Source organism: Conger conger, chromosome 2 (assembly GCF_963514075.1).
Source record: "Conger conger chromosome 2, fConCon1.1, whole genome shotgun sequence".
Lineage (NCBI taxonomy): Eukaryota > Metazoa > Chordata > Actinopteri > Anguilliformes > Congridae > Conger > Conger conger.
Window position 1 is genome coordinate 52,246,248 of NC_083761.1, and position 144,179 is coordinate 52,390,426.

General features: G+C 44.4%; 2 protein-coding genes across 10 annotated transcripts in view; one reads left to right on the forward strand and one right to left on the reverse strand.

Annotated features, from left to right (window-relative positions):
• Positions 1-4,981: 4,981 nt before the first annotated feature.
• On the forward strand, positions 4,982-109,641 carry si:ch73-103b11.2 (myosin phosphatase Rho-interacting protein). 9 transcript variants are annotated; one of them, XM_061225666.1, is made up of 27 exons: positions 4,982-6,091; positions 11,000-11,077; positions 17,051-17,116; positions 62,253-62,404; positions 70,303-70,387; positions 74,659-74,712; positions 77,777-77,993; positions 82,765-82,906; positions 85,213-85,369; positions 85,714-85,830; positions 87,854-87,910; positions 88,131-88,199; positions 88,280-88,369; positions 90,111-90,220; positions 90,357-90,395; positions 91,421-92,123; positions 92,816-92,932; positions 95,637-99,500; positions 101,102-101,249; positions 101,405-101,510; positions 101,599-101,758; positions 102,380-102,487; positions 103,000-103,086; positions 103,317-103,482; positions 104,004-104,089; positions 104,699-104,765; positions 107,221-109,641. In XM_061225666.1, the coding sequence occupies exons 1-26, from the start codon at positions 5,972-5,974 to the stop codon at positions 104,729-104,731; spliced, it is 7,131 nt and encodes a 2,376-aa protein (XP_061081650.1). In that variant the 5' UTR covers positions 4,982-5,971; the 3' UTR covers positions 104,732-104,765; positions 107,221-109,641. The 9 variants fall into 9 exon arrangements, with proteins under 9 accessions (XP_061081650.1, XP_061081629.1, XP_061081689.1 ...); XM_061225645.1 differs by lacking the exon at positions 104,699-104,765; XM_061225705.1 differs by lacking the exon at positions 95,637-99,500.
• Positions 109,642-143,450: 33,809 nt separating this feature from the next.
• kcnj12a (potassium inwardly rectifying channel subfamily J member 12a) overlaps positions 143,451-144,179 on the reverse strand; it is a 1,458-nt gene continuing 729 nt past the window's right edge. The window contains exon 1 of the mRNA XM_061232519.1: positions 143,451-144,179. This exon is cut by the window's right edge and continues 729 nt beyond it. Coding sequence (XP_061088503.1) covers positions 143,613-144,179 — 567 coding nt within the window. The 3' untranslated portion in view covers positions 143,451-143,612.

Genomic DNA, 144,179 nt, shown 5'->3' on the forward strand with positions numbered 1-144,179 from the left:
GCATTGCGCCTGGTGGCGATATTGTGCAGGACAATACAACCAAGTATTATGTTGCATGCTCCCTGTGGTTCAACTTGAAAGTAGTATTGTGTTGCAATTCGCAGTGTTGAATGTGTGCCTGCTTAGGTGTGATTGCTCCAAGAAAAGGGGTTATCAGCCATAGTAGTTCCTTGGCCTAGGCAATCTGGTCATCCTTTGGACATGAAACATATTGATTGACCAGCCTGGCCAATGCGATTGACACAGCTTTCACCACATCACTCACAGGTGATTTTTCCACTCCTATATTGTAACCAACAACTTGGTAGGAAGTGCTAGATGCATAGAAGCACAGAGCAATGAGGACCTGTTCTTCCACAGACAAACCATGACTCCTTCGGATTCTGTGTTGAAGAGGCCTGACAAGGTCTGTACTTAATATCATCATTCCCAAAGTGAAACTGAACATACAGTGGTCCTCAGTGGTGTATTGCTCCAGTGGTTTTGTATTACATTACATTACATTAATGGCAGAATTACATTATTGCTAACATAAGACGCTCTTATCCAGAGCGACGTACAGTTGATTAGACTAAGCAGAAGTCAATCCTCCCCTGGAGCAATACAGGGTTAAGGGCCTTGCTCCAACCTTGCAGGTCCCAGTCATGTACCTTAACCTCTATGCTACAGCCCTTGTATGCTCAACATACACCCTTCCAAAATGGTGGTGATGGTGGACAATACCTGCTATGTCAGTTCCTCTCTGTAAGTCTGGCTGAATATGATGGCTGTGTAATTGGTCTTTTCAAACACACACCCATTAAACATCAATTAGCTGATGTGCTTGGCTTGTGTTCAATTAAATCAATCATGCCCAAGGCCTATAAACTCTACATTTACTACACCAAAGAGGTGGAAACTTGGACTCCAAAGGACCTAATTTCACAGTTGCAGAAACCCACACACTGCTGGAAGGTGCCATTATGCCTCAATAGTAGGATGTTTTAATTCTACTAAGGGTGGAGAAGCGACAAACAAACAAAAAAAGACATTTGGGTTGAAATGACCCAGAATGTGAATGCCATGGGGTCTGGCCATAAGAGGACCACGGAGCAAGTTAAATTTAGATGGAAGATAAGGCCAGGACAACAAAGGACCATGCTTAAGCAAAAAACAGCAAAACAGGCAACAAGCCTGAGAAACCAAAAGAACAGAAGTACACATTTGTCTGGCAGAGGACGAAATCACTATTAACCAACAACAACAAACTAAAGCTAGACTTGCGATCCACCTCCTAAAAGCAAGCCTTCAAAAAGCTGGTCTCTCCGCAAATGAAGAAGAACTCTGATTGTTCTTTATTTTGTTAACTATTGGATATTTAGCCTTTTTTTAAATGTAAAACACACATTCAAAATATCCACAATGTATTTGTGAATAATGTATATTTGTTTGTTTTTATTTATTTGTTGTGGGTCAGATGAGGGGTCTGACTGTTGAAAATTGAAGGGGATGTTTAAATTGTTTTGTTGTGCTGTTTTCTGTCTCTTCAAATAACAACACTTAAAGTGACCCCATGCTGGCTATTCTACCTATTGTTCTTTACATAGCTAGTATCCTACATTGTGACGCCTAGTCCCATTTAGAGCATCTGGATTGAGTAATCTTGAAAAGTCTTGAAAACCAATGTTGCTTTGAAAAACCAGCTCAAAAGTCAAATGGATTACCTGATCCTGGATAGCAAAACATGGGATTTCCAAATCCGCATCATTCTGATCCAGATTAAACTTTTGAACGACTGGGTCTTGGAGGAGTGCTGTTCAGGGCATTTCATTTTCTCTCCAATCTTGCAGCCATTTTGTCTTCCACAAGAAAAAACAAGGGGTCATCATGATTTGTTTGAACCAAAAGTGAATTAACTTACTTGCCACCAAATAATTTTAAAGTAACATGTTATTCAGTTCCTCATAAAAAGCAAGTTCGCCATCTAGCCAACTCTAGTTAAATACCACAATTACATATGCACCACTACGCACGTGTCAGAAGAGGGCGTCATATGATTTCAAACTGGAGAACTATTGCAAACAGAACTGTATGTTTCTTTACAAGTTCTCTGACGTGTTTGTTCCAGTACAGTACAACATATTGAGGTGGACCATTACTTCTGCGAGGGTATTAAATTGTATTGGTGACTTCAAGTTGAATATGTTCTATCTAAGCATGCTTTTTTAAATAAAATAATTAATGTTTCCTGTTTTGTCACAATATGTATAAATAATGCAAGCCTCTCAGCATCCTTGGCAGAGTAGCATTTGTAACCATATGGGCTAATTGACCGAATTTGGTTTTGTTCCACGCATCTGCAGTGCAGCCAAATATTTGGACAGTGGCACATTTTTTGTTCTTTAAAGTGCACAATTCTATCTTTAATTTGAGGGTTTTTACATCCATATTGAGTGAAAAATGTAGGAGTTACAGCCCCTTTTATATGTAGTCCCTCCAATTTTAGGAGACCACAAGTAACTGGACAAATTAATACAAACTGAAATTGAAATAAAGTAATTATATTCAATATGTCCTTGCAGATCAATGACTGCCTGAAGTCTATGACCCATAGAAATCATCAGATGCTGAGTATCTTTCCTGGTAACGCTCTTCTTCAACTCCAGCGAGGGATATTTGCCTTCAGTCTGGCCTTCAGCAAGTGAAATGCATGCTTAATTGGATTGAAATGAGGTGATTGACTTGGCCAGTCAAGATTCCTTTTGGCCTTTTTGGTTGCTTTGGCTATATGTTTTGGATCATTGTCCTGCTGCATGATGACGTGTGGTCCAATCAGTTTTGATGTATTTGCTTGGATCTGAGCAGACAACATGTTTCTGTACTTCGGCATTCATCCTGCTACTGCCATCACCAGAGACATCAATGAACACAAGTAAGCCAGCACCTGTGGCATCCATACATGCCCAAACTATAACACCCCAACCACTATGTTTCTCAGATGAGGGGGGCGGGGCATGCTTTGGTTTTTGGGCAGTTCCTTTTAGCTTCCACACTTTGCTCAATCCATCACTCTGATACATGTTCATTTTCATCACATCTGTTTATAATATTTAGTTCTAGAACTCAACAGGTTTTTTAAAAAATATTTAAATGGCTGGCATTTAGAAACCACTTTATCCAAAGCGCTGTAAAATTGATGCTTCTCATTTACCCATTCATACAAACACTCACATTCCACATGCAAGGCACCAACCAGCTTGTCAGGAGCATTTGGGGGCTTGGTGTTTTGCTCAGGGACACTTCGGTGGGATCGAACCGGCAACTCTCCAACTGCCAGATGACTGCTCTTACCGCCTGAGCCAATGCCACCCCATGTAGGTTTTTGCTAATTGTAACCTGGCCATTCTATTCTTGAGGCTTACCAGGGGTTTGCAATGTGTTATGAACCCTCTGAGTTATGCTGACATATGCTTTGACACATGCCTACACCCTGGAGAGTGCGCTTCATCTTTTGAACAGTTAGAAAGGGACTTTTTGCCATTGTGGAGCTCACCAGTGCATTCTTGCTTTTTAACAATTTCAAGTTGCGGTTAACACACCTAATTGTTTGGCTATGTCTCTCATTGATAAATTCTGATTTTCCAACCTAATGATCGCCTGCTTTACTGACATTGACACTTCTGTGGTCCTTATGTTGAGAGACACCAACAACAGACTCCAAATGCAGATTGCACTCTTATAATCAACTCTGGATCTTTTGCTAGCCCTTTTATGCATGAACAAATGTTGTAACTTAACACACCTGTGCAAGAAATATTTGAGCAGCCAATTACTGGGTGTCTTCTCTGGTGATGCTCTGCCAGGCCTGTATTGCAGCTAGTACCTTTGGCAGCCATACATGCCCAGACCATTACACCCTCACCACGTTTCACAGAGGAGGTTGCATGCTTTCGATCTTGGGCAGTACCTTCTCCCCTCCATACTTTGCTCTTGCCATCACTCTGATACATCTATCCACAAGACCTTTTTCCAGAACTGGTTGCTCTTAAGTACTTCTTGGCAAACTGTAACCTGGCCATCCTGTTTTTGCAGCTGATCAGCAGTTTGCAGTAAGCCTCTGTATTCATGACAGTTGTTTGGGGATTTTTCTTTATTATGATTTGAATTCTTCTGTCATCAGTTGTAGAGGTCTTGCTTGGCCCGCCAGTCCCTTTGTGATTAGTACGCTCACCAGTGCTCTTCCTTCTTAATTATGTAAACAGTTGATTTTGGATTGGCCGATGTCGCCAACCATTTTATTCTTGTTCCTCAGTCTCATAATGGCTTCTTTGACTTTCATTAGCACAACTTTGTTCCTCATGTTGGCAAACAGAAATAATCATTTCCAGAGGTGATCAAAAGAGTAGAGGAAAGACGAGGTGGCAAATCAAGATGTAATGGATCTTTGACCCAAACATTATAGAGGGCACTGAATGTGCCTATTGTAGCTAGCGTTGAGAGGGACTGCAACAGTCTTGCAGCGTGCGCCACCCTACTGCTCGATTGTTACTTGTATTTTGCAGTCGTGATCAGACACAATCAACAACACAACTTAGCCGTATAACTATAATACATCAAACTTGTCAGCTATCAGACTGTCCAGAGTGGACCAAAGTATTGCACGTGCTGTCGTTGTCGACCGCAAGTAATTATCATTAGCTAACCTACTAGCTGACGAGACGGGAAATCACGCTGACCCCTATCAGTCAAGCGCTCAAAAAATCAATCTCGATTCTTTGGTGCTGTCAGTCAACCAGCAATATATCTGGTTCAAAAAAATGCTAATGCATTTTTGTTTTTCTATTGGGTAAATTTTAGAATGTTGCTTAGTTACTGTGCGTATCATTTATTGCTATTGGTGTATGTAATTGACAATCATCTAATTATTCTTTCCCAAGCTCCCTCCTCCTTTTCTGATTTACGTTGGAGTTTCGAACTACCAACAGTAGACTACTGGCTCGCCAGTCGAGTTCAGTGCGGTGCAAACTAACATGCGCTGTGAGTGAGCCCTACGTTTGTAAGAAGTAGCTAGCTAGCTAGCTTGATAGTAGCTAACGAGCTAGCCAAGGAAAGCCGCAGCATAATAAACCAACGACTTGATGGTGGCAGACTTGAACTAAGTTAATAACTGTATAGGACTTCGCTCGCTTCGCTTTCTCTGTGTTGTATTTGGAAGTTGACTCATACAAGACCCCACCTGAGACAGCGTGCACCCAAAATCTGTGAAGAGTTTAATTTTCGGTCTCGAAGAATTGGATGTGTTACGTTAGCAGCCTGGAACGCCAGATCGAACGAAGCTTCTGGGACTGGTGCTCTTATGAACTGGACTAGTGTCACCTGCGTACCCTGTAGTAGTACGCTGCTCCAGACTGTAGCTAGCTTGCGAGTTAGCAAGCTAGCTAACAACGGAAAATAGGAATGCCATTCTGCAATATAGACAACAACGTTGATGGCTTCGTCATTACATTAGCTTGGTAGCGAACATGAAAGAAATAGCCAGGAGAGTGAACTCAAAAGTTATCCATGCAACATTAACTAGCCTCTGCATATAGCCATACTTGCTAGCTGACTAACGTATCATAAAGATTTCTATTGCTTCGCTTGCTAGCCGACCATGGTTGCTACCACGAAAGAAATAATGAGCGTGGGTTTAGCTGGTTAATTGGCTAGACAGAGCTTTCCCATTTTTTGATGTTGTATAACGGTACTAATTTATCTGGCTAGTACAGCGATATATCGGGTGGTTTGTCTCTTTTCGACAAGTTGTGTTCTGGCATTTGGAATGGTTTACTATCTCTTCAGAACACCTGGGAACTATGGACAGTGCATTTTAACGCTAACGTTAGCTGCTGCAACCCCAAGCCTGTACTGTTGAAGAATCTGCGCAGTTTTTTACATCAGCGATTTTAAGGGAATCAACCAAGTCATTAACGGGTTCGCTAATTTCACAACGATGTCATCCAAAGATAATCCTTGTCGGAAGTTTCAAGCCAACATTTTTAACAAAAGCAAATGCCAGAATTGTTTCAAGCCGAGGGAGTCGCATTTGTTGAACGACGAGGATTTAAACAAGGTAAACTTAGCATATTTAGCTGTGTTCTCTATGTCTGAAATGTTGCCAAGTTTGCTTATGTTTTTATTTTTGGGAGTATTAAATTGTTTTCCCCCGACGAAGATAGTCATGATGACACAGTTGCTCCATGGACTAACTACATATAACCTTATCCAAATACCCTCCTAACTGACAAATGGTTATTTGAAGATTTGGTGTCTGGATACCTTAGTCTAGCTAGAATAATTTCAATATTTATCCCTAGCTAACATTAGGCGAGTAAACTCTGGGTTGCTCTGAAAATATCTCTCTTAACTTGCATCGTAACGTTAGGTGTTAGCATAGCGCAGTAGCAACATTTTATCAGGGATAGCATGATTCAGCACAGATTTTTAATCGAAATGGTTAGCTAAATTACGTTTAATTTATTCTTTATATTCTTGCATTTGAACTACGCCTTTTAAATTATTTACAACGAACAGGCGTGGACGTACAAAAGAGCGAAAATGCGTAGCTATTTCTACCAGCACGGAGCTAGCTGTCTGTTTTTAAATGGGATTTTCACGAATGTTTTTGTACAGTTGTCCATATTAGGAACCCCATACCCTGTTGCTTATCAGCAGTTATCCTCTGACGATTTCTTGAAATGGCACTTAATCGCACGTAGGCCTAATCTAAAATATTTACATTAGCTAGAGTTTTTAATTTAGCTGACTACAAGAACCACGCAGATCGAGTATTGTGTGGGGTTTATGCATTAGCGAAAGTAGACGAAAACTGATCCCCAGGGACGCAGCAAAGCTCTCAGACATTTCTTTTTTGGGTAGGGGGGGGCTGAACTTAATCCAAAAGTTCAAGTAAACAGAGGGGTACTTTTAACTATAAGCTAAAAAAAGAATCAACGTACTTTTTATTTTCTTATTTACTTATTCATTATTTATAAACGTAATTTGTGTTCCCGAATCAATGTGATTATTGATGTGTACTAAATTAACCTGCATTGCTGAAATATAAAGAAGCAGGGCTTAGTTGAATTTCTTGAACGGGACAGACCTTGAGCATAAAATTACAGTCTGTCCGTCGGAGGAGTTTACATTTTTCATTATCAATGTGATGTAGCCTAATTTGCAAGCATCAGGCAGCTGATTTAGCCGTGTGTGCTTTAACCGGGCGCACATGATTTTGACGGGTCTGAAAGATGCGCAACAGCACTTTTCTCACACCTTTCTTTGGGGGTAGATAAATACGACGTAACATCAGTGTTGCCGTTTATTAAACTTTTCGCAGTCCTCATTTCACCCTTGCTCCTCAATCGGTATGCACCATTAATTCGGTTGCAACAGTGCCATTGTGATGAATTGTAAAAATACAATTAGCTTAGTGATACCACGGACCGGGGTATAATTTTGATCTTTGGGATTGCGTCACTTGAATGAATTGTCGTGGCTGGTGCGAGGGGGTCGCAGCAAAAGCCAGGAGCTGCAAAACGACTTCTATAAATGTAACTTTTGATCTCCACTGTCCCTTGGTAGGTCCAGCCTGGTCTTAAACCTGAACTCCCACCAATTGTGTTTGCTTTTTATCAATTTGAGATATTTTCCCCATTCCTTCCCGGCCTACTTCATTTAATCTTAAAAGAGATTAGCTATAAAATCTTTTTTGGAGGGTAAGGTGTCTCCTGCAAGTCGTGGGCAGGAAGGCTGCTCCACAGGCAGAGTTGCAGCTTGTCTGTTGCGTCAGCGTGTTTCTCTGTGACAGGTGATTCCCCTCGGGGGGGGTAGGAGGGCAGCCTGAGAGCGCTATGCTGCATGTCTCATTTCTGCCCCAGCAAACAGATCCAGTGTCAAAAAGCAGAAATTCTGACTTCATCTCTCTAGAGCAGTGCTGTTGAGGACTGAGAGGAGTACTTATTCCAAACTAAACTGGGGTGGAAATGGCGTGGCATGTGATATGCGGGGTTGAATTGCTGACTAGGTTGAGAGACACACTGTTTTTCCCCTCCTGTAACACATGGATTTATTTTTATTAATTTAACATTAACAAAGGTGATCCATGTATCATTAATGGGATTAAAAAAAGATCCAATTGTATGACCTATTTCCTGTGCCTAATTGAGAACAATACTCTTGAGTGTTCAGTCTGTGCTGATGTCAGGTAGAGTTAAGGTTTCGCATGGCCTGAATGGTGAAGCTGACTGTAGGCTTGGTTTAATCAGTGAGCATGTCTGTGGGTTCAGTGAGCCATATGCTGAAGATCTTTAATTAATGGGGCCCTAAAAGGCCTTGATCTTCAACATCCACTGACAGACAAGCATGTCAACATGGGTAGAGTCTGTGGGTAATAACAATGTGGACTGCTGTATTTACAGTCCCCACCAAAAGCATTGGAACAGTGAGGTCAATTCTTTTGTTTTTCCTATACACTGAAGATAGTTCAGTTTGAGGTAAAAAGATGTACATGCTGACTGATCTGAATTTCAGCTTTTATTTCCTGTTTTATTTATTTATTTAATCTAGTTTTGTTAAACAACTTTTGTATCAGACAGCCCAATTTTTAGGTTAGCAGATGTGCCAAGATGTGTCCTGTTCAGTTGATTGGTTAAGCAATAAATAGTTCTGAATGTCTACGCTTGGTTTTAGCTTTGGGTTTTGCCTGTGAAGACAGCATTTGTGTTAGGAAAGATAAACCAACAGGAAGACCAGAGAGCTGTCTTTGGGAGAAAAGCAAGCCGTTTTGAAGCTTAGAAAAGAGGGGAAATCAATCAGAGCCATTGCACAAGCATTAGGGACATCTTGTACAACAACTTGGAATGTCTTGAAAAACAAAGAAACCGCTAGCGTACTGAGCAACAGACATCGAACAGATCTACTAAGGAAAACAACAACAGTTGATGACAGAAATATTGTGAGAGCTGAGAAGGAAAAGTCCCAAAACATCAGTCGATGACATCACAAACCATCTCCACAGGGCAGGGGTGAAGCTATTTCAATCAACCGTTTGAGTTCAGAGATGGGCCACAATGGTCTGGAACAAAGTTTTCTTGACTGATGAGACCAAGATTAACCTCTACCAAAGGATGGAAAGGCCAAAGTGTGGAGAAAGAAAGGGACCTGCTCATGATTGAGAACATACAAGCTCATCTGTGAAGCACCCGAATGTATTCCGTGTATAGCAAAAACAAAGGAATTGGCCTTGATGTTCCAATACTTCTGGAGGAGACTATAAAATTTTGTTGGGTTTAAAATACATATATTTTTAATTCTACCCATTCCCTTTTCCCAAATGTAAATTTTCCCTGTCCATTTCCATTACAAATGTGGTTCTTAAGGAGAGTAGGGGATTAAACGCATGCGCAAATGACCACATTTAACCATTGAAGGGAAAGGCCTGACCTAGATCTGTCTTCCCCACCCCACTCTGTCCCCTCTGAGCTTACTGCACTCAAGATGACCTATCTGTGAATATGCGTACAGAGAGATGGGCTTCCTCGAAGGCTGTTTCACTTATTTTGAGGAGCAGAAGCTGTAGAACAAATTCTGGCCTGTTTTGGTCCTGGCTGTTCCTAACTGATCATCAGGAATATCACTGTTGTCATTTCAGGCTCAAACTCATATTCTGAAATGAGTTCAGCACTTTCTCGATCTGTAGACCTTATAGACAAATGTCTGGTCTAAAATGAATGGCAGCTAAACGAGTGGATAAGGAGGTATTGAGACAGATCATTGTTTTGAATTGTCATTTGAAAAACCGAATTTAACAAGACCAAAGGGCCTTTGTCCACAAAAGTAACCTTAGCTTGTAGGCCAATATGTAACTGGATAACTGAACAGGGAAAAATCTTGATGCTTGAAAGTGAGCAAAAAGTCAGTGTTTCCTTGGTCATTGTTCCACTTGGTCTCTCTCCCCTCTTACCTTTGCAATTGGTCAACACCATGTTGGTTGAGGGCTGTTCCAGTTTTTACAGGGTTACCTCAGATAACTGTCCTTAAGGCGCCCTGTATGAAATACATTGCAACCAACCCTTGACCAGAATCTTGTGATGAAAATCTGCGTCTTCTTGCATAGCCTAACCAGTATGTTGTTACAAAGTTTATGTAGTGTCGTATTAAATAAGTGTTCTTCAACTTGGCAACTAAAATAAATCTTTCTGCCAATGAGAAATGTTACCTTTTATGACAGTCTTAAACATAATGAAAGGAAAGCCTCTGAACACCCCCCAGTCCACCATACACCCTCATCCCAAATGAGGCTGCAAGCGGTGATGTGATGTTTTAGGGCATAATGGAGAGCGAGTGATTTACCTTAAAACTGGACAGGTTTATCAGTCATCAGATGTCTTGTTGCAAAAATGGAAAAGAAAATAACATTTCATTTTAAAAGTTAACTTGGCTACAGCAGCATTTTGGCAATATTTTTAGAAGTTGGCAGTCTAGCAACATAACTTTAATTCTTAAAATAAAATAAAAAAACATGTAGAAATGAAGTGAATATTTTCAATCGAGTGGACTGCTTCGTCATATGGCTGATAGATTTGGCGAAGTGAAACATCCCCTTGTGGTTTGATGTGCGATAAATTCTTATTCCTAAAAGTGATGTAAGATTATTTTATATGAATAAAATTGATATATTTCATTTACAAACCTGAAAAGGAGCATGGCTTTGTTCATTCATAAAGCTTACCTGCAATGTATGAACCTTATTTTGGCTGATTATTCCTGTGGCTTGTTAATCGTCTTTTGAAAATGTGCTTTATGCGAATTTACAGTCCTGGAATATAATAAAATGCTAATTAGGCTATGAGACACAAGATCACCTGCTGAGTGGGGAGGGGGTATTTAATGATAAATGTGTTTGTTGAAAGTATTGGATGGATGAATCCTTTGCAGTTCTGTTTCATACATGTACTGATATTGCTCTGTTCCCTTTCAGGCTAAACCTATATATGGAGGTTGGTTGCTGCTGGCGCCGGAGGGGACAAACTTTGACAATCCTTTGCACAGATCTCGGGTAAGAGAGCACCTCCCTTGCAAAGTTACAAGGCCATTCTCTGTTGCTATACTGTGTGGATGTTGAAACGGATTCATAAAGCAGAATCCATTTTTGTTTCTGGAAAAGTCTTTGAACAGAAACCTCCCCCCAAAAAAATAATTGAATAATTTCAGTGCTGGGAACTTTTCAGCCAGAAACTTTCCCTGGGATTTAGGTTATCATGGAACTGCTCCTGTTGCCTTTTAACCAGGTCAATGTAGTTCTAGCGATCTAATGCAGAAGTACAGAATACTGTGGCGGCTTTTGTACTCGACAGCTTTAGATTCAGCAGCGGAACAGCTCGAGCAGAATACCTGCAAGATGCTTTTAGGGGCCTGCCTGTCCCTTTTCAGGATCTGGCTCGTGGGCCAATGCAGTCTGTGGAGAATGAGCTCTGGCCCCTACCCAAAGAAAAATAGATGGCATTCCTCACATCTGCAAATGCTGCTGCCTTCACTCTGAATACCACCAAATTAACTTCAGATCCTTCACTGCAGCTGGAGATTGACTTGTCATTTACGCTATAAAGGAGAGGTCACTCTTTCTTTTTTTCTTTGTTTCTTAATCCGCTTCATGGCATTTGAACTGTATTGGTTTGTTTTGAAATGGTGCTGTAATCCATCCTTTTGGGCTGCCGTTCTGGAATGAAACTGCAGATTAACATGTCAGTATTTCATAAAACTTCTTGGCTTGTTTATCCCTCTTGGAGCATTCATTAGGCGAGAGCTGCAATTAAACTTTGGTTGATTTGGTTCTTGAACAGCAGTGGTTTTAATCATTCGGTTTGGGAACTGTGCTGCCACCGAATGCCATTAGTGCCTTTGGCTTGCTGCAAAATATTTTGTTCTGAATACAGATGGGGCTGCAATGGTCTCTGCCACAATATATCCACTCTCAGAGCTCATTAGTTGCTGGAATTTATTTTCATCACTGAACTGGCTGGATAGGCTGTTGTCAAAGTGTATTTCTTTTACTCTAAAGTTGCCTCTTGGGTAGTTTGCAGGAGGTTCTTGAAGGGAACGTGTTTTCTGAAAGCACTTTGGGCCTGTTCATAATTCTTCCCCAGGCATAATTGGCATAATATTAAGCCCATCTCTCTGCAGTTCATCCTTGAGGAATATCACTGGCCTCCTACTGTACAGTTTGTACATTTGCCTCCTACACACAAAGCACATTGTTGGTGTATCCTGGAAGTGGATAACAAATAGTCTCCCCACGATCAGGCTTGCTATGCAATGCCTTAATGTCTTCCATATGGAAGGGATGTGGCAGGGAGAGCTACCCATCGACTTGCGTCAGTGTGCTGAATTTCATGAGTGCTGTGTACTGTTGGGGAGATCATGGCCTTTGCTTTATAGCCTTTTGGGTTTGAACGTGGCATAATTGCTTTACTGAAGCATTCCTCATGATGAAAGATTCAACTTTTTTGAATGTTTAATTAATGGCCTCCTTAGATAAGTATATAATGTTTTTGTGAGCCACTGTATTGAAGGGAACTCTATTGGTTACTCATTTTGAGGACCATTAGACCGATAGTCTTTAAGAGCGCAAAGCATTTCCTTATCTGTTTCCCCTTGTCCGGCTGGGTCCAAAAACCCATAACCAGCCTATATCCCTTAATTTTGACTTTATAATACCGATACCAGCGATACTGATACCCCGGTAAATCATTGATAACCCAGAATTTCATAAAATGAAACTGAAAAATAAAATGAAAATCTCGCAAACTTGCCATTATAAACATCATGACATCCTTTTTATTTCTAATTTGAAGTAGCTAGCTTGCAACCTTTGGTTCCATTTACTCAATTAAAAATGGTGATGAACTAGCTATGAATGAATGAATGAAACATATTAGCCTAGAGGGGATTTGTCTTGCAAAAACATAAGAAAGATGCTGCATGCGATACAAATCCATCACTGAACACAACCTACTGTGTTCACAACAGGGATTCCAGTGCAGCCCCTCAGTTTTTATTAATCTCAGGCGTCACCCCGCTGATTTTGCTTCTACAGTACGTCATATCACGGGGTCTATGTTTATTTATCTATTTTTCAGTGGATGGCAATCTTTTCGCTGCAGTAGAAAGCAATGTCAGGCACCTTTTCAGAAAGTATTGAATTTTGCAAAAGGCTGGGAGTACTGTCTTAAAATTTTGCTACTAATGTTTTTAGTACTAGCCTATGTCGTGCGACTGTAATTAAAAGAAGTAAGGTGGTGTCATTGATCGCTGAATTGAGGAAGAAGGGAAAGCAGATCCATGTGGAACTCCAATGTAAATATACAGTTTATTTCTAAATATATGTATTATACAATTACAGCTTTAAATATTTTTTCCCCAAACAACCCTTCTGTCTTATCTTTCAGAGGGCACCTTAGGCATCAAGGCCTATATTTTATTTACCTGTGGCAGAATTGGACTCGGGCAAGGTTTAGTTAGGACTCCTATCGACAGCCACCTCCCCCACAACACCCCTCAGTGCCGTAGAATATTCCGGCGTTCTGTGTCCTCGCATGCCTCGTCACCTCTCCGACCCCAGGAGCAGCGTTCTCAGTTAGCGGTAGCAGTCAGGCTGAAGGCCATGCTCCTCCATTCCACCACGGCGTTCACGATGTGCTGACGTGCTGCAGAGGACTCGCACATCAGCGAGGCAGCAGTGCACATTCAGTGCAGCTTATCCGTTATTTATGTTAGGGCACTTAGCGCAAAGTCAAGCAACATCAGAGCACCGTGGGAAAGTCCATTGTAAACCGACCAAAAAAAAGAACTTCAGGCTTCTTCCCCAGAGTGGAATTTTACTGTAATGAGGGTGGGATACAAGGAGATGCAGGGCTGCCTCTTTCTGTCAGTTTTATTACATGACTCTAACCGGCCCCGAATCAGTCTGACTTCAGAATTCTGGAGTTTAAAGGCAACTGTCTTTGTTTATTTCGCTTCCAACCCTTGAGGGACATAAACAGCCTTGCTGCACTGGCAATAATGGTCCCAGCTGAGCAATGTTTATGGACACATACTTTTTCCCCTAGTCGCTGCCAGATTCCCTGATCTGGTAATGCCCTGTAACAGCAGACAAATGTGGCAGTTGCCGGTCTTACGTAGTCTTCTGTTTTGCCTTGAGTCGCCACATTTTCGCCAAAGTTATGAGTCACATGGAATTGTATTGAACCCGGCCCTTTGCTCACTGGTTATTTATTTTTCATATATTCAATCAGGCACACTGATCGCAGGCCTTTGCAATCTTTGGCAGTCCTCCGCAGTGCCACCACCTATTAGGGCTGGGCTACATATCGCAGTAGTAGTTATTGAATGCAATTACGATCATTGCCCCCGTGTGGGGTACTGGCTTTCTATTTGTCGTCTGTTTCTCTTGACTTATACGTAATGCTGTACTATTAAATGTCCAAGAGGCCGTGTGAAAGGCTCCCAGGGAAAAAAATGGCACCACTCTTATCTATTGGGCGTTTGAGACCACCAATCAGCAGCAAGGCCTTTGACAAAAACATGCCACGTGAGCACATGGTAGTTGTACGACCTTGCTGCCAATTGGCTGTCTTATCAACACCCCTGCCCCCTGGAAGCGTTCTGTAATTATCAATGCGGCATATCGCCCAGCCCCTACCACCCATGACCTCATATGGTGTCCTCTGAGGTGAACCAACTTCCGACCAGGTTGTATTACTGATGCAGGGCTGTTTGCATAGGCACACGGGCCATTGTGGCACATGGGTTTACAGTGCACTGCATCTCACTCGGTCTGTTTGCTTATTCGCCCATGTTGCTTTGCTGCCTTTGTGCGCAATCTCACTTTGGGGTTTTCACACGTCCTTGAGCTTGTGTTGCGTACGGTTTGTTTTGCCTTTGGGATCATTCGCTGAAAAAAGCATTGACGGAGATACCGAAGCAAGGTGTTCGAAAGGAGCTTAAGTGGGCGGCTCGTTCCCCTCGGCCCAGGCTGTGTTTATGTTGTGTGGCTTCTGTGCGATTCTGAGGCGGGGAGTCACGTGTACCCGTACGGCATTGTTCCGCTCTCTGGCAGGGCGGAGGGGTCCCGCACTCTGGTTCCCACAAACGCAGTGCAGCCTGGGAGCCTGAGAGTCGGGGGAGAGCAGAAAAGCGGCCGACGCTCTGCACTCTGGGCCGTGGGCCCGCTGAGTCACAGGGAATCAGCTGCACAGATCCTTGCAGCCAGAGAACGTAGAACAGGAAGGACTGTAAAGTAGGGAAATTTCCCCTCTGTCCAACCAAAAGCTGAAGAAAATGGGATTTGGCAGCATGTGTGTTTACAGTACAAGCTGCACTCTTTATGTACCGTGCTTCTCTGGACTTATTTTGTTAATTCCACATTCAAACGGGGGAAAGGAAGTCTCATGTTTGATTAAAGGATGAAAAAGCTGCATGTGGGAAGTGAGGTTTCTGTGGGGGGTTTGGGTCTAATCAGGAAGAGGACCTCTGAACATCTTGGATGTGGAGCTTCTTTTTTTTCAGGCCTAAAGTTTAATCCTGACCCCAATGTGAGTCTGGGGATTTCTTGTGCAAACCTGCCCAAAACCATCACCAAGATGGATGTGCTCTCTCTGGGAATAGACCTTTGACTTTTTAATTTTTTGAAACAGCCTCATTTGAAAATGTCCATCTGATTAAACTGGCTAGCTTGCAGATATCATTTACGCAGTGCTGTGCTGGCTTATGTCAACTGGACAAAAAACAGATTTTCTAAGTTGATAAAAAAAATTTTGACCAACAACTTATGCTTTGTGCAATAATACAATAATAGGCTTCTTTTCAAACTGAGAATTATAATGCAGGCCATGTGGATATGGACAAAGTAACTAAAAAAACTAAAAAAACATTGTAAACTACCTGCTTCTTTCTAAGACACAGCAAATAGGGATGCCCCAAGATCCAAAAAACAGTCCTAGCCTCCTCAGAAAGGGAGACCTTGGGGACAGCGAGATGGCAGCCCCAAAGTTCATTGGTCCCTTGTTTTTGTAAACAGCGGCCCCCACTCCACTAAATACATGTGTGAATTTTTTAAGAATACTGTTTAAAAGTTTAAAAGTCGTATCTGCTTGGAGCCCATTCACTTTGGAATCTTTGAAGCTCAATATCTCAAAACTCTAATGAATCTAGATAGAACCTTCGATTTCTCAGCTCATGTTTTTATTATTTTTATACACATTCTGGTGGCTTGAGGCTGAAGGCTTGTTAGTGATGTCTGGTAAAACCCAAACCTCAAGGTCCCACCAGACCAAATGAGCTGCGATATTGAGTATCAAAACTAGTTTGCAGCATTTCTTTTGTCAGCCCAACCCTACATTAAGAATTGTATAATTTTATAATTGTATAATTGTATCCTCTCTTGCTAATTTAGCTTGCCGTCTTTTGGCAACAGACTTCACTTTTTAACAGAGCATGGTATTATGTTGTATTGTCTTATACCTCTCCATGCACACTGAAGGCATATTTTCTAGTATTTGTTGTTAGAGACTATATAATGTAATTTGCAGGATGCAGGTGTGTAGCAGGAGAGGGTCAGTTTGCCATGAGCAAATCCATATCCCTTTAATGAGATTATGGAGGAATCCTGGATTAAACAGTTGGAGGCATTGGTGCTGTTAATCTCCATGCATTCTGATGGAAGGTGCTTTTACAGCTCTTGGTATTTATGAGCTTGTGTGTTTTCTCTCAAAGGTCAGACCCCCACTGATCAGTTTGATGCACCAGCCAGCCTCATTAGACCTTTAGTGGGGGGGTCACATGGGGAGCATTTTAGGCTATTTAGAGCCAACCTGGGAAGCCAGGTGATGGGCAGTTAATCAGTCTGTCAGGAAAGACCTGGGGTGTGGTAGGAATGGGAAGCAGACCCAGCAGGGTTTCAATGGCCAACATGTGTGCTTTACCAATTTACGCATGACTGAATACTGACTGAACCCTTTTCTCTCCCCCACAGAAGTGGCAAAGGAGGTTCTTCATCCTCTACGAGCATGGATTATTACGCTATGCCCTGGACGAGATGGTGAGTGAATGTGCCATCCTCAATGGCTGGTCTAGAGAGCCAGAGCATATTTGTCACATTGGATGAGTAACGCAAATGTTTCCAAATATAAAATGTGGTGTCACAAGCAGCCAAACAATTGATGGCATGCAAAGTATTTTTAAGTGCAAGTTTCCGTGACAGTTCCGACGAGTTCTTCATAATCGCGTCTGAATTTTTCTTATTTTTTCCTTACAAGAAATGGCTTCTTGTTTAGGTAGCTTTCTACAGTTATCTTCTGTACGGAGTATCGTGGTCATTTGTTTGTGCGACTCTCGTCCATGGGGTTTCATTTCGCATGCTGGCGCAGTTTATCCTCTACTCATCTTGGACATGCGACAGGGGGAACGAGGATGTGCTTTACGTGCTTTTAATTCTTTCCTTCCAGTTTTCACCCTCCTATGTACACATTGCTTCCTCATGCAACAGGGCTGTAGAAGTGGTCCTCCCTGTTGTCACTGCACTGTTGACTGAGAGCTGCCCTCGAGCGTTTGCCCTACGCTGATAAGCATCTTGTTTTCTGAAACCTTACGTGGTGAAAGGAGTGAGATGTGGTCTCGTGGTTCAGACAGGGGGTGGATCGGGTTTGTGTTTACCCATCAGGCTCCGGGAAAAGGGCAAAGGCACACGCCGACTACAGGGTACCTGGAAACTGCAGGCCTGGGGAAGAAACTGGAAAAACCTCTCTCAGCTGCTTCAGTGCACTTGTTTGCCATTCTACTGCTGGTGAAGTTGGCCCGCATGTCATTTCCTCATGCAGTTTAAGCTCATAGTTTTTGGCACCTTATCTTTTCCAGTGTGTCTTTCTGTTGACTGCCAGCATTTGCCACATTTTCAGAAGCAAGCGTGGGCACTTCTGTATTGATTACCAGCCTACGCACATATTATGTAATGACTTGGACGGTGATGTTGGAATGGGAAAAAAATCCCGCTTTTTGTATTACTCACAGTGTTGAATAAGAGACGAAGATGCGTTGGATGTTTCAGTGCTTTTGACCTCTCACCGTAAAGTGATATTCTCTCTGGTGCTTGTTGGCCGAGAGCGCCGTAGAGTACTGTTGCATAAGAGGCCGTTGGAAGGGGGGGTGCGGTGTGGAGGCAGGACGATGGCGTAGGAAAGTGCATGTGGGTGGGAACACAGTACAGCCTTTGGGCCTCAGTGTGGGCTCCTGCTCAACAGTTCCAAATCTAACTGCAAATTCCTTTGCAGGTTTGTGGTCTCCAGTACGCGTGTAATGTACCATACTTTACACAGTTTGTCTCCGGTACTGAGGGCTGCTCCTGTCCATTTGCCTTTTTGTCTTTTCAGGTATCTCTGCCTTGACACATGGTAAATTCAGCTCTCTTTGCCCTGCTTGATGTTCGTTCCTGTTTAGTGGGTAGAGGTCTTGAAAAAAGATTGCTATTTGCATTGCATCATTTTTTTATACGTGAATGATACTTCTGCTGATCTATACAGAGTGGCGGAGCACAAATCTAGCATGGGTTTTGTCATATTTTGTTTGTCCTTGTTGGTAAACAAAGTAGGAAACCACTGAAATTTTGAAACACGGAACATTGCAGTCTGAAGCTAACATTTATGTGAATGATGTAAGATTATGCTTTCAAATGCTAATTTATGCCATTTATTTCCATTTAAGAGATGTTTATAAATGAGTCCTTGGCTCATCGGTTGTGAGAATTCCCGTAACTTGGCTGATGTGGCCGCGTTGATATTGGTCCCCCCTCCAGGCCCAGTCCAGCCCTCCCTGGTGGGCCAGCTGGCAGCCAGCGCCGTACCAGCAGATCTCTCATGTTGCTGTTTGATGCGGCAGGCTATGCCTCCTGCTGCCTTCACATGCCTGCACTGAGGCCCGTCCAGGGCAGGTGCAGCCCTGCACATCTTTCTCCAACCCAAAGATTCCTCTGAAAGTCCTTCACCATGCAGTATTTACAGAAGACAGCATGCATCTATTCTTAGTGAAAAAGGGCGCACAAGCAATTTAATCTCTCTAAGGCTGCTCAAGTACTGTATGCCTTGTCTTGAACATAAAAAACGCAAGTTGATCACATTCGCTAAGCATACACTATCCATTTGAAAAGGAATAAAAAATCTATCCCTGTGCCACATTATTGATATCAAAATAACGGCAAGCTAAACTTTCACCAATATATTTCAGAAAAACTAAACAAGCCAGATTCCAAAGGAGTGCTGCCCAAGTTATTGTCCATTACTTGTCCCTGTGTTTCTTAATTCATCTCATCTTTCGCTTAGTTACTTGAAGGAGCACTGTCACGCTTGTTTCAGTTAATCTTATTTGGACTAAATGCTTAAATTATGTGTTTGTATCACCGTTAGTGTAGCCGTTTCCTAAATATGGGGCAAAACTTTTTAAAACAAAGCTTGAATCTCAAGCCTGTGTTTCCCAGAAACTAAAACTCCGCCCTTGAACGCAGAGACTGGTTTATGGATGGTCACCCATCCAGGCGAACACATGACACTTCCACGAAAATACGGTAACGTTAGCATAAAAATGTCACGGAACCTACCTTGGCTAGCCTGAGCGGTATGACGGACAGCTCTGACTTCGCCGAGTTAGAGGACAGGCTTTTCGATTTTGATGAAGAAATCCAACCTTACGGTTTTTAATCGGTATTTGCAGAGGAAGAATTGCATGAGTGAGAGAGAGAGACAGACAGCGGAGGACAAGGCAGCCGAAGCTAACCGAGAGGATTAATCAGAAGAAGTATACACAATCAACGTTTTAATACAGCTTGTTATACCTATTTACTTAGTCTAAATTAATCCTTCTATTGCTACAGTTGGTAAGTTGGTAAGTACTGCTGGATGTAGGAAGTGCTTGAAGCTGCATCCTGCAGTAATTACCAACTTGTTCTGCAGCAATAAGAGGATTTATTGGAAGAAGTATCCACAACCAAGGGGTCCAGGAGGGCAACTAAGCCATGAGTAAGTAAATATCTAGCTAACAAGCTGTATCAAAACGTTGCTTGTCAAGCCGGCATGGTGCAGACTATATCCCCGTAATGGTTGAGTTTACTGCACTTAGCCTGATACAGAGGCTAGGTGGGCACGTCCCGAGTGGTCACCTAGAAGGAAATGCCAATGGATTCGAGTGGCTGGTAGATTGCCAGGGCTTGAGGTCCTGGGAGTGTGTTTGATGGAATTGGATGGAATTATCAGGAAAGCAGCAATGGTTTGGTTGCACCTTCCACTGTTTACTTGTGATGGCCTGTTATACTTAAGTGTGGCTTGGGCCTGATGAGGTTGACTAGCTCTACTATATCCAATCAAGCACAAGGCATCTACCGGTTGTTAAACTCCTCCGACAAGTTGACTTGAACAATCAAGACTTGGACTGTGGATATTGACGAGTTCCATAGGCTATAGTTGAGAACTGGTGGGTGACCTGAAGATGTCCAACTCTTGGACCCCCTACGGGGGGGGGGGGGGAAGTAAAGTGGCTGTCCAAAGACTTATGCAGGAGACCAGCGCAATGATGCTTAGGCGCCTAGTCCCGTTTGACGGCAGGAGGAATTTCTGGTGTGGGCTAGACTTCAGGTACAAGGGGTGGGGATACAAATTTCAGGTCAAACAGGGTGAGTGTTGGGTGGATTGGCAAACGGTGAGGGTTTAGTCAATGCCACTACATTGCTTTCCTACTGCTGTGGGCGAATGTGTACCCCATTCGCGAGTACCAATTTAGGGGTAGGACCAAGGCATGTGCCTCCTGGAATCCTGTTCACTAATCTTGAGTCATTATCCCTCGGTGTAGGGTTTACTATTGGCCAGCACAACAAGATATATATGACCCACCTGATCGATGAGGTAGAGCTTCGGATGGAATGTTCATTGGGAACCGTGATGCATGTAGAAGCCTGACCTGGTGTTCACGAACGACGGCACTGCTCTGGTAGTCAATGAAATTGTTCATTTTGAGTATGCCAATGACACCCTCTCAAGGGTCCAGGCATAAAAAAGCCAACTCTTACAGGCCTTATTTACCACACTTGTTGATGCTACAAAGGTGTATTTCTTTGGATTCCCACTTGGAGCCAGAGGCAAATGGCCCACCTGCAACAACCGTACCTTCGGCCTATCAACTGTTAGGGGCAAATCATATGCCACGGTGCTGGAAAGGAGGCTTCAGCTGATAGTTCAACCACAGATTCAGTAGGAGCAATGCTGGTTTCATCTAGGCCGCAGACCAGCTTTTCAGCTTGTAGATATTTGAGGGGGCATGGGAATTTGCTTGTCCAGTCTGTGTGTTTTGTGGATCTGGAGAAGGCTTATATCTGTGTCCCTCAAGGTATCCTGTGGAAGGTTCCGCAGCAGTATAGGGTGCCGGGGTCATCACAGTGAGCCATTAGGTCCCTGTATGCTCGGAGAGAGAGCTGTGTTCGCATTCTCGGCACTAAGTTAAGCTTGTTTACTGTGGGTGTGGTGTGCCTCATTTCCCCTTCTGTTCCTGATATTCACGGACAGGATGTCAAGACAGAACCGAGGTATGGAGTGTGTCCGATTTGTGGACATCTCTGTTGTTTGCAGATGTCCTTTTGGTTTCATCGTACTGTGACCTTCAACACTTCAGTTAGCAACTGAATGTGATGTGGTTGGAATGAGGATCAGCACCTCCAAGTCTGTGGCCATGGCCATGGTTCCATGATAGTTTGAGGAGGATGAGGATCTGATAAGGATGCCCCCTAGGCCCCTCCCTTTGGAGGTGTTCCAGGCACATCCCCCTGGGAGGAATCCCAAGAGCAGATCCAGGTCACGTTGGAGGGATCATATCTCACAGCTGGCCTGGGGCCCATGGGATCCCCCGGGATGAGTTGGAGGAAATTGCTGGGGTGACGGGTATCTGGGCTGCTCTATTTGCCCTGTTGCCACCGCAACCCTAGCCTGGATCTAGCGGTTATAAAATGGATGATGTAACTTGCAGGAAGATTTTAAATGAGGAGAAGAAACCAAACGATAAACACAAATTAACTTTCTGTGTGTTTACATGAGGTTCGAGGGTGCCGACGTCACTGTAAGGAGTGAAGGTCTTGCCATTGTAGTTAGTTGATGTCGTATTTAGATTTTATTTAATTTTGCACATCAACACTTGGCTCCACTTCTTGCTGCTTTTCCATCTTGCAGCATAGCCTTACGTAATCCTCTTAACTCTGGCTCGTTTGCTGTAATCTCCTGTGTGACAGTATTTAGCAGTCCACTGGTGAAGGTGGTAATGGTAAAACCTGACCCTGTGGTGACTTCAGGTTCACAAATGCTACCCTTTTGTTGGCATTTGCAAAGCAGTAAGAAATGCCACCTATATCCTCTCGGCTTGTGGGAGGAGCAGGCACATTCATCTGATCCCACAGTCCATCGAATGTGCAGCCAGCTGGCTCCCAATGGAAGAAAACGTGCTAATCCTGTCAGTGTGCTATCTGGTCCTAATTGGGGGGGGGGGGGCCGGTAGGGTGTAGGGATGGGACTAGGAGGTTACTGACGTTCAGGTCGATAGTCTGTGTGCCGTGTTGGAAGATGCAGAGCCCATTCCACTCATTATCGCCATTAACCTGGTTGGGAATGCAATTTTTCCATAAAATACATGAAGTATTTTATGCGTGGGCTGATTTAGGTACTGTGTAGTCACAGTTTGTAAACCCAGTGTGCAGGTTCAAGCCCAATCACTTGTCATTTCTGTTTTCCTATTGGTTAAACTGACATCAAAATGAGGCTTCAGTAGTGATGAACATTGAACATAGCACCAGGTTGCCCTAATACAGGATTAAAATATTTCTAATTTGGTATTTTGTGTATAATGCAACATACAGATCCTTACTCAGTTAATGAGTGGGCACTTGTGCACATAAAACTGCAGAACCACAGTTAGTTTGTAAGGATCAATTCCACTGGTTATTGTGTTGCCAGTCTTTCAGTAGGGAGAGGGGAAAGGCATGGAATCAGGGTAAAAATGAAGCTTTCCCACTGGACCTGCTGTATACATAGTCCTGTTGAGCAGCTGCTCTTTAATATGCTCGGTCTATTGGCAACGTCTTCGAAAGGAACCTGATAAAGTATCTGACATGTTTCTCTCAGTGAGTTTTTGGTTGTCATCATCATTGTTAGTCACTAGGTCTTTGAGTGGGCTCACAATAGAGCTGACCTGAACCAATGTCTAATGCCTGCCTATTAAGATTATATAAAAGCACTGGAGTTTGCAGTCAAAGGAGAAATTCAGAGCGGTTTCTGAACACATTTGTGTGTTCTTTTTGCCATCTCGCCCTAGAGTCCTGTGTCTGAAGATGACCAGCATGACCTCATTGTCCTGCTGAGTGAACATGTCATTCCTGAGGGAAGGAAAAACGGTAGTTAGAGCCATGTGGTGAGGTCAGGAGAGAGAGTCTTTCATCCTTCAACTTGACTAGGCCTGGGGTTTTAGTAAAGGTACATGGATTAAGTGAGTAAGCAGAGACTGGCATGAAGCATGGTAAAAAGGAACTGGAGGAGGCGTGATAAACATCCTGCTGATTCACCCAGAGATGGACGCCAGCATGAAACTGCTCAAGCAGGTGTCATTATTTGGCATGAATAAATGAATTATTCGCCAGCCCCTCAAGTTTCTGTCCCTGAGCTTGGAAAAAAAGGGCCTGTTCGATTAAAACATTTTTTATTTCAGGCTGGTAATAAGCTGTCTGGAATGCTTGGTGGCACTGCTTTCATAACATAGCCTTATATTGTTGCATTAAAATGCAACATATTTTCAGTGCTGGTGAGTTCAAATTGTTCTTTGACTCTGGGCAATGGTTTGTTTTCCCCGACCGTCAGGTCCGTCATGGCCGCTGTCCTTTGTGAACCCACACGTGAGTCACTGTGTGGCAGTCATCAATCTCTAACAGAGGGGCAGTTAAGCGAACAGTGAGGATGCTGACTTCCTCTAGTGCAGCCCATTCGACCACCAGGGAGAGAGCCAATGCTGTCACCACGGATCACTGTATCGGAGACCCATCCACACTGATCCACCACTAACCCCTGGGCTCTATTGTCCTGCGTCGTTCTCACACACAGTTTAATGGTGAATTTATGCTGATCGCAACCTGCAAAAGAGCATTTCTGAACCCACAGGCTCAGCTGTGGTCCACTGGCAGAGGGAAAAGTCTAACCGTAATTTATCATGAATATGTCACATATATGTAGCTACAACATGAGTCCTGCTTCCTCTCCCTCTTTTTCTTTCTCTCTCTTACACACACACACACACACACACACACACACACACTCATAAACACACACACACACACACACACACACACATTAAAAGGAACTTGCACACTCTTGTAAACGCAAACACCCACTCTACTTGTTAATTGGTAAACTCCTACACTGTTATCTGCGGCATGCTGCTGGAATCTTTCCTAATATACCGTTTGTGTTGTACACCAGGAGTGGCTCCGCTTTCTGTTAGACTGCTGAAATGCCCACAGCGCAGAAGCATCAATCTAAGCTACACTCCGACCCAGCTGTTAACTGTCCTGTACTTGGAGCTGTTAGGTTTTAGGAATGGACAGGCTGTCAAGAGGGAGACATCCAAGTGCTGCTTTAGCCATTACATGAAAATGTACTTGTAAAAGTCCAGTAATGTACTTGCCTATTTTATATATAAAAATTGCTCTTTGACTTGAAATGTTCGTTTCAGATCTCAGAAAAACCCCTTCTCATATGATGCAGGCAGTTCCCTGACCTGTAGTTGTAGCTAGGCATATTCATTTACTTGCTGACAAGCCTATCTTAGAATATCATGCCTCTACCTTTGAAATGGTCAGGAATAATGGACTGCTGGTTTTTAATCCACTCAATCCTGTCGGGCCATTAATGGGCTAATTAAGTGCATATCTTTACATTTTTAATAACCGGAAAGAGGGCAAATCGCATTCAGGTGAATTGATATATCTTCTTATTGTACTTGCCAGCTTTCAGTGCCAGAATTCAGTCAAGAGCAGTTATGTAAGCGATACTCCCACCTACGCTCCTTATTCTTGCAACACTGCAGAAATGATGTGCAGTTTCTTTTCATTGCAGCAATGTTATGGATTACGTAAAATAAAATTATTGGATAGTTTGAAAGCTGCTACATGAACAAAATGTGCCCTGCAACAGTCGTATTGACCCCAGAACATATTTAGAGTTTTACAAACTAATCGAAAAAGAGGAGAATATAAGCTCTCTAACGATACGGAAGTCATCTCTATACTCCAGATATCAGTGTCCCATTTGAGTGCCATCAAACCATGTTTTTGAGAAAGTTTTGTTGCGAGAGTTATGTGAGATACTGGGCTTACAAAACTCTGGGTCATATTATGTATAAACCCTTTAAAACTAGATGATGTGTTTGTTTGTGACTGGTGACAAGCTGGCTAGTGTCCAAACAATGCACTACTCCGGTGTTGCTTCCACTTTGATTTTGTACATTTAAAAGCTTTAAAACTATATTTTTACTCTTGAATTTACCATTAAGACATGCAGATTATTAAAGCCAATATATTGTTCTACAAAATGAATTTACAAGCCTAAAACAGCCCAAAATAGGATTTTTACTGTAAACCGAGGAGCTGTTGGCAGTGTCCTACAAATACTGGACTTTAGTGATATCCTAAATGCATGGTAACTGCTGCTTCTGCGTTCATTTCTTGATACTGCCAGTGATACTGCCTGACAATCACCTACACACCTTCTAAGGATTCTTTGGCAGCCCTCATCCTCCACTGGTCAGCTGAGGCAGTTGGTGAAGGTGGGATCCTCAAAAAGTGGGTATGTCTGGTTAGAGTTGAGTCAGGTGCTTCTGTTCTCTGCGGTCATCTCAGGCACAGTCACTGTTCAAAGAATAGGGTACAGAGGGACAGCCAACCCGCTTCCAAATGCCTGTGAACAGTTTGGCTACTGTCCTCCTGAACTTCCTGGTTCTTGGTCCAATTAGAAGAATAATTTCGCTAATTGGATAACATTTTCACGATCCATCTTTCCAATAGTCACTCCATTCAATGGGTTTGAGCTATTACTGGGTGGGCCATTATTACAGAGGTAAAAATGACTAATTTTAGTCATTCCAGTAGAGTGAACTGAATTGGAGTTGTTGAGTTAATTGGGGGTGAAAATGGCCTACAGCCCTTTGGGTCTGTCCACCCATGACGCACTTCCAGCAGTCAGACTGGTGAGGCCTTGTCCGATCCTTCCTGTCAGGTCAGGTGGACCGTCAAACCGCTGTGGTTGCAGAAGTGTGTGAGGCGGTGTGGTAAGACTGTTCAGTTGGACGGGGGCGTTTCCTCCCCTCTCAGGCCGGCTCGGTGCCGGGATGGTGTGGACTGCGGCAGAGTCTGGAGGTTTGGGGTCCCTGGCTGCGATTCTGTCATTATCTCGGCTCATCTCCTGAAGTGGCGTAGCGCTGGAGCCAGCGGCACTCGGGGCGGTGTGCCTGATTAGAGAGGAGGGAGAGATCGCTGCAGTCCGCCAGGCCTGTTCTGCGACAGCGCTACAAATCTATGTATCAGACCAAGTCTTCCATCTGTGTAATTACAGACCGGAGCTGAGGAGTGGGAAGGGGGAGAGAGCAAAGTGAGGGTGCATTGACATTTCAGTGGACGCGCATGTCTTACTTTGCACAAAGAGGTTGGCAAAAAAAATGGCAATGAGGATTTTAAATGGCAATAGCAGTCCATTTGTGGTGGGTTTAAATTCAGTGGGAACATCTGTGATGAGGATCTAGCAGTGTAACTGTGCAGAAACTATGCATGTATCCACACTCCCGTAATCGCAGTGTGTACACTCAGCGCTCCCCGCCATCTCCACAGACTGTTGAAAATGCCTCAGAGAGCTGTGAGGGTTTAATTGCACTCCCTGCATCATCCTGTTATGGAACAGGGTCTGCAAACAGGAAGTGGTCTCACTGCTGTGGGCTGAAGACACAGCAGAGTGGAGCTCTGTTTCCGAATGTGGGCCAAAGAGTCATGGGATGATGCTGTTTCCCACCCTGCGGGGGATGTCATTACACACTCTGCTTGGTGTGCCACAGACAGGCATTGGGTTCTTTCCAATATCTTATTTTATCCATCCACGTCTCCTCGCCTGACCTGGAAATCAATTGAGGTCCACCATCCTTAAGGACATTCCGATTTGTTAAATTTTCCTTGAAGGAGCAAGGAGGCTCCCGGAGGAGAAGTGTAGGCTTTTTGGAAGTCTTTTTTCGAAATGTGATGTACAACTGAAACGTCGCTTCAAGCTGATTTGAAACTGAGCAAGGATGTTCCATTTGCCTAATGCGTGTTGCCTCAGTTCCTCCATATTCATATCTCTTACTCATGTCCTCCCTTGGGTAGAGCTGAGGAGCAAGGAAAAGACGTGAGGAAGAGATGCAAAGAGGGAAAATAAGTGATTGGAATTATCCCGTTCTGTCACAGCATGATACTCACCTCCGCTGTGACTTGAGGCATTGCCCACTTCATGAAGACCTTATCAGAATGTGCCAACTCTATTGCCATGGTCCTTTGGAAGCCTTTACTTGGACATAAAAAGACGGACAAGTTTATCACAGTGAAATGTTCACGTAATGTACACAGTTTTAGTTACTGCCCAATCTCACTGTTGTGCACTGGGCGTCAATGGTGTACTGCTCGGAGTACTATGATTAGGTTACAGAAAATAAAATAAAACCTATTGTGTTTTCTTTGCCTTAGTGTGGGGTAAATCGTGGAACAATTGGCTTCAAATAAAACTAAACCTTGTTGACATGATCTTACCCCCTAAACATGGATCTATCCACATCAGAAGTCAATCACTGAAGATTGGTCAGAGATGAGAAGGTACCCATGTTTCCCCTATTTTATGGGTGCTGGTTTTTGCCCTGGGCGTAAGTGAAAGCAGATGGGAACTGGGGTTGCCTGCAGGAAGTGGTGCTGTTCAAGGGAATGTGTTTGTTGGTCGTGGAGATTAGACGCTGTTGTGGGGTGGCTGTAAATCCCTCCGGGTAAGCTCTGTGGGAGGCATGGGTGTGTGCTAGTGTGAAAGAGAGCCTCAGCTATAGCTGGCAAAGAAAGAACACTTCACGCTTACGATCTCTTATCCAAATTAACGAGACTCTCTTGGTAAAGGGTGTACTATCATGTTTCAGTGCAGTTAACTAATGCACAGGGCAGGATAGTTTTCTTGGTGTCAGGTTGTTTTGATGGCAGTGTAGTGGTGTGTTGACATGCCTAAAAATGAGTTTCAGAGCTTAGTTGTGAGCTCATGTTCGTTTATACAACATTACCGGTCTCCTTTCTCTGTCCTCGCCTACGTAGTTGTTTGGTCCCTTGTCAATTGCGGAAAGCTGTGGTCCAAACCCGCTCAGAAAAAAGCAAAGATCACAGACGTCAGTCTGTTCGCAGGTCGTCAGTGGAAGTGGAACCTGATGTAGGTCAGTTGTAACAAGCGTGTGCTTGTGGTCGAGATGCGTGCAACCAACAGCACAGCCTGCACCCAGACTCTTATACAGGAGGCCGCCGTCCAACCCTGAGACGCCTCGCCAAATGGGCGGCGTTGCTTCCAGGCAACAGCTGAGGCTCCAATATGGGTTTTTTTTTCTCTGCCTGGTTACCATGACCACCTTTTGTTTGCTTACCTGCCCTCGAGTTATGTTTAACCACAGGGTTTGATCCCTCAGATAGGATTCAAACGAGACCGTCAGTCCTCCCTCTTCTGGTTACTGCAGATTTACTGAATTCTCTGCAACCGATTGGGCCAGTTCAGCCCTTCAGCCTTCCTTGAACCCAGAGCTTGATTTCGGTTTCACTTTTATTTAACTTCCTGTTATTTATAGCATGTAGCTAGTGTCTTGTCAGTGATGTTGGCAACTCATCTGTGGAAAACAGTCTCTCCACACCATCATGTTTCTCTTCTTGGTAGTTTGTTTGGCGAGCTATTTCCTTTGTGGTTGTGGCCTGTGCATCTGACATCCTTTTGAAATAAGAAAGTGAAAGCTTGTTCAATACATATTTGGTAACATTTAAATCAAACAAAGATTGCAAACAAGGTCTTATGGAACATTTTTCAGATACTCATAATACTATGCTGTATCAATGTATTCCCCCTCCTTTATTGGTGATAATATAAAATCCTCATATCATCTATCCCTACAGTGAACATTGGGTATTATGTGCAGTTGGAAATAAGCTCAACTAAACACATCTTCACTGTTTACACCTTTTTTGTTCACTCCCAAGTTATCAGTTATCACCGACTACTGTCAAGTGTTTACTGTACACTGTTGACTCGTAACACCCAAAATGGTGGCTCATGTTTCTGTTATATGTATGCGGGAGGAACTGGCCCCAAAACAGTTCCATGGTCCTAAAGAGTTGGTTGCCCCTCACTCCACCCTGCCTGCCAGCTGTTGAAGTCTCAATTCGTGGTGCGTTCCTGTTCTGTGCATGTGTGGCGTTTTGAATCGCACATATGGAATGTGACATGCAAATGAACAAAACGAAGAAACCGAAGTAGTTAAAGTCTCCTCTGCTCCCGAAGGAGAATGCTGAATTTACACATTTACACAATTTGCATTTTGAAATGTATTTGAATGGTAAATTTGATATTCTGGAATGCGATTTTGGTATTAACTCAATTTCAATTGGATAGTAATTTTGTAATGTTTTTTGCCTCCCCTATGAAGTGTGGCCTAGTGCGAGATGTGTATCTGAAGTGCGTTCTGTCTCTTGGCACATGAGAAAAAAGGAATCCTCTCCTCTCAGGAATCCGATCCAGCGATGTGCAGTATCTGACTGGGGCAGATCTCACGCCAAGCTCACTGCAGAGGAATTAAAAGGGCCCTTCTGCCAGCAAGAGCAGTCATGGAAGATGGATGGCTTTCATCACGAAACGAGTCGAAGCTAGCAACGTTCCAGGCCCGCTCTTTTGTTTATTACATCGACTGGATTCTCTCCCATACTGTACTGCAGCAGTCTGTGGTACACATAGGAACTGCTGACATTTCTGACCGCCTTTCTCTGCACCCGGTTCACTCGGGTTCTTCATATTTCCTACTCCCCTATCAGAGCATGTTGTACCTTGTGATACTGTTCTCTTGACTGGGTGACTGGTGTCAGAAAGGGCTGGCGCATGCTTCCAGAGGGAGAGAAGTGAAACCGAGAGAGAGGAACGGAGTGAGGGAGGCAGTGAGGGAGGAGGGAAGGAGGCCATCTCCAAACAGGAAGCTTGGGTACATCATTAATAGGCCCAAGGAAGGTTAGCGAATGAACGCAACAAGATTCTAAGTTTCTCCCTGCCTCCAAACCATCAATTATCTGAGCTGCTGAGAAGAGAACTGTTATTATTTGGCACAGAGGGACGACACATTTTGTCTTTTCAGCCAAGTGGCCTGTAATTGCTTGTTGCTATTTTTAGTTGCTGTGGCGTTTGAACCTTATCGGAAAGGTCTCTGGAGTCGCAGCAAAGTGAGTCCTTGTCTCCCATGACCCCTCCACTTACTTTAGCCTTGAGGGGAAAGCTGAAAACTCAGTTGGAGCCACAGACCTCGAAAAAGAACTGATATGAAATCCAGTTCCATCTCAATAGGCAACAACTTTCACGAGCGAGAGAAGATCAAGGAATCTGAACCCGCTGGTCTCCTGACTGGGGCTTTGTTACAGAAAAACGTCTTGCCAGGCCGCAGCTATGCATTGTATGAGTCCTGTGAAATATTTTGAGATGCAACGCACATCACAATCTCCCACATCTCTCATCCTACAACTTTTGCCACATTATTTGGGGTTGCGTTCTTGTGTGCGTGCCCGTGCAGGCATCTCCTCTTTTGGGAAGAGACACGTAAGCACACGCGCATGCAGATAAGTAATCCATTAGTATAAAGATGTGGTTTGTGAGGTCACTTTTTACACTTGAATGCAAAGCCCAACTCCGTCCTGTGGATGACCTGAGTGTGACCACGTTAGAAATTGAACTCATAGTCTCCCCTCACCCAACCCATCATGTCATGACTGAAAGGCTTAAAATCACTGTGCAGGTGAAGGGATCATTCATTCATATGAATATGCATGTGTGTTTTGGTCATCAGCTTTCAGAGGAGTAAAATAACATGAAGGCGATGTGAATTTAGCTATGCATTTGTGTTCATGTCTAAAAGATGTGTCCGAAATGCGCTTTTGTGTTTGTTCCAAGAACAGGACAAGGAAACAAACGAGTCAGCAGTCCGTCAGTAAGGGGGTTTCGGCTCTCGCTCCTTTTGCAAAATTAAAACCAAGTTCCTATTACAGTTACTTCCTGCCATCCAAAAACTTTCAGAAAGGGGTTAAGATGTCTTTGTAGTCACGTACACGAACCGAAGGTTGGCTTTGCCTTGGCCCTTTTCTCAGGGATAATTGGATTGCTCCTGATTGTACATTTTAAGAACACTCGAAACGAAACAAAGATGCACAAACCTCTTATCTGCGTGTGCTGTGCACTGAGTGGTTTTATGGTTACACGGATATAAAAAGAATAAGCGTCACCACTCAGGAACAGCTGTAGAGCTGGTTCCTCAGCACCAAGCCATTGCTTGTAGTAAGTCCTTAAGAACACAGTGCTTAAAGGTAAACGTAAAGAAAGGAAAGGCTGTTTGTGAGCGTTTTAAGGTGTACCACCCTGTACCCCTCGGCCATCTTTCCCCAATGGATATGTTATAGGGAGAGTGGAGGTTACTCAGTGGAATAAAACTTAATCCTGAGACCAGACCTCTATATTAGTCCATTTTCTGTCTGCTTTAAATGTCCCTGGCAGTTTCTTCTTTAGGATTGAACTATTTTTGTCTCAAGAAACAAAAAGGAGTAAGGTCATTCAAACCTGGTAGAAAGTTGTCCAGGCAAAGATGTCGTCTCCTACTGATTTGGTGTTCCAGGTGCCACTGGTTTTCATCTCTGTGGTTTGACACTAGCAGGAATAAGAGTATGCGCTGTCGGTTGTAGCCCATTATTTTCTGGACCCGTGGTCTCGCATTACGGCAGTAACGTAACCATCTGCAGCACCGTTCCAGTATTTACGACTATGCGTTTTCTGTGTTGTGTGATCTTACGTAGCCACGTAGCTGCTGGTGAAGCAGCGGCCAGGTTCTGAGTTTGGTGACTTTTCAGTCAACTTACTGTGGTGCGAGAACAAAGGTGGACAAGTAGGTGAAACCTTGTCTGAACCTGAACAACGCTTCAATCAATACCACTGGCTCCAACTACGTTGTGACTCCTACCCAACAGAAGTGTAACCAAGGGCCTAAGAGCAGCCTTTTTACAGGTCTCCTGTAACATCTCTGGGCCTCTTCTCCCATTCCATCACGGCACACCGTCTGAATGGCACGGTCATAAAGAACGAACCCCAAAGAAGGTATTGGGTTGTTGGTGCACAATGGACCTCACAATGGCAGTTCAGTTTGTTTTCTTTCGTCCTGAGTATAGTGCATGCCTGTATTTTACGTGTGCAGAGAGATGCTGGCACTTGCCAAAAGGCCTCCTAACTAAACTGGGCTATTTTTACCCCTCCCACAGAGTGGCTTTTGTTCTCCTCACTATGCAGACAGGGAATACAGCAGTCTTGTGCTGATTTGTCTTTGAGCAGTCTGCTACAGGGCAGGCTGGCAACCAGCTCCCCTGCAATTAAATAGGCTTCCAGGCAGACACATGGAGACTGGAGTGAGGTATGGGAGAGTGTTCCGGATCGAGGGGGTTTGGGGAAGGGGGGGGGGGGGGTGGAGCGGGAGGTGGAGGAGGATGATCACTACCTTCCAAATGATAAGTACGTTTTCAAGAATGTGGAAAGCTGCAGCCAGCCGTGTGATGGCGCCTTGTTTACAAACCAGCTGCAGTGTTTGGAGTCTGAAGAGTGGTTTGTGAGACTGGGTTTAACCCTCACCCTTCCTTCCCAGCCTCTCTCCCGACCGGTCTTGGGAATGCTGACCGCAGTGGATTACCGTACATCTCAGCTCCAGTCACACAACGAAGTAATCTCTCTTACACCAACAGACCGGGCTGGTGTTGGCGTCCCGGCCCCCTAATCTTTACAGTCCCCCCTGCTCTGACATGTCCGGCTGAGCCATGTGCGCTCCATCAGGTCTCGGGTAGGCCGAGTGCCGTCGTCTGCTCACGTAACTGCGGCCGGCTGTGTGAGCAGTGCACTTCTACACTCTCCGTTGGTCCCCACGGTCCCCCCCCGTCCCCACCCCCACGGTCCTCCACACCCCCACAGTCCCCCCCATCCCCACGGTCCCCACCATCCCCACGGTCCCCCCCATCCCCACCGCCACGGTCCCCCCCATCCCCACCGCCACGGTCCCCCCCATCCCCACGGCCGCCCCCATCCCCATCCCCACGTTCCCCCCCATCCCCACGGCCCATCCCCATCCCCACGGCCCATCCCCATCCCCACGGCCCATCCCCATCCCCACGGTCCCCCCCATCCCCACGGTCCCCCCCATCCCCACGGCCCATCCCCATCCCCACGGCCCATCCCCATCCCCACGGCCCATCCCCATCCCCACGGTCCCCCCCATCCCCACGGTCCCCCCCATCCCCACGGTCCCCCCCATCCCCAGGCCCCCCCCCCCCCAATCCCTATGCTCCCCCCCCCATCCCCACGGTCCCCACAGTCCCTACCATCCCCAACCCCACGGTCCCCCCCCATCCCCATCCCCACGGTCCCCCCCCATCCCCACGGTCCTCCACACCCCCACGGTCCTCCACACCCTCACGGTCCCCCCCCATCCCCACGCTCCCCCCCCATCCCCACCCCCACGGTCCCCACAGTCCCTACCATCCCCACCCCCACGGTCCTCCACTCCCCAACGGTCCTCCACACCTCCACGCTCCGGGCTCAAAACTCCCTCTTGCGGAGTTGGCTCCTTCAGCAAGGCAGCGGAGGTTCGGGAGGGGTGCTGAGCCATGTTATGGTGTGGGGCAAGGGGGGTAGCTGCTGCCCTCGGCTCCTCCAAAGCAACCTTGCGTGCAGCGTTCAGCTGGGCTGCTATCAAGGGACGCCATTTCAGGGCAAATGATGCCAAGCTCTGGAGACCGAACTGCTGCCCTTTACCGTGGGAGTGGAGGAATACGCGCATTCAAAGTGCTTTTGAAAAGTCCGGGGGGCAGAGATCCGTTCAGGGAAATGGATTTCAAAACCATCTGGTTCCAGATACATTTGTTCCTTTGTGTATTAAGGAACAGAATTATTCCCAGTGTATATCAGTGTATATATCTACATTTAATTGAAAGCATTTGCACCTACTTGAAATGAAAAAAATAAACAAGAGAAGAGTTGCGCTCGCAGACATAACTGTTGTTTACCAATCTGACCTGCTAATTCATCTGCCTTTGCCTGTTTGAGATGCTGTTCAGTGTGAATCCTTGGTGGTGTGTGGATTTCCATTGATCTGCCATGACTGTTTACACAGCTCTCAAATATCACTGTGTCTGGGGATCGGTCTCCACTCCGGCAATTTATCTTACTCTGAGACACGCGCACACACGCACACTCACACTACTCGCTATACTGTAAATATATGTATGTGCATGCGTGTGCAAACACAAAAACCGATACACATGTGCTCACACAGACGCACACGCTCCCCATATGTGTTTTGACACTGTGCCACTCCAAAAAGCCCTGTAGCACTCTCTCCCCTGTTCCCATCCCAAGCAGCAGCTCGATCTGCAGCTAAAGTCAACATTTCCCCGGATGTGCAGCAGCTGATTGGGATCTTATCTGCCTGTGTGCTTCACAGTTTAGACACTTTTATCACTTTTTGTGAAAGCTGTAGTTGATAAACAACCCAACCCTGGCCCCATCCCCACCCTGCTCTCTGTCAGCCACAATTAACTGCAATTATGAGCCTGCAAGACATTGCCCCGGTGTGCCTTTCTCCCACTGATCTTTGCCTCCGCTTTGAATATTACTGGCCTTGAGAGAAGGTATTATTAGTAACTGGTGCACTGATCCAAAAATACCTATGCTGCAAATGTAGTGAAGTTATAAAGCTGTTTGAAACTGCCCTTTTCTTGATTTGAATGGAGTTGCAAAATTGGTAAAAGGCGTTTTGTTTATTGTTTTTTGTTTGTTTTTTTTCCCCAAACATCCTAATGAACTGCAAGTCTAAATGTAGAAATGTCAGATTTCAATGATGGAGTGACAGTACTGGAGTACCATGAAACCACACACTTTACAGCGCTGTGGGTTTAGCAGCGGGCCAAACCACAGCCTTATCTTCCAGGCTTTCTCCACCACCATGGCGACTGGCCTTTGATGTTGTTGCCCCGGGGCCCCTCAGTGTTGTGGCATTCATGTTGTTTATTTCCCCCTCTCTTTCTCTACCTCGTCCCCCCCCCCCCCCCTCTCTCTCTCTCTCTCTCCATGGGAATAGAAGTGCAGTCGCAGGCCTGCCTCGATTTGTGCTGGCCTCTGCGGAACCCTCAGAGCGGGGGGCTGTGTGCGCTAGTCTATCTCTCTTTTTTTCCCTCCCTTTCTCACTCTCTGCATGCCCAAATTTAGACATGGATTTTTTTCCACTGTTCTTTCTCTCTCTTCCCACGTGCTGGATGCCTGCCTAATTGAGATTTTATTTATGCCTCCCGAAAACTGCATGCGAAGGAGGAAGGGGATCTTGACTGGCGTAGGGGGGAGGTCAGAGTGATCGAGTCAGTCCCCGTGCCCCTCCAGCCCCCCGCCCACCTCCTCCACCCCCCAAGGGCCTGAACCCAAAACGGAAAGGTCTCAGGGAGGGCATAATAATCCTGGGATCTGGGGACAGTGCCGTCCCATCATTTCCCCTGAGTGCAGCAGCAGCAACAAAGAGGAAAACAAGGATGTGTCACTCAGTATAATGGAAACATTACACAGAATTTTTCCATATTTGATTACTTTGATATCTGTTGTTATTTGAAGATGTGTGGAATAACGCCCACAACAGCAGTCACATTTTTCATTGGAAAGAGAAGTGCATTGTTTTCAAACCGTTGACAGACAGGAGTGTGGCGTCAGGCAGGCTTGTGGGAGAGAGGGAGGGGGTGAGGAGCACCTCACTTCACCTGTTGAAGGTCTTTCCAGTTTAGCGATACTGTAAAGAGCTCTTGTTTTGAGCGGGATGCAACAGGTTTGTAGATGTTTAATAGTGACCTAGGGTGGTCCCGCATTTCACATTTCTAAGTTAAGTTGTGTTAGAGGGAGTTTCTATGGAAACAGTGATACACTGCAGCTACTATGCATTTTCGGCCAATCGATCAGTGAAATATGGTGCATTGTCTGCTAAAAAGTTGTATGGGATGATTTTGGTCCATAACTTGAAAGCGGCTAAAAAGAAACAAATCTGTAACTACACCGATCTGAATCTGTGCCAGGTAATACCAAGACAGCCAAGTAAAGTCTTTATTTATCACGGAGAGGAACGGAATATGAAGCAATATGTCACCACTGTCTCACCATGGAATTGTCAGTTGGAATTAAACAAGCGCATCAATTTGGCCTAAACCTTCCTTGGAAAGATTTTTGATAACCTGGGCTATGTGCATGCAGTGAATGGACTGTTGGTGGAATGTCAAAATTGCTAATATGCTGACATGCTTCATTCATTACTATTCAAACATACTTTAAAACTGCAGTATTGTGCAACAATGGTATGCCAGTGTTTAAATGTAGACACTGCCCAACCCTAGTACCCTGAGGACACTTTAACAGAAACTCTGAGCCAGTCCTTTAGGTTGGCTCTACAAGACCATATGTAGTGGCTCATTAAACAGCCTTGGTAATAGGCTTATGTGTCCCATAGTCGGCACTTTCTTGCTGATAGAGGGGTTGGCAATGTCTTGTGTGGCAGGCGGTCATATTGTTTCGCCATTTGAGGGACCCTTTTTGGCTCTTCTTGACTACTTATAATTTTTTTCATTTTCTGTTAAATTATTTTATCTTAAGCTTTCAGTGTTCATAGGACAGTGCATACTATTTACTGTTGCTATGACAACACTTTCACAATTTTGTTGAACTTCCCTTGTATAGAGAGCATTGTGAACTCCTGAGAGCATTATTAAATGGTTTTTATATTTTGTTCTAACCAAATTTGTGGGCTGACGACTGGAACAGAAAGTGTATTATACCGTTTATTGAGAAAGAAGCTAAATGAAAAATAATTTGATCCTAATCTCTGGTTGGCAGTGTTATATCCGAGCCATCCGGGTAGAAAGAGTGAGAGACTTCCGTAGTCTGCCTTGGCCACCTTTCTTTTAAGGCTAAATTCAATGATTTTCAAATTCTGTTAGAACGTCTGGATTTAGGAAGGAATTTCCCTCAGGTTTTCTGAATTAGGGAAATTTAAAAGTTCTCCGACGCCTGGTGCATTTGCTGCTGCGTGGTGAGAAATGCTCAACCGGTTCTATTATTCCACAGGCCCCTTTTCCTCTCTTTCTGTTTTTTCCACCCTCTCTTTTTGCTTTCAGGGTTTTCCAGCCATTCATGGGCATGTGAATGGATGGCTTTGGGATCCAGGGCTAAATGAGTTTACACTCACACTGTCTTAATTTTTACTGTGTCCCATTAACATGTCTCCCTCAGCTTTCCCAATGAATCAAAGGTGTACATTTGCCCAGCCTCATTTTAACGGTTCTCTCACAGACTGCCTCGTAAACCCAAGCACAAACAGGCTGTCTGCGGCTCCAAACCAGAGTGGGGGCAAACTCGTGACAAAAGGCGTCATTGAAAACGCACTCCGGTCGAATCGTTGCAAACACTTTCCGGTAAAACTCTTGTAAAAGAAGAGTGGACTTGTGCTTCCATTTTGATTCAGGCAGTGTGTTAATTGGTAAAAGATACTGTATCTGTGCCCTGTGAGCGACTCTTTGTTTCCCCTCTCGCTCAGGGCAGCTTTTTGTCATCGGGGGCCTCCCTGGGAGGCACTCGGTGCCACAGTCAGAATAATGTTAGTGCTGTTGCATATCCTCACTGCAGTGTTTAGACCGGCTCATCCTTTTTCCTGCTCAATGCCTCGTTCTCTTCCCACGCCGAGGTTGGATCGGTTCTTCATGTGGGCGTCTAAGAGCTGCTGCTCTCGCACTGGCAGGCTGTTGAGCAGGCTTGCACTGAAGCGCACCAAATTTTGCCATCTTCTGCCGCGCAGTTCAGTTCAGTTCAGTTCAGTTCAGTTTTGCGTAGCGCCACTGAGAGCGCATACACGTAGAGTGGCTAAGACGCTAAAGTAGTTAGCGAGGAAAAAAACGGCCCAGTGGGATGAAAGCAAGCTGCCACGCGGTTAATGTGGGGGTTTCCTAAGCGGGTCGCGTTGCGACGTTGGCGATGGTTAAAGGTGAGGGCCGTGTCTGGAGCTGAGAGCAGCTGCCTCACGACGTCTCTCCGTGCTCAGCAGGTGCTGCCTTCCCCCCCAGCCCCTGCCTCAGAAACCCCCCCCGGCTGCCTTACTCTCTGCCTCATAGGACCTGTGCAGCTCCAGGCTTTTAACTCATGCTCTGCGCAGACATAAAACAACGAGTCAGCCCAGTGAACCGTCGCCATAGCCACGGTCATGCCTCACGCTGATGTTGCACCTTCTTTTCGTTTAAGGGTGTGAAAGCACTTTAGAGGGCATAATTCACCACACCCACCAACGCGGCGGCCATTTTGCACCGCAAATCCTGCTGAATTGCACTAGAAATCAGAAGTGTTGCGATATAATACTGCAGGACGGTAACTGTACAGCAATTTCTGTGGAGAACCGCGAGGAAAGTAAAGTTCACCACGGATGTCCTCGTATGAATCGGTGAAGTCATGCTGCGGGTCCTTTCATTGACACGGAGCTGATTGTTGGTTCTTTCCCGATAAACTCACTGTAATCTCATTCACCCACGGGGGCAACCTTAGGGTCTGGCCCAGTGTAAACAGTGCCATCTGTTAGCGCCTGGCCCCAGTCCAGCACACTCCTTAATCAGATTACCAGTCGCTTTTCTCTGCCTCTTTGTTTTTTCACCTTTAATTATTCCTTCATCACAGCATTTTATGAAGTCTGACATTGGAACAAACGGCAGTAGTAATAGTGAAAACCTTTCCCAGCTAGAATTATATCTGTGGGTGTACATTTGTGTGTACGTGTGTGTGCGTGTGCATGTGCGAGGCAGAGAGTATGCATTAAAAATTCCACAGAGGCCCTTCCTCACAGTGTATTGCCCCTGTCAGACTAAGAGGCGGGAGGATGTTGTGTGTGATTAAGCTGGACCCGTAATGGTGTCGGGACGTGCAGGATCTCCGCTCAGTTTTTCCCAAGCAGCTGGGGACAGCGTGCAGGCTTGGGCACCCCTCCTCCTCCTCCTCCTCCTCCTCTTCGTCCGCAGTGCTGTGTCGGAGGTCACCAGCGGAGTCCCGGCAGCCTTGCTACTGCTGTGGGATATCCACCCCCCACAGGAACATTCTGTTCTGCCATCTCATCAGCTCCGTCAGGGGTCCCTGAAACACAAAGGGCCTGTTTGGTCCTGCGTCCATTCAGGGCAATGGGGAGCGTCTCTCTGACTCTGAGCCCTATGAGGAATGGGCATGTCTGCCCATACATTGGCTTGTATCTGCTTACCTCAGTCAGGTGCTACTCTGTTAGCCAACAGCAGGCCTTTTTTTTTTTTTTTTTTGCTGATTCGCAACAGCACCTTCCCGTCTTTACTCTGACCACTGAGACTGAAAACAGACATCCATCAACACCAGGGACAACTGCAAGTCTTTGTGTGACGAAGGAAGTTATTTCAGGGACAGAATGTTTCTCTCCAGAACAGCTGTGGTTTGAAGAGAGATTTAAAGAACTTATGAGAACTCCTCTAGAGTTCTCCCGATTTCACGCTTTTCACTGAATTGTAATTTAAACCACAGGCCTTATTTTATTGAACAAAAAGTATTTGTTCTTTATGATTATGTCCTGGGATGTGTGTTGAATGTAGTTTTGTGAGGCATAGGCTTCCGCGTGAAAGTAGATCTGTTCCTTCCATTTGTTTTTTTTCTTTTAATTTATTCCTGTACTGTGTGCTATGAACTCATGCTTTTCTTATACGATAGTGTCTGCCTTGGAGACCGTAAAGTTGGCATGTGTAACGTCCTCTCTATCATGTAAATTGATGACCTGTAGATAATTGTATATATATATATATATATATATATATATATATATATATATATATAAAAATAATAACATAAAATGCTAAGTATGTCGCTGATTATGTTGGCCCTGCAATTGTGGCCTCCACAAATCTTCATTATAGCTTTTCAGTCATCAGGATGGGTAAGTTTATTTTTTCTGCATTGGCCCGACTGGATGAAATGGCTCGTGCGGACATGGTCTCACCCCAGACTAGAGTGTCCCTCATTGTGGACCTGGGCAGTAGTAGTTGTCTGTACCTCAGAACGTGCAGACCGAGCCTGTCATTAATCTGCAGGGAGGCGGTTCTGAAATGCACAGCCAGAGCATCGATTACCGCTGCGCTCGTTTGTATCGATCGCTCGCCGCTCCGCAGAGCACGCTCCTCCAAATGCACGCTCCTCCACACGCTCCTCCACACGCACGCTCCTCCACACGCACCCTCCTCCACACGCTCCTCCACATGCTCGCTCCTCCACACGCTCGCTCCTCCACACGCTCGCTCCTCCACACGCACGCTCCTCCACACGCACGCTCCTCCACACGCTCGCTCCTCCACACGCTCCTCCACACGCTCGCTCCTCCACACGCACGCTCCTCCACACGCACGCTCCTCCACACGCACTCTCCTCCACACGCACGCTCCTCCACACGCACGCTCCTCCACACGCTCGCTCCTCCACGCGCTCGCTCCTCCACGCGCTCGCTCCTCCACGCGCACGCTCCTCCGCACGCTCCTCCGCGCGCTCCTCCACACGCTCCTCCACACGCACGCTTAAAACCAGCCACCGCCTCCTCAGAACACGCCGGTGTTTTGCCATTCGATTACCGCGAATGTTTACTGCGAGGATTTCCGAAGAAAAAGACTTCAGTCGGAGCCAAGTGCATACACTGGAGCGTACAGAGTCAGTGGCGGACGCCTGAACGACAGTGTTGTCAGTGCTGCCTCGTTCCTTTAAGCAGATTCTACTCTATTTAGCGTGTTTAAGTTTGCACATAAACTTGAAAGCAGTCAAAACATAAACATAAAAAAAATAAAAACACTAATAGTTTATTTAGTGTTTATTTATTTATTTTTGCCTGTTTTATCCTGTGGGTGGTTTAGGCTGCATGAAAAACCATTTGGGCAGCCTGCCTGAGAGATTTCAGTGTAGGAAAAACCCCGATAGACCTGAAAAACCCTGATAGACCTGCAAACTCTTCTTGACCAGATCAAGCATGCTTGAGCTCACTCTGCCATTAGGTCTGAATTCTCCTGCTGACGTAGGAGCCTATCGCTAACCAGGCCGTGGACACAGAGCATGCTCTGCGAGACCTGTAGTGAGTTGAAGAGCCTCAAGTGTCCTCTTCTATTTCGGAGAGAGAGCTGAGCCGTGCTGTAATTGTCAGGCAGTCGTGTCCTCCCACTGAGGCGTCTGTGGGAAGTGTGTTCCTCACATACTGGGGGTTTCCCAGTGGAGCCACCTTTTCTTCTGTTTGGGTGATGATGCACCCCGATGCCCCCCTTGCCCCTCCGGAACTTTCCATTTGCAAGATCGCTCTCTAAGGCCGAGCAGCTGACGACGGCAGCTCCCTTTGTACTCAACTTCACCTGCGCCCCCTCATGTCTCCTCCTCTCAATCTCCCTCTCCTCTCTCTCCCGCCCCAGTACTGCTGCCTGTCCCCAGCCTCCTCTTTGAATAGTATATACATAATCAGAATCCAGGCAGGGCTTATTAAAGACCGGAGATAATAAAAAAACATTTAGTTCTGCTGTTTGATATGGAAAACTTTGCCTGAATGAGCTTGAAACCTCTGAAAAGGCCTTTGTAATATACAAAGAGGGTCCAGTATTGCCTCACACTGCCTTATTGGGCTGAAATATGGCATTTATGAATAATGTATGCTCTTCATTTTGCAATGAGGGCCTACCATAGAGGGGATTGTTTTCATGTGTGTGACCCTCTGTTTAATGTCTACCACTGTTGGTCCTATATGGTCACATTTATGATAATTGTAATGTTTGAAGACATGGTTGTTGCATGCTGTGACCTGAAGCCATGTTTCTGCCATGCCATAATTGTTTTGTATTCTAATACTTTTCTGTGCTCGATTGATCTTGACTGGTGCAGTTGAGGCAACCAAGAGGACCAGAATTTGTGGTTTGCACTTTTTTAGATTATTTTATGCCAATTGACCAGACAAGTTGAGTAATACAAAGACAATATTTGAATGAAGTCTCGTTTTGTATATATCCGTGTGAATTTTAAATATCAAGAGAATGTAGTGGAAGCAAGAGAACTGTTGCATGTTAAAACTTTACCTCTATGACCTTATGACCAAGTCCCAGCGGCACCGGCACCACCATGCCTTTGATGCAGAAGACCACCACGGTGGTCACCTCCGCTGCACTCAAGACTGTACTGTGGATTTACTGCATCCCTACGCAGGGGTGAAGTTATATTTTCAACACCGCCTGTCCACACGTTCAGTCCTGGCTACTTTTCGATTTCTCCCAAGACTATTTTGGCAGCGGATTATATACTGTGGGTCCTTGTAAACATCAGGGGTGATTTCCCGGCTCTGGTGTACACCCTGCTGAACGGCGGACGTTTGGAGCTGCGGAGGGCTGGAGCTCCGTCATGATGGATTGCGCTCATGTGACCCGTCAGTCTGCGGACCCCCTCGCCTGTTGTCTCTGGAGCGCTGTCCTGGGGTCAGGTGTGTTTACACACGGAGTATTCCATAAACCTCACAGCGGTGCCTGTTTTCAGCCACCTACACTGAGATAAGCAGGCCTTCCTGTAACCACTGGAACAAGAGCAGCTACTCTGCCCTGGCTGTGTCATTAATAAAATATAAGCAGTCTATCTTTTTCTCTCTCGCTCTTTGTTTCTCATGGTATCACTCCTTTTCTTTCTGTCCCTTTGTCTCCCTCTCTCCCTCTTTCTTCCCCCCCCCCCCTCGCTCCGGCTGCTGTGTCCGCTCCCTTTTCCCTGGCAGAATTCTACACCTCTTGAGTTTATTCATCATATCCATAAAATCAGTACGACAGCTGAGGAACCGGCTCCAAATGCCCTCTCTTTTGCTTTCCCTGCACAATTTGAGTGCTTGGAATTACTACCGTAACATTGACTAAATGGCAGTTTATCTTGGGGAAAATGAGTAAGAGAACTCGATGCAAGGTGGTTTTTGGCGATTTACACAAGATCGATCAGTCGTGTTTACTCTGCGGCGCTCCGGTTTCGCTGGGAAACCAGAGCCTTTTCTGACGGCCTGTTTTCTTAGTTGCCGAAGCATTTTATTGACTGCACAGGGCCTAATGCAAGGCAGGTTTCTGTTACGTAAATGGCAGCAGCACTGGAACAGCTCATACTTGTGATTTCTGTTTTTTTATTTCCTCCCCCGAGCATTCGCTCACGACTTGAAATCTTTTGTTTTTCGCCGGGCGTGATGAGACGCACGGATGCCTTTACCCAGGTGACCGTTTCAGAGGCGCAGTAATTACAGCTTTCTTGGCGAGAGCTGGTCCCGGTCTCCCTCGGCGTGGGCCTGCCGGGCGAGGCTCCCCTCTGCGCTCCACATTCCCCTGCGGCCTGAAGGGTTGCCCGAAGATTGGGTTTTAGGCCCTCCACGTCATTCCGTGCGTCATTGGTGTGTCACTGCAGCGTCATTGGTGTGTCACTGCAGCGTCATTGGTGTGTCACTGCAGCGTCATTGGTGTGTCATTGCAGCGTCATTGGTGTGTCACTGCAGCGTCATTGGTGTGTCACTGCAGCGTCATTGGTGTGTCATTGCAGCGTCATTGGTGTGTCATTGCAGCGTCATTGGTGTGTCATTGCAGCGTCATTGGTGTGTCACTGCAGCGTCATTGGTGTGTCATTGCAGCGTCATTGGTGTGTCACTGCAGCGTCATTGGTGTGTCACTGCAGCGTCATTGGTGCGTGCCTGTCTGGCTGACTCCGCCGGTCTGATTCCAAGCCTCTTTTAAGGCCTGCTCGTGGGTCAGAAGGCCCCATATTGCACAGAACTTCCCCGTACAAGCGACATGCTGAGCACATCTGTAACCTTTGACCCGAGTGCTTACACATGAGCCAAGTGCATACGCTACAGTGTACATGCTAGCAGGTTATTCATCGCTTGGGGCTGTTTTACATCTGAGTCTTAAGGGCTGCCCACCTGTTTGACTTTTAGTTCCTCAGGTCCTCTGACTGCTTCCTGTTCCCGTTTAGCATTGACCTCCCTGTGAATAAGCAAACTGAAGGGAATTCTCTTGCAAAAGGGCTATTGCCCTATGACTGATCCCCCTGCTTGTTTTCATTATATTGTTGTAACTGTCTTAGGGAAGCGTTGTGGCATCTTGTGGTCTTGTGTCTTTAGGCGTCTGGTTTGTAAACACAATAGAACTGCGGTGACAATGGCATGGGCCTTACAGAGGGTGTCTCCACAGATGCGTGTATTTGCACATGTGCATCTGTGTATGTGTGTGTGTCTGTGCCTGTATGGCAGTCTGTATGTGCTTGTTTGCATGTGTGTGCAGGGTGTGGGTGAACCGGCATGCCATTCCCATTGCAAAGCTGTCGGATTTTCTACAATTTCCACGACAAGAGGGCCACTCTGGCTGTGTTTGTCTATCGTTTATCACTGCCAATATAGAATGTTGAAACATGAACAGAATTGATTTTTAATTTGGTGCAGATCAGGTTTTATTGAGCATTTAATTAGCCTACATGTGATTGTGACTGAGAGTGAAGCTTTTCTATTGCAAACAGATGGGTCTTTAACAAGGAATCATTAAATTAAGGGAGAACAGTCGATTATTATTGTTTCTACTAGTCGCCAGAATTCCCCTCCTCATGGAAGCAGTGCGAATGTTGGCATTTTATTAGTGAATAGTTCTGACTTTATTAGCTAGCTAGTTATGTGCACACTTTTGATGGTACAGAAAAGACAGACGGTTAAGATCACGCCATGGCGAACAGGCAGCTGCCCGCGTCGACATAGAATGCCGTGTCATATGTTCCGTGTCTGGCTGTTTCTCTCCTGCAAGGGGTACTTATGGATTCACTTGGAGACCATCTCACTCCCTTTGTTCTATTACCATGAGCCAGACACCTCCTTGTAGCGCTCCACCCTGCTAGCCAGGTGAGTGTTGAGCTTGGTGTATCATTACCTGGCTGCTGAGCAGCTATGCTGTCTGTGTGAACTAGTGCTTGACTGACATGTCAGCACTAGCATGAAACATGATTTTGCAGCCAACTAGCTTCTTGTTTCTGACACAGAAATTCATTCATGTGAAAACATCATTAAGAAATATTTGGATATAATGGTGCATATAGTGAGTGCTAGCGTACTGCCATTGCTGCTCCATTGCCTGGGAGTTATTTACAGTCATGTCATTTGGTTCTTCAGGGAAACGTATGCTGTACAGAAGTGCAGTGCTAGGTGTCTTCGTTTGCTGAGATGAGTTTTTACATTACATTACATTATTGGCATTTGGCAGACGCTCTTATCCAGAGCGACGTACAACAAAGTGCATACCCATAACCAGGGATAAGTTCGCTGAAAGACCCTAGAGGTAAGTACAATTTCAACTGCTACCTGTACAACAAAGATAAGGACAAGGGCCATTTTTTTTTTTTTTTTTTTTTTTTTTTTTTTTTTTTTTGAACAAACAAACAAACAGAGCAAAAGTCACCAAAGTTAACTATCCAAACACTGCTTACCTAGCCAACTAAAATACTGATACACAAGTCACAGAGACAACAATTAAGGTTCACAGGGAGGTAGGGAGGGATGGGGAGAGGTGCTGTTTGAAGAGGTGTGTCTTCAGCTTGCGCTTGAAGGTGGGGAGGGATTCTATAGTTCTGACCTCAACGGGGAGTTCGTTCCACCACCGTGGAGCCAGAACAGACAGTAGTCGTGAGCGTGAGGTGGAGGTTCTGAGAGGGGGAGGTGCCAAGCGGCCTGTGGAGGCTGAACGAAGAGGTCTGGCAGGGGTGTAGGGTCTGATGATTTTTTGCAGATAAGCTGGGGAAGACCCTTTAACTGCTTGGAAGGCTAGCACCAATGTTTTGAATTTGATGCGAGCCATGACAGGCAGCCAGTGGAGGGAAGTAAGCAGGGGGGTGACGTGTGAGTATTTGGGAAGGTTGAAGACCAGACGAGCTGCTGCATTCTGGATGAGTTGGAGGGGTCTGATGGCAGACGCTGGGAGGCCAGCCAAGAGGGAATTGCAGTAGTCCAGGCGGGACAGAACCATCGCTTGGACCAGGAGCTGGGTCGAGTAGGGGGTGAGAAAGGGGCGGATTCTCCGTATGTTGTATAGGAAGAACCTGCAAGACCGGGTCACCGCCGCAATGTCTGCTGTCCATCACCACGCCGAGGTTCCTTGCACTGGGTGACGGCGTGAGTGTGGTGTCCCCGAGGGAAATGGAGAGATCCAGATGGGGAGAGGTATTAGCAGGGATGAATATCATTTCAGTTTTACCTGGGTTGAGCTTTAGATGGTGGTTGTCCATCCAGCTCTGGATGTCCCTCAGGCAAGCAGAGATACGGGCTGAAACCTGCGTATCAGACGGCGGGAATGAGACGAAGAGTTGGGTATCATCTGTGTAGCAGTGGTAGGATAGCCCATGTGCAGTGATCACAGGGCCAAGGGAGCGAGTGTAAAGAGAAAAAAGAAGCGGGCCAAGGACTGAGCCCTGGGGAACTCCTGTGGCGAGGGGCCGAGGTGTCGATACCGAACCAGCCCAGGCAACCTTGAAGGAGCGACCAGAGAGGTAGGACTCAATCCAGTCCAGGGCTGTGCCACAGATGCCCGTTGCTGACAGGGCAGACAGGAGGATGGAGTGATCCACAGTGTCGAAGGCAGCAGAGAGATCTAGAAGAATGAGGACAGAGGAGAGGGAGGCTGCTCGTGCGGCATGGAGTGACTCACTGACGGAGAGGAGTGCAGTCTCTGTCGAGTGGCCCGATCTGAAGCCAGACTGATGGGGGTCTAGCAGGTTGTTGTTAGAAAAGAAGGAAGAAAGTTGAGTAGAAGCGGCTCGTTCTACAGTTTTAGAAAGGAAAGGAAGAAGAGATACCGGGCGGTAGTTCTGGATGATGGAGGGATCCAGGGTAGGCTTTTTTAGCAGCGGAGTGATGTGGGCCCTCTTGGAGGATGCCGGAAAACAGCCGGAAGACAGGGAGGAGTTGACAAGGGAGGTGACAAATGGGAGAATGTCAGGTGTGATAGTTTGGAGAAGAGAAGAGGGGATAGGGTCAAAGGCACAGGTTGTAGGGCGGTGGCAGAGCAGGAGTTGAGAAACATCAGAGTCTGTAAGGGGGGAGAAAGTGGAAAAGGAAGGGATGGGCCTAGAGGGGGGGAAGGGCACAGTTGTAAAGGATCTGCGGATGACTGTGACCTTCTCATCGAAGAAATCAGCAAAGTCATCAGCAGCGAAGGAGGACTGAGGAGGAGGAGACGGTGCGTTGAGGAGAGAGGAGAAAATGGAAAAAAGTTTCCGGGGGTTAGAAGCGGAGTTCTGAATTTGATAAATTTTCCTCTAACTATAAATACACAATTTTTGCGGTTCAAAAACAACACTTTTTAAACTACCATCACAACTTCCTGACAGTAAAGGAATGCTTGCGTGCACCTCATCATATCTTCATGTATTACAAACAATTGTACAACATAATTAACTAAAGCACTATCTTTTAATCAACATGTGCAGCTGTGTCCACTTAGCAAGGGATAAGCAGCCTGTATGTTCTTTGTTGTGCAGAACTGCTGATTGTACAGTATGTCACATGCTCAAAACACAGGGACAGTGGCGAAAGAAGCTCGCAGGGGGGTGTTGAATGCTGCATCAGAAATGGACATACCTCTTACTGACCCATTCGACATACACGCCCATTCCACATACACACCTCAGTGTGTCCATTGCACCCATCCCACATACACACCCATTCCACATACACAGTGGACATCATAACCTCCTCTAGAACCTCTAGAAATGGCACGCCGCAGTTCACACGCAGAGTGAGCGGAACAGGTCTGAGTGCCGTGTCCACTCCCCTGCCTCCAACATCATCCAGGCAGCTGAGGCAGTTCCTCACACAGCACCGGGATCATGTTTAGTCCTTTAGGCTTCTGTCTTTGTGAAGTGGATAATTACAGTTCCTGTCGTGGAGTTGTGTTTGGAATCGTGTGGTGCGATGTGGGTGGCGAGCATGGCCGTTGCCTGGCTGAAACTCCCTGAGGTGTGTGTGTGAGTGAGAGACAGGGACAGGGAGAGTTTGTGAGTGGGGCAGGTCTGAGTCTCCCTGACTCTGTGTAGAAGGCCAGTGATCCCCACCTAGAGCTGGGCCAGATGGCCTCAAATCAATATCATGATAATTTGATACATTTTCCTCTAACTATAAATACACAATTTTTGCGGTTCAAAAACAACACTTTTTAAACTACCATCACAACTTCCTGACAGTAAAGGAATGCTTGCGTGCACCTCATCATATCTTCATGTATTACAAACAATTGTACAACATAATTAACTAAAGCACTATCTTTTAATCAACATTTTAAAATACATAATATTTTAATTTACATTTAAGAGAAATATAGAACTTTTGAATAAAGTGCTCACTGAGTGTTCATACTGCTAAGCATTTCTCCCTTTTAACTTTGTAAATATAACTGGAAATTCCTTCACCACAAATTTGTATACGTTTTCCTCATATATAGTTCACTAGCTAGCTAACTGACTTCAGTCACTGTTGTTAGTCAGATGCATGTTCTGTTACGATCAGAAGAGTCATGCCGTTATAAGTGTCGCTCTTAAGTTAAGCTTATTAGAAGACGAGCTCACAACTTAAGTTCTGAGTTGCAAAGGAAGGACCCATTTTTTTGCCCCGACTAAGGATCCATTTTTTCTGAATGTGCTTTTCATGAATGTGCACAAACATTTTCTTCAATACGTGGATTGAATTGAACATGGTTTACCGTCTAGCTTGTAGTTGAGCAGTGATTGGTTAGTTAGCTGAGAGTGATGTATCTGGAAATGCACAGGAAAAAGAATACATTGAAGAATTGTATGCTGCATTGGCTTGGTTTTTGACGCTGGTGATTGTCGGTTTTTGGGGTGTGGCGGTTGGGAGTGTGCGTCTTCTGGGCACCTGAGGCAATGACTCTAGCCGGTCCTGTATGGGCGTGGCACGCTCTCCTCAGCCGATTGGTGCAGCCACGTAGCAACCTCCTCAACACCTGTCTCTGCGTGCCTAATGCTGAACTGACAAACTCAGGAACTGTGGTATATTAATTCTGATATGTCAGTGATGCCTTTGATCCTGCCTTCAGGCTTGTCCAATGGGTTTTTCTGTTGAAAACCTAGTAAAGGCATACAGATGCACGTCTGTTAGACAGGCTGTGAAAGTGTCTCTGAGATCCTGCAGTGATTGGTTCTGCTTGATGGTTGAGTTGAATTTATGGACTCTGTAAATGGGGCAGAAGAGAAAAGACGCTGTCAGCGAAAGTAGTCAATTTAGCTACTTTTTCAGTGTTCAGTGGTTGCGTGTCCTATCGGTCGGAATGACATGATTTTTCACAGAAGAGCCAGGACAGGAAAGGTGGTCGTTCAGTAGTTGTTGGCTTAATGTCTCAGATGCTTTGGGATTTCCACAAGTCTGAAGGCGAGGATGTTTTCAATGAGGTAATGGCGGGCCTGCTGATAGTGACTAGATTATGTCCCTGTCCCTGGACACATGGCCTGGACACTTATCTCACTCAAGCAGGGCTGACATGCTGCTGTCCTCTGCAGTGCTTTGCCACACACAATCATCACTGGTGTTCACCCAGCAGCTAAAAAAACTGAATCGCCCTCTTTCTCCTTCTTTCTCCTTCCCTCCACCAACTTCTTCCTGACTTTTAGCAGTTGTAACGTCATGAAAACAAACCTAAACCTTTAAAGACCGAAGCGCTTTGATGTAATGAAAACAGCTCTAAACCGTTAAAGACCAAAACGCTTTGGCCTAATGACGTAATGAAAACAACTATAAACCTTTAATGACCAAAATCCCTGGGCTTCCTAATCTCTCGCTGCGAAAAGGAGAAGGTGAAACATGAAGGGAGATTTGGCTACAGAAGGCTGCCGGCCTCGACTGCGTGGCCCCCTTCAGAAGACTGAAATAATAGACTATCTGAACCACTGTTTGCTTTGGCCCAACCGGGGTGTCTGTGCGTCAGAACACTTCATACAGAGGACTTGCTGTGCTTTCAGTCGAAATGGTTGCTCTTGAGAAGATAGGGGTGGGCACGCCAGCCCCTCCCGTTGACGAAGGCTTGAAGAGGTTTCGAATGCGAAGTGATTCATTCTGAAAATGTATTGGACAAGTTATTTTAAGTGTGATTTATACCCTCTCAGCAGGTACGCTGGAAAATGTACTTTGTGTCAGATTATACCCTTGGCTTCGTCATTGTTTCACCTCTATATCACATTCCAGATGTATGAAATATGTGAATGCTCTGTCGAGTATAAAACTTTCCCAGGCACAAATTACTTGTCCGCCAATGACCAGACATGGTCGAGAGTTCAGTGTTTTATCCTCTGAACAAACAGGAACATAAGTGCATTGTCAGTGGGAGGCTTCAGCTGTGGTAGCTAAATTACAGGGCTTTGAGGATGCAGCATTCAGTGCGTAATAATTATTATTATCTATTTGGCTGACGCTTTTCCCCCTCTGTGACTCAGTGCCATTGACGTATGTTTGACAGGCTGTGCTTTGACTCAAATTCTACTGGTATCTCTTGATAGCCACTGGTGTGCAGTATCTAAGACTGGAAGCAAACAACCTGTAGTAACAAGTCACATCGTGCAAGCAGTCCTTCAAACAGAAGAGCAAACTTCCGGACCTGCAATTCTGGAATAAATCTCACAATCTGCACTTTAACTTTGCTATTCTTCTGATGAAGTGGCCCAAGTCAATATATTTGTATTATACCCTTCCATAAGTGTTTCTGCTACTGTGGCGTTTTCAAAATGGTACATTTTCGTTTTTCCACAGGCATGGTTGGAACTTGATTTATTTTGGGCTCAACAGTGAATGTCCTCTAGCGTGTGTGCTTGTGTACATTGCGGGACACCTGCAGCACAGATTGAAATCCGAAGAGGCGTCACCGCCTGGAATCTTACCCGCAGGGCGGAACGTGATGAATGTCACCCTGGACCCACATCGCTGTCACCTGAAGGCGGCGTGACATAAAAGGCTGGGCCCTGTGCGATAATCTATAAATAATCCTCCCAGTCCCCAAACACTACCGATAGAGACACCGATTAGCTGAGGGAGTGCTGTGGTTCTGCTCGGGGTGAAACACTGCCCCCTGTGGCCAGGCTTTGTATGTCCTTCATGAGAAGGAAATGATGAGGATGGTGTGCTTCCCCCGCCCTCCCCGTGCCTCCAGCTGGCAGGGCTGGTAAATATAGCAGCAGCGCTCATGCTGAAGCCGGACCTAAGCTGCCAGTTGGGTTTCTCCCCCGGAGAGCACCGCCCGTCCTGTGCGTGCGCTTGTGTGTGGGGAGCAGCGGGGGCGAGGAGGAGGCGCACCGCGGTTAATGATGCTGATATAAGGAGCCTGGAATAACTGCACGGCGCGCTCGCCCGGTGAAATTCATCCGCGCTTCTGCAATGCCTCGTAACGGGGATGCTGTCATCCTGCTGTGAGCGGCACAAAGCGTGGGCTCTGCCACGGCTCATAACGTATGCGGGAAAGAATGAGATGACATGATCCCCCTGGCATCTGGCCGCAGCTGAGAGATTGTCCCGGCTCACGTGGGTGTTTTGCTGTGTTTGTGTGTTTGTGTTTGTGTGTGTGTTTGTGTGTGGGTGTGTGTGTGTGTGTGTGCGCGTGTCTGTTTGCGTGTGCGCATTCATTCGTGTGTGCATTTGCTTGTGCATGTGTGTGTCTTTGCACGTGTGTGTGTACATTGTGCGATTCTAAGGAGGGTGCAATCTTCTCTGGCGGTGTGGAGGGGAGCCCTTCATTCCTGCTGGCCTCTCACTCCTGTCAGCAGGGCCAGGCTGAGCAGCAGCTGTTTTCCTTTGAAATAAGCGAATGCCTGGACTTGTATCCCAGCAGGCTCCCGCACACAGGCTATGCTTAATGAAGACACCCACTCCCCTAATGGAAATCAGCAGGTATTGAAGCCAAAACCCCCTGTAGAATACCCCACACTCTCTCAGAAGGGCGTGCTCTACTGCAGTGCCTGAACTCAGGGTTCCTTCCGAGAGCAGTTTAGCTTTGGGGAAACCCTTCGCTAATCCACACATCTTCCTCTGAAGGAAAGCCTGCAGGAGGGGCAGTGGCAGCCGGGGCGGGGGGGGGAGGGGGCGGTGGGCGAGGTCCCCTGCAGTGTGCGGAATATTCCGGGAGTGTGGCAAGGGCCTTGGTGCCAGCACAGCTGTCAAGGCACGTGAAAAATGGCCATAATAAATTAGCTGTTTGTCCTCTGGGTATGAAGAATGAGCCCACTGGCGTGTGAGAGCCAGGCCCTGATTTACAGCAGTCTCCTTTCTAGTGCAGACAGATAGTCCTCCAAATAATTACAGCGGAGGAGGAAAGACAGTAGATTGTTGTCTCAGCGTCTAAAAACCAAAGGGGTCTTTTGCCTCTGTAGTGAGATTAATTAATGCCTTTCTATTAGTGTATCCTGCTCCATCAAAAGATCTCATGGGCCATGTACGACATGGGGGGGGGGGGGGGGGGGGGTGCTTTTCCGTCTTTTTCTTATTTTTCCCCCAACTAGATGAGAAACCCTTGATTTGTGGAATTATCCGTGATTGCACCGTACATCAGTGAAGGTAAAAGCCGTGGGCTGTTATTTCATGAATAAGGTTTTGTTTATGCTCTCTCTGAAGTGTCATTTCAAAGACCCCCAAGTTTAATCCCATTGTTCTGCACACCTCTCGCTAAATAGCACCAGACTGTGGAATGTTGTCTTGGCCTGGAGAATAGAGGGCTTTGTTTTTCTCCTGGTGCTCCTGCGCAGAAGGTGCCTGCTAACCGCCCGCCTTCTTTCTTCTGCAAAAGCTGGCTCAGGGAGTCTTGCTCGTCCTCGCAAACTTGGGCGAGACTGCAATGGCGTGACTCCGTAGCCACGTTTTATCGGGAGGGGAGGTCTTGCTCTTTCTACGTGGTGCTAAATTCCCTGGCCTCCGAACCCAGGCCCCAAACTCATTCTGCAACCGGCGAGGAACGTGCAGATTTTAAAAGCTTTAATCGTGCCAGCTTAGCAGCTAGTCTGTCTGAAGTTAATAGGCTGCAGTCACCATGATGTTGTGCTCCAGATATGAAACAGATAATGGGTCGTAATGAGTGGTAGACTGTGGAATTCGCCAGACTTCAGAGCCTTTGGCCCGTATGTTCTCACAGAAACATGAAAAGAAAATATGTTCCCATTGCGTAACTTCTGCCATGTCTGTCAGATATTGTGGGGAGAGGCGTAGGTGTAGGGCCAAAGGTTAAAGGCGTACTGTTTGTTTTCTAATAAAAGTGCAGAAATTGCTGTGCATTACTGCACCACTCATGTACATTTTGTGCATCAACATACTTTGTCTCTGGCCACTTTGCAAGTTGAAGCAATTTGTTATTGGTATTGCTGCTTCTATTTTCCTCTGCTTGGTAGAGAAAAGAACAGATTGTCGTGTGAATTTGGCTGCAGTCTGGCGCAGATGGAGTTCCCTTTAGGTGGTGAGGGGGAAGGGGTGGATGGGAAAAGGAAGCACGCCGGTGCATTGCTCTCCCCCAGCGTTGTGTGGGAAGCGCACCTCTCTGCGTGCCCTTTTTCGGGGGTTATCGCCGCTGGCAGGAGAAGCGGGCTCTCTACTCTGCCAGCAGACGTCTCTGTCATCGCAAGGCCCACATCTGCATCCGCTGGAGCCGGGCGACCCCGCCGCTCTCCCTCAATGCCAGGGAGTGCAGGCCAACACCTCGCCGCTCCAAGCCTCAGTCTACTGCCAAGCGTGGGCTCCAGTCAAACGGCAGCTTTCCAATCTATTGTGTGGGCTGTTAGAATTTCATACCAGTGTGAGGTCCGAGTGCAGTCGGTATCTGTATTAATAGAAAATGTGATTTGTTCTATCAGTAATAGTTAAATTAGAAGTGTTTGAGAATGATGAAAACTAAAATTATCCGGGGGCTACAGATCATTCATCTGAATATCAGATGTCTGCTCGGCATTAGCTGAAGAAGGTGAGTAAGATGAGCCTGCACTCCAAATTGTCTCTGAGTGAGGGCTGTGATGTCAATATTAGCCTTGGTTCTGAGCCGTGAATATTATTGCAGCACATCCACCTATCATCTTTCAGTTCCTGGTGACTTCACGTGTGGTTCACTTGACCCTTCCATGTTATTTCCTCTTGACTGAGGTAACCATGTGGCATTCCCTCTGAGAGAGCAACAGGAACAATAGTTACTGTATCTGTACTGTACTGTACTGTACTGTACCTGGGCTCCAAACACAAAGCTCTTGCCTTTTTCTTTGACTCCATCTTCTGTTGTGTATATATGGACAGATGGAAACTAGATTCAAGACCAGGCTTGATGCGGTGCTAGATACTATTTTTAGGCAACTTAGGCAAGTCGGTACACTTAAGGTTAGGAATAGGCAAGCACTGCTGGGCTGAATGGCCTGTTCTTGCTGTCACATTATGTTATGTTAGATGCCAGAATGGGGTAATCTGGTTGTTCCTGTGGGCCATATTGGTCCAGAGGAACAGTGAGGAACTTGTTGGATCTCAGGGCCTATTAATGGTTCACAGGGCTGGGCTGGGGCTGAGGATTGAGGCGCGTTTGCCCACTGTGAGGCTGTTGTCACTGCACCTGTTGTTTGGCACCCAAATTGTGACGCCTGCTGGCTTTTCACACCACCAGGTGTTTGGCAGTCATCCATGCAGAACAAGCCCAAACGTTGTCACCAAAGTCAAGTGTTTGTCTCCATTTGTTGACGACACTACAGTGCTTTTCAGTCACATTTTTAAAACTTTATTCAGAATGTCATGCTGGTTGAAAGCACACTGCAGAACGTTTGTCTTTGAGTTGTGTCCATGCAACTGATTTCAGAAGCCCTGTTTGGCATGCCATTCTCCAGGATGTTTTTTAATCTTTGTGAGAAAGATGTGCAGTACAGCCTCGTCTGCGGCAGTGAGGTTTTTTTAAAGTTACTGTGGTTCCCCTGTGAAACGAAGAAGCCTGAACAAAGCTAAATGAACTCAGCCTCCAAACAAACAAACAACCACCAAATAAGGCCCTGACCAAAAACCACCATCTTTCCAGCTCCTTTCCACCATCTTGTAGCTCCATGAAATCTCCCACCCAAGTAAACATATGATGAGAGCGTATACTTGAGTCTGTCTTTATTTTCACATTGTAATCCTTCATTGTGGCTGTGAAGTAAGGCAAGCCTTTTCATGCTTTATGACGATTCGGCAGTCTCCTGGGAGGTGCTGTGGTTCCTACTCCTCTCGTTTTTCATTGTTCATTCCTGTCTGAGAGCCTGGGCCGCCACAAGGCATCCCACAGCATTACACTGTGCCCCGATACCCAGGCAGGCTGGGCCCGAGAAGGGCGAAGGGCCCGGGAAGGGCCAAACTCCCGTCGTCCCGGGTGCGCTCGGCTCCGTGGCCTCCAGCCGGTCTGCGGTGACGCGTTGCGTGTCGGCCAGTCCCGGCAGCGGGCCGGCGTCCATCTCCTCTCCCAGTTGGTCATCGCAGAGGAGGCCGGACCACGGGAGAACATCGCTTGACAGCGTAATCTCCCGTCACCGCCCCCCCCCCCTGCGCCAAACCCAGCCGCCCCACCGGTTCCGCCCGCACGCCCCCTGCATTCTTTTCTACAGTAATGGAACACTCGCATGAGATTCCTCGAATTCCATGCCCTGTGTAAATTCTCAACTGATTGCACGTAACCGTGCTCATGTGACCTTTCTTCTGCTTCCTGATATTGGGAAATAGGCTGGTGATGCAACAGTGGGGTTTTACGCACGGACAGTAAGTGGGGTGTGGTAACACTGCCATGGCCGAGTGTATATTTCCCCTTTTTAATTTTCAATGTTGGAAATTTCTAGGAATGATCAATTCTATACAAAAGTACTTCCCAAATGGTTATGAATTTTTGGATAGGTGAATCGGTAACGGGTCCAGTAGTAGTCCAGTAAACTGCTGGTATGGAATCCTGTTGCAGCTGCTGCCCTGATATCCGTCGCTAGCCAGTTGCTAGGCCTGTTACTCCCACTCCTTTCATATCAGAAGCTCCTAATTGAGTTCATTAAGGTTCATGTTTTCATTTGCGGAAACACTTTCAGCCTTACGTGTTGAAAGCGAGGCATTACTGGTTCACTTTCAACACTGAAAATATGCAGATGCAGACCTGCCAAAATGTAATCTGCTCTCAAAATGTCAAAAATGATTTTGGCTTTGCTGTCGTGAGCGAGCAACACCGGTGGTTTGATATCTGATTCTGATTTGCCTAATTGCTCGCAATCTCTGAGTACTCTGCAGATTAACATGGGAAAATGCAGCCCCGCAGCTGTGGTGAAAACAAAGTGTGAAGTGCTGAGAGTGTAAAGTGCAAATGGGATTCGGTGGGGGGGAGGTTACCCTATGCCAGCCACCATCACGTCAGCCATTTGCTCTGGGACAGTAAACGGCACAGTTCAGTTGCGTGAATGCGGACGTACGATATACGAGTCCTACAATGCCTTGTTTCTTGGATGTCTGCCCACAGAGGGCTGCTATTGGGTTACCAGGGTATTTTTTAAACCACGACAGAGATGAGTAGAGAGGAACTTGTCTCTCTGTGTTGCGCATTGTATTCAGAAGTTCTGTGCACAGAGTTCAAAAGCAGGTTTGTTGATTTTTTTCTTCTTCTTGGTTTCCTTATTGAAAGGGGGTGACAATCCCACATTGTGTGGACGCTGGTGCAGCCCCACAAAGGCCTCATTGTTCGACGGAGTGGCCAGGGGAGAAGGACTAGGCATGCTTTTTGAGGCCAGAGCTTTCTTCTCCTCCCATTTTCAAATGAGCCAGGCAGCAATGGGAGCTGACAGGTTTGGGTCTCCTGTCAACACGTGTTAGCCCAGTCCCGTGCTGACTGCCGGCCTACCCCCAGCCCCCAAACCCCACACTTGACTAATTAACCTCACCTTTGTTGCCTTTTCCTGCCTCTCCATGGCCTCCTCCCTCTTTGTTTGTTTTTTTATTTAAAAAATGTAGCTTCGGGGACAATCCGTTTGTGTACCAGAGCGATTGAAAAGCCAATCATTATTTAATAATTTGTATTGATTGGGTATTTATTGATTTATTTTTTGCTTTCATTGGAATTGATCAGTAGTGCCTGTGCCAGAATGTTAGTTTCTCCCCGCTGTAGGTCTTCCACAGTGAATATACACACTGTGCTGTGGCTGTCACTGTTGTCATTTTAAAGTGGATCCTGTCAGACTTCTAAGCCTAGTAAAGTCAGCGAAGATTTATGGTCGTCCAAAAAAAAAAAAAAACTGCAGCCTTGAGGCTATTCATTGACACAGAAGGGGTATGATCTTTTAAAATCTTGCCTGTAGCTCATATTTATAAATTTGAAGCATTTTAACTTTTTTTTTTTTTCTTCAAAATCTTTCCAGCTGGCACTGCTTCGGAAAAGCAGCTGCACGTGCCAAGAAAACGTCATGCTTCGAGTGTGGTGTAAAGCCAGTGTGGTCTCCGAATGTGCCCTCTGGGCTTTGCCGCGCTGCCCCTGATGGTTCCGTCTCTCCGACTCGCCCTGCCCTGCCACTGACCTTAAACCTGGCACCGCTGCGTTTGGGCGAGGTCACTCCTCACCCAGGCGTCCGTTTCAAATCCCACCATGCACAGCTGTTTCTGAGACTCCCGTCTCCTCCCGTCAGGGTTGTGTCACGTAGCTGCTGATGGCCCTTCGCTTCTCATTTTCATTCCTGGGCTGGGCTGCTCGCAACCCCGGCTGTTACTTGACGCCCGATGTACAAATATCTCCTTAGAGTGCGACAATGCAAATCTTCCCAGCCCTCCGGTCCTCACACAGCATGGCCAGACCGGTGTAAAAGAAGGAGTGGCGGCCCCTCTGCTCTTTTGAGCCCCCGTGAGAAGTGTGGTGCAGCCCTGACTGACAGTGCCCGAGGCAGGGATAAGCAGTGGCTGCCTCTGCCGATCACAGCGGTGAGAACGGGCCCCAGCCCGGAGCGAGGGGCATGTCTCAGGGCCTCTAGCAGAGCGGTGCGCATTCACGGTGTCAGTATGAGCCCCACCCAGGGGCCGGGGGGGGGGGAAGCCCTGACTGTGGAGGCAGATTCAGAGGGACCATGGGCGATATGAGAGGCCAACGGGGGCCTCATGTCTGCGTTTTGTTTTCTTTCTGAAGACGGACAAAAGGCTCCTGTTTCCCCATTTCCCCATTTCCAGAACTGGTCAGAAGCTCGGCATTTCACTGGAGTAGAATAGCAAGGTCCCGCCTCCCGCATCCAGAACATGACCCGTTCAGTGACGGCCTGGAGGACACGTTTCATTTACTGCATCTTTTCACTTCTTCTTTAAGAAAAACCTTTCTCGGTCAGTGCCCGGGACTGCCGTTGCAATGGCAGGGCATGTTTTGTGACTTTGTGAAAACCACAGGAGACTGTGACAGCTCGTCTTGTGAGGTGCATGGCCTGTGTTCCTCACGCTGCTGCAGGCCCTGTTTTGATTGGTCATGCTTTCCCTCACTTTGTCAGTATGGCACTGTCCCAGCTCTGCAGTGCGATTCCTCCGTAGCTCTGCTTCCAGGCGCTGCTCGGGTGGTGTGAAAGCCGGCCTTTCAGTGCGCTTCTGATTCCAAACATACAAGCAACATGACTTGCTGTCCAGCCATTGTGTGGTCATAAAATGAGCAGGTGATTCTATTACTATAAGCCCAGGTTTTACCATCAGTGTTTGTGTGAGTGGCTGTATGTTTAGGGGAATTTTTTCCGAGTTTGTCTGTCTGCCTGGGTCTGTGTGTGGATGTGTGTGTGTGTGTGTGGATGTGTGTGTGTGTGGATGTGTGTGTGTGTGTGTGTGTGTGGATGTGTGTGGATGTGTGTGTGTGTGTGTGTGTGTGTGTGTGTGTGTGTGTGCGTGTGTGCGTGTGTGCGTGTGTGCGTGTGTGCGTGTGTGCGTGTGTGCGTGTGTGCGTGTGTGCGTGTGTGCGTGCGTGCGTGCGCGCGAGTGTGCGAGTTTGTGTTGGTGCGAGTGTGAGCAGGGGGCACACAGATGGTGCACACTCTGCCGTGAGTCTGCCCGCATGGCCGTGACACCCTGACCTCTTGGAGCACACGGACAGCAGGTGCCAGGCAGGACTCAGGCCGGGCTCTCAGCACAAGCTGACAGCGCTGACGTCAGCACCCTCTCAGACACATGCAGCCGTCACAGCCAGCTGTCCGCCGGCCCTCGCTCAGGTCAAGTGCCCCCTCTGCCGCACGCTTCGTCTCCGGGGAGCTCGGGCACAGCTCACTGTGACGCTCGTCCCCGTCATGCACTTACTCCGTCTCTCGCACGCACGCACGCACGCACGCACGCTTCACGGTCGTATTGTCAGCATTAGCCACGCCCTGACTCGAAGACAAATGGCTGCTGAACTTTCACACTTACTGAAGCCTCAGGACAGACTTTCAATTGTGTGTGTGTGTGTGTGTGTGTGTGTGTGTGTGTGTGTCCTGCAACAGATACGGTCTTGCGCTGACAGAGCAGAAGAGATTTGCTGGCTGTTGGGGTTTCTGTAAAACCAGCGTTTTCACACATTACAGCCAGTTCATCTTGGTGTAAATGGTTTTGTGACATCTGTGCAATTTGTTCTTGTGGAAAGGGTGCCGATCCTGTAGTCAGACTTTGTGCTACCTTGGCTCTTGTTTCATATACAGCTCATAGCTCATAATATCAGCACTACAGCCCTCTGGGATTGAGAAAAACATGACTCGCTATGAATAACATGTTTATTTCCAAAAGAATGTTTTATACAGAACAATACAATTATTGATAATGAAATCGTGTCCTCGTTGTGTTAAGTGGACTGGTTTGCTGGTCTATAATTAGAGATCCAGGCCTGTTTGATACAAACTGTTCCGCACCATGCATCCACTGTTTGTGTGCTGGAGTGCTTCAGAGGCTTTCCCATTCAGACTCCAGCACTGTCAGACCTGGGTTGGCCTGTCGCTCAGACCGAAGGTGGGGTCCTTCGGAGAGCAGGGAGGACCCAGGGCCCAGCTCAGGAGCTCATCAGCTCAGGGCCTGAGAGCAGAGGGCTTCACACTCTTTGCATTTGTTTCCTCTCAGGGAAGCACTGAAGAAGAGTCCGACAGGTGTAGGTGTTTGAGGCGTGGGTCACGTGTATGCGGTCTCGTAGTAAGAATCTGAAAATTCAACTCTGGTACCTTCTAACCGCAGACTGCAATATTGAGGTAATTTATTCATTCATTGCTTTGGACAATCAGGAAGCAAATGAGTTTCCTTTTCTCTGCAGTTTTACTCTGCCTTATTCCACTGGCCCAATTCTAATGGGACTGGTTAGTGCTTGACCTGAGAGTGTCTGTGTATTTGCCTTGGAGCAGGTTAGTTGGCTGCTGTGGGTGCGTGTGCATGCGTGTGCATGCGTGTGCATGCGTGTGCGTGCGTGTGCGTGCGTGTGCGTGCGTGTGCGTGCGTGTGCGTGCGTGTGCGTGCGCGTGCGTGTGCGTGCGTGTGCGTGCGTGTGCGTGCGTGTGCGTGCGTGTGGTGCGTGTGGTGCGTGTGCATGCGTGTGCGTGTATGTGCTCGAGAGTGTTAGAGTGTCAGCCCCCGCAGCTCGATGTCAGCCAGACACGGGCAGCCTATGATACAGGAAGTCTTGCTCTCAATATTTTATGTTTGCATGTAACATTCATGTCACATTGGACAAATGCAACAGGCAGCTCTGTTTATCATTCATGGCTTTGGCTTTTCATTGATTTATTTATTGAGTTCAGGTAAGGGTATGACCAGATTCAGTTTCAGATTCAAGCACACGATGACACACAGAATCATGGACAGACTGTTTTTGTTTTTTATTTGCCCTTCATTGTCCGCTGTGCGTATTGTCTCATGGGGTGTAGATAGCTGATTCTGCTGTGTAGTATGGGATGAAAAAGTGCCCTTTGCCAAGTGCAACATCGTAAAGGCACAATGGCGTGTTTATTTGCGGATGGCGCTGGAATTGTTTTGTGGGAGCTGACAGCCTCTGTCATTTGCAGTGGAGACGGCCTTTTCACACTGTGGCAGCCTGCCACTGAAAATCATTGTTAATGCTACAGTGAGCCACAGAAGGGAGGCTGTGAGGAGCTTCTGTTCAGTCCAAGCCAAGGAAACGCTTCCCTCTCCTCCTCTCCCCAGAACAGGCCGGACAGGCGCTGAGCTCTGCCTGCGTGCCTCCTTTTAGCCCGTTGTGCTGCTTAGCGGTCACGCCTTCGACGTACACGGAGGTTGGCAGCACGTTGCCTTCCTATACCCTTATTCCAATCTGGTCACGACAGACCCTTCTCCTTCAAACAGCCTGGTGGGTGGAACCAAATCCCAGAGCCATACTGACGGCCCGTGTTCAGAGATTATGCTTTTCACAGTCAACAAACCCTGGTATATTCGAAAAGCTAACCAATTTAAACACTACTTTTATTTTGATTTGAGTCATTGTTTCTGCCTGGTAACAGCCGTAAGCCAATGGTAGCTCTCTCAAGACCTCCATAGGCTGCTGTTCTGTGCAGGAAGTTTTTGGTTGTGGGTCGAATTGCTCAGTGCTTAAAGTGTGGTTGGCTTCCTGTTTGTTCATTATCTGGCTGTGGGCGTTGTGAATATTGCAGTCTGTCCGAGCATCTCTCTGGTTGTTTGCTGCTGTTATGAGGATCTCTCTATGACTGAGATTCTCTCTCGCTGCGTGTGTGCGTGCGTGCGTATTATATGAAGAGTTCAGTCTAACCGAGCCTTGTCTTCTCCCCTCACAGCCCAGCACCCTGCCCCAGGGCACCATCAACATGAACCAGTGTTCCGATGTGATTGATGGAGAGGCCCGCACGGGCCAGAAGAACTCCCTCTGCATCCTGACGCCCGACAAGGAGCACTTCATCCGCGCCGAGAACAAAGAGATCATCAACGGGTAAGAGAGAGGGCACCACAACACACCTCCGCCAGACAAAACAACCGGAGCAAAACATCGACATTGTTTACATCACACGGCAGGTCAGAGGAGCAGTGCCCCCAGGTCGATGAAAGTTGAACTGCAGGTGGCCCCGGAGCTGAGGCTGGGTGGCTGGGGCATCCCCTCTCCATGGACAGGGGGGTGCAGAGCAGGGCCGGTGCCCACACATCTGTTTCTGAGCAGGCAGGCGGAGGGAGATCCACTGCCTTGTGTCTGCCTCAGCCAGAAACCTGGGGTTTATGGGAGCCCTCTTTATGCATTGCGTCAGGTGGCCGGTTCCACCCTCGTTCACTTTAACATGCTGTGCGATGAAGTCAGATGCCGTTATCTGCCTTTAAAAGATAATCGAAGGAAAGCAGGCGCTGTGCGCATTTGTTTTATCGTTACTGAAGATCTGCGGCAGTCTTGCTGTTGCTGTCAAAATAAGTCTGTTTGTGTGTTTTTATGTATTGTATATGTCACATAGCTCTTATTTCCAAAACATGCAATTCTTATGGAGACCAAAAAAATGGCCTTGGCCAGGATTCAGCAATAACCTCGACTTGACACTTGATTAAATACAAAAAATAAAAGAAGTGCAACCTTGTCTATACTGATGCAGTCTGGGCTGTTCCCCAAAGTTATTTTTGTGAAGAATAAAACTAAGCACTTGACTCATTTGGCATTGAGTCAAAGTTAATGAAAATCTTGATTAAATCCAGACCTACATTTTTTAAAGTCTATCCGCACTGCCTCTAATGGTTATCTGACACATGTAGTTTGAACCATCATTATTAGTTGTTGGGTTTTGAGGCATCAATAGTAAGCAAGAAATATGTGTGGAATAAAATCTAAATAGCAGAAAATGCACATTAAACAATAGACTGACACGACCTACCCACACACACCCAGACTTATATTATTGAAAATCTTTGGAGAGATTACAAACAGCAGTTACAAAGTGCTAACAGACAGGGCTCCCAAACCTTTGCACTGGGCCTTTTTCCTTTATTTAAATTAGTTAGTTTCAAAATAATAAATAGTCATCTTTATATAAATAAAGGCTTTTTGACCAGGGGTGCCCAAATCTTTTGCATACGAATGTGTATGCTGAGTGTATATAGAGAGCACATGTACAGCTGTGTATTCCATCTGATGACTGAATATCCGATGTGCTATAGGAAGTACGGTATAGCAGGTCCGTCTCGCTATGAGCTAAATAACCTTGAAAGGTATTTTGTTTCCTTTGATTGAAAAAGCAGTGCTGACCTTTGCCTTACTCCCAGTGAATGAAACGGGACAAAAACCCTTGATGGCGGCAAGCTCATCAGGACCACTGTATGTGAAATGAGGAACAATAAAGTGCAGGGCCCTGTCACTATCAGGAAATCTGACAAGTGTGTGCGTCTCCCTGCCTGCGGCCCCCTCTGCCCACACCTCCGGCTGCTTACTCACGCGCTGACGCATCTTTGTGGTTCTTCTAGAAGATACCACAAGGCTGATGAGTCCTCATCCTCCTTTTACCATGCCAGCTGCCGTAGGGAAGAAGGGAATGGTCCTTATGATCACCGGTCTGCTTAAAGTGCATTGGAGAAGTGCAAACCGTCCTGCTGAATAAGAGCAGCTAATGTAGCCCTGTCGAGTGCCTGCCTTCCTGTGAAATATGCGTTCTGTTGGTCCTCTGTGGCTCTTTTTCACACCCATCTTAGAAAAGGCCAGCCATCTGCCAAGTTGGCATGTGATCAGAATGAATGATTTGCAGTCTGAATGCTTCACAAACTGAAAAATACGAAAGTATGCTCTTTAATACACTGCCAGTGGGCTGATTTCACAGTCTGCACTGCTAGTAAGTACCCATATGTAAAAATCATAAGCATATGATATAGTTATACCATTTAGTTATTACCACAAGTCCTGCAGGTATGTTAGAAGTCTATTATGTGATATTATATTGCACGTGTTTAAATGCTCAGTGGTATGGAATGACTTCAGCTCACGCATTTTCTTCTATTTTATTTATTTATTTATTTTTTGCACTGTATTGGCGTGCCTGACTGAAACCCCAGCTGTTCGGCCAGGTGCCTCTGATGGGAACAGTTCCCAGGTAAAGTGGGTTTGTTTGTGCCTGTGAGCAGTAGGCCGGTCATGTGACAGGGGGGCTCTCCGCTGAGCTCTGTACAAGCCTGCCACCCACAGTTCCCTCAGGGCATAGCAGACACGACCCTCCAATCCCTGTCCAATCACATTACGTTCTTGCCTCCAAGCCCCACCTCCCCACATACGCCTGGACTCAGCAGCCTGGCAGCTATCCAAGTGGACGACGCACCATCCCCTTGTAGGTCAATGCCATCTAACATTGGCTGGAGAGTGATAAATATTTACCTTCAGTAGATCACTCAATTTTATCATACATTTGGGCGAAGCCACAATTAGCTCTAGCCTCCACAAGAGTATTATGAGCACATATGGTTACATTGGTAAAGACTTCCCTCTCCCAACCTGCTACCACGTGCTTTGGTTGTGTCCCTCACCTGGAGGGCAAACTGAGCATGTCAGCCTTCTGCCGTGCTTCATCTTTTCGGCTGGCGGGAGGTCAGGGGCAACAGCGTGTTGGGAGGAAAATGTGCTTCTCATAAAATGTCCTCTTGACTCTTTGTCCTATGCCCCTCCCTTTGGCTTTCCTGCATCAGAAGGTAACCTCTGCAATCTTACAGTCATTTGACTGGTTTGGGCAGTTACTGTAGGTCATGATTAAGCCTTTCTCACTGTAGCAGTAGCTTGCCATCAGTATGAGTTTTTGTGCCATACCAACATTTGTTGTGATATGTATGCATTGAAATATATTTTCAATGCATGCAGAAATATATAGTTGTTCACCATGGTTGACTGTTAAGTCTGGTGTCTTGCTTGTGCTAGGGTAAAAGGGTAAATATTGAGCTGTAAGTTCTCCTAATAATTGTTTTGGATAACACTCAAGATTGAAAATGTGTAGATAGGGCACTCAATAAAAATGAAGGAAGAGTTTAAAAACCGGCTAGCAGGTTGCGAATGATGCATGTTTGAAGCAAACTGTCTTGAAGGTGAAGCCTCTTTATGACATAGCTGGCAATAGACTGAATGTGAAGAACCAGTGCTCTTATTAACAGTATTGTTTCCATGCAACAGTATTGCAGAATTAAAATTTGAATGGCAGTCATACCTTAGTTTGTAGTATTATGCCATATTTCATGAGCCCAATTTTATGGCGTTTAGTACCAGTTGAGGAAAGTGGTGAATATGGTTTTCCATGTTATGGTGGCGCAATGGAATTGCACCACCGAAACCACCATCCTACTGGATGGAAATTAGCTGAATATTGCATTCATATCACATTTTGATGTGACAGAGGAATGGGGGATTAAGAGATATTACCCTGAGCATAATCATGCCTTTAATCAGTCAGTTTAACCAGCAGCCGAAGCTCTTCTCATTACTATTCAAGATATCTGTCCTGTCAAACTGTGCATGATTTGTGTTTTACAATCATTACGGGAACCTGATAGTAATTTTGTTCCCTGAATATGCCCCGAGAGCATCATTTAGTAGTCTTCAACATAAATGAGTCTTAAAGAATAATTAAAAACTTCAAATTGAGTCGTATTAGCCTGCCCTGTTGAAGCCTTGTATATATTGTGGCTGAAACCTTCCAAGGTGCTAACAGCCCCTCTGGTTTGAGTTTGAGTCCCAAACTGAACACTAATCTCAGGGAGAAAAAAGTTGTGAAAAGTCATACCTCCAAATAAAATCCACTCCTGTGAGAAGCATTGCCTGCCTGTGAAAGAGTAACTGTACTATGACTGTGAGGGTGACTGTACTATGATTGTGAGAGAGTAACTGTACTATGACTGTGAGTGACTGTACTATGACTGAGTGACTGTACTATGACTGTGAGTAACTGTACTATGACAGAGAGTAACTGTACTATGACTGAGTGACTGTACTATGACGGTGAGAGTAACTGTACTATGACAGAGTAACTGTACTATGACAGAGAGTAACTACTATGACAGGGAGTAACTGTACTATGATTGTGAGAGTAACTGTACTATGACTGTGAGAGTAACTACTATGACTGAGAGAGTAACTGTACTATGACTGAGTGACTGTACTATGACTGTGAGGGTGACTACTATGATTGTGAGAGAGTAACTGTACTATGACTATGAGAGTAACTGTACTATGACTATGAGAGTAACTGTACTATGACTATGAGAGTAACTATACTATGACTGAGTAACTGTACTATGGCTGAGAGAGTAACTACTATGACTGTGAGAGTGACTGTACTATGATTGTGAGAGAGTAACTGTACTATGACTGAGAGAGTAACTGTACTATGACTGTGAGTGACTGTACTATGACTGAGAGAATAACTGTACTATAACTGTGAGAGTGACTGTACTATGACTGTGAGAGAGTATTTACCGTGGCTGTGAAAGAGGAACTTCGCTCGCACTGATGCTATGCACTCAGGCTGGTTGCCTTTGCGCCAACCTCTTCCTCTGCAGTGCCTAGAATCCTGCACTAGAGTCCAGACAGGTTGACTGCCCTGTAGCTGGAATGGGAGGTGGGGCAGCTGGTGTTGGCAGGCTGCTGGGTGAAGGCTTTCCTGTGGTGCTGTATTTATCATGTTGTTTCAGGGTGAGCAGGGTGTCTATAGAAGACAGTGATGACACGGTGGCAAGGTCACAGGACATTCCTTTAGCTCAGCGGCACATGCAGCTTCTCCAGTGTCTGAACTCAGAGCTGTTTATGCAGACAGGCTGACCGTCCGGTCCTGGCCTGCGCCAGGTCCTCAGAGGGGGGAATACGATGCCGCACTCCGCATTGCTGGCCGCTTCCGTTTCGTCCCCGATCCTCATGCTGTCTGGTGGCCGTTTCCCCCGCATCTGTCCCACGACGCTTTGGGCAGTGAGCAGAATCCTGCTGGCACGACAAGACATGCCTGCTCCTCCTACTTGCCTGTCCACGCTCCAACCCCACATGCACATATGGGTTCTGTTCAGTTAAAGTGGCTGTTAATGATTATTGAGGATTATTATTCCCTGAGTCATTAAAGTTTACGGAGGGAATGTGTTTGGGCAAAAAACAAGCTGAAGTGACTCAACCTTTATGTGGTTTATGACTGTGGAAGAACATGGACATTTATAAGAACAACGCCACCCTCACCTCAGGACTCCCCAGTACATAATGTAACACACAGAACATTGTTTTAGTTAGGTGCATTAGACTGCAGCTGTGGTATTGATTTAGGGCGAGGACTGCATGCTTTAGTGGGAATCGTCAAAGCTGTGGCTACGCGTGCTGAAATGAGTCATTCTCAGTCATGCCCACATCTCTGCAAACATGGAGGCTTTCTTATTGTCACACAGCAGTAATCACTCAGAGTGAAATAAGCAGAGTAAACTAATGAGTGTGTAATCCAGTAGGCTCAGTACAGTGGTGCTGCACCAAAACATGATCAGCCATATTACCCCGTCATCCATTTACAGAGCCCCCTGTTTCTGCCAGTCCTCAAACAGACCCTGAAGTGAGTGCCATGTTACTGTTATCAAAATACCTTCCTGAGTGAAGAAATTAATTGCGTAAAAAATCAAAAGGTAGAAGGTTCCTCTCAACAAAGCAAACATTGACTCCGTTGTCCATTCTCCCATTCAGCGGCAGTAATTCAGGAACACTGTCGGTGTTGAATATCTCCGGGCTGTGCGGTGTAGTTGACGACGCTCAGACAATGGGTTTATTCTGATGGGCCTGTTCATATTGTCTGCTGGTGTCATGGAGATGGGGCTGTAATTTGTCCCAGGCGACTGAGCCACTAAACTCTGATTTATTGCTGCACTTGTAGCTCATTCATGTTTGTCCACTGTTGGTGTTATTTCACAGAGCCGTACTGTGAGAGCAATGAACCCGCCTTTGATGATCCAGCCCTGCTTTTACTTTCTAGGATCCCTTCTACCTGCCATCTCATTTAGGCATTGCATGAACTCTCAATTTAAAATTCTTTTGGGAACGGTTTCTTTAAACATTAATATTTTTGGTTAGCCATTAATGGCTGACTGTTAAGGGTGACTGTGATGTCATGTCTGAGATTAGTAAATAGACTGACCTTATTAAAGAATCATTAGTAGAAGCAGTTGGGGCTAACTGATCTGTCAAACTTCTTCTGCCAACATACACTGCATTATTTTGTAGAACTTAGGTTATTCTTTTAGCTTTTACCTGGAATATTTATTGGGAACATTGATCTATGATAAAGAAACACAGGCCTACATAACCTTTACACTAACTGCCTTAAAAGTGTAATCTTTAAAAGTAACACATTTTACTTTCGCTACTGTACATTGATACATGAGAATTTTTGACATTGTTATTCTAAAGGCTAAAGCTTGGTGAGCACCCGTCTGTTTGAACAGTATCTGAGACTGTGGAAATACCAGTACAGCAGGGCGTTTAAGATGTGCAAGACACTAATTGCCACCTAATGTAAGAGACACCAGATGTCCCACCTTGTTTAAACTGCTATCTAGTTATCAGTCGTCAACTGATTTATCTCCTTGTGCCTGAGGTTTAATCACTGAACAATTTAATCGACTGACAGAAACACTTCATCAGTAACCTTTACATCCAAGCCCATCACATGCTACACTCCTTTCCTTAATAATCCCTGAAGTGAACGCAGTCCAGCCTCCCCTGGACACACAGAGGGGCTCCAGACAGCGGGAGCTGGTGCTCATCTCGCTGTCTCCTGCACAGTGTTATAATCCCGTAATGCGGCCGAGGCAGGCCTGGCCTAATCCAGTCATACTGTAATGAAATCCCCGTCAGACCAGCCGGGAGCCCAATGCCGTTAGCGGGCGAGCAGGAAATGGCCGTTCCTACCAGGTAGGCCAGCGGTGGAGTCCGCCATCCTTACCGGTGAAAATCTTTAAACATTTTATTTTAACCCAACATTGTACGTTTTAATACCCAATGGTGCTTTTTTAGTGAAGGGCTGTTCTGACTCGTGAAAATATGACCAAAAAATTAAAAGTCCTTCATCCTTTTTAATTTCACTGAGAATGTAATGGATTTCAACACAACAGTGTCGGTTTACTGCTCTAAAAGGTTGTCTTTTAGGTCAGGGCTTCTCTGTGCAGCAAATGTATGCAGTTACTTTTTGCAACAAGCCTTGCAAACTAGATGAGAAAATGTTATTACATTGGCTACATTTGAATCAGAACGGTGGATATTGTGTGGATATCCTCTAGTTTCCGGGTGGTGCAAGGCCTCTTGCAGAGTGGAATTTGCGTTTTAGTATCAGACAATCCCTGGGGAGAAGAAATGCCAGGATTCTGATTTGTAGTGCAATATATCACTTTCATATTTGCAGAGGAGCAATTATCTGTCAGTGTGGCCATAATCTATGAGGATTGTCATTTGCATTTAAAAGTAACAAAAGCAATAACAGCAGATACAATATTGTCTTCGGCTTAGTACTCAGTCATTTCCTTTTTTCACGGTAAGAGCTGTGATTGAGTTTAGCTGTAAGCCGTGACTTACTGCGCTTGTCCTTGAACTGTAATGAGTAAACATGGTAATTTCATGGTACGCCTGGTTTGTTTACAATGCTTTGTAAGGATACAGGAATAATGACTGGATATCTCGAATGTGGTTTCCGTGAGCTGAACTTATTCCTCTCCCGTCTCTTACATCCATACTGTGAGTGCTGCAGCTGATCGTAGGTCCAGAACGTCACGCTGATCTCAGCTACTCGTCAGCATGCTGCGGTCTTATTCAGACGTGGACCTCACCACCGGCGTGTCTACAGCCATCTCTGACCCCGTTGCTCTGTTGTGCAGGTGGCAGGAGACGCTGGTGGTGTACCCCAGAACCAACAAGCAGAACCAGAAGAAGAAGAGGAAGGTGGAACCGCCGACTCCTCAGGTACAGCCGAGGGGCTACGACCCTCAGTATTATTTTAGCGCTCACTTCCTAGTGTCGAGAGGTTGCTCTCTCACACCAGTGCAGTTGGCTCCAGTGTAGGTATTTCTGCCCCCCCGTTTCAGTGTCAGTCAATGGTGCGGTCTGTGTCTGTTAAGGGGGGCCCGGGGTGTGCGTGTACGTCTGTTTGGTGTGAACACACCGCAGCCTGGACTCCTGGTTTCCGATGGATGACTAAGAGAGGACGAGTATTTCCACAATGCTGTCTTTGTACTAACCGAATGTTCTGTTCTCATCCGTGTCGTGGGCGGATCTTTTAACTCTTTGGGAATGTTGTGAATCGGTGTAATGCGTTTTCATTCTTTATGAACAATTTAATGACCGAGATAAGCGCTGCAGGGGAATGGGTTTGTGATATGTGTCCCAGTCACCGGATATGTACAGGGCATTCCTCAGTGACTGACGTGCTGATAGAGAGGGAGCCTCGCACTCTGGCGTTTACCAGCCCCAGAGCTCGTTCTCTCACGCCAAAGTCATTTCCTTTCAGCAGCCATTAAGAAAGGGGCATGTCAATGAGCAGTGTCTCAACAGCCATTAAGAAAGGGGCATGTCAATGAGCAGTGTCTCAGCAGCCATTAAGAAAGGGGCATGTGACTGAGCAGTGTCTCAGCAGCCATTAAGAAAGGGGCATGTGAATAAGCAGCGGGGGTGTGTGTTTGTCCTCCACGGTGGCCCCTGTTTATCCAGCCTTCCGTCGTCAGGGAGACAAAGGGTGGGCAGATGAACCTGGCGGCTGCCCAGAACTGCTCCTGCATTGAGTCTTATCTCAGCGCTGACCGTGGCCAGGCAGGAAACTGCTCCCACACGCATCCAGTGCTACTAACCGGCTTCAGGCCTCCGACCATGTCTGTCGTTGTCTCTTCCTTTTTGCTTCTCCTTTCTTCCCGTTTCATTCTGCAGGTGTCTCTTTAATGTTTGTCGGGAAGGGAATGTCAAACGCTTGGTTTGAAAGGCCCTTCGACTGATAGATTTAACATCCAAATGTCTTCTCCATGTTTCACGTGCATAGAATCCTTTTTGTGTTATTTGATGACAGAAAAGCGAAATGAAAATGTGGAGGAGGTGACCCTCTAAACTACACAGGAACAGGGAGAAACGAGAAAAAAGGGGGAGGAAAAAACATGAAAATACCATGTGGCCCTTTTCCCAGGCAACGTTATTCAGATAGGTAAAGCTGTCTCCATAGATCAATGTCAGCTCTGAGTAGTACTGCCTTAATGCAGAGAGTATAAACTCACCATCAGGGACTGTTCTTTTCTACAGTTTCTGCATTATCTCTCCATTGACAGATACATGTACTGCTGCTCACTCTTTGCTGGGACAGTTTTTCGGGTCTTTGAGGCAGGGAAGACCTGCTTCTGCTCAAGTTCTCACGCACCATCTTGTATGGCTGGTGGGACTGAAAAAGGGATTATCACCTTATTTTTTTATCGTGTTGCACATTGTAACGTTTCTTGGCTATAGCAGTGAAAACCGGTCGGTGCTCCCGCCTCCTCTTGCCTGCTAGATTCTGCTCAGCTCGACTGACTTCAGTGCACGGCGGACAAAATGAATGCAGGCACCCCCGAAAGGGCCCGAATGCCTTTGCCACCGAATTTGAAGGTTGAAAGGGAGAAACTTTTTCCTTTTTTTTTTTTGAGCCATTTTCCTTTGTTGCCAATTCAAACACAAGTGCAGTTTCCCAGCCCTGTACAGCCCTGTTGCCCAGTGAAGACAGGCCCTTGGCAGGCGTCGTGCCCACCTGACCTCCCCAGCTCCACTAAGCTCTGGCTGCTGGCACAGCGATTCTGCTGTTCCCCCTCATCGGGTTGTCATGCAAGTTATTAAAAAGGAGGAAATAAGAGGGGAGAGGAATACAGGCGGAGAATGTAAATACGCAGTGACGTTGTTTTGTCTCCCATCTCTGCTCCCATTGTTAACTCCGCTACCGACCACCCACTCTGCTCCGTGGTTCGCCTTTTTTTTGGTTTTCCTTTTTCTTTTTTTTTTCCCACTTTTATTTTTATGGATGCCATGCCAGAATTTGCCAGTGCTCAAAGTCGTTCTTAAACCCCACTAAATCAGCTCATTTCCCAGCTCTTTCGCCCCCCCCCCCCCCCCCCCCCCAAAATCCATGCAGACAACCTCGCCGTTCGCCTGTGGATGAAAACAAACCGCCGACCCTCTAATTTAGCGGCCCCTCTCACACCACGGCGCGGCGCGGGCCCAGGCTCGGTAAATGAGGCCTCCCGCCGACACAGGTGGCAGTAACGAGTTGTGTCTGTCTGTAATCGCTTCCTGCAGGCCTCGTGTGGCAGCCTCTCCACGGCGCAGTAATGGGGCTGTCTGCAGCGTGGGGGCGGGAGCCTGCATCCACTCACTACCTGCCTCTGCTCGTGGTGACAGACGCTAATTACCGTTATTGTCCGTATCCTGCACAAAAATGTGCAAAAACCAAAGGAAGGTCTACATAGGAATTCTTTAGGCTTTAAATCTTATTCCTACCTGTGGTTGGTGTTTTTTTTATTTTTTATTTAAGTAAACTCGTTTTGTTTCTATATTAAGACTTCTCATCGTAATTGCTTTGCTGTACAGCATAGGCATATTGGGTTTCTTTTAAACAAGGGCTTTCAACTGTGTGCCTGCTGTATGTATATGTATGGCTGTGTGTGTTTGTGTCTACAGTATGTGTCTTTTGAAAGCCTATGTGTGTGTGGAGGAGACATGTACTTTAAATATTTATTCCATGTATATATCTATGGCGGAGCCTCTGGTATCAAGGAAGGTCTCGAGAAATTTCCATTCTCAGATACGGAAGAAAGATGTAAACTGTGGTGTTTGTGGGCAAGGTGTTAATATTTTCACTGGAGTTACTGAGTGTGTGAGTGTTGCTGGGCCACCTGGTGCTGTTTTTGGGGATGTCTGCCAGCCATCCGTCCCCAGACGAGCCGCAGTGGGGCCCCAAAGCCGGAGGCCCGTGCCTTCTGCCCTGCTCTGGAGCAACGAGCTCCCCCTCAAATCCTTACTTCCTGACTGCTCAGCAACAAACCTCTGGCCCACATGTCTTGGCTCGTCACTTTTAATATGTCCGCAGGCCTCTGAAATATTGCTGTTGCACTGTAAAGAAACGGGAAACTCGCACAGAAACGCCATGCATTTCAGTCAGAAAATAGACCCTGTTCTGACGTTAGCGTAGTTGACGTTCTACTGTGATTACTTTCTCCTGCGGTTATGCAGATGTTTCGATAACTTCAACTCGTCATTCGTTCAGTGGAAAGGGTCAAACAGAATAGGATTCAATTGTTTTCCACATGAAGGAATGATGGAATGAAGCCCTTTCTAATTGAAGTCTCCCCCATGTCTTATTAGAAATTAGCCTGACGTCACTCGACACTGCACATAGTGACGTGCAGAAGAGCATGAGCTGTGGAAGTCGCAAAGCGTCTACTTGGCTTTGAGGAATGGCTCTGAAGTAAGCCAGGTGTCATCTGGTGTCAGCAGCAGCCAAGGCCTCGGTGTGGTAATAAAGCGCTCTGTCATCACTCACTGCCAGATTGCCTCGAGATACAATAGGCGCAGGTGCCACTCTGACTGACGTTAGCATTAGCCGTGGCAATAGCACATATATGAGTGGTAGGGAGTAGTAAAAGAGGCTACACACTAAGGCGTCACTTGTCGTCCTTGTTCAGTGTACACGCTTGCTGTTTATTGTCTAGTTCTAATTTTTCCCAAATTCTGACATTCATTTCTCACAATTCCGCTCCATGTTCTTTGCCATACAGTTTAATGATGGGTTCAATCGTTTTTTAATGTGTGTGTCAGTTGTCGGGAGTGTGTTAAATCGAGCATTTGAGCCGGGGGAACCGGCTGGATTAAGTGAAGGCTTAAACTCTTAACATTCACAGACCCATACACTGACTTCTCTCAGGAGCCGGATCCTTCTTTCCCATTTATCCCAGATGGTCCGAATTCCGTGGCCCTTATGGGACGGAAGGCAGCTAATCTGTCTTCATATCTTCATACCCCCTGTCTGTCAGTATTACTTTTTTTTCTATTGGCTGCTGCCCCCCCACCCCCCAAGGAAAAACCATTATGCCCTAGAAACATTACCGGGTGTACTGCATTGTCTACTCTGTCATTGTGTAAGTCAAGGGCGAAGCAAACCGGACATCACAAAGGGTACGGCTCAAGGTCGCTCCTGTCAACACTCAAACGCTGCTCTCTGTTATTGACAGGAGAGCATCCATGGTATCCCTCAGCAGGCTTTGAGAAACCTGAACGGACACCTTGTGAGTTCTACGCAGCCACGCTTAAGCTTAAAAAGGCACTTATACAATGACCCTTAATCAAAGTGGGATTATTTTCATTAATTTATGCTCTTCAGCAATGTGTGGGTGTTGGCAGCAGTAAGCTAATGTTGCCTAAGTATGCAGTTTTGCTTGTTGAAATTACTGGAGAAATCACTACTTCCCTGGCATGTCTATTACATGGTATGGGAACTGACAGAGTGATTTGTGTGGTGTTTTGAGGTCCTCAGTCCTCCAGAGGTGCCAGCTATTATTTCCCCCCATAGCAGCTAGGTTTGGGCTATGTGATGAATGTAAACACCACTAACTGCGTCCCAGCTAACCAGCATCCTGTTTGATAAAGATCATTGTAAAATAAAACTGAAACAAAAACTAGCCATGGAAAAACATTTCGTTTGAAAAAAATAAATGGGTCTTTATCCATGAAACTGAAAACCAAGATGCTGGTATAGCAAAAAGCCCCTCTTCTGATCTTCAAAATCTTCAGAAAATCATGCAAGCAAGAAACCACAGCAAGGTGCGCTATAAGCTAGCTATAGCTAAGATTGTGTATGGCTGTTGTATTAGTTCAAGCCCTGTATCACAGCAAAGAAAAATGTCACTCATACCACATTCAGTGGTATATTTTAACAGGCACTAAATATGATGAGTAGATATTTTTTTTTATCCAAAATGTTCAGAGACTCCCCAGCATTCCTTGGTCAAGATCCTTGATCTCACGCATTTGGATTTCGTAAACATTTGCTCTATCCTGTGCTCTTTCACACTTAGGGATGCGCCTTTTCACCTCTGCAGTGTTGCGTCCTCTGCTTTTGTTCGTCGCCCATCTCCCTTGTTCCTGTCTTCTTTTTCTCTGATTGCATCTGGCTTTGGTGCACAGGAGCTGAAAATGGCTGCACAATCAATATTCCCTGTTGATGTTTTGGCTCTGATTAATTGCTTGCACTGTCCATGAGCCGGGTTGTGTGACAGCCGTGCGTGTGCCAGGAACTGGAAAGAACAGACACCCTCTGAATCCACAATGGTGAGGCTGAATACGTTTGCCACTGCGCTGTCTTTTAATTAGGCAGAACAGAGGAAGCTGTGATTTAATAAGCCCTCTCCCTCTGTTCCCCTGTCTGTTCTCTCTGGTCCTCATCAGCGCAGGTGTCGTCCCGTAAAAGGGCCCTTTGTGAGAACCAGCTTCAGGTGCCTCTCCCGCTTCCCCACCTGTGACACCAGGCAGGGAGACAGCCAGCCCATTCATGGGTCAGGCCCACCCCTCCATGAGCCGCAATGGACGCTCTATCTCTCTTTTGTGGGACAGCCTGTAGCCTAGTTTCCTAAGGAAGGTTGGTGGTTCTAGCCCCAGTGTAGCCGCAATACGATCTGTGCAGCTGTTGGGCCCTTGAGCACGGCGCTTAACTCCATGTTGCTCCTGGGGGGGGGGGGGGATTGGCTCCTGCTTTGTCTAAGCAAGTGCAAGTCGCTTTGGATAAAAGAGTCAGCTAATTAACTGTAACGTAATGTCTGGCTGACCAAACGGCACAGAGTGGGAGCGGGAGATGAGTTGTGTTGAGTTGAGAGACCCAGGGCTGTCACTAGCGGAGTGGCAGGTGGTGACGATTCTAGGGGCCCACAGCTTGGGGGGTGGGCACAGCTGGAGAGGCCCACAGTTACATGGAAAAGGGGGGCCCAGAGCGATATTCTTTCAGCGGGCCCAGAATTCCTAGCTATGCCTCTGGGGAAGACCCAAGGCACTACGGGAGACGGCAGGTTTCAATTGCAGGCCGGGCGATTTGTCACCCCCACCTACTCTCCCTCGCTTTGATCTCTCTGTCTTTTCTCCATCACCTCCGTCACCCAGCCCTTTACCTTTAAGCAGAAGATGAGGTGTGTACAGCTCATGCAGGATTAATGGTGGTTCTCTTCAGGGCCTTCGTGGAGTGTTGGTCCAGGACGGGCTCTGCGCCGTGTGTGGTCCGGGTAGAGAGATTGAGATGTCAGGGGATGAGGTGCTGTGAAAGTCATGCCCATGTAGACTCGCAGGGCTTTAACCACTGCAACCTGGTCCAAGTGCATAAAGTCATTGGCATTGGTTAGGTTAGAGGAATTTATTGCTCTCGTTTCCGCAAGTGCCTTACGCCCAACAAAAAAAAAAAGAAGAGTGGTTTGGATCAACTGCCCTCATTGAGCGAAGCCATTAACTAATTACCTTAAGGGTTTGAGGGTCTTTTAACCTGACTGAGAAAGTTTCAGTAAAGATTTTCCACTTCTTGACCTGAATTGGGTTGGGTGGCCGCGTAGCATTCGCAGATCGAGAGCGAGGTTCATTCCTGCCAAGTCGTGGGTTTGGTTCCCAGGCAAGGCACTGCTGTTGTACCCTTGAGCAAAGGTACTTAAACAAAACTGCTTCTGCGAATTTACAGCCCCCAAAATTCTCAGAGAGTTAAACAAATCGGAAAATGGGTCACTGCCAAAAGCCTGCGTTGTAAACACTTCTGTTGGGCGACAGTGTAGCATAATAGCTAGAGAATTGGGCATCTAATGCTTCTGTATGGGTTGGGTTAGGCTTCTTGCTGGGGTCGTGCCCTTATACCCTTGAGCTAGGTGCTTAACTGAATAGATAAATTACCCTTAGTTTTACACCAGGTGCTGTTCTGTTGCATATTGCTTCATTTAGTGTTCCTAGTAACTGTCCACTCTCAACAAGCGTACACTCCAGCATGGGCTGCACTGCTGTTTGTCTGCCTTGGAGGTGATTTATGTGTTAGAGGAATACATCCCAGAGAGAAATGTGTCTAATGCCTGTGTCAGGTGGCTCATTAGTGGAATTGGCTTGAGTGGTCAGTCAATCTCAGAAAGCCTGCAGCTCTCACAGAGGATCATGGGACTTGCGGTCCAGTGTGGGGTGCTGTTGGTTGGGAGGCTGGCGCCTGCGTGGCTTGACCGAGGCTTTTGGCTTCCGGCGGGGCCAGTCCCATCGGGCAGGCGTCCACGCTGCGCCTCCCTGCGTCTCACCGCTGCACGGCTTCCCTCCTCTCCCATCCTCCCCTCCGTCCCTCAGGAGCCCGGGCCTGCCAAGGTGACGGTGACCAGCAGCAGCAGCGGCGGCAGCATCCCCTGCCTCCCCAGCAGCATCGCCGCTGCCGAGAGGGTCCCGGCCAGCCGCGCGTCCCTGTGGCAGGAGGACCGCCGGGGCCGGAGCTCCATCCCCTGCAGCCGCAGCGCCTCCTGCCTCAGCCAGCTGGGCCAGAGCTACCCGCCCCCCAGCACCACCGAGGGTAAGCACAGGTCTCTACACCCAGAGCTACCCGCCCCCCAGCTCCTCCACTGAGGGCAAGCACAGGTCCCTATACCCAGAGCTACCCGCCCCCCAGCTCCTCCACTGAGGGTAAGCACAGGTCCCTACACTGAGCGCGGCTGGGCCAATTCAGTCTGCGTCTTGTACCAGTCTAGCATATGGGGTCATTTACCTATAATGACTAAATCTGATGCCAACTGTATTTGCCCCGCTCAGGGGACGGTGGTACAGGGAAGCGAGGAGCTGGTGCTAAAGTGTAGTGTTCATTTTGTGCTCATTTGGAGAGGAAATTCCCTTGACGGCTCAGATTTTCCTGTACAATAAAAAATTAGATATAGATTTGATAGATTGTTCGATAAATGATGTGGTTTTAAAAGCATAAAAGAGTAGGATCTCCGATACTTTTTTTTGGTGGTAATGAGAGCTATGATTGACAGATCGTGCCCCCACTTTCCACACATTGTTGTTTGTTACCACAGCTACCTCCATGATACACACTCATCTTGGGAGACTGAATTTTCACAAGCTAGCTAACTTAGTATAGCTATTGATAGCTAAGGTAAGGACGCTGACTTATCCAATTATAATTTTTGCTGGCTAGCTAGCCAAGCTAAGATAGAAGCACAACTATAATGTCCTTATGAAAGCAAACTAGCAAGCTAACTTTATCGATTATGTCACCTTACGAAACTAGCTAGTTAAATTAATGTAACCAGAAATAGTCTAATAGTCCTTAAAAGGCGGTCTAATTTTAAGTGAGCCTAACCTTAGTCAAGTGTTTGCTTTGTCTTGCCTATCGGCCAGTGGCGCAACCTGCGTGGATCGGGGAGTGACGCATTCGGTTAAAAATAGGACGATACATTTGAAACGGCTATTTCTCCAAAACTCAAGAACGGACATATTTCATACGTTTCTTCAATGCCCTCTAATGCAAATAGCATATAAAAGCCTAGAAAATGTGACCAACCACCATGTTAATCCTTTAAGCTGCATGTCTTTGGACTGTGAGAGGAAACTGTAGTACGTGGAGGAAACCCACTCGGACCCGGGAGAACATGCACACTCCACGCAGAATGGTCCTCGGTGGAGATTTGAACTCCCAGCAGTGGTACCGAAATGCATCCCCTGGAATATTCATGGAAAATTTAAGGATTTTTTTTTTATGTGGAATTACTTTCCAATTGTAGCATTCAATAATTACTTTGAAAGCTCAGTCCTTCATGATAGAATGTATTGCATGTGTCTAGAAAACCTGTGATGCAGACCTGCCTTTTTACTTGCAATGTTTTGTCTTTGGGTCAAATTTGGTTCATTTGAAAACATGGCCACGTGATATTGGAATGCAGGGGGAACATTTGTTCTTCCTCATTGGTGAATTAATAGTGTGTGAAACCGACAGAGTTTCCCCATTTGCTGAAGTTTAATATCTGCTGATGTCCCCAATGTAATGTGCCTACTTCCACTTCTTCTCAGTGGGTGGGGGGATTGGTTGCAGCATTATTATATTTGGGACATTAGCAGAAACATTAGACGTCTGTGAAAAGGGGAAACATTTATTTAAAAAATGACAATACGAGTTGTGTGCAATCAGTGAGACAGATTGATTGTTATGCTGAAGCCTGTGCTGGAAAAGTCATGGGAGTAGACCCAGTCTTCTGCCTTCATTGTCTAAAAGTTACTGGTATACCGTTTTCCCTTCTGTCTGGTGTTCTGACTTTAGCGGAACATTCCGGACCATTCCTGGCCCTGATTGGGGAGTGGAGCGGGCCCGTCTATCATTTCTTTTCCCTGCTTTCGCAGTGAATTATGGGGCTTTGTCTGTCTGGGGCTTTGAGGCTGAGCTCCTGCCAGAAGAAGCCCTGTGATGGAGAGGACAGCTGATGTAGGGACAGGGTCTGCCCTTCAGCTCCTATGGCAGGTCCCTCCATAGCTGTCCTCCTGCACAGTCCTGCGCAGTGTGGCTTTTTAAGTGTTAATAGTTTTATTTGTGCTGCTGGTGTGTGGGTGAAATATATTTAAATGGTTGTGGGTTTGGGAACCCATGCACCGTTTTATTTGCACCTGTATTTTATTAAAAACAAATTAGTTGGCATTTCATGTGCCAGCCTTTGACGATTGAACTGCCAAAGAATGTTTTTAAATTGTTTGTGTGCGAGAATGCATGCGTTTTTGTCCGAGTGTGTCCATTGATGCACAAATGCATTTGTGTGTGTGTGTGTGTTTGTGTGTGTGCGCGCGTGTGTATGCGCGTGTGCGCGTTTACCTGAGCTTGTGTATTTGTGAGCTCACGTGTGTGTGCTTGTCTACATTTTCATGTCCGTAATGCAACTCTGTGCCGGAAGGGCTTGTTTCTATCAGCAGGGGGAGAGGGCGCTCACAACTGCCTGTGATTAAGTGGAGAACAGGCTGTTTAAAGGTCCCCAAACGGGTTGCTCAGGCCCGCAGCGCTGCACATAATCCCTGTCAGATTCCATAGATCAGCACACAGCCCCCTCCTGCCCCAGTCAGACCCCGTCGCTTTACCTCAAAATACATCATCCATTACTGCCCTCTTTACAGGCAGGGACGTGAGTGCGGCTGGCTGAGGCGCGGTAAGAGCCGTTCGTAAATAATCCATAAATGATGGACGTAGGCTGTTGTGCCTTTGAAAAACACTCAACCCTCTGTGCTGGGACTTGCTTTTAATAACAAGAGTTCAAACCGAGACAGAAAAGAGGGAAAGTATATCATAAATAAATGCAGTTAATACATTTTATGGCTCGAGCAATGGAGCCAGATGGCAACAGAATGCGACCTTGCCTAAAATACAGAAAGTTAAGTATCGGTACCTGTTTTGTGAATGGGGGTTTTTGGGGCTAATGTGTTTTTGTCCGAGCTGGCCCACTCGGACTGTCATCTTGAGTTACTGGTGTTGGGTTGGTGAGGACCCGGTTGTGAATGGGGATTTTTAGGGGGGTAATGGGTTACTGGTGTTGGTTTGGTGAGGACCCGGTTGTGAATGGGGATTTTTAGGGGGGTAATGTGTTACTGGTGTTGGGTTGGTGAGGAGCAGGCTGCCCATTAAGCAGCTGCCAGTTGCGTTGAGGGTGAGGTCACATTCCCGGAGGTCTCCTTGTGGGACAGGCTCAGCGATAACCCGTTCAGCTGTTCCAGCATTATGGATGTGGCAATTGGACACAAAATGACCAACAGAATCCCTCAGAAAAATGACTGTTCTTAGATGATAGAAAATGTCAATGCATATTATTATAGCATCCACTTTGCTGAGGGGAAGGGCCGAAATATTGGAGAAAAAAAAATTAAGTCTGACAGAATTTGACAAATGGATAGGACGCAAAAAGACAGGTATTTTGGGGAGACTATAGACTTTCCAAAAAAGAATGCAAGTCCAATAAAATCTAATGCAGAAAGTTTAATATCCATGTAAATGTAGGAGGCTTGGCTGAACATAAAAATACTTATTTCTTTGTCTTGATTTTTTGGAGGAAATGGCAACATTGTATATTTCAGATGTCACATCCATAATCTACTTCCTAATCAAATTTGATCATAACACATTTGTTGTCATTTGAAATGGTTCTGAATGTTTTCAAGCTGGCTGCCAAACAGCATTGATTTCAGTGGTAATGGGCCGAGTAAATCAATTTCCTGCTAACGTACATTTTTATCAGATTTCAAAATGGTCACATAATCGACTGTTTGGGACATTATTCCGAAGGAACTAGTAGTTGAAGGAAGACCTCTACAGTTGACAGCTGATACATTGTCACCATAATGAAGTCCCCAAACACCTGTCTGACAGATCTGAAACACATTTCAGGAGGCAGGCATGAATGTGTCAGTGACTATGGTGCATAGAGGACTTGGTGCACAAACCAAACTACAGAGGCTGCACTGCAAGATGCGAACCGATAGTTAGCCGCAAAAACAGGATGTTAGCCAGGTTACACTTTACTACGTACATAAGAGCTTGCAGGGTTCTTGAAAAAGGTCTTGTGGACAGATGAGACTTGTATCAGTGATGGCACGAGCATGCTCTGGAGACTAAAGGGAACTGCTCAAGAACCAAAGGAACCCCCTATGGTGGTACTGGCTCACATGTCTTCATTGATGGTGTATTTCCTTATAGCAGCAGCATAATTCATTCTGAAGCCTCTTATCTGCTATAATTCAACCGAATACAATCCTAGTTCAAACACCTATTTTACATAAACATTCCCACAAACATGAGACTGATTTTTACATTAGCGGTTGTAGCCAGCCTCGCACCTTTACAAGATTCTGGTATTATCAATTAAAACTTAACCCTCTTACATTTGATTCATTTTTCTTAATCCACCTCTCAATTTTGTAACAAAACACTTAAGGAGGCAGAAAGTTCAGTGAGCTCTTAAATGTAGTTGACTGATTTTTGTGATCCTGCATCCTGCACTTTAATGGCGTGGCCTGTTATTAATACAATGACCACATTAAGTTTGTACCCCAAGGTTAAATGTGAAAGCAGTTTAATTGGTTTATTTTTTTTATGCTCTGGTTGACATTACTATGGAATTGCCCCTATACAACTGGGTCCAAGAAAATGGACATTGCAGCCTGTGTGTGTGGGCACATGCGCGCGTCTGAGCATGTGTTTGTGTGCGTATGTGCTTCTGTGTACCTGTGTGTATGCGTGTGCTCGTGTTTTTGTCACTTCTTTCAATCAAAGACGCTCAAACTGAGAAGCCCACGCCTGTCCGTTCTCTCTGCCTCAGACCGGAGCTCGGTGAACGGAGGCCGCAAGGCTCGCGTGGAGAGCGGCTACTTCTCCCTGGAGAAAGCCAAGCCGGAGCCCCCGCCCCACCCCCCGCAGCAGCTGCCCCTGTCCTCCCCCAGCGGCCCCGGAGGCCTCCACAGGTACAGCTCCTCAGACACCGAGCCCCTGGCTTCCCCGTACTGCCCATCCCCCGAGCGGGGCGGCTGCGGGGACCCCTTCTCTCCCCCAGGGCCCCTGTTCTCCAACGGCTCCTCCACCATCAGCTCCTCCCAGAGCTCCCTGGACTCTGAGACCAGCAGCACCACCACGCCCAGCTGGGACGGGCGCGGGGGGGGCGCGGCGGACTGGGCCGGGGGTGCGGGGCGGGCCGGGGCCAGGGACTACACCTCCCTGGCGGACGTGCCCCGGGCCAGGAGGCTGAGTCACCGCGAGGCCTTCCGCTCGGAGAAGAAGCGGCAGGAGACACGCACGCGCACACGCAGCCCCGGCAGGGAGGAGGTGGCCCGGCTCTTTGGACAGGAGCGCAGGTGAGTACACGTCGACCCACTCCTCATCACTCCTCAATAACCACACTAAACCCACCCCCTCGTAACCATAAACATACAAACCCCTCCTCCCTCCCTCTGTCACACACAAACCCCCCTCATTGCCATAAACAAACAAACCCCTCCCCCTATTCCTATAAACACACAAACCCCCCCGCCATTACCATAAACACACAAACCCCTCATTCCTATAAACGCACAAACCCCTCCCCCTCATTACCATAAACACACAACCCCCTCCTCATTACCATAAACACACAAACCCCTCCTCATTACCATAAACACACAAACCCCTCCTCCTCATACACATGGTGAGTTATTTGTAGTAAAGAAAGTTGACGATCTGGATGAGTAATGAAAACAGATAGAAGGGTTCAGTGGGTTTCTTTCACTGTAGAGTGAGCGATGGCTGAGTTTACTGAGGGATGTGCTGAGCTCCTCTCTCTTGCGCCCAAATCCCCAGAACAGCTCCTGGCTGCTTTGTGCACACATGTACATGTTACATGAACGGGCATGCTCTGGGGCTTTCACCTCGTGTAGCGTGTTAATAATTCACCCTGGAGCTCTTAACACACCAGCCTGTGTATTACCACGCGTCCTGGGTTATAGCTGCCAGTGAAACTATACTCTTACCTTTGGCTCCATCTAGTGGCTGCAAGTTGTCCACTCAGGCCAACATGTACTTGTCTGCACAATTACCAGTGTCCATTTGTATCAGCAAATGCATCTCCTTTTCCACGGTATTTCTACAATAATGAATTCATTATTGTTAGAAATGGGACTTAACAAAATCAATATATCAAAGTAATTCAACTTTCTTCTTTTTCTGAAAGTCACATATGTTATGTCCTTTATATCTCTCGTTTCTAAGCATGTTCATTTTCTTATTTTAAATGGATGCATATTTCTGAATAATCCGATTTGCAGTTTCTATTTTCCTTTCTTGGTCTTTCTCCTCAGCTTGGTCTCCTTGTCTTTTTTTGTTTTGTTCTTTTCTTCCAGGAGCCTCAAAATCTGCCCTCCCAAAACCTCTGCCCCTGTCCTGCTGCTGCTCCAGCCACCCCCTGACTTCCGCTTGCTTCCATTCCACCTCCAAAAGCGCTGACCAGGGAGCTCTTTTACTGCGTCTCTCTCTCTCTCTCTCACACACACACACACACACGCACAGATACTGCGACACTCATACACGCACACACACACACACACACACACACACACACACACACACACACACAGTACCTCGCTGGCTGATGCTGCTGCCGCCGTCATTGCTGTTGCTTAAACTTCTCATTTTTTGGGCCTGTTGTATCTAAAAATACCTCTCTATTTAAAAATGTGATCTGCACTGTGCATTTCCTCCTAGATCAACTCACCTTTAAAAAATGTACATTTGGTTGCTTGCTCTCTCCTCTCTCTCAATGGCATCTTCTCTTTTCTTTGCATTCTTTGGGGCCCCTTTTACCTCCATTTGATTACCTCATTCTCTGAACAGCTCTAGTCCCCTAGTCTTGATTTCCTGATTCCTATTGTTGAGTAGAAAGCTTTCCCAGAACTATCCCAGAACATTTATGATGTCTGTAGAAATGACCACAGCACACATCTGTGCTGTCTGTATAAATGAGCACAGCACTCACCTGTGATGTCTGTATAAATGAGCACAGCACACGCCTGTGATGTCTGTATAAATGAGCGCAGCACACGCCTGTGCTGTCTGTATCTAGTAAATGTGCACTGGATACACCTGGCCTTTAAAAGAATGGCCATTCTGGGACAGCATAAGTGGTTAAAGGCAGTGGTTTTGACTGTGTGTGAGTAAGAAAGCAGAGCTGTCGGCCATGTTTGTGCGGCCTCTCCGCTTCCTGCTCTCTCACGGCGACTGTGTTCTTGGTTCATCTGGCCAGGCGGTCCCAGGTGATCGAGAAGTTTGAGACGCTGGAAGGGGACGGTGTGGAGCACATGGAGACCAGCTCTTCCTCAGAGCCCCCCCCCTCCTCCTCCACCACCAACGCCGCCCAGCGGCAGGGCCGCAGCGAGAGACGCCACTTCCCCAACAAACAGGTGTGACCCTGGAGCCCCCAGCACGCCTATCGCCACTGTGCTGTCCGTCGCCCCGCTGTACACCAGGCAACGCTCGCACACTTCACTGTGTAGTGGCATTTGTAAAGTTGTTGGTACTTGCTTATAGTACTGTTGCACCAGTGCCCTGCCTGTGCTTTAGCTGCCAATAATGCTGTACTGTCTGAGCTGCACAGGGCACTGGTGCATCAGTGACTCAGAGAAGCAAAAGTCATTCAGAGTCATTCAGTCTCTCAGAGAACTGTTGGTTCACTTTTGAGGATATTCGCTTCTTATGTTTCGTCAGTGCCTGTAAATGACCTGTCTGTGTTGCGTGTACACTGCAGGACTGCTCATTAGACGCTGCGATTGAGCGCACCATGCCCGATGTCTCCAGCTCGTCCCTCTCCAGCTACCGGCGAGCCAAGTCCCTGGACCGGCGTGCCACCGAGTCCTCCATGACTGTGAGTGTCCGCAGCACACAACAGGAACATTACCGTACATCCCTGCTCCTCAAATCACGGTCGAGGGCCGAGAACAACCTTTACCTGGGAGAAAGGAAAAACCAGGGCAGGATTTGGATTTGAGGGACAGATTTGATGTTCCCTGCTGTACGTCATATCATATAATGGCTTTATCTGAGGTGACAGTTGGCTTGAAATGGACAATAGAGCTTTCTTTATTCTCCCCCCTACTATGGAGCGTTTTCAGCACCATGCAAAAGTCTTTAGGCACATGTAAAAAAAGAAATCCATAAAATGACGGTGCTTTCAAAGATGATGAAATTAAGATGCTACAGTAAATATTATAGAGATAGAGAGCGGTTCAAACTAAGTTAAAAACTAAATCAAATCAATATTTTTCTGCTGGGGTAATCGGGTAAACCCAGACAGCCCTGATAACATTTTATTTTATTTTATTTTTTTATTTTATTTTATTTTCCAGATTTTTCCCTTTTTCTCCCAATTTGGTAGCCAATTGTACCTCGTCTGATTCAATTGGAGGTAGTCGTATTAGATGTACCGCCCGTACCCCGTCCCTCGGCGGCCCAAATGAGAGCGACACGCCTTCTTCAAGCCGTCTCGTCTCGTGCCTGTTGCCGTGATTCCGAGGCGCCCGAGGTGCTTATTGTGCGGCGATCTAATAACCCTGCCAAGTCCCTCCCTCTGGAGCAGCGAGCCAATTATTGCTGCCCCACGTGAGCCGGCCAAACTTGGCTTTTGGCAGGACCGAGAATCGAACCCCGGTCCCCGGTGTGCAACTGCAGCAAACTGCAACCGCAAGTCTGCTGCGTCTTAGCCTGTTGCGCCACCGCGGCTCCAGCCTTGATAACATTTTTAATTGAAAAGTGGTCTTACTAATATGTTACTTTATTTAGCAAAATGCGAAAAGTTATTTGAAACATTTAATTGACTAATCGCAAACGGCTGAGAAGCGAACTGTCCAATTACTTTTGGTCCCCTAAAATGAAGGGACAATGAAGGAGACTGCAGTTCACATTAATTGTTTCATTTCGAATCCAATGTGCTGGACTGCAGAGCAAAAAGAACATAAATTGTTGCATTGTCCAAATATTCACGCACTGCACTGTTACAGAAATCTAGGGCCAGTCATTGTCCAGTTCTGTATGTCGCTGGTAAGCTGTGTGAGTCTCTCCGGTGGTCGAGCTGGGCTGGCCAGGGCAGGCTGCGTCCGTTCACCGAGGCACTGGTCCCAGCCTGGCCGCCTCAATCACTGTCGTTAAGGAGCTTCCTGTCACCATGAGGCGCAGCTGTCAGAATAGCCAGGCTATTATAAATAGCCTGCTGGACGGGCGGTACACTGGCAGGACCGCAGTGCTGTGTGTGTGTGTGTGTGTGTGTGAGATAGTGAGTGTTGGAGAGGGTGAGCGCGAGCGTGTATCTTTCCAGTCCCCGCCACCGATGAAGCGGAACAGAAACAAGGTAGGGCCAGCGGTCAGGAAACGCACCGTGTGTTCGCACGCCTTTTTAGAGTGCCGGAACTGGCCCGGCCTGCCCTCCAGGGTAATTAGCGGGAAGGAGCAGAGGTTACTTGGCTCTGTTGACATCCCAATGAAGTTCATTCAAACTCTGTGTTGTTGGCAACCCTGTTATGGGAGCAAGTTGTATGTGAGATGTAAATGTATGGAGTTGACTACTGACACTTAGCAGAATAGCAGAAGTGTAGTTCAAAATAAACAATTATTAATACTTGATACTGTCCATTTTCTTTGCAATTTTGCTTTAGAAAAAGCCAGTGTTGAATGCAAAAGTTGCTTATTTCATTGTCAGCATTGTCATGCATTGTCATGCAAATTGCATTGATGTGAAAGTTTTCTTTGATTTAGTATTCTCATTCTGTCCTTAGAGAATCTGCAAACAGAAGTATTTTTGTCACCCTGAACAGTGGCGGGAGTTATTTCTGTCATTCCGATGTAATCCAGGCTGCTGTGAGCCTTGTGAGTAAGGAATGCTTGTTTTGTTTCAGCCTGACCTGCTGAATTTTAAGAAAGGATGGATGACAAAGCTATACGAAGAGGGGCTGGTGAGTGCATGCGTGTCTGTGCACGTGCGTCTAAGGGTGTCAGTTCTTTCCTGTTGTTGTTTTTTCCCCTCTCACTGTCTTGTTGTTTTTTCTATTCACTGTCTTGTTGTTTTTTCTATTCACTGTCTTGTTGTTTTTCCCCTCTCGCTGTCTTGTTGTTTTTTCCCCTCACTGTCTTGTTGTTTTTTCTCCTCACTGTCCTGTTGTCCTTGCCCCTCAGTGGAAGAAGCACTGGTTTGTGCTGACTGACCAGAGCCTGAGATACTACAGGGACTCTGTGGCAGAAGAGGTAGGTTGTGACGTCACACACCCTGGTCTGCGCCTGGTTCAGCTGCAGGCTCTCCTCCAGCTTGTGCGTTGTTGTTCCAGGCGGCTGATCTGGATGGCGAGATTGACCTGTCTACGTGTCATGATGTCACTGAGGTCCCTGTGCAGAGGAATTATGGTTTCCAGATCCACGTAAGCACAGATTTAATTCAGTTTCAATGTTGCTGTGCAAGGTATAGTTTTGATATTTTGAGTCTATATCCACTGCAGCTCTCTTGGTTATCATAGCACAGATGAAATCATCAGGATTTCCTCGGGACATTTTCCCTGACTCTTAAAGGAGGTTATGAAAACAGTTTTCCCTGATATGAATTATTAACTCTCTGACAACAGGCTCTGTTCCTCCTTGTCTTAAATATGCTATTGTTCAGCCTCTTTTGAGTAAACCTAATCTAGATTCCTCTGACCTAAGCAATTATAGGCCAATTACAATGTTCGCCTGCCATTTCCTTCAAAGGTACTCCTCCTCTCTCTCTTCGCTTTTATAGATAACAACCTGTTTGAAAAATTACAATCATGCACCAAAACTGCTATGTCACCTGCTCAGTACTGGTTTTATTGGATCTTGGTGCTGATACGGTTGATAGCTCAATGTCCCATGCTCCAGGTTAAATAGTAAAGGAGACCGATCCTTCTCTGTGAGGGCTTCTAAGCTCTGGAATGCACTACCTGTTGACATTAGAAAGGCAGAGATGGTTGACAGTTTTTGACAGTTAAATGTTTTTAGATTGGCCTTTCAGTAAGTTATGTTTATTTTATCATAGGTTCAGTTTTATGGTGTATCTTAATATGCTCTTCATTTTTCATTGCTATCATTTCTTTTATTTTTCTTATATATATATGTATATATATATATATATATATAATAAGCACGATATAAATAAAGTTGTTAGTGTTATTATAAGGTCTGTTATGGACCAAACAAACATTAAGAAATGGAAATTTAAGAGGGGGAGCTGGATCTGACCGAAAGTGATATCCTTCACCTTCCAAAAAAATCCTTTGTCACATCGTGAAGAGCCACCTGACCTGCCATGTTCTTGTGGATGACATCATCGGCTATAATTCTGCCACAGACGGGCTCTGCTGCTGTCACCCTGGAGACCATGGTCCTCATGATTTACGTCCCAAATAGCACGTTTACATAACCCTGGCAGGCAGACCCACTTTTCAGCAGAGTATAACCCAGGTGTTTACCTTGCCGTACTGTCAGGCAGCAGAAGAGATGTGAAATTGCTGGCATGCCTCCACAAATAGCGGTTTGGGCTCTCTGCATTCAATGCGCCATTTTTTGCAGCCCCCAAGAATGCAAGCAACGCATGCTGACCCGACGTAACGGCGTGCAGACAGTTTCCAAGGCCAACTTCAAGAACCATGGGTCGCCCTCAAGCAGTTGCCAGTTTACATAGAACTTGCATCTATTGCGTCTCAATTCATTCATGCTCCAACTGGCCCCGTTGTTTACGCCGACTTTGGGATGTGCCGCTGTCTCTGTGGCTCACGGTTATTTTGGCAGATGCAGAAATAGAGGAGCGGAGCACTTCGTTCTCTTTGGCTGAGAACTAGTATTTATATCTGCCTCTCAGCATTGGAGACAGTGAAAACCAGGGGTCCTCAACGCTACTGAGCTATGTGCTCCTTCCCTCCCAGCAACACCCTCGTGCATACTTCATGAGTATGATGTTTGGGATGGGGACGCACTACTGCGTGTTGTGTTGGAGTGAAGACTGCCTCCTCGCGACTGTTGTTGACCGTGGCCACTGAGTTTTGAAGCCCCTTGTTGCAGCTGCAGATCTGCCATTAATGGGGGAATCTCCTGGGTCTGCTTGGGCTCTTTGTAAAGTTATCCAACTGTGTTCCCTCCCACGTATAGACAAAAGAAGGAGCGTTCACTCTCTCCGCCATGACCTCTGGGATCCGCCGCAACTGGATCCAGGCCATCATGAAGAACGTGCGGCCCACCATCGCCCCCGACGTCACCCGGTAAGGAGCACGGGCATGGGGAGCGGAGAGCGTGAGATACGTCTGCTGCTTTCTCCCTCTTCTCACTCATCTTTTCTCCAACTCTTTCCTGCTGTTGTTCTCTCTCTCTCTCTCTCTCTCTCTCTGCTGCCCCCAGGAAAAACGTCACTCTGAAACTGTCGGTTCTGAAACACAGGTTGGAAAGCAATGCACGGCTGCCCTGTCTGTGTCGTCACCCTGCCCGTTTCTCTACTGTGTGTGTGTGTGTGTGTGTGTGTGTGTGTGTGTGTGTTGTTACCCTGCCTGTTTTTCTGCTGTATGTGTGTGTGTGTGTGTGTGTGTGTGTGTGTGGTTACCCTGCCTGTATCTCTGCAGTGTGTGTGTTGTTTCCCTGCCTGTGTCTCTGCATTGTGTTTTGCATAATTTGTGGCAGTTGCTGTGCTCTGAAGGCCACTGACACTCATCAAGATGTTGCAGGAAGGTTCAGGCTATATCCACTCACCACCCCTCCCTTTCTTTCCCAGCCTTCATCTTGGGCTTTGACCTTGGTCGCTTTGACCCTGCATTCCTAAACTAGTTTCTGCTCTGAGTGATTTGACACTGAAGCTCTGTTGAGGTGGGCTCATCGGTGCAGTGCATGTTGGACAGGGTCGGAGGGCCCTGGCAGCCACAGTCTGAACCCCGCCTGCCAGCATTATCCTGCTGTTGCCGGACGTGTAAATGTGCTGCCCTGGCGTCGGCCTCCCTAGTGCAGACAGGAATGCCTGATATTTTTGGTGTTTCCCTGTAGACACCTCTCGGACAGCTTCCTTATTCTGGGGTTGTTGTCCCTCTTCCTCCCCCCCCCCCCCCCCGTGAGCAGACAGAAATAGAACATTCCGTCAGCCCTCGTATTTAGTGGAACTCAACACCCTGGAGTGATCGGTATACTACGGGCACATTCTCCCAGTCATGAGCCCCCACGCTGTGCCTTTGTGCCATATGCATGTCTCACCGTCTGTGCGCATGAGTCGTGTCCCTTCCTCCTGAGCTCCCATCATACCGCTGTAGATGCTTGGATGTGCCACTGAAAAGACATTGTGGTCTATGAGGCTAAACGTGCTGGGCTACATTGTTAGAGAGGCAGCGGGTCTGTGTGTGCTGATGAGTGTTGACCGGCACACTGTGGATATGAGGATATGTGGATGGGTGGTGTTGAGCCTTGTGCCTGGTCTCCCTCAGCTCCCTTCCGGATGAGCGGGTGAAGGCTCGTGCAGCCCTGGAGACCAGCCCCCAGCCCCCCGCGGAGACGCCCGCCCTTCAGGGAGAGCCCCCGACGGGGGACGGCAGCGGCTCGGAGCAGCGAAGGAGCCGCATCCGCGAACGGCGGCGCGAGGGCCGATGCAAGACCTTCGACTGGGCCGACTTCCGCAAAGGACAGCCCCCCGAGACGGAGGCGCCTGACGGGCGGCCGGAGAAAGCGCCGGACATCGGCCCAGCCTCCTCTACCCCCTCCTCCCCCTCCTCCTCCCCGCCCGGGTCCTCCACCACCTCCTCCCCTTCCTCGTCCTCGGGCGCGCCCCTCAGGGAGCCCCCGGCGGAGGAGGAGCTGGAGCAGGAGCGGGCCAGACGTCGCGAGGAGAGGAGGCGCCGCTTCCAGACCTGCACCCCCGCGCCGGAGAGGACCGTGGCCTCCACAGAGGGAGAGGTCAGGACCCCGGTTGAGCAGGGGAGGATGGAGGTGGACGCCCCGCAGGCCGGAGACGGAGGCAGGGAGCGGGGCAAGCCGCCCGATGTGCAGGTGGAGATCGAGCAGCGTTGGCACCAGGTGGAGACCACCCCCCTCCGTGAGGAGAGGCAGGTTCCCATCACCACCATACACCCCTCTGACCCCGCTGCTGAGAGGCCTCCCCCTCAAGAGCTTGCAGCCCTGCTGGACAAAGAGGTATGGTTAGGGGGAGTTCAGCTACAAGGGTTAAGTCTAGTTACTAAAGTGTGGAATTGTTTTGTGACATTGTTTTGCAGTGATCCGTCACAAACCCGAGGGGGACATTCCTGTAGTATCATTTGAAATTTCCAACAGGGTTTGTGTCTGTATCAGCATTTTTCCAAAGGTTGCATTTCTTAATCTTCCCGCAGTTACAAATCAACAGTCCGTTGAGTGACATCAGTACACTGGGGCAGACATGAGGTAGAAATTGGCCATCGGAAAAATGAAATGCTCATAAAACCGTGGCTAATCTTGCTGTTGGCTTGGAGTTTGTGAAACTACTGTTCAATTTCCAGCTGAATATTCCATAGCTGGCAAGAGACTACTGTACAGGAGACTGTTTTATTTGGCAGTCTCAAAAATGTATTCTAGTATCTGTAGAATGACAGAGCAGTATGAGCATTTATGCGGTGCCTAAATGTTAGCTTTTCAGTGAGCTGTATCATCCATGTGTGTGTGACTGTATGTGGGAGCGAATGCATGTCCTCAAGAGATTCTGTGTGTGCTGCACCCTTTTCTGTCAGTGCAATTTGGTCTTGTGTGGTGATGGTGTGTGTGCTTGTGTGTCTGTGTGAGAAAGAGCCAGAGTCGGATTGTCTGCACTGTGCACTTCTATCACATTCTGTAATACTCTATTTCTTGTATAGCTGGAGCAGACGCAGAAGGAGTTGGCCAAACTACAGGAGCAGAACAGCCTCCTTCAGGCACAATTGCAGGATGCTCGGGGGAGAGAACTGAGCGCCAGGGAGGGCTATGTACTTCAGGTATATGAGACTAAATCTCCCTTACACAGTGAGGATCTATACTGCAGGTACTGTATATGAGACTAAATCTCCCTTATACAGTGAGGATATGTACTACAGGGACTGTATATGAGAATACATCTCCCTTATACAGTGAGGATATGTAATACAGGTACTGTATATGAGACTAAATCTCCCTTACACAGTGAGGATATATACTGCAGGTACTGTATATGAGACTAAATCTCCCTTACACAGTGAGGATATGTACTACAGGTACTGTATATCAGACTAAATCTCCCTTATACAGTGAGGATATGTACTACAGGTACTGTATATCAGACTAAATCTCCCTTATACAGAGAGGATATGTACTACAGGTACTGTATATGAGACTAAATCTCCCTTATACAGTGAGGATATGTACTGCAGGTACTGTTTGAGACTAAGTTTCGCTCATTCAGACAGAGGGTATGTATGAGTCCTGTAATATCGTCCAAAATCATGTTTTGAGAACAATTTTTGAATAACTTTCACCATACACATGGCATAATTATTCAAAAGCTGGTATTATCCTGAAAGTTGAGGGATGAATTGCAGCAGTAACAGAACCTTAAAGCAGTAATGACATGTTTGAAGTGTGAATTATTTGCTGTGGGAAACTCACTAACAAGACTGGGAGCTTAATCAATTGAGTCTGCATGGTTGCGGTGTTTTGGGGCATGTATGTTCACTAACTGTTTTAACGGAGTCTCGCATCTTCTGGGGAGTAATTGGTATGAATGAAACAAAAGGTAAGAACTGGTTTTGTGGAAAGGCTTTATGCTGTGCTTTTTCTTGTTTGTCAGTTGTTCTTTTCTGTCTTCTGTCAGCCTATTTTGTGTGCATGATTTTGGGATACTGGGACCAAAGCTTGCTTGCAGTTTATTCTTCTGCGTGTACACTGTCCACATGAGATTTTGACTTGAGTGCTACACTGCATTGCGACAATCTCAGGCACTTTATGTTCACATCATATATATATATATCAAATATACACTTTATTGCTATTGTGTATTTATGATCCCCCCTTTTTTAGCTTTATGTTTAGCTTTAAGTTAATGTCTTGAACTAAAACCTTCCGAATGTGAAAAGGCTTATGTAACAAGCGCTGTGGTGGTGCACGGTTAAGGGATCAGACTCTGGTTCGATGCAGTTGCACACCTGGCAGATCCCAGTATGGCGGGCGCATAACCGAGCGGCAGTAATTGGGCTGCCGCTCCGGAGGTGGGTGGAGCAACTCGGCGGGGGGGATCGCCGCATGCAAGCGTCCCTGATCATGCCTCAGAATCACGGTCCGGGGCTAGAGACAGCGTGGCTTGAAGAAGGCATGTCGTTCTCCATCCGGCTGCCAGGTGGCAGGGTTGCGATGGCGTTTCCTCAATAACACAAGGGAATTGACAATAAAAAGGGTACAGTTGGCCACTAAATTGGGAGAAAAATGGGTGGGGGGAATCTGAAACAAGTGTTTACACAAGGCTTATGTAACAGTTTTCATCAAATAGCTAATTTTTCATTCTGATCCTATATGCCCCTTAATTGCCGTTTCATTGGCTTGCATTAAATAAGCTGTAGCCAAGTACTTCTGAAAACTTCAGGAAATCTGAATCAAAATCTAAATAATTTGTGTGGCCAAAAGCCATGGGACATTTACATTAATGGCCTTCCAAACACCTCAAAGGTAACAAAATGATAAATGAAGTGGGTTTTGTTGTCTGGTCTTTCTTGGCCTTGCTAATATTTTGTCTGCCTAAGGAAGCATGGCTGAGGGTTTCTTCATTGCAGCGTATTTTGACAGTGTGTGAACAGTAGCTGTAATTACTAACATTTTTTAAATTATATAAACATGATCCTTCTTGAAAGAAAGGTCATTGACTCTGGGTCATTGGATTCTACAAGGCCCAATAGCTTGCAGAGCAGGTGTCTACAGGACTGAATAAATAAATGTATTTGGAGTTCGAGCCACAGCAAACAATATTTCTGGGTGTGCATATACTGTGCTGTTCGAGACTGTGTCTTCGGATGAGACGTTAAACACTGGTTGAGACGGTCCTGACTGGTTATTGACGATTCCATGACACTTCCAAAGAGTAGGGGGTTCCTCTGTGTCCTGGCTAAATTCCAAACCCTGGCTCTCTCAACCTGCCACGTAATCATCCCCTGATTCAGTTGGAAGAAACAATCTCTCCTTCTCCACCTTAGTTTATGGTGAGCGTTCTGGCACAAAATGGCAGCTCGTGCATCACCCAGGTGGGTGCCACACATTGGTGGTGGTTGAAGCGCGTTTCCCCCCTGATCACTGTAAGCGCTGTATCGTGTCTAGAGAAGCACTATATAAAGAAAAGCACGATAGAAATGTAATTACAGATGGAATAATGCTTTAATATGCAAAACATTTTGAAAACTGTTACATAACTCTCGAGTATGCATCTAAACTGGAAGTTTTGAAATTTGTACTTTTACTTACTAGCTTTTGTTTTTGTGTAATTTGTTCCATTTTTTAAATTGCATTTTAATTTGTCAGACACCACTCAGAAAAAGCACAGTGGAAAGCGTTTGAGTAATTTGATTTAAAAATTCAAGATTTTCCTGGCTTTTCCAACCAGCCCCAGAGATGTGGCACTCAGTGCCCTATGGGGAATACAGGGAATGTGTCTAACCAAAATGTTTAATCAATTTCTTAAAGACTGACACTCCCTCTGCGTCAGCGCCCTCGGGCGCGTGGCAGCGGCTGCATAAGCTCAACCAGGACCTTCAGAATGAGCTGGAAGCCCAGCGGCGCAAACAGGAGCTTACCAACCAGCAGGTGCAAGCCCTGAAGAGGAACTATAATGAGGCCAAGGATGTGATACGGCACCACGAGTCAGAGATCCAGGCCCTCCAGGCCAAACTCAACAATGCGATGGCTGAGATCCTCATTAGTGAGCAGGCGGTGGCCAAGATGCGCAGCGAGCTAAAACTGGAGCAGGAGCGCTTCCGGGACCGCAAGGAGGAGTGGGAGCAGGACGAGCAGGCCCTTCGTACCCAGCTTAAGGACAGTGAGGACAGGCTTAAGGATGTGGAGGCCCACCTCCTGGAAAAGAGCCAGGCCCTGAGGGACCTGGAGCGGCAGCAGGCCCTGCAGCGAGACCACCTGAAGGAGGTGCAAAAGCTCCAGGAGAGACTGTCAGAGGTCACTGGCAGGCTGATTGCCACGGAGGAGGCCCAGGCTCTGAAGGAGGAGCGCCTGCAGAAGAATCTGCATGTCCTACAGGAGAGTCAGGAGAAAGAGAGGCAGAGTCTAGTGAAGCGCCTGGTGGAGGCAGAGGGGAAAGGGCAGGAAATGGAAGAGCGGCTACAGGAGGCAGAGCAGCAGGTTGAGGCCCTGCTCAGAGAGAAGCGCACATCTGGGTTGGTGAATAACGAGGTTGTGCACCAGATAGAGCAGCAACTGGCTATCAAGGCAGATGCCATTGAGAAGCTCTCAGAGGCTCTCCGTCAGCTGGAGGAAGAGAAGAGTCAGCTGACCTGCCGCTGTCAGGAACTGCTCAACCAGATTTCTGAAGCAGACAATGAGGTGGCCAAGCTCCAGAATCGCCTCAAGGCGGAGGAGTCGGACTACTTCAATCTAGAGCACTCATATGAGAAGGTGTCCGAGGAGTTCCGGAGGATAGGCATGATTCTGCATGAGAAAGAACAGGAGATCCATGCAGCTAAGGAGATGTATGAAAGGCTGATGGAACGGAAGGAGCAAGACCTCAATGAGGCAATGATAAAGATGGCTGCACTGGGAAGCAGCCTGGAAGAGACTGAGCTGAAGTTGCAGGCAAAAGAGGAACTGATCTGCAAGATGGGTCAGGGGTATATGGAACCATGTAGTTCAGAGAGGGACTTAGAAGCTAAATTAGTCGTGGCAGAAGATCGTATCAGTGAACTGGAGCAGCACCTCAATGAGCTGCAGCTTGGCTACTCTGATCTCCAGATGGAGCACTCAAAACTGCAGGAGGACTGTGATGTTTTGCAGAGCATTAGCACAGCTGAAGGATCCTCACTGACAGCAGTGGAAGGATCCAACTCCATAGACGAGATCAGGCCACAATTGAGCACCAGCAACGATGGCGGAGGGTCACTGGTGAAGCGGCAGAGGATACGCTTCTCAAGCATACATTGCCAAAAATATGTTCACTTGGAGGGGGCTGAGAAGCTGTGGGCTAGTGGCACCTCTTCAGATATCAACCAAGACCACTCTCTCTCTGAGGAGAGTGGCTCCTCTGACGCACCATATCAATACATAACCTCCGCCAGCAGTGATCCAGAGAAGTTCATCTCCATCATCCACGCTCTAGAAACCAAACTGTTCACCACAGAAGAAAAACTCAAAGACATCACTCAAAAGCTGGAGGAACAGCAGGGCAGGCAGCTGCAGTGCCTTAGGGAGCAGCATGGTCAGTGGGCCGAGTCTGAGGCTGAGTTACGGGACCAGCTCAATGAGAGCCTGTCCACAGTAAACCAGCTCACTGCACAGCTCCAGCAGGAGATGGACAAGAGGGGTAATTTTTCACAGGAAATGGACTGCAGCATCAGGGCAGTAAATGCCAAATATGAGAAGGCCCTGGCCTGTGTAGAGTCAAGCAGGGAGAAGGTTCAGTCCATCTTGAGATGTCACAAAGACGTTGGCACAGAACTACAGCTACACACATTGGCAGAAATAGAGACAGAGCTAGTCAATGCCACTGTGTTTATTAGACAGGGTAGAAACACTTTGGAAGAACAACCACATGAGACACACGGAAGTCTGGCCCGAGAAATAAAGGAAAACAAGGTTTCAGACGAGGAGAGAATAAAATGTTTTGCCAAAACTTTAGCCTTTGAGGCCATAGTTTTAAATAAGATGGCATTCTCAATTCAAAATCCAAACTTGGACCTCTTGCAGGGCCTTAGTGAGATCCATCAAGAGGCTGAGAAACTAAGAAGAAGTGATGAGGGTTATGTAGCAATTGTTTATGCAGATGTCTTAACTAGGAAACTGATAGCAGAAAGTGAATTTTGGGCTGAGGTAGAGAAGCTTGATGCACAATATAAATTAAGAGAGGGTGATGGGCAAGGGGATATCGATTCAGTAGAGGTCAATATTGTTGGGGAGATGGGCATCACATTTTTCAGTAATGCCTGTATCAAAGCTGAACTGGCGTTTGCTGTTCAGAATCTAAAGCACTTTTATGAGGAAAAGTTCCAGAAACTCAAAGCAGATTTGCTAGATGCCCACAGAAACCTGCAACACAGGGAACTTGCATTGAAAGAGATTGTGAAATCCTCAAAGAAGACAGATTTTGATAGAGTCATGCAAGAGGTGAGCACTGAGTTTGGCTTCAGTCAGGGGAAGACTTTAGCTGACATAAGCCCTCCGGAACTTGCCCCCTATGTGGAACAAGTCGAGATGGAGGTGGCCCGTGACTTAGCGGAGGAGATCGTCAGTAGGCATCTTCAAGGAAGTGAACCTTCCTGTGGCTTTGAATCTGTTGAGTCTACACATGTGGGACGAGAGAGACTAATCACTGAGCTAAGGATGCAGGCTGAGGTCCTCCAGCGTCTCTCTCAGGAGGTTGAGGTGGCCTGCAATGCAGAAAGTGGCAGTCTTCGCAACACACTACTGAACATTTCTCAAGCAAACCCAAGTTACCAGAATTTCGGTGACATAAGTACCAGCTCTGTGTGCATGCGAGAAGCAATGATCCAGGCCCAGATTGCCTATATAGCCTGCAAGCTGAGAGTTGACCATGAGAGGGACCTAAAGAAGTGCAAGGAGGCTTGTCAGGGCATGAATTTCCTGTGCCAGGAGCATGCCCAGAATGTGGGTGCCATTCGTGAGCGGTACGAGGCCTCCATGCAAGATGAGCGGCAGAGCTTCACCCAGAATATGTCTGGTCTTCAGGAGGAGAATGAGACCCTGAAGAGAGAGGTGTCCATCCGCATTGCTGAGATCTCCCAGCAGCAGGAGCGGATGGTTCAGCTGGAAGAGCGCTTTCAGGCCGAGATGGAGGAATTAAAGACCAGGTACGAGATGGAGCTGGCCCAGGTGGAACAGAGGAGGAGCACCACTGAGCTAGCACTGATGGAGAAGACAGCGGACAGCCAGCACAAGCTAGACATGATCCTGATGGACATCGAGCGGATGGAGGACCGGCATGAAGAGCATGTGCAGAAGCTGGAGGACAGGTTCCAGGGAAAGATCCGGGAGCTGCAGCAGATTCACGAGGAGGAAATGCAACGCCTGCATGAGCACTACATGCAGACCATCCACTCCATGCAGGAAACGCTGGAGAGGATTAAGGCTAGGCACCCCGATGACTATTCCCTCTCAGAGGAGGCAACATCCCCCACAGACCAGGCCCTGCCCATGGAGGAGGAGCCAGCGGGGGGTGAGTGCGGCTCCATGGTGGTGCTGAGGGAGAGGATCCAAGAACTGGAGACTCAGATGAACGCTATGAAGGATGAGCTGGAGAACAAACACCTGGGGGGAGATGTGTCCAGCCTGAAGGAGAAATACCAGAAAGACTTTGAGAGCTTGAAGGTTCTTCTTTTTTCTCTTTTTTTGTGGTCAGTCATCAAGTAGAGCCCCACCTTGGATTTTGGGGTGCAATGGTCAGTCCCTTTCTTAATTAACCAACCGGCTATGTTGAAAGCCATTGAAACATGATGATTTTTATTGCGGTGGAGTTGAATGAGGTCTTGGTATAAAAAGCAATTAGAAAATATGACTATACTAAACAAATTGATTTTGTGTGATTCTCGCTATTGTTAGTGAGCTTATGCACATTTAAATGACTTGTAAAACTGACCATTGCAGCTTCTAGTCCACATACAGTAGGCAGAACTTAATGGCAACCCATGGATTTTCATGTTGCACCTTCACCCCTTGTATTTTTCATCACAAGCACCCTTCTCCCACATGTAGACAGCTTTGCTTTCGTTTTTTGCTGTATACAGTTATTAGAATGTTTAGCTGTAGTCTGAGATGCTGGAAATGTGCCACATTGTGAATAGTATAAGTTTTTGTATCACAATTAGTACCATTATCATCATTTCCCATGCAGTAGGATTTGAAAAGCCATGCTGTGCTGCTGTTAGAAATCTTAAATACAGTTCCTTACCCAGAGTGTGCTCAGTTTCAGTTAATATCATCAGCCCTCTGCCCTTTAGTATGTTTTTCTAATTATTTAATGCAGCATTTTTACTTGCTGTGTATTTCAGGAGTATAAATATTTCACAGTGGTTTATGACAATTTTTACATTGAGCAACAGCAGCTGCAGTAAGCTTGACAAAAAGGTAGTTCCCATATAAAATAAACATCATTAAGTATTTATTAAGTGTGGTAAATGCCCAAGTGTAGCACTTTCCTGTGGGCAAACTTTGCACTAGTTCATTGATTTCTTTGATGAAGACAGATGGTTGATTCTGTCATTGGCAAATGATGTTTATTTTCCATAAAAGCAGGCTTATTGTTTGTATGTGTTCTCTTGGTGCATGCCTATCTGCTTTTCCTCCTTTCTTCACTCATCCAGTCATTGTGACTAATAATGCTTGCTCTCATGGTAGCTAGTGCTTGCATGATTTTTTACAGTTTGATTCAGCTTTGCATCAGGATTGCACGATGGACACTTTACAGTGGTAAAGTATAATTATGAGACATGCAGATGTTATAGCTGGAATGAAAGCATTAAAAAGAAAAAAGATAAAATCAAAGATGAGATAATGTTCTTGGCCTTAACATTATAACATCTGATTTTTTCTTGTTTAATTTGCTGCTGACAGTTGGCTGGTAGAATGCTTTACAACTGTTAATTTCCTTAGTATTGGCGAGCTGAGCCAATGCCCTTGAATCATTCTGGACCACTTTTAAGATAATAATGGCTGGTGGTTCATTCTGTAGTTTGTTTCTGCGCGAGTTTCTTGTTGAAACAGTTGAACAGAGAAATCTTTCTTGATCATGCATGTTAACTACTGCGTTATAACTTCAGGGAGTAGTATAATGAGAATTAGATCACAGAACGGAAATAATAATAAATAATAAATAATAAAATAAACAATAGAAATACTGACTGTGTCCCGGTCCAAGCACAACAATGGCCACAGACTAATATGCTTTGCCTGCAACCCCATCTCAATTCCAGGCCACCTGCGAGAGGGGCTTTGCTGCCATGGAGGAGACCCACCAGAAGGTTATCGAGGACATCCAGCGGCAGCACCAGAGGGAGGTGTCCAAACTGCTGGAGGAGCGTGAGAGACTACTGGCCGAGGAGACGGCTGCTACAATTGCTGGTAATGCTTCCAAAGCCCCTGCTTTCCGTGAACAGTAAGGTTTAGCAGGCCAGTCACTGCATTGTTGCCTCTCCATAGAAAGCAGCAGTCATGTGTGCTGTTAAGTGCTGATTGTGCTGTTAAGTGCAGTCGTTCCACCTCCTGTCGTCCTGCAGCTATTGAAGCCATGAAGAACGCCCACCGGGAGGAGCTGGAGAAGACTCAGCGCTCCCAGCTGAGTGGCATGAGCTCCGACATCGAGGAGCTGCACAGGCAATACGAGTGAGTTTGAGCGCGGTGTGGAGCAGGAGGTGGAACATGAGCAGGTCCTTCAGGCGCTCACTGACGGTGGTTGAATGCTGTACCCTAGAGAGGAGCTTCAGTCCATCCACCGCGAGCTGGAGGTGCTGTCCGAGCAATACTCTCAGAAGTGCCTGGAGAACGCGCACCTTGCCCAGGCGCTGGAGGCCGAGAGGCAGGCTTTGAGGCAGTGCCAGCGGGAGAACCAGGAGCTTAACGCCCACAACCAGGTCAGCCCTGCATTGCTGCTATGACTATGTTCACACTGCAGGCAAAACTGTAGAAAGCGATGTTTGTTTATTTTCTGGCGCTCTGCATGCAACGTCAAATGGTTGTCGCATTGAAGTGACACCGAAGAACAAATTTTGGATTAAATCTGACTTAAATAAATGGATTTCATGTGGTTTTTTCCTGTTCAGACATTTAAAATTCTCCGATTCCAATTGCATTTGCAGAAAAAACAGATTTGACCTGCCAGTCTGAATAAACCTATATTACTGTCTGCAGTCTGAGGTGATTACTTTTGGATCATCAGGGCTTTTTTCCCCTCAGGAGATGCAGTAGTGTTGTGTGTGTTGTGTGTGTTGTGTGTGTTGTGTGTGTTGTGTGTGTTGTGTGTGTTGTGTGTGTTGTGTGTGTGTGAGAGTGAGAGAGAGTGAGAGAGAGTGAGAGAGAGTGAGAGAGAGTGAGAGAGAGTGAGAGAGAGTGAGAGAGAGTGAGAGAGAGTGAGAGAGAGTGTGAGAGAGTGTGAGAGAGTGTGAGAGAGTGTGAGAGAGTGTGAGAGAGTGTGAGAGAGTGAGTGTAAGTGTGTGACAGTAGCCCAGGCTGTGAACCCTGTGTCTGCCCCTCAGGAACTGAACAACCGTCTGACAGTGGAGATCACACGTATGCGGTCCTGCTTCAGTGGAGAGGTGGCTGGGTCACCCCTTTCACAGGGCAAGGACCTGTATGAGCTGGAGGTACTGCTCCCTGGCTTCACAACACTCATGACCATAACGCGCATATTACATATCCATACGGCACACTCTCTCCCACACATGTCCTCACAGCCATTCAGAGCACATACTGTATGCTGTAACCTATTAGTAGCATTACCTATAAGTCAGACCTGGGTCAAATATATGTAATGTTTTTGCATTCAAATACACCTTACTAAGCTTATGCAATACTCATATAGTGCAAACCCTACCTTCTGGTCCTCTCGGTTGGTTCAATTGCACCAGGCAGGGTCAATAAAGCAAGGAATGGTAATTAAATCCAAAACAATTGACATTTGACCCTGGTCGCCTATAGTGTAATAGTTGAATTGTATAGTTGAATTTCAGTGCCCTAGAATATAAATGTATTGATTCTGTAGGTGCCAAAATCAAGAGCTCCCAGAACAGCAATTAAGTTATACAACTTTTGAAATCAGAAATCTGACAATTTTTTATTTTATTTTATTTTTTCCTAATTTTGCCATGTCTCTTAGGTCTTATTGCGGGTCAAGGAATCAGAAATCCAGTATCTGAAACAGGAGATCCACTCTCTGAAAGATGAACTCCAGTCTGCACTGCGGGTATAGAAGAACCACTTCCCCCCCATTCACTAAAGATCATCAAATTTCCACATTATTCATTCCACGTTATTGTACACATTATTCATTATGTCAGGTGGAAGCAAATGGCAATCATTCATTTGCACTGTGCAAGAAAGGGATGGCCTGACTTATCTCCAGAAAGATTATCCTGTATTCGGAAAGGTCACTGTAGTTAAACTGTGATCGTTGTGTCCGCCGTGTCTGGACAGGACAAGAAGTACGCTACGGACAAATACAAGGACATCTACACGGAGCTGAGCATTGTGAAGGCCAAGGCTGACTGTGATATCAGCAAGCTGAAGGAGCAGCTGATGGTGGCCACCGAGGCCCTGGGGGAAAGGAGGTCTGACGGCACCACTGCTGTCCAGGGCTATGGTGAGCCCCCAAACACCATAAACAACCACACACCCTCACATCCAAATTCATCAACTTGCAATGCGGTTCATTCTCCCACTCACCACAACACACCACATACATTTGGGACTGCTGAGCTCTCCTCATTCAGACGAAGATCATGGCGCACAGTACATTGTATTGATAATATGGTACATGCTTTGGACACAAAATGAATTCTGTTTTGCTGGTTGTATTCTTTTTGGCTCACTGAAATGTTGACTCTGCCTGTGTCTAGAGTGCTTAAATTCGGGTTTCAAAATATACAGTTCCACTCTACCAAAACATTGTATAACTACAATAATTCAAGCTCATTGGTTGAAAATTGGTTTTAATTGCCACAGCAAATGGCGTTTCAACATCAGTGTGTTTACAGAAATGGGGGAGGGATAAACAGTGTTGTGGTTTGACGGTGTTTGTTGCTATTCTTCTCTTGACTGTTAGAAGTCCTAAATTACCTATTGTACCTTTTAAATTTGTTATTTTTCCTCTGCTCCTTGCAGATATCATGAAATCTAAAAGCAATCCTGATTTTCTAAAGAAAGAGCGGTCGTCCTTGTCCAGGCAGATCAGAGGTATACGATCGAAGGTGAGTCGTCCGAGGATGTACGTGCCGTGAAGTTGCATTCCGTTCTCTTGGGAGATGTAACTTGCTAATGAAGAACAATGAAATCCACAGCAAATGAGACTGATTTAGTGCAACGTCTATGATCAGCTAACTGTATTAATAAATGAGTTTCCAGAGAGAATCCATTACTGTGAAGCACTGTTCAATGTCCCATGACACAGTACCAGTATTTGATAAGATGGGCCATTCCTTCACATTTGAGACATTCAAAGACACTAAAATAAAAATGTATTAAGATATGACATTAGATGTTGAATTGTGCAGATATCTGCTTTGCTGGCCTGTGTAATAATCCTGTGTTGTTGATGCATGCGCTCTCCGAAGGGAGCGCACCATACCCACGTTTCTCTCAGGTCATCACAGTCCCAAACGGACCTCCAGTAGGTCATCACAAGCTCCTCAGTCCCAAACGGACCCCCAAACGACTGGCACTATAGAACCGCAGTCTGAGAGAAAACCACAGTCCCAGGACCCCGCCCGTCCTCACGCGTGCTTGTCTGCATCGTGCCGTGTGCTTTGCGTGTCGGTGCGTGTGAGTCTAAGCGTGTCCTCTGTCTCTTGCTTCGACAGTCTGTCATTGAACAGGTCTCATGGGACAGCTGACTTCTCCCCAGAGGGGAGCGAGTCTCCCTGTGATGTAGGTACAGTCCGTCACAGAGCATGTCCCACGTTGCATGTCTTGCCCTTCCACACACGTTTGCCTCCTGCACCTGGGGCCTCCAGTACACGGGGACAGGACGGCCCAGCGCTGGGGCCTTGTCCGGAGCCCTCGAGTCTGGGTTAATCTCAGATCTGTTTCAAGCACCGTCTTTGGTTCAGCATGTCCCTCCTTCAAGCATCCGTGTAGTTATGTTGATGGCGAAGGCACCTCCACTCAGTTACTTCAGGCAAATAATGAGAGGAGTGATTTTGAAAGGAGGCATCTTGGTTAAACAGACGGTGAATTATTAGTATTATTGTTATTAATATTAAGGCTCTCATAGATTTTGTGTGTATGTGTGGAGGGGGACACAAACTGCTCTGTTTAGCTGCCTACTACCTGATGGAAGGCTTTAGTTCCTATTACGTCAGTGTTTATTTATTACTCCAGATTATAGAGAGCACTAGTAAGGATCTGTTATTTTGCTGGTTCATTGGTTAAAATGTAGAAAAGTTGGACCCAAGGCACATTGGCTGCAACAGCCTACAACAGCCTTTTTAGTCATTTGTGGATTTGTTGTGAATATTTGATTACACTGTATGTCTGTTACAATACAGTAGAATCTCAAAGCTTTGAACCCCTGTGTTCAGTTGACTGGGTCGACTGTGGTCAATGGAATCAATATGGAACTGGTCAATATGAAACCACAAGTAGCTTTAGATAATCACTTTTGCTATAAGTAACACTGGATAAAGATGGGTGTCTACACACTATTGCAAAACAATATAGTGTGAGAAATGTTTTGGGATAAAGTCCAAATTGAACTCCAAATGTTTGCAAAAGAATAACCACCTAACTGTTGCTGTTTTGTTTGGTTAATGTAAACAATGGTTTTACCTGCCCAAAGAGAGTAGCTAGTCTATATTTTGAACATTGTATTATCCAACCATATTTAAATCTCTACTGTAAAAAGAAAAGTAGACTATTACTAACACTATATTATAAATGTCCCATTAAAATGAATGGAGGTAATACTGTTATAAATACACAATTGCTGACACTTTATTGTAAATACAATATTATGAATAGGTGTTTCCACTTTCTGACGGCATTGGTGGTGCCATGTTCTTGTTGATATTTCTGTTTGTCACTGCATCATTGCATGGTGTGAGTCTGCTCCTCTGTCTCCCATGTATCATCCAAAGATTTGTTCTTGGTGACACACACGTTACCTGAAAAGTGATGCTTATTTACATCACTTGAAAAGTGATTGTTTTTACTGGGAACTTTTGTACATATGGCTGAATGTTTACCTTTTATTTTAGCTAGTATCATGTGAAAGTGGCTTTTGAACATAAATATGCTCAGGGTCCATTATCAGGGCTCATTGAGGTGTTTTTAAACATGCTTGAATAACTTCATTTCTTACAGCATGCATAACTAACCACCTCCACCTGGTTCCCAGTTCAAAGTTCAGCAAACACCTTTTTTATTCCAGAGTGCCTTTTAAATGGATTCCCAGGTTTTCAAAAAGAATATCTTCAGCTTGCCATTGTAGAGCGATTATAGAGTGATTGTATAGGTACATCATTCAGAATGTAGAGATCACTAGTCTTAAAGGACTATTGACTACTGCATCTGGATTTTGGAAGTTCTATAAAATGATATATTTTTGTAAATCTGGGCTGGTGTCAGTGCTTGTTCTTAACCTACCTGGAGGTGTTCTGCAAATGTTTGCATTTCAGCTTTTCTCAGTTCTCTATCCACACTCACGTGGAGTTTGGTGCTTGACTCCTGGAATGGCACAAGCTCACCATTCCTGCCGATTCACCTTGGGTGGTCGTTGTCTGAAACTAAAGCTGGAGGAAGTACAGAGCCCAGCCATGGTGGGGTGTTCAGAATCCGAGAGGAACGCACTAATGTGCCATCCTGCGTTTCTTTGGGATCTGGTACAGATGCTGTGCCTAGAAGGCAAATACTTCACCCCACAAACGTTCTGGTGCCTGGGAATGGGAGCTGGAGAGGCGGATCTGTTACAGGGACATTCCCGTTTCTGCCCTTTCCCACGCCGGCTCGTTAAATGACTCGGCTCTGCACTTCCACGGCAGTTTGCATTTCAGGTTCTGTTCAAAGTGCGCGACGAACAAGAGCTGCAAGTTTTATGTGACTGGCCATCCCTATATTCCTCCTGGTTACATGTATGAAGCCTGAGAATGGGTAGCAATCCCTCTCCATTCACTGGCTTCAAGTTTGAGTAGATCCCCCCTCCCCCCCATAATAACGTCGTTTTTCCTCCAGATGGCGTACGGAAATACTGAAATATGGGATCCAGGAAAGCTATTGCAGCCTCTGAACTGTGCCTGATTTGTTCTTGGGGTTATTTCTCCCTCTTGAAAGTCTTTTTGGCAACCGTCTTCTCTTCTCTCTGTTTGTCTCCTCGTTCCTGTCTCAGAGCCTGAAGGAGGGTTTGACAGTGCAGGAGCGCATGAAGCTCTTTGAAGCAAAAGATTCCAAGAAGATCTGAGCACTCCAGATCAGCACACTTCTCCAACCTCCCCCTTTTCCACTCTTTTGACCTACTGGCCACCTTGCACCAGCCTGCCAATCATTTCACAGTCATGCATATATTTATATTAAAAAATTCTAATTATGTATATATATATCATTTAAAGAAGATGTTGGAGTGACTGAAATGAATGACGTGCAGGTATAAGGCACGGGCAGTTTCTCTCTGCTCCTGGAGTGGACATTTTTCTTGTATTTTGTTCCACCTGCCCTGGACACTAATTCTTCCCACTCTTAATCTGACATTTCAACTTTGTCTCCTTGCTTTTTGCTACACCGTTGAGGATATTAAAATGCTAATGGTGGTTTGGTGATATTCTAGTTCATTTTCCCTGTGCAGTGCAGAGACCAGATGCCAAAATATATGTGAAATATTGCTGTCTGTGCTGAGATGGGAATGAAGTCTCTGTTGCTTTCCATTTTTGATATATTTATTATATTTATACCACTTTTCATTCAAATTGAAGTGTGTTTGGAGGAAATTGAGTATTTGTCTGGGTAAATGGAAAATGTAGTGTGCTTATTGCAAATCAGTTCCTGACAATGCTTGCATTTTGGGCTTTTTTGTGTTTGTTCAAACAAAGATCACAGGGGAACTATGGAGACGATATATATGGAGATCTGTGAATGCCAATAATGCTGTTGCATTGACATAATGAAGTGGTATGATGGGTCTTTGTCCCAAATATTATCGAGGGCACTATAATTAAGTGGCATGATACAGTAATGAAGATTTGACGCATTTGGCAGTTTATTTTTTCTTAAATATTTAGAAAAGATTTGTGAAAACTGCCAATTTGCATGAGCAAACCTAACAAAATCTTTTGTGGCTTACACGTCTCATATCCAGGTCAAAACAGCAATTGAAACTAACCCAAGAAGTGGTACTGGTTTGAGTGTATTGTACTGTTATTACTTCTCAAAATCCTTCCCATTCTAAAGAAATATGTGACTATGAGCAAAAGTTTCATGTTTTTGTTTTACCCTTTAATTTTTATATCCATCTCACTTGTTCCATTACAATTTGAGGTCCTTTAAAATAGCTGTCGCCATATTACTATATGTAATACAATATTGCAAATTGCTACTTTTAGAACCAGAGCAGCCAATGTTACATTGATGTAAAACCTAATAGCATTTATGCATACAATTCATGTACTCTTCAAATTCCTGGGAGTTAACTACCACTTACCAACAAAGGAAAGGATTATTTTGTTTAATTTACTTGGTGCATGGCAATCATGAAATGTTCAGTAAGACATTTAATGTGCATCTATTTTGCCTTTTCAGTATTTGTATATTCACTGAGATGCCAAAACAATCCACTTTAGGTATTTTACCATTTTCCCAAGGAAACTGAGTTTCTTAAACAGAGGTGTAACAAGGATTGTGCTAAAAATGGGGACTGTATATAGCCTGACAAATTAATCTTGTAAATGGCTCTAAGGGAAGAATGTAGTTACCAATGATTGTGGTGGTTATTTTTTATATTAACACTGGTGATATGTATAGTCATTGTTAATCAGAAATGAGATGTTTGACTAATGAACAAATCAATGGTGTATGATTTCATTTAATTACTTGGGAAGGGGGGGGCGGGGGTCCACACAGGTGTGTCTCCTTTGTACAGTGACTCAAATAAAACGTACAATACCAGTGCAACCAAACTGTTACACCTGAAAATGTCAATCGGTAAAAATGCTACCGTTTGCTTTGTCTTGTCAGGCAGAACAAAAGGTATTCCGTAGCGTATTTAGTCCTTTGCTGGGTTTTTCAGTTTTTCTCCAAAATGTTTGGCCTGTTTTCTTTGTTTATTAATAGAACTTGGTATGACAGAGTATTAACTTGCAGACATGCTTTTTGATATACGTTTGTCCATTTCCAGCTGTAGTAGCGATGACTATGCTTGTAACACAAGCCACAGAGGCTTGGTTCTCCCTGGAGTGTCCCCTCTTGCTGTCAGTTGGAATGAGCTTTGAGGTGCAGTGTCTTACCTGGCAGAGCTGTCTTAACGCGCCTCGTCGAGTCCTCTGCTTTTTTGCTTATAAGATGTTTATTTTGTCTCTCTTCCTAATTTAAGAGAAAAAGCATACAAAAAATAAAACCGCAATGAAAAACACACTGTATAGTATTCAAAGCACGCCATGTAAATATTTGGTACACAGAATTTAGTTTTTGTGATTTTACGTATTTTAAATCTGTATCCTGCTTACTAGCATATATATAAAAAATATATAAATATTTTTTATTTTGGTTTGAATGTAAAACATGTTGTCATAAATAAATGAAGCATTTCCGGACCCTGTCATTGTGTGTTTGGTAAGTTCACTGCTTTTAGCGCATTTTGCGTGAAACGGGCTCGTTTTAGCAGTCTTATTGTTTTCAATTATATAACTTTTTCCAGTATCTCACTATTTTTATTTGATCCCTAGAACGTGAGTGATATTCATCCTATTTCTGCTATTTACTATTCCAGTAATGTCCGCTACATATCTTCCTGCATCTGAGCTAATGATACCCCAGGCACTCACTGAGCACTTTATTAGGAACACCTGTTAGATACCTGTACACCTACAGTACTTATTCATGCGATTATCTAATCTTCCAATTGTGTGGCAGCAGTGCAATGTATAAAATTGTTCAGATACGGGTCAGGAGCTTCAGTTAATGTTCACATCAGCCATCAGAATGTGGAAAAAATGTGATATCAGTGATTTCAACTGTGGCGAAATGTTGTTGCCAGACGGGCTGATTCGAGTATTTCTGTTATCTCCTGGGATTTTCAAGCACAACAGTTTCTAGAGTTTACTCAGAATTGTGCAAAAAACAAAAAACGTCCAGTGAGCTCCAGTTCTGCGGGCAGAAACTCATTATTAATGAGAGGTCTGAGGAGAATGGCCAGACTGGGCGAAGCTAACAGGAAGGTGACAGTAATGCAAGTAACCACGCATTACAACAGTGGTATGCAGAAGAGCATCTCTGAACACATAATGCTTCAAACCTCTTAAGTGGATAGGCTACAGCAGCAGATCTAAAAAGTGCTCACTGACTATGTCCAATGTAGATGCACAATTAACGGTCTACCACCATGTAGCTGGATTGTTATAAAATTCTCATCCCCACAAGCATATTGGCATTCCCTGGTGGGGATTTAAGTAGTAGCATGTGAAATAATCTTATTACGCATTGTTTCTGGAGAGCCCCAAAAGAACATGACCTGCATGGGTGCATCTGATTTCAAAGAACACTAGGGCTGTTTGCATCAGTTATGGTGACGGTTGTTCTTGCCTATATTAATAACTGCTGTACCTGCAACATGCGAGTGATTCCGTTTTGGTTTAGCACTACAATTCATTATGTGTGAGCCAGCCCTCTGCCCACTCCCATGAGTCCTGCCCCACTTCCATTACATTAGAGAACCCAGAGCTGTGTCTGACCACATTCTGCTCTACACAACACATTACCTCTGCAGTGTTCTATTCCAAACATGCCACTTATGCAGGGGCTCAATTTACAACAGACTATTTCCAGCACAAGCCCCATATTTTAGTTTTAAGACCTCTTGAAAAGGGCCCTAGTTTCACAGTCAAGGCACAATTGTAAAACGCTAGCCCTGTCAGCTAAAATCAATTTATGCTCCGCCTTGCTATGCTACGTCTTTTCAGAAGCTAACGTAAAACAGAATTCTAATAAGATCGGCATACATCTAGCTATATGAAAAACTTGTTGAAATATCTTTGTTATATTATTTTCGAGAATGCAAGACGTAACTCTTGAAAACCATAGATGTATGTCTTTCAGGAAACCTGCATAGAAACAACAAGTTTAAATGCTACAAAAAGCTTGTCTGTGAGCCAGTGGTCATCACCCCTGGTTCTACAGAACCGCAGGGTCCTACTGGCTTTCATTATTACTCAGCACTTACCAGTAGACACTGTGGCCCTCCACGACCAGGATTAAGTATCATTGCAGTAAAAATAAATAAAAATGAAACCATATAAAAGACAGCTCGGGTACTGGAAAATTTGATGGATAATAAATATATATATATAGAGAATCTCCCGTTCTATTGGATTCAAATCTGGTGACTGGGAAGGCCACTTTTAATATTTAACTCATTGTCATGTTCATGAAACCAGTTAGACTACTTTTGCTTTGTGACATGGTGCATTATCATGCTGGAAGTAGCCATTAGAAGATGGGTACATTGTGGCCATGAAGGGATGCACATGGTCAGCAACAATACACAAATAGGCTGTGACATTCTATTGATTGGTATTAACGAGCCCAAAATGTACCAAGAAAGCATCCCCACACCATTTTACCACCGCTACCAGCCTGTTGACACAAGGCAGGTTGGGTTCATGGATTGGTGACAAATTCTGATCATATCTGTATGCCTCAGCAGAAATCGAGATTCATCAGGCCAGGCTACATTTTTCTGTCCAGTTCTGTCAGCCTGTGCCCACTGCAGCCTCAGCTTTCTGTTCTTTGTTGACAGATTGGAAGTTGGTAGTCTTCTGTAGCCCATCCTCCACAAGGTTTGATGTGTTGTGCATTATCAGATGCTTTTCTGCTCACCACAATTGTACAAAGTGATTATCTGTCAGCTCAAAGCAGTCTGTCCATTCTCCATTGACCTCTCATCAACAAGGCGCTTCTGTTCACAGAACCGTGGTTCACTGGATGTTTTTTGTTTTTTCCACAATATTCCGAAAATCCCAGGAGATCAGGAGTTACAGAAATACTCAAACCAGCCCGTCTGGCGCCAACAATTATACCACGGTCAAACTCACTGAGATTGCATGAATATGTAGGTGTACAGGTGTTCCTAATAAAGTGAGTACACAGAGAGATAATGCCAACAGTATATATGTTATGTTATTCACAATGTTTTTCGAGAAGTACAAAGTTTTAAACTGCAGTTTTACGGTATTACGACAGCCTCACAATACATGATACAACTGTTGCTAACAATCAGCCAACCAATTCAGTTAACATCTAAGAGGGGTTCAGTGCATTTGAATGATTTCTTACTCCTCTGGCATTCATTATTTGCAAATGTTTTCATTTATAGTACCTGTAGATAATATATACATGAATACAATGATGTATCCATTGACATTTCCTTCTTAAAAGTATATATGTGTATAAAAGTTCACATCAGCATTTATTTAATATTGATTTATACTGATATTCCATATTGCAAAGTATTACTGCATTTTATGCAAGTTTTTAGTTTTTATAACTTGAATGTCATTGCTCAAGTTTTTCACCAGAGGTCTCTAGTGCCTCAGTAAAATACTGGTTATATTGTTGAAATTTAGCCACTGTCTTGTATTTCAAATGTGTTTCAGTACAGCGGTACATTAAGAATAAGAACTTTATTCACTGCTGGATTTAGTTAATCTTACCAGTAAATAAGTATTAAATTTTTTTGTCTTATTGGTGCTGTAGCCTATCCACTATGTGTTTAGAGATGCTCCTCTGCATACCACTGTTTGTGCATTACTGTCACCTTGCTGTCAGCTTTGACCAGTCTGGCCCTTCTCCTCTGACCTCTCTCATTAGCGACACATTTCTGCTCGCACACTTCTGCTCACTGGATGTTTTTTGTTTTCATGCCATTCCGAGTACACTCTAGAGACTGTTGTGTATGAAATTTACTTAGATCACATTTCTTCCCCATTCTGTCATTTGTCTGAAAAACAGCTGAACCTCTAGACCTCATCTGCATGCCGTTATGCATTTAGTTGCTTCTGCATGATTGGCTGATTAAATATTTGTATTAACAAGTACAGGTGTACAGGTCTACCTAATCCAGTGATTACTGAGTGTATTTTTGGCTGGAAGTTTCCATTTGTCTGACAGCTCTGTTGCCAAACATGGTCGAAAATTATATGGACTTTCCCCTCTGGTTCAGCATTCCATCAAGTGACTGGTGATGAAAATGATCTTTGGCTACGTAAACAGGTATACACTCAATATGTTGTTATTGCATTGGTACTGCATGTTATTTGCATGTCTCTTTTAAAAATAAAATGAATCCACAAGCTTGAGTTCCAGTGCTATTTCCGTGTCTGATGAACAGTGGCAAAGGTGAAAAGAATGAGCTTTGTGAATACCAACAGTAATTTCAAAACCAATTACCTTGATAGGATCTTGTGCATGTTCAAAGGATTATTAAGACACCCATTCTCTGTGATAATTATTTATTTATAAATGGATTTATTTAATTTCTTTACAAATGGCTAGAAAATGTATCTTCTTTTTTCTTTGTGTATGCTTCGGGTCATATCAATACCAATATCAAAACATTGCCTAGCAATACTTTAAAAAATACTTTATATACTGTATTGCTATAGTTACGTACATTTGCACATTTTATAACGTCTGACATAACTATATGTTGCTAAAACTGGAAACTTTCACAACTCATTATTTTCATGTAATTTGTAGCAGCATCTGTTAATGTACAGTGTGTTTTTTTTCTTCTTCACTAAATTGAAAAAAAAGCACCCATTGGCTTAAAATTTTGTTCAGTGCATTTTGTCTTGACAAAGTGATGGAAAAGAAATCACCCACAGAGCATTTTTTTTTTAAATTACCCACAAACATCATGATTTTTTGGTGATGGAGGTAGCCATCTGGCTGGCCTATTAAAGAGAGAGAACTTAAATACATTTTAAGCATTGGTCATTAGGCCATAGTTTGCTGAAGCACAAGAGCGGAACTCACCTATATGATTACATTACATTACATTACACTACATTACATTATTGGCATTTGGCAGACGCTAACCGGAGCGACATACAGTTTATTAGACTAAGCAGGAGACAATCGGGGTCAAGGGCCCATGGCTATGCGGACCTTATCGTGGCTACACCGGGATTAGAACCACCAAACTTGTGTGTCCCAGTCATTCACCTTAACCACTACGCTACAGTTACCGCCGTGGTAAGATGCCCCTCCAGTTTGGATGGAAGTGGTTCAGTGCGCGGTAAGGCATCTGAGCCCAGGGGCATCACATCCTATAAGGGCAATCAGCTTTGGCAGGAGGTTGATTGCTCCACATTCGCATGCTATGCTGTATCATGTCCAGGTTCAGCTCACCACCTCTCAAAGGAATGTCTTGGTGAAAAGAGCCTTCTGTCCAAACTGCATAGAAATAGCATTTTTCTATTTTATTTTCAAACCAGTTATTTACATTTCATAATTTCACTTTATCAGCCAAAAGAAAAAAGAAATATGCTGATTTATTGGCACCATACATTTGTACCATTTGTACCATTTGTACTATTTATACTCTACTAATTTTATTCAGCATTTTCTAAATTAAAATTGCTTTCCCACCAATCACATGCCTCAGCAGGTATGCACATTAAACTCAAAAGAATGAAGGTACTATTTTTGTTATACATTACAAAAATTGTGGCCATTTTCCCATGCTATGCCTATGCTCCATAAGTGAAATACATATTTTTTTCTTGATTTGGCTCTGTGCTCTACAATTTTACATTTGAATTCACATGTGGTTAAAGTGCAGATTTTCAGCGTCTCAATTTAGTAAATTCTTCATAGCTATGACACATCTTAGAGTATACAGTGGGCTCCAGAATTATTGGCACCCTTGATAAAGATGCACAAAAGCTGCTGTAAACTAAGCTTTATTTCCAACATATAAAAAGTAGTCTGGTTTATTGATGATTCAATGGAATCAAGACTTACATTTTTCAAATAAAAACTATTTCCCCAAAAACACATTCCATGATTATTGGCACCCCTGGTTTAATACTTTGTGTAAACACCCATAACAAAGATGATTGCCAAGGGTCTTATTACATTTGTGATAAGGTTAGAGAACACGTTCAGACTTTTGACCTTTCCTCCATGCAGAATCACAGATATCCTTGTGATACCCCCCAGTTCAGTTCAGACCACAGGTTTTCCATGGGATTTAAGTCTGGAAACTGAGATGACCATTGCAGAACATGGTTGTTGTTTTACAGTGGCTCATGTTCTTCCCCATATTATTACATATTAAGGACATGAATGAGTATGTAAACTGACATATTTAAAGAGTTGACCAGTGCAATTTTCTCATAAAGTGTTACAGTAGATGTTCACCTTTAAAGGGTAGTAGATTTTTTTAAAATCTATTTTGCTAAACTTTAATTTAAAATATGTATTTTCTACATCATTCAATTCCTTTGGTATCTCAACCCCCAATACATTCACTGGCCCATCTATAGGAAATAGTTCTATTGTACTGGAAACCGGAATGGTAAATTAACAGGTGTATTTTATAAGGAGCCAATTCTTAGCATAATAATAATAATAATAATTTATCATAATTTATGTGCATTGCAAAAGCATTATTTAATTTTCAAATATGTGCTGTTTAAAGGTTGTTTTTATTTTCAGATACTTTATACTGGGGTGCAACCATAGTGATTTTATTCATTTTCCAGCATGTGGGCATAGGAAAAGTTTTGGAACTGGTACTTTTAAGTGTCTCTCTATTTTTAGCAATTTTCATGTCCCCAGCTTAATTCTGACCCACCACATGGAGGTAAAATGTCAGAGAAGCCATTTTGTCTCACAACCAACTGAGCCTTCCTTTACCCTTTTTTCTTCCCATGGATTCTGTCTTGGCTATCTAATAAGTATTATTTAATTTATAATACGCTCTCCACATTTGGCGTATGGGATGCAGAGGAGTGGGAAGGATGTAGATTATTCTTTCGGGGGATATGTTAAATTGATTGTGTGTGAAGTCTGACTTAAATGAAACAAAATGAACAAGATTCAGTGGAACAGAGCTGTTACGCTTACATTAGGCTTCCATGTGTACTTTCCCACACTCGTCCTCTCTCACAGACTTCACCTTTATGCTAATGTTGGTTTTGTTCATATTGTATCTCCATCAACTCTTTTCCATCAACAAAATATAAGACCTGAAATATACAGTAAGGATCACGATTTCAGCTAAATACCAGGATAACACTGCATTATGTATTTTATTCTGTGTGTACTGTATTATAGTATAGTAATATAGCATTTTTATTGTTGTATTTTCATAGTATAGTAGTGTATTATAATATTGTTTTATTTAATTTAAGTTTCAATTATACTGTACTTGTTTTTTTATGTTATTTGGACATTGATTTAAAGAGTTTTTCTGTTGCTTTAATAGTTTTACCAGAAATGATTGTTAGCCGTAGCTTAGCACATTATTCTACTTTGATCCTCCATACGTTTAAGGGTAAAAAATCCACATGGCCCTCTTCACCCTGTAACCCTGCAGGTTAATCATGGACAGTCACCGCAGTCCCTGTGGGCTACAAGTTTTTTCAAATTGCCATCTCACCACTGGGTTCCAAAGTTTAATCACCAGTTTATTCCTGGTCAAAGAGACAGCCACAGCCCTTGGGGATTTTGTCCTGCATTTAAAGGGCATTGAGTCTAGCTCCCAATATGGAATGACTGAAACCCAGTACATTGCTGAGGTTTTTCAGGCAGTTGCTCACACCAGTCAGTGTCCAATTATTTGTGGAAAGACCAATGGAACTGCGCAATTGACCTCTGTTTATGAACACAATTAGGCAAGCGAAGTAGTTTGTATTACTACTGTATCTGCTTCTATGCAATCCAGCTGACATGATGAGAGATAGTACTTCTCAGCAATAGAATTTCCTTTCGATTTACTTCCTTACATTCCTACAATAAAACTATCATATTGGTAGGTTTTACAGCATAACTTTTTGCATTTAACTGCATTCTAATGTTAGAAGATGGTAGAAAATAAATAAAAAAGAGATTTTAAAAACATACTTTCTTTTGAAAAACAGGAAAGTAGTGAGTACACCACATATACACTCAGTGATCTCTTTATTCGCTAGACCTGTACACCAGCTTGTTGTAAATTCAAATATTTAATCAGCCAATCATGTGGCAGGAACTAAATGCATAAAAGCATGCAGAAGTTGTCAAGAGGTTCAGCTGATTTTCAGACCAAATGTCAGAATTGGGAAAAAATTTGATTGAAGTGACTTTGACTGTGGTGCCAGACATGGTGGTTTGAGTATCTCAGAAACTGACTGATCTCCTGGTATTTTCACACACAAGTCTCTAGATTTTGGAGATAATGGAGCGAACAACAAAAAAAAACATCCAATGAGCAGCAGTTCTGTAGGCAGAGATGCGTTGTTAATGAGAGAGGTCAAAAGAGAAGGGCCAGAATGGTTGAAGCTGACAGGAAGGTGACAGAAACACAAATATCCATGCATTACAGCAGTGGTATGCAGAAGAGAATCTCGGAAAACACCATGTGTCAAACCTCTAAGTGGATAAGCCACAGCAGCAGAAGACTTAATAAGTCTAAAAAATAAGTCTGATAAATACCTAATGATGTGCTCGCGGAGTGTATAATGAATACTGATCAGTCCGGTCAAAGTTGAACAAATGTCTTTTAATCCTGATAATGAAGATGAATTGAATTATACTGTAGATGAATGAACAATGGAATAAAAATAAGTGAACTCCTGTCTCTGTAATTCAGGCCAACCTTTCAGTTTGCATCTCATATTTCAGCCATTTTGTCTGTGATTTTGTCAGGCCGACTATGGCAACGAATCTGCTATGCTGTCAGACTACAGAGCAATCAGGGCCAATACTTTTCTGCACACCTATCTGGGGCCTCCTTCTGTGCATGTCCGGCTGCCTTAGTTTCTTCTTTTTTTTGTTCTTTTAGCACATTCTAAATTTAGCAGGAAATCTCTGAACAGAATCTCTACTGCTGAGACCATCAGCCTTAATGTAGGGGTGTGGAGACTGGCCATTAAAGGGATTACAGTGAAGTCTCTCTTCAGTGGTCTAAGAAATTTTTGTTGGCACTGTCATGACTCTGGCTTACAGTGCAACTGAGACAATGCTGCCTCACCCTGCTCGGTGCTCCGGACATTCTGCTGTTGGAACAATGGGCCCATTCTCTGTGAAGAAAGAGGGCTCTGTCAGGAATTGAACGGTCCTAGTCTAGGAGAAGAATGCTTTAGATGATGTCAGTGAAAATGGTATCTGTATGTGCCTGGCATTGGGCTTACTGAAAGGCCCATGGTACATATTAACAAAAGGGTCACCGGAGAGAGGATTAATAACACCGATTTTGGTGCCGTGCAGGTCAGAGTCTTATGAAGTACTGTTGTTCTCCTTCATGTTTCTCATGACTTCAGTGCGCACTAATCCTTTGAAAGGCTCTTCTGTTTTCAACATTACCTGGGGTCATTACAAGATGTCTTTTTGTGTGCAGAAACCTAAACACCAAACTGTTTCTGCCCCTTATTAAATATGTGTTTTTCATATGGATGACTGGCGATATACAATGCGGACAAGTGTACCGTTCCTTTGGATGATGTACAGTAGAATGAAAGAGACCCTCTGGTTCTCAGGTTGACTGCAAAGCAGTTTAATGCCAGCATGGGGGCTGGAGACAGCAGGTACTGGGGATTGAAGCTGCCATATCTCCCACCCCCCGAAAGCATGCTTCTTTATGCCCAAACAGGCTTTTTGGAAAAAGTACACCCTGCATACGTCTGGAGTGAGAGAGTACCTATGCTGCCAGATATGCTTTTCAGACCTCTGTGTCATTGGGTCAGACTGGATGTTAGTCCGTCTAGTGAAGCACCGCAGAGCTGTGTCTGCTGCTTATCACCCCTTTTCCTAACAGAAGCTTGAGAATTATATACCGAAAATTAAATGGCTACTATTCTTGAACCCTTTTGACAACAGGCATTTCTACATAAAAGTTCCAGAAGCTCAAACACAGTAGGTTTTTTTCTTACTTTTTCTGTATTTCAGTGGATACAGATTATTGTGGTGGTGCCTAGTGCTCTGAGAACCACAGCCAAAGCACTGGACAAATCCCCTTTAAATTTGATGGCAATATCACCATTTTCTTTAGCTATGTCTCGTTTTCCAAAAAGGACATTTGGAGACTTCAAAAGGACACATAGCAACTAGATAATATTATGGGTCTTTTGGGTCTTTAAACTGATAACACTTTATATCCTGAAAAGAAATTATTTGCACACCCCCTGCCTGTCACCCTCTCTCTCCCTCTCCCTCTCCTTGTGCTCTCCTCAGACAGCAACAGGTCGAGAAGATTGTAAAAAATAAATACAATAATCACAATAATAAATTCTCCCTATGGCGGAGCCAAAGGTGTTTTCACTGTCTTCCTCAGAAATATTCACTCGAGAATACTCGAGAGGCTAGAGAGATGAGAGATTCCTTGGAAGTCCCCCAAATTAATTTAGGTTGCACATTTTTTGTAAGACGTTTATGGCCTTTTTGGCCATAAAATCTTAAGAATTGTTTGACGTGTAACAGTCTCAGTCTGCGTATTGAAAATGCTACAGTTTCGTTACCCAGGCAAAAAAATGTAATGTTGCTTTATGCAAGCCTAGCAAACTATACACCTTTGGAAACGTAATGTCATTAGCTAAAATGTTTTAGTTGTTACTTCAATACCATTGCCTCTAGCCGGTTCCAGGTTGAACTGAACTTATACTGTATTTTTTGCTTATAGATGGGGATCCCACCTTTACTGTGCAACTGGTTTACTGATACTGGTCAGAAAAGCTTGTAAGTGGCTCATCTTGTTCCAGAGAGCCTATACAAAATATAGATAATCCCATTAATATGTACAAGTACTTTTGTAGAAATATGCAATGGTGAAACGGGCAACAATGATAATTCCTCCAGAGAAATTTGAAAGTAAACAATGCACATTCTGTCTATGACTTTTTAGAATTGCAATATTATGTGTAAAATAAGTTATGTGTAGATTATGGAAAATAAACTCATTATACTACTCATTATACTAAATCCTCTCTTCCCCAACATATTTGGTTTGCTAGACCCTTGCTGTGAAAAGGACACTGACATTACCTTAACTGTTGTTGGTAAAGCAATGGCATCAATCAGTTATACAGACAGAACCTTGAGTTTTAATGCTTTCAACGGTATATCCTGTTACCATAGTGATTGAAAATTACACCATTAAAAAAGGAATGAATGCAAAAAAAAAACAGATTTAAGGCACCAATGTGCACCATACAGCAAGAACAAACATTGGTTTGTGGTACACTGTGACACAGCTGTATATGTTGACATAAATCCAGGAATGTTGGACATTCAGTTTGGGTGTTATCATGCTTAAAATTGCTACGCAAACGTATTGCTATTACGTCCATCACAGTGGATGGTACTTAAAGTGCTATGTGTCAAATATGACCTCAGATTAAAAGATTTGTATTTAATAATCTAGGGTCCATAATCCCAAAGATGGTGTTAAATGGCTGACAGATCACAGATACTGTTCAGCCCCTCAACTAGCACCACCCTACTGTGATATTGCATTGAGCATCATCATCCAGGGGGGTTATACTATGAAGGAAGCTGAACAGGTTATGTTCAGACCATTGGCAAATTACGTTCAGGCTATTGGATTAAAACATATAAAAGCACCACCCTTCGACCAATCAACTCCTTGGAAAAAGGCATTTCCATTGCTGCAGAATCCTGTAGAGCTCGGGGATGTTTTTGCTGGGTGGAGATTATTTAGAGACCAAATTAATCTGCTAGCTTTCACTGAGAATACAGTATAGGAAAGATAAAGATTCTCAACAGAGTAGGCTACATATGCAAGCTTCATGAACCTACCACATCCATATCTACTTCCTGTAATTATGGGACAATGGCTTTAGTCACATAATTCTTGTGTCTATAAATACATTTTAGTGTGACTGCATTGGGCAATAGCCCATTTTAAATATCCTGTATCAAATTTAAGTTTAATGTTGTCACATTAGAAATAAACTGTAGGAATTAGTGAGAGGGATTTATTTGTAGTAGTGGCGGCTGCTGGCCAGAATTTTTGGTGAAGTAAACCCACCATCACCCCCAGTGAAATTCAAGCCCCTGTTAGTGCCATGCCTTACCTGTTATCACCTAGGCCGTTTTGAGGTGATAAACACTGACCACATAACACAGCAAGTTATAGGCAACCCGTCGTTAAACAGGTTTAAATTGACAACCTATCACTGTGTTCATGCCATTTCAATGAGCTTTTCTTAAAGGAGCAACATAAAACAGAATACAATGACAAGTCATTGCCTCTCATTACCACTCATCAACAGTCAGTCAGATTATGTCACCTCACTATCCATAATCTATGCATATTCAATAGATAAGAAAAATAATGTAGCACTGTAATCAGTTGTTATGTTGTAAAAGATTACCACAACTGGGGGGGGCACATATTGCGCATAACTGTGGCATTGTTACTAGTTAAACTGGACCTTTGACTGACTGCTCCAATTGAGAGGAGATCATTAAGATTTTATCGATTCGATGCCATAATTGATTCTGCTTATTGATTAGTTTTTTATTGATTCTCTTTTCAAATATAGGTCGAGTGAAGCAAAAATGTGTGTGCTTCACTAGAGGGGGCGCTGATGTGTTTTTTCTCTCTTTTTTTGGTGAAGCACTGCTTCACTTGTTGTCTTAGAGGAACATCCTCTGATTCACATAAGTGCGGCTTGAGGTCCATGCTTGATAACCACCATTGTGATGCCGGTTTTTCTTATTATTGTTATCGGTATTTGTATACTGTTTAGCCATAGCATAGCAGAATTTCTATACCAATTCTGGATGTATATATTCTCACATTAAAGCTGACTTTCATTTCATATTCATTGTTTCCTTTGAAAATCCAATGTACTGGAGTACTGAGCCAAAACAACAAAAAATGCTACTGCCCAAAAGCTTGTGTGGTTTTCCTGGAGCAAATGAGGATCAATCTACTGTTCCTCTCAAAGAAATGAGACAATTCAGACCTGTAGGGAGCGTCCAATTAGTAGGTGAGAGATAAATTTAGTCTCCACCTGTCTTTCTCTACGGGTCCTCTACGAGGTGTTAATTTGGTCCACATGGTTTGCTGTTGCCATGAATTAGGCTGAAGAGTGTTGTGGATGGAGGCTAGTATTCATTGAGCAGGTTACTGCTTGAGAAGATAGATGTTGGTGAGGCTCAGTACAATGTCATCCAGGGATTATTCACAAGGCAAAGCTATACTTGTCTGGCTGTGCTGCTGTAAAGTAAATTAGCCTGGTTGTGATTATCTTCATTTTAGTTCATCTGAGTCTGAAGGGACTTACCTGTAACTAGAGACATTGACGCTGATACAAGAGAATGTATTCTGCCTGGACTACTTGGCTATGTAGAGTGCAGAAAGATATAATTGTGTAGCTGTGGTCATTATTCCCAAATAATGATCACTCTTTGACTGATCAGAATTGTCTATCTAATAAAGCTGTGATGATAATAGATAATGTTAATGAATTACCTGTTAGAGGAAGCCCTTGATCCACCTTCATGGTAGAGAAAACACTGAGTAGTACTGTAATTGCCTACAAGTGTGCTGATGCACTTCTGAAAATGCACTAATTGTGCTTCTACTGACCTTCCAGTGCGAGTGTAGAGGGTTTTTCTACTTTACACTGATAATAACAGAAATACATTTGGATTATGCAGTTGATTTAATAATCTTAAATAGCCCTGCTGTCTCAAAGATGCTAATCATTTTGAGGAGATGTTGAATGTTGAATCAATCATAGGTGGAAGCATAATTACTGTTATGAAGACTGAGAAAATCATGTAAATATTCTGCTGTTCAGTTTCTTAATAGCCATATTATTGAATATGCTAAACAATAAAAATTTATATTGCCAGTTGGGAAAAATCTATTACCCATCAGTGTACAAAAATGAAACTGCACTGCACATGCAATATATTTTAAATCAAGCTTTTAATTATAGAGCAATACTATTCTATACAGCTATTACATTCATTATTTTACATTAAACGTGCTTACTTATACTGAATATTTTACCCAATATAAGGCAGCCAACTGTTTCTCCTTTTTATCTTTGTCGTTGCTTACCACGATTTGATGTAGTCAGTTTTGAATGTGTACATCATTTATTTTGATCATGTTCAACAAAGCCAAGTCTCTCCATTGTAAGGAAAATCACCATGGTGCCATGCCATAACTAATTGAATTTCTCATGAGAGAGCGAGTCAAAGGGCTGTAATGCTTAAAAACGACAGCGCTATATATAGCTGCTTCGACATCACTGACCATCATTAAAGTGTTATTAATATCCAGTGAGAGGGGGATTTTGAAGCAAGCCTAATTAACATGCATGGGCTCACAGAGCAGTGTGATGTGTGAAGCTCAGAGACTGAGGTTTCTTTAAAAACGGTGCGCTCCAAGCTCCCAAATGACAGCGATGTGAGCAATCTCCTCCCAGAGGTCTCCTCTGATAGAAGTCCCCTCAGGGCTAGGTGTCATTTTGAATAAATAATGAGATGTTCTCATTTTAAAATAATGTTTGTACCTTGAGATCGAAAAAGGGAATCAAAAGGAAAAAATGATATTTTATTTCTATTTGTATCATTTTTTCATGAATCTAAATATATAGGTGCATTTGGTAAAGAGCTGTTATTACTTTGTTTTATTTATTTTCTTAAGAAAGTGAGATTGGTTTAGCATATTTATTTTCTGCAATAAAGAGTATATGTACTGTATATCATACTATGGTTTTGCTTCCATTGGAGGTGCATCTTTCTATGGCAACATTTTATGCCTTTTCTTAATGATAAGATACATAAAATGTATCATATGTAGGAGGTGCCTCGAAATGAAATTGAGAGGGAGTAGTGTTCATCTTTATGGGGCTGGGTTCCACTGCAGATGTTTGTGTTCAACATGCTTATAAGATCAGGCAGAATCAGACGGCCAGTCCCATTTTCATTCTAATGGGATCAAGACGTTCAAATCCTGGTCCCATTTCCTATGTAATAATTTCCACTGCAGAATTCAGTGGAATTTATTTATTTATGCATTTGTTTTTTATTTATTCATCAGGGAGAATAGGCCATTTTAAACATGGCTGATTCCTTATTTGAAGTCTTGTACCTGAGCCATAGTGTTACAATAAAAGAAAAAAGACCCAGATTGGTCTGGAGTATCAAAACCTACCCTCTAGAGAGCTTAGCATTTGGAAGCATTTGGATTTTTAAACATTAAATTTCATCTATGTTTTCACTAATATGGATAATATAATATTAAATAATATTACAGGCATGCATTTGGAAGTATATCTCAGATATACTGGTAGATCATGTATTTTCAAATGCTGTCAATTGCAATGCTGCATTGTGCCGTACTACTGCACACATACAGTATGTCTTGTATGTGTACAGTATTATGGCAGAATGTAAATCTGTGGCACAGAGAATACTAATAAGCAGCATTCATGATGTGTATGTACGGTTGTAAATGTCATGTAAACAAGCATCGTGTACTGTATGTTCAGCTGACTAATGTGTACAAGGAATGTCAGAATGCATAATAAAAATTTAGAAAAAAGGCTGCATATAATAAACATTTTATGTTCAAACATATTGGAAAACTATATACTTTTATTTCATGTTTAATGTTTCTTATTTGGTAATCTAAATGTTTTCTGAAAACCACAGGTGGCAAAATTATTTGCACCCCTAACAATTATTGTAAATAAAATCAAAAAGTGAAATTGGCAATACAGTTGTACTTAATTCAGTTAATCTCAGTGTAAAGAAACTATATTGTGTAATTCCATCACTTCTGGGAGTAGAAAAACCACCAAGCATGGGAAAAGCCAAAATAATTGTCACTTCAGAAGATACAGATGGTAATTCACCATTACAATTCGGGTAATGGGTACAACAACCACATACCACTTAGCACTGTAAGGGCAATAATATAAAGACATAAAACATATGGAATGGTTGCATTCCTTACTGAGCACAATAAACAAAACCAAACATCTTCAGTTTGCCAAACCTCATTGGAATTATGACTGGAAGGGAGACCAAAGATGAGACCAAAATTGAACATTTTGGCCATACACGCCATCGATAGATTTGGTGGCAAAATGGATTGCATACAAGAAGAAGCACCTCATACCTATTGTAAAATATGGCGGTGGGTCTTTGAACGTTTTGGAGATGTTTTGATGCCAGTGGTGCTGGGGCACTATTTAAGATTCATTCAACAAAATACCAGGAAATCTGGGCAGAAAATCTGGTTGCTAGGAAGCTAAGTCTTGGTTGTAAGTCGATTGTCCAGCAGGACAATGACTCCAAGCATATGTCAAGTGTGTCTGTGAGAGTTGGCAACCATGAAAATGTATTCTTTAATCTTATAACAAAGTATAGGCTTAAGACTCATGGCTTTTATGTTTACCAGGGGTGCCAATAATTGTGGAATCTGTTTTTTATTTTTATTTTTTATGGTTGATTCTATTGAATCATTAATAAAGCGCACTACTCAATACATGTTGGAAAATACTGCTTATGTCAAGAACTATATTGTATTTATTGCATTTTTTGTGTTGATTTATCAAGGGTGCCAGTAATTCTGGAGCCCACTGTACACTCACCGAGCACTTTATGAGGAACATTTTTACTTTATTACACCTACTTATTGATTATCTAATCAACAAATTGTGTGACAGCAGTGCAATACATACAGTCATGTAGATACGGGTCAGGAGCTTCAGTTAATGTTCACATCAACCATCAGAATGTGGAAAAGTGACTTTGACCATGCAATGATTGTTGGTGGCAGACAGGGTGGTCTGAGTATCTCAGAAACGTTTGATCTCCTGGGATTTTCATGCACACTAGTCTCTAGTGTTAGCAAAGAATGATGCAAAAAAAAGAAAGAAAAAGAGATGTCAGAGGAGAATGGCCAGACTCGTCAAAGCTGACAGGAAAGTGACAGTAACGCAAATAACCACACATCACAAAGTGGTATGCAGAAGAGCATCTCTGAACACACAATGCTGGATAGGCTACAGTGGTAAGTCTAATAAAATCATGCCTAATGAATTGCTCACTGAGTATATATATACTCATATCTAAAATATATATAAATAATATAAATATTAAAAAATCATATGTTTAAAATATTTATTTATCCATTATGTAAATTATTTAGTTGATTGAGAATCAATTAAACTTGGACCACCAAACTGATGACCCCGGCAATGAATTACGTTTACAGCTGACCAGGACAGGTCTTGACCCAAGGAATGAAAATAGCTCAGTACAAGTGTCACAACTCTGAAAGCCACCTGTTGAGGAAAAAACACTCTCGGGTTTCCAGGTTTGAAACACAAGCTTCCTGGGAAACAATATCACCGCTTCACGCTTCAAGTTTCCCTTTTCATCTTTGCAACGTGGGGCAGGAGGAGGGGTCTGGATCAATTTACCCGAGTCTCTGTTGAGACACTAGTGCTGCCATTAGGGCTTTTGTCCCCATTGTGTCTTTTATGTCTTATCAATTAATTTTGGTGCTTCGCTGTTATAAATGTGGGGTCATTATGCTAATGAAAAACAATGGGTGCTTACATACAGTCTTGCGGAGACCTCTAAATGCATTTGCCGCTGAACGACAGAGCAGTGGCTTTGTTTATGGGCCCGCTCTCACCCTCAGAGAGATGGAACTAAATATTTTACATTAGGCCTGGGCCTAGATATTTTACAGGAGAGTTGGGTTGTAAGAGGCTATTAGGAAAATATATCAAAGTAAACATCAGAACCATGAACAGTGTCCAACCTTTCTTATCCATAGTGAGCAATTTCCAAGATCAAAAGATTATTTTATTAAAACACCCTCACCCATCCTACTTATAGTTTTGGAACTTGAAAGCTATCTGTGCTTTCATATTAGAAATGTGCATAGATGGTTATCCAAATTTGTATGACCAAGGTTTCCAAAGCACTGCTGCTTTGCTGTACAAATCAATTGTATCATATGCTTTTGTATCATCTGGTTGTTACAGATACTGATTGGTTGAAATCTGCATTTTTAGAAGCAATTCCAGCTTTCAGGGTAAACCAACACGGTGCAATTTGGTTTGGAACACAGATGTTTCCTGAAGGTGCAGGTTGCATCTGAGTGTATTGCACAATTATTTGTCTTCAAGTATCACCTCTATTTTAGAAGAGGAAGGAAACTCTTTCTTAAGAGGTATTCAATAACTGAGCTTGTGTACCTCCTACACTATTCATGTTTGGTCCCATTAGAAAGAGACTAAAATCGTGAATCTTTTGAGACTATATCACAGTGCTAAGTCCTGCTTCAAGCAATATAAGGGAACTTTAATATGTAGAGTGCCATTTTCAGTTCTGTTCTGCCACTCCCACACCTACTTTCCAGCTGTTCCTCTCTGTGGGCAATGCATTTCCCCCCTTTTTGGCAAGCACATAAAATGCAGGCCCTCCTTTACTTGGTTTGGTAGGGAGTCAAGAGAGGGAGGGTTAATAGCTGCTGCCGTTGAGTCTTGGGATTCTGTCTTACAGCTACTCTGGCCATTTTTACATTTTCTGGTCTTTGGACTTTCATTTCAGCTTTGTTGGGACTATTTTTGGGGTTTGGCACTCTTTTAAATTAGTTTATTTTGTGACTGTCCATGTTGTTAATGTCCTTTGTTTAAGGTAGTTGACCCTCATCTGTAGACTTATATACTGATTGTTATGTAACTTAATAAAATTCTTAATTTTATTCCTTATGACCTTCTGATCCAACAGGTTGCTCTGCCTATCAACAAATTTGGCAACTTACTTGATAATTGATATATTTTGGTGATAATTAACAAATATATTGAATTGAATACATTTATTTTACATGTTGGATAAGTGAAGGGTTTTAACAGGTTGATACTCTTGTGTTTGGTGTTCAGAGTGCCGAGCATTACAACTGGGTGTTGATTGTAAAAAATGAACCATATTTCACTTCAGACTTCACTTCCCTGACACCTCAGGTGTGAGAGCACCAGGGCCCAGAGTAGCAGGTGGGTACTGTAGGTGGTGAGGAGGTGGATTCCTCAGCTATACTATAGACAGGTGTCATTTCATTATATTAAGCATAAAGTAGTAAATAGAATGAGGATAAAAACTTTGTTTATAAAGATAATAAAAGACAAGCAAATCAAGGCAGCTTTCACATGAACACGTCAGGGCAGTAAGACTTGGCAGAATGTGAGAGTGAAGTGCATGCAGTGAACCTTTCTATCCCTTGCCCTTGTTGACATTGAGAAAGTAATTGTAACATTTCCTTTGCACAGTTTTTATGTCTGTGTTTGTTTTTGTGTCTGTGTCAGTTCCAAAAATATATTGTCGTGCTCTGCAACAAATTAGCGCTTGCATCATTACTGCCAGTATACACCAGGTTCATGTAGCTGAAGTTCTGCATAAACAGATTATAGCTATTGCTATGTCCAACTCCTGTCCCTAGTTAGGCTTTTTTTATAAAACATTTTTTTTTTAAAGATTAAAGCTAAGACACAAAGTGTTAAATGGAAGATGTTCAGAGACATACACACTTAAAATACAAACATTCAATGAATGTTAAATACATACACACATAGAAAATACATTTAAAAAAAGTATTTAATAACAAGCTAACTTGATATGATGACTAAAAATGCAAGCAGCTCTGTTTTTGTTTTAGCCAACATTTGACCTTCACACTAAAATCCTTTATTGTATTGATTGCTTTTATTTCTATTCGCAAGGAATTCCAGAGGTGAGCACCCTTTATTGACATTGCTGACTGCCCAAAAGTGGTCCTGCAAGGTCAAATTTTACAGTTACCACTGGTTACACCCCTGGAAATTCTGTTACCGCCCAATCTACCAATGAATTTACTTAAGTGTGTCTGGTGCTAGACCATTCCAGAATTTAAAAAAAAATTTTTAAGTAAGAAAACAGTATGAAACATAATAAGTTATAAGACTTCAGTATAAGACAGTGATGCCTTTTCTGGGCCCTTTTCATCCATTATTTTTTAAAGCTTTATTATACAAATAATTAATTGTTTTAATAAGAGGCTTGACTCCATGATGTTATAGATATGTAAGTAAATCATGGCGTGCATATATAATTGGGCTGATGTTTTGGGAATATAGTGTCTTATAATTTTAAAACAGTTTAAAACAATTTAAATTGTTTTTTATGGTTTTAGAAATCTTTTTAATATGCTTATCAAATTTGAGATTATACTCTAGTACACCAGTTATATTATATAACAGTGTATGTATACTATAAACTGTGTTATTCCCTACATGTGGTCAAACTGGTGTACTATGTATGAATATATGGGTATGCGCTTCATTGTATTGAATCACGGTGATAGTAGTCTACGCCCTCCCATCTTGGTACTCAATTGAATTATTTGTCTAAGGAATACCTGGCCAGTCACCAGAGCTCATTGGCTTGGATGGGACTTGAGAATTCACATGGTTACTCTTCCACAAGTGCTACAGAGAAGTGGAGAGGGAAGGGGAAGGCTTTAGAAGAGAGGTGACTCACTCCATCAAAGCAGTAGCGAAGCCCTTCTCTGGGGAAAAAGAGAGTGCGTGCTTCTACACAAAGACACGTACCGCCTTCCTTTTCCCCGTTAACACTTCCTTGGAAGAAACAGAACTGAAAATGAAAAACGTATAAAGCAACATATGGCCCTCACTAATAGCCAAAGGGAAGGACTACCAGAATAGAACCAATTAATAAACATGTTTTCACCCTTCAACACCTCTTCACAGATGCGTGCCCCTGGAAGAAGAAGCAGTAATGACTGAGCCTCTCAGGGTGTGGTGAACCTCTGCTCTTTGACCCTCCCACCCGAGTCAGTTAAACTATTGTAACAGCAAACGTACAGTAACTGTTCATTTTCATACAGTAAACCGAATGTACATTTTATCCATAAAGACTATGCCAGGGCTGCCTACTCATTCTGTAAAATGGTAAAACTAACATTATATGCATGCAAAAATCATTAAATTAAAAAATGCCTGTAGTTTTGTCTCATATTCATCTTTTGATTTAAAATCCAAATGCTTAACTAAGTACATACCGCTCCCTGATGAAACCATAGCATGCACGTAACTCGCAAGGCAAAAACATTTTTTTCAGCATAGCAAACTGAGATCGGTTCATAAACATTGAAGTGAGGTTGTCGATTGGCTGTGTATGTTTGACAACAAATTTCTGCCTGCACTTAGCAGGGTGACTGTGGTGACAGTGGAATCTTGATGCAAGGCAGAGACAATGAAGTTGGTGATTGTACGTATCACCCCCAAAACTATAAGGTACATATTGTTTCTACAGTCTACATGTAGGACTGAGAGGGCTGTATGTCACCATTTCAATGAAACTATAAGTTTGGACGATAACAGTGAGGGCTTGCTAGCTAGTATAATTTTCGGTTGCCTGGGATATCAATGATCCTGAAAAGTTTTGCATGGAGGAATGGTCAAAAATCCAAATGTTTAACCTTTCCCTAACAGATGATAGGAAAGGACTCATGGCTCATCTTTGCCAGGGCACAAAGTATTAAACCAGGGGTGTCAATAATTTTGGTTACTGAGACATAAATGTTTAGAGTAAATGTTTTGCAATTACAGTATATGTTTTTCCTTCCTGATGTTTGAACATAAGGTATTGATCTGTATCTTTGTTATTTGTTTACTGAATGCAGTCTTGCTTCTTCAGTTTTAATCAAGGGTGCCAATAATTTTGGAGTTGTGGTGCACATGCACATTCTAAAGACACAGCCCATGTCATAGAAATCTCACTCCAGCCAGTTGACCAAATTTGGCAACCCTGGACTATGCAGAGATTTAAAAAAATGCATTCCACAGAAATATTACACATAATTATTAAAATCAATCACTTACAGTAGCATCAGTATATCTTCTTAATGTATGATAAAACTGCTGCCAGGATTTATGGATAGAGGTAAAGAGGCAATTAGACTAAATATTACACATTTATATTTTGGTAGGGAACCAAAATCCTAAAGCCCAGTATTAATTTCTTGCAGGCATTGAGTCTCTTAATCCCCTTTACATAATTCCAGGATAAAAGCTGCGTGGGAATAAGACGCAGGACATAATACTGATTTGATAGAAGTTGACACAGCATGTTAACAAAGCAGCAATCTGGACCTTTAGGGAAGGAAAATTTAGCAAGTGTCAAAACACTGTCTTGGACAAAGAGCCAATTTTTCCTTTTTAAACGATGTGTCCTTTCCTCTTATTGTCAGCTTACCCTCTGTCTCTAAGGGGTGCCACCAGCATTACATTCCATTACATCACATTTATTTAGCAGACGCTTTTATCAAAGTGTCATAAAAAACGCCCGGAGGGTCAGAAAATTAGCAATTCATTAATTTTGCAGATATATTTTCCAAGGCTGAAGCAACTACAAAAGTGCATTTCACATGGTAAACAAACATGACTAGCACTAGAGATACGCAGTTAACAGTGCCACTGTCATGGTACATGCCTCAAGACCTGCAAAATAAAGCAAGAAATTGGTTAGTTTTTTCATTAAACATAAACACAGCGGTGTAGTCTGAAAAGGTTATTTTTTTTGACTTATAGCCAATCCTTGCTGATTGGGTAAGGTCATTCCACCATGTAGGGATGAGGGCCAAAGGATAGCTACTGTGTTGCCTGTTCTTACATGCCTGACATTTAGCAAAGCAACTTAATTTAAATCCAAACTAGTTGAACTAAGAAACAGGAGATCGTTTCCACTATATTACTGAACTTTTTTTCTTCTTCAAGCCTTAATTTACAGATGAGTTGCAACAAACAAAGACAGAGAGGTCTCTTACATTAGAACCATTGGACCTGTATCATCACATACTTCATAAGAGGGGATGTAGCCCTATTAAAACAGTGCTGCAATCGTGCAGATATACTCTCATTGAGCACTTTATTAGGGAGGCCTATACACCAGCTTGTCAATGCAAGTATTTAATCAGCCAATCACATGGCAGCAACTAAATGCTTAAATGCATGCAGACATGGTTCAGCTGTTTTTCAGACCAAATGTTAGAATTGGGATCTATTACATGGAATGGTTGTTGGTGCCAGACAGGGTGGTTTGAATAACTCAGAAACTGCTGATCTTCTGGGATTTTCATGCACAACAGTCTCTAGAGTTTGCAGAGAATAGTACAAAAAACACCCAGTGTGCTGCAGTTCTGCGGGCAAAAAATGCGTTGTTAATGAGAGAGGTCAGTGTAGAAGGGCCAGTCTGGTCAAAGCTGACAGGAAGGTGACAATTACAATGCCAATTACAGAAGAGAACACATACAAGTGGATAGGCAACAGCAGCAGAAAACCAAACAGTAAAATAAATAAGTCTAAAAAATACCTAATAATGTGTCACATGGGTGTCTATATAAATAATTGAATATCAACTTGTCATTTCAACTAATGAATCAATTAATGTAAGATGAAATAATTAGACTGAATTAGAATCCTAGACTGAGCTAAGAATTACCTTGTGTAATACCGTACACTTGAAAAAGCACTTTGGGATGTATTTAAGACCAGAAAAACAAGCCTGGATTCTGGCCTATTTTGTTGTCTAAAAGCGACTTCAAGAAGTTACTTGATTCCTCCATATTTTGCTTGCTGCTTTTAGAAAATTCTGTCTTTGCCAAAAAGTCCACATGATGTGGCCATGGCAACAAAGCCATATTTTTGTTCACCTTGGTCTTATTTTCAGAAGTGCCTCTGCCTGTTTGTAAGCTCTCATTAGTCTTAAACGGAAAGTTGGTAAGCCATTTCAGTGCCCACCTTTCCATGTCTTTGGTATAACAGTACTAATCTGGGTGTTCTCTTGTGTTTTGCTTTCCAGGACATGCATATAAAGATGATTTATACTGGGCAGCATTAGATATTACTCACATTTACACTTCCCGCGGAACATCTGTGTCATCTAAACAATTGTGTATGTGTCTAATTAAGTGCATACAGATTAATTTAATGCCCTGGTAGCTTTGATATCAGTTGCTTTTACCCAGTGGGTCAGTTAGCTGACGGAGTCGGCCTCCTGGCTGGGTGGTGGAGCCTGTGCCTTAGACTCCCTCCTGGCTCTTATTTAAAGAGTCGTGCAGCTGCAAGCTATTTTTCTCTGTCTTAATTAACATACTGCCTCAGTATGTTAATTAATAGGTTTGATTTGCAGGGAATGCTGGTGTCAGAGGAAAGTGGAGCATTTTCAGTGTCGCAGGCAGCCGAGAGTCCTGCTCCAGAAGTAATAAACTATTATTGAACTACAGCTATGTGACCTTTCTGGGCAGGCAGAGCAGGGGGAGAAAATGCAGATATCAAAGGCTCAGCCAGACTTTCATCTTCTTTTTGTGGGGGTCTTTGGTTTTCCTGTTGCCCTTATTTGTGCCGGTTGAATATTCCACCGGCGTGAGCCGGCGTTAGCTTGCGTTGCGGTCCACCTGTTACGAAGTGAACGGGAATCAGCCTTTCATGAAGCACGGGGAACCGACGTGGTGCTGCAGTGTTTTTGTCTCTGAAGCAGGGCTGCCAGCTTTTTCAGTGGTGGTGCAGATTAGATCAGACGGTATCCACAGGTGAGGATGAAATCTGCATCTGAAGCTCATTATCACAGCCAGGTCCCGGTCCACCAGGCTTTCAGACGGACTGCCTGGTGAGCTATTCTGAACAAATAGGACTGCAACAGCAGAGACAGCTGGTGTTGAGGGCAGAGCCTACTGTCTTTCTCTGATGAAGGAGCTATCCACATATCGTGATACGCTATTTATTCACTTCTCTTCAAGCGCCTCATTCACATGCAGCACATGCCCCGTCTGAGTACGAGTTAACGTGCGTCACTGGTATATTTTAATGGAGACGATCATTTACATAGAGGATCTGATATCTATGCATTTCACTTAAGCAAAGAAATACTGCAGTCATATTTGATTAATATTTGATTAAGACGATCTCATTCATCCTCTACACCCATATACCAGAGCCTCATATTTCCTGCACCTCTTTAAAACATTCAGCTTTCGTTCAGGGATTGAACATTCGGGGTGATATGTTTAATTCTCTTCTGTGTTACTCTGTAAAGTGTGTCTTCTGTGAAAAGCGCTACATAAAAATAAATTGAATTGGTGTGAATTGAACCTTACAGTATGTTGAGGCGAGCAGACCTTAGCAAGAGGCCATACCTGGGAGAAACACCTTGATCTTCATGTAGGACATGATGTTGTTATTTAACTGTTCTTGTTGGCGGTACTCCTTGGCAGCACTATCTGTGAAAGTGGCAGGAAATGTATATCAGATTCAGGCTCCTGCGGTGTGTGGGAGATATTCCACCCTGTCACGTCTTAGCAAAACCCCATTTATTATCAATTATTCATCTCATCCAACCCACTCCCAATGGTCCCAGGGCTGATATCCCGGGTTGACCTGCACTAGCAGCAAACATGGGACATTCCCGGGTAGTTGCTTCTGTGTGAAAGGGGTATAAAATAGCAGATGAAAAATGTAAATCATTAAGTTAATCAATTCCTTCTTAGTTCCCCACTTAGTTCCTCAGTTCCCCACTGTGTACCCGGAGGTAGCAGTGGGTTAAAAGTGCAAGTCGCAGTCTGTCCTGAGCTGTCCCTCACGGCAGCTGCTGCGACACCTCTTCCTGGAGACGTCCGGATTTCAGACACGACTCTGTTTTTCTCTTCTCCCCATAATCCCGTCATGTCAGACTCGGCGTGGTGGCAGGGCCAGATTTCATAACAGTGCATGACAGCCCCCCCGGGCAGCGCTCCCGTAATGTGTCCGAGATGAAATAACCCCTGCCCTTGGCCTCAGCTCGGCTTATCGGGGAAATCGCGTGCCCCGGACCCCGGCATGATCCCTTCAGCGGGGACAGACGTGATGGTGCATGTTGCACCCAGCCACAAGGCATGGCCGTACTCTGGAGGAATTAAGGGCTCTAAATCGGCTGCGAGGTCTCGTGTCGTGGACCGTGGCCGTTGATGGGCCCGGACCCAGTAGGTACGGGACAGCCCCGGCCGTCGCAGGAGGACGGGGATGACGTAGCGACCGATTACATTCCCCATAATCCCCCGCTGCAATCGCATCAGCTTTGCCCATATGTGTGAAACAGCCCTGAAATAAAGCCTGAGGTCTACACTCTACTTACGTAACGCTGTGATTTCATTCCTTTTGTTAAGCTGTTATTGGAAATAAATAGTTCGTCCTTGTGTTACATCGTAAGACCAATGCGTGTCTTACACATGCGCAACCTTTACATTTCCCAGGTACAAGAACATGAATCATCCAGTCGCATTAATAGCTTGTCACTCTATATTTGGCAGACGTTAATTATTTATTTCGATACCAATCTGTGTCGTGTAGCAAACCGAGCAGGTTGCGTGACTTTGTATTATTAGTTTGTTATATTGTTCTTGTTATCACGTCAAGCTAAACTTTTGGCTGTTTGGGTTCGCTATCAAAAGTGTGAATGTTTTATTTCTTCAATTCTTTTGTCACTCATTTTAACTTGTGATAGTCTGTATTAGAATTTCCTTAAACATTTTTGTAGTTTTATCTTTGCGGGCTGAGGTTACGTGAAACAGAGAACAGCTTGCCATTCCAAGGGTGTTGCTCAGGCACCTGGGTGTCGCATCCTGTAGAGACACCAGACTCAACTGTTGAGTCTCCAGATTGTGCCAGTAGAGAATTTTTTTGGCAGGTAACGTAGAGTGATAGGTTTTGCATTGTCCAGGGAGGGAAGACTTTGATCAGCAGTCGATGGAGTGATCTGCTTAAGATGTGGTGTGGTATATGAGCCTTCTACATGTTCAGGTATTGTATTTTTTTCACCTATTCACTTGAAACACTGCAGTTGAAAGGAATACTAAATTTTACAGTAAGTGGATGGAACAGCTCCAATATATTTCAGTGGTTTCACATGTATCTAGAAACATGAAATAGCATTATTTATTTAAAATAAACGGATTTAAAAATCGACACCCCAGCACTAAGAGGGGTTCTTATAGCACTAAACAAATTCAACCCTTTTCATTTCAAGGGTCCTTTATTACAACAACATAGAATGCAGTGAGCAGAAATCTTGCAATGAGCAGAAAGAAACTCCTCAATACACACTGGAAATTGAGAAAAGACATAAAACGTGCACCCTGCTCTCTTTTATAATGTAACAACACAAATCAGAATCTTGGCTAAGATGATCTTCTTCAATATTAAGTCCATTATTTGAAAGTCAAGCATTACTTTAGCCATGCTCAGCAGATCCATTTACATAACTGGTTTTAAAATAAATAAATGTTATTACATAACTGACAGTTATGAAGAATATATACATTATTAATAAAATAAATTTGTAAATATTTATGTGCATATTAAGTAAATTTGTGTAGTTTGGATTTAAGCCTAGTCCAAGGTGCCTGTACAGTCTACAGAGGTGACAGATAAATCTCATGTTAAAAAATGATCTGAACTATAACCTAATGACCTATGCATGCTGTCGACAGACAAGGCCGGCACTATACTGAAAGACCCGCAGACTGCCCACACTGGGAAACAGAGTAGGAGTTCTGTCCCAGGAGGATGTGTACAAGGCTTGACTGAGACAGGTCTACTTGTGCCACACACACTCACGCATACACACGCACGCACACAGTACCCCTCCATCCAACCCACCCACATTAATGGACCTACATAAATGGATCACATTTCACTCTGTCAGCTTCTCTTTTTATATTTCTCTGAGGCCTGCATAAGTTTCCATTGGCTGTATGTCATCTCACATTTGTTTATCTCCATCACTCTCAATGTATTTCTGTTTGTAATTATCATTATTGTTTTATTTAACCCTTTTTTATATTATTAATTCTATCTATTCTGTCTTTACAAAAAAAAAGCTGCAATTGCACTTGGGTATAGCTGCCAATACAATAATGATGTGCCCACATGCAAAGTGTAAAGATCTTACATGATAGCACTTATAGTGTGAATATCATTGTAACACTGCCATACTGTACTTGTTGCTAAAAAAGTTATTTTCAATATACGTACTGTATGTCTGATCCCCTCACCTCTCCGTTTGACGTGTTGCTGGCAGCACATGTTTCATGTGTCTTGTGGGCAGGGTTGAGGGCGGTGAAGGAGGAGACTTCTTCACTTGTAAACACAGGGTCACAACAAGGCCAAAAATCTGGCATAGTATGCCTAATATCTGAGTGGTTCAATGACAGTGTAAACTTGTGTTTTAAAATCATCCCCAACATAAAATCATTGCTATTAGACTGAGCACTTTTACTGATCTTTTACCATTTGAATCTGTTCTATAAAAGCAAGTCTTAACTTCAGGCTCTTTTTCTAAACTATGAATACAAATTCACATTTCAGACACATTTTGCATGCATTGACTTGACCAGGCCTCGGACGATAAAATTAAACAGTGAAACAGTTTTGTTTGATTGAATAATTTTTTTAATTGAATAATTTAATTAAAATTTCCATCATCCATTAAAATAAAACAAAACAAAACAAAATAAAACCCAGTATATATTTTTCTGTTAATAATCTGGGTTTAGAGGAAGACTTCTACAGAGGTCAAAGGTCATCCAATCATCCCTTTAAGAGAAATACCAGTTTTATCATAAGCTTCTGTGCTGAAACAAAATAAAACTACTAATAAGTCAGATGAAAATCATAACTTAATACTTAATTTGTCTTTTTTTTGTACGGATTCTATATTAGGATTTGTAGTCTAATCGTAGCAGAAAACTGTATTTATGAATCATTTCAGGATATTGTATTATATTATCCCAAACAAATAATGAAATATTGACAAAAAACAACTTGGTATAAAAATAGATGTGTTGTTTTATGTAAATATGGAGCAGGTGTCTACATGTTTCATCCGTTTGTGTACTTTTTGTTCATCTGCACATTCTGCACATTTTCTGTTCAATAGTGGGACCAGATTGTTTAACATTAGAACTGATAAATAATTTCACATTAAAAGATAAACTCGAGCATAATGAAATGTGTAATCCCGTGATACAGCATAGAAGCTGATGATGCATTAGCATGGTTGCCTCTAGTGAGATGATCCGCTAACATCCCAGAGGTCTCACATCATATGGTAGGAACAAAGGTTTCACACAATAGGTCACCAGGGCCTTCCCAGAAGGCAATGCAGAGCATAAAGATTCGGACTGCGACAAGAGCTCCGTTCACCTTGAAAATATTTTATCCTTCGCATTCTTCAAACAAGAGACTTTCACACCACAAGTTCTCATGATTATAGGGGAATAATATTTGGATGGAATCTACTTTGAGCCTTTTTTGTCATGCAACAGATTTTTTTCTATATTGGCAATTTCAACATATATTGTCCTACTGTCTGCACAAATCATTTTTTGATGGAGTCGCTACAACAGAAATTCCTGCCAGAGATTGCGTTCTCAAGGGAGGCCTTTTGAGTTTAAACAGGATGAGTTAATTGCAGTAATTCCATTCTCTTGTGACATACAGCATTGCACAGGGAGTTTGTCATCATATGCCTAGCTGAACTGCATATAAACTGGATATGCAGCTACACTGGGAAACACTGAGATACTAAAAATGGTCCATTCCCGAGAGACACCGTGCTTCAATACTTAAAGGTACAATAGGTAATTTCTGACTTCTAACGGTCAACAGAGAAATAGCAGCAGCAAACACCCTCAAACCACAGCACTGTTTATCCCTCCACCTTCTGTAAACACGCTGACGTTGAAACATCATCCATTGGCTGTGGCAATTAGAACCAATTTTCAACCAATGAGCTCAAATTATTGTACAGTTATACAATGTTTTGGTACAGAGTGTCGGGCCGTCAACTGTATATTTTGAAACCCAAATTTCAGGACTATAAGCACAGGCAGAGGGTGAGTCAGTGAGCCTTTTTCAATGATAGGAAGGGATTTACAACGGTCTTGTAACAATGTTTTAACACAAGAATCTTACCTATTGTACCTTTAAGTAGCCCACATTTCACCAGATATTGAACTGACATAGGTTGTCATGAACCAAAACAGTGACTAAATCTGTGTGCTGTCTCAAAAAAGATGACCTATTTCATAAAAAGGAAAAACCAATCAGAAGTGGTTATACAGTATAACAGTTTGCCAACTTACTTTTATTTCGTAAGCAGGCTATGAAGGTATGTAACATGTCAAGGTGAGAAGCAATTGCCTTTGTCCGAAATACAGAATGCAGAAAGGTCAATAAAGCATTGGGTCAGTCACTACAGTTTCTATAAAGAGACTGGTTCTCCTGATACAGGTCATCACCCCCTTCAACCCCCTCTCCCCCACCCCCACCAAAGTTTTTTTTATATTTAAATATTCATTATGTTAAATCTTCAGCATACATGTGCCCGTAGTTGTGTACAGCAAGTCCATGTCACAAAGTAAATGTGCTGGATTAGAATACCATCCAATATGATCTGTCTGAACTGCAATTGATATACTGGGCCATGGTAGATGTACATATGTACATACACATATACACAATAGCAATGATGGCCCCAGAGAGATGAAATTAATCTGAGAGTTTCTAGTCATCCAGAAATGTGGATTATAGGATTTATTGCTCGGTCTGTCCAGACATCCGCTATTTATTGCTTCTCATACATACCTTGCCAGAAAGAGAGGGAAACACTGTAAAAGCTTAGTGATCATCTTGCTTGCGGCTGTCTGTTAATGAACTACCACAGTAACTACCACCATGACAGCCCTCACCCGCTGGTCCCACCATCTCATAACCTCTATTGTAATGCCCAACCTAAGCATCCCATGTGGATGTTGCTGGCCCTCCAATCAAGATCTCTCAAAAGGCCAGGTACATGAGCATTCTCAATGGTCAAATAGAGAGGGCCCACAAGAGAGGATCAACACACTACAGCAATCTTCTCATGGTGGCCGGCTCCTTTTCCCTTAAAAAAAAAAAAAGGTTTTTATTTTTATTTCATAACATCAAAGAACAGCTGCAGAACTGCTTTCAAAGGGCCCTGTGGTGTGTGGAGCCCTGAAGCATAGCAAGTGGGCTCAGGCTACTCTCTGGAATGCTAACGGTTTTATTAAATTGCATTTTTAGGAAGCACTCTTTATATGGAGCAAGTTCTTTGAATGGAAATGGCTGTCCAGATATACTGTATGAAAAGACGATATTTGAATCTAAATTTAGCTAAATTTAGCAATTGAAGCAATTGATTCCCAAACTGCTCCCAGCTCATATAACCATGCCATACACCAGGGGTGTCAAACTCCAGTCTTTGAGGGCCGCAGTGTCTGCTGGTTTTGCTGTGTTTCAGCACGAAAGATACATTTCAAAGTCTTTCATTGGCTAAAGAGTCCACACACCTTGTTTTCAAGGCCTTAATTGGCTGCTGTTGAAAGGAAACCACAAACACCTGCAGACACTGTGGCCCTTCAGGACTGGCGTTTGACACCCCTGCCATAGACAGATGCATCTGTGCTCATTTACAATGGCACAATTCATTTTAACAGGCAGCTTAAAGTGGTGTCATTCAACTGTTGGTGTCCCTTCTTACTATGAATTACACCATGAACTGCAAAAGGCAATATGGCATAATGTCTTGACTGGATAATGACCTGTTCAAACCATTTATTTGGTCTTTTTGTCTAAAGGTTTTTAAAGCATTTTCTTTTTAGAGGAGATGTGGCATCAAACATTTAAAACAAAAGTCAACCGGATGTATCATTTGTAACTATTGTATTTGAGAGCTGTATTTCTGTGCACAGAATGAAGATTATGATAATGTTTACTGAAAATAAATCAAATTGCAAGTTAGCAATGTGGCATGGCTAAAATGAGAGAAATGCTCCCTCTCTAAAAAAAAGAACAAAACACATCGTCATGTTTCATTTAAGATTTTTCTGATCATAGTTATCAACAAGAAACTGGTTAAAATTATTATTGTTCTTTTTTCAAAAATGACCCAAGAAAACATGGAAAACTGGGAAGGAAGGCACTACTAGCCTCATCAGATAGAAAATTATTCCGATATTTGCTTGTACACACAGCACGATTGTCTGCATTTATTACTCTAAGAGCATATTAAATCATGAGTGAGTGTCAGGTACGCATATAAGGAAGATGACCTATATAAAATAATTATAAGACATTAACTTCTTCACTACTCTTCCAAGTAACCCAGTGCATCTTTTACAAGATTAATGTGCTTGAGGAGGGCTTGTCCTGGCTGGTAGCATAGGATTACCAACATGTTATGCAAGTCACTGAATGATGGTACAACACTATCAAGGATATTGCTAAGAACATGCATTCTACATCTTGTTTTTAAATCTGCAACTTTGGTTTTTATATTTCCCACTAGTTAAGTCACATATCAGAGTAGCAAAAAAACCCAATGGATCTTTCAAATGAGGCATGAAGGCTCAACACATACTGTGTGAGTGTGTTCTCAAGTTTAAGCACGGATTATGTTGAAGAAAGAACATTTTTTCCCTATTTGACTCAGTAGCCTTCCCGATAGTTCTAATACCCTGCTTATTAGTTTGAGCCATTACTGCTCCTTGAAATCCTGTCTAATCCATGCTTTTAGCCAGGAGAAGTCATGCTCCCCTGCATTTATTGTGTTAGGTCAGTGTCCCACATGCTATAATACAGGGGTGCCCTGGGGAATCAGAATCCTTATTTGCTCATAGGGGAGCCTCTTGGCCTCTTTAAATTCATCCTTCTACATAGGCTGTTCATTTTTCTCCCTCTGTTCTTTTCCGTGCCTGTCAGCAGTAGGCCTACTTTCATTTTGTCCATAGTAGGACAAATTGAATATGGAACCATTATTTATATTATTATTCTCATCCCTTGTAGATTGCAATGTATTTATTCAGTCTGAACTCTTTATAAATGTTGGAAACAGGGACTACAGTACTACTTTTCTGGGACATTGAGTCTGACTGCTGTAACTTCAGATTGAATTGCCTCGAGGTAACACATTAATTTCAGACTATATTTACCTGGCTTCTTGCGGAGTAACTCAAACAATATGATGATAATGCAGTGCAAAAATATGTTCTACAGTACTACACAAAGCCTGTCTCCTGATAACATGTTTGATGTGCATAGATACAAGTTATGAAGTGAGTGACATAAAAATCCTAACAGTGTAATGAACTGCAATCTCTCATTTTCCCCTGTGCCTCAAACCTTTATTTCAATTTCAAGTGGAAAGGATTTGCTTAATTATGTCAGACATCCATAAATTGAGGTTATCTCTACATTACATTTAATGGTTTGATTTTAAAATCCTCTCTCCAAGTTGATGAATTCAGCATAGACATGTCTATGAGTGCATTTTGTTCCCCGCACACATTATAAAGAAAGGGATATCAAGTGGTTTCTGCCAGACAATTAACACCATAGGACTTTTTTTGTCACTTCAGGTATTTAAGAAAAAACAAGAACTCAAAAAAGAATGTACGCTGCCCATTCGTGTGCAACATACATAATTTGATTATTCTCAAATTATAGTGCAAATGATATATTTAGTGCGTGATAAATCTGATCACAGTTGCCAGACCACTTCCCTATCTCCCTCCTCAATTTGCATTTTTGCTCTGTGGCATGGTGATCGTGTGCCTCAGTTAGGAGACAATCTATGATGCTCAATGACACATACATTATGTTTGAGTGGCTCATGTGCTTTACAACGCTGCAGTGTACTTCCAGGGAGTTTTAATTTGTGAAAGAACTGCACTGTGGATAACCAATGTGGGTAGGCACAGCATTGCACCTCTTTTCTGGCAGTACTATGGTCATTTGCGCCCAGGAGCAGATGATTTTAATGGGCCTTTTGAAAATAATATTCCACACAAAACATAACTTACTATCTAAGCAGGTCTATTTACAGTTTAAATGTGAGATTGTTTCATATACTTGAACAATTCTTTGTATCTTATTATTTAAAGCTCTCGGCTCAAACTACGTTGTGGAAAAAAAAATTCAAGTTTTTTTCATGAAAGAAAGAGGGTCTTTCTCAGACCATTTTCCTTTTCTCTGACATTCTTGACAAGACTGTCACAAACCTGTGTTTTCAAATTGTGTTCGCCTCTGCGTTTATTCATGACTTCCCCGTTTATATCCACCAGCTGTTGTCTTTCGACTTTTCACTGCTATGACAGTAGTTAAGTATTCCTATGGCACTTGCATTGTTCTGCATTTATTCAAGGAAAAAACAAAACGAGAAGAAATATATTCAAAAGCTGATGTCAGGGGGCGGGGCGGGTCATATCTCAGATTCCCTCCGGTACGACCGCTGATCCAGTCCTATGGTGGCCTGTAGTCTCTCAAACTCGTGTCGGCTGTTGCCATCTGGGCTCAGGTCATCCAGGACCCTTTCACTCTCCTCATCCTCTTCCTCGTCCCTGCTCATGAAAGCGAGCTCGTTCTCGTAGCAGAAGGAGTTGGTGCTGGGAACCAGAAACTTGTTCTCCACCATGTCCTTGGCACTGCACCGAGGAGTCGACGGCACCTCGTAGGTTTTGTGAAAGTGAGAGTAGTCTACTTTGTACTGGTTCTTCTCCTCGAAGAGAACGGGCTCGAACCTGTGACCCCACAGGATCTCTGTGGCCAGGTACGAGCTGCGTGCCTGCGTAGTCATGGCGGTGGCCTCCACCATCCCTTCAAGTATGACCACTATCTCGAAATCCGCCGTCTCGAGGTCCTGTTGGCTGATGCCGAACAGGGGGCTCTCCTCGTCGATCTCGTGGAGGATCGTGATGGGCGAAACCAGGAAGATTCGGTCCAAGCCTTTGTCAAAGCCCACATTGATGTCTATTTGGTCTAGAGGTAT

Excerpts from the sequence above, each read along its gene's own strand:
- si:ch73-103b11.2 (XM_061225645.1), top strand. The coding sequence starts at position 5,972 with ATGTCATCCAAAGATAATCCTTGTCGGAAGTTTCAAGCCAACATTTTT. Across the intron at positions 74,713-77,776 it reads GAAACCTGAACGGACACCTT|GAGCCCGGGCCTGCCAAGGT; the intron begins GTGAGTTCTACG and ends TCCGTCCCTCAG. Across the intron at positions 82,907-85,212 it reads GGCCCCGGAGGCCTCCACAG|GCGGTCCCAGGTGATCGAGA; the intron begins GTACAGCTCCTC and ends TCATCTGGCCAG.